At 46.1% G+C, this 101,198-nt stretch overlaps 24 protein-coding genes and 1 pseudogene across 25 annotated transcripts; 11 read left to right on the top strand and 14 right to left on the bottom strand.

The window, feature by feature from the left end:
• The first annotated feature begins 327 nt into the window (after window positions 1–327).
• On the top strand, window positions 328–3,438 carry F5Y00DRAFT_249298 (uncharacterized protein). Its single transcript, XM_048009573.1, has one exon. The coding sequence runs from the start codon at window positions 953–955 to the stop codon at window positions 2,753–2,755; it is 1,803 nt and encodes a 600-aa protein (XP_047860080.1). The 5' UTR covers window positions 328–952; the 3' UTR covers window positions 2,756–3,438.
• Window positions 3,439–4,619: 1,181 nt separating this feature from the next.
• On the top strand, window positions 4,620–7,865 carry F5Y00DRAFT_256223 (uncharacterized protein; the record flags this gene model as incomplete). The annotated part of the gene is made up of 6 exons (XM_048010380.1): window positions 4,620–4,874; window positions 4,936–5,243; window positions 5,307–5,336; window positions 5,403–6,663; window positions 6,715–7,272; window positions 7,329–7,865. The coding sequence occupies 6 exons, from the start codon at window positions 4,620–4,622 to the stop codon at window positions 7,863–7,865; spliced, it is 2,949 nt and encodes a 982-aa protein (XP_047860081.1).
• A 783-nt stretch (window positions 7,866–8,648) lies between these two features.
• Window positions 8,649–8,776, bottom strand: F5Y00DRAFT_t150 (annotated as a pseudogene). Its single transcript has one exon. The product of its transcript is annotated as a tRNA-OTHER (tRNA).
• An 815-nt stretch (window positions 8,777–9,591) lies between these two features.
• Window positions 9,592–10,694, bottom strand: F5Y00DRAFT_249303 (uncharacterized protein). The gene has a single exon (XM_048009574.1). The coding sequence runs from the start codon at window positions 10,676–10,678 to the stop codon at window positions 9,695–9,697; it is 984 nt and encodes a 327-aa protein (XP_047860082.1). The 5' UTR covers window positions 10,679–10,694; the 3' UTR covers window positions 9,592–9,694.
• A 2,606-nt stretch (window positions 10,695–13,300) lies between these two features.
• On the top strand, window positions 13,301–16,035 carry F5Y00DRAFT_209526 (carbohydrate-binding module family 18). Its single transcript, XM_048005493.1, has 8 exons — window positions 13,301–13,708; window positions 13,755–13,995; window positions 14,051–14,146; window positions 14,197–14,345; window positions 14,401–14,897; window positions 14,953–15,214; window positions 15,422–15,494; window positions 15,641–16,035. Exons 1-8 carry the CDS (start codon window positions 13,407–13,409, stop codon window positions 15,644–15,646), a joined length of 1,626 nt encoding a protein of 541 aa, XP_047860083.1. The 5' UTR covers window positions 13,301–13,406; the 3' UTR covers window positions 15,647–16,035.
• A 515-nt stretch (window positions 16,036–16,550) lies between these two features.
• Window positions 16,551–21,323, bottom strand: F5Y00DRAFT_209585 (Rapamycin-insensitive companion of mTOR, N-term-domain-containing protein). Its single transcript, XM_048005494.1, has 2 exons — window positions 18,560–21,323; window positions 16,551–18,505 (listed from the first exon to the last, which is right to left on the bottom strand). The coding sequence occupies exons 1-2, from the start codon at window positions 20,930–20,932 to the stop codon at window positions 16,886–16,888; spliced, it is 3,993 nt and encodes a 1,330-aa protein (XP_047860084.1). The 5' UTR covers window positions 20,933–21,323; the 3' UTR covers window positions 16,551–16,885.
• A 156-nt stretch (window positions 21,324–21,479) lies between these two features.
• F5Y00DRAFT_249314 (polysaccharide lyase family 20 protein) lies at window positions 21,480–22,734 on the bottom strand. The gene has a single exon (XM_048009576.1). It carries the CDS (start codon window positions 22,669–22,671, stop codon window positions 21,889–21,891), a length of 783 nt encoding a protein of 260 aa, XP_047860085.1. The 5' UTR covers window positions 22,672–22,734; the 3' UTR covers window positions 21,480–21,888.
• Window positions 22,735–25,110: 2,376 nt separating this feature from the next.
• F5Y00DRAFT_209617 (uricase) lies at window positions 25,111–26,411 on the top strand. Its single transcript, XM_048005496.1, has 2 exons — window positions 25,111–26,093; window positions 26,184–26,411. Exons 1-2 carry the CDS (start codon window positions 25,313–25,315, stop codon window positions 26,288–26,290), a joined length of 888 nt encoding a protein of 295 aa, XP_047860086.1. The 5' UTR covers window positions 25,111–25,312; the 3' UTR covers window positions 26,291–26,411.
• Window positions 26,412–26,785: 374 nt separating this feature from the next.
• On the bottom strand, window positions 26,786–27,569 carry F5Y00DRAFT_209606 (ribosomal protein L13). The gene is made up of 2 exons (XM_048005495.1): window positions 27,414–27,569; window positions 26,786–27,330 (listed from the first exon to the last, which is right to left on the bottom strand). The coding sequence occupies exons 1-2, from the start codon at window positions 27,432–27,434 to the stop codon at window positions 26,812–26,814; spliced, it is 540 nt and encodes a 179-aa protein (XP_047860087.1). The 5' UTR covers window positions 27,435–27,569; the 3' UTR covers window positions 26,786–26,811.
• Window positions 27,570–28,019: 450 nt separating this feature from the next.
• F5Y00DRAFT_274434 (Cu,Zn superoxide dismutase-like protein) lies at window positions 28,020–29,725 on the top strand (the record flags this gene model as incomplete). The annotated part of the gene is made up of 4 exons (XM_048013357.1): window positions 28,020–28,211; window positions 28,358–28,487; window positions 28,581–28,658; window positions 28,904–29,725. 4 exons carry the CDS (start codon window positions 28,020–28,022, stop codon window positions 29,473–29,475), a joined length of 972 nt encoding a protein of 323 aa, XP_047860088.1. The 3' UTR covers window positions 29,476–29,725.
• Window positions 29,726–34,278: 4,553 nt separating this feature from the next.
• Window positions 34,279–36,200, top strand: F5Y00DRAFT_256231 (uncharacterized protein; the record flags this gene model as incomplete). Its single annotated transcript, XM_048010381.1, has 5 exons — window positions 34,279–34,293; window positions 34,366–34,515; window positions 34,606–34,941; window positions 35,012–36,055; window positions 36,180–36,200. The coding sequence occupies 5 exons, from the start codon at window positions 34,279–34,281 to the stop codon at window positions 36,198–36,200; spliced, it is 1,566 nt and encodes a 521-aa protein (XP_047860089.1).
• Window positions 36,201–37,272: 1,072 nt separating this feature from the next.
• Window positions 37,273–43,065, bottom strand: F5Y00DRAFT_210118 (nucleic acid-binding protein). The gene is made up of 3 exons (XM_048005497.1): window positions 42,547–43,065; window positions 38,091–42,491; window positions 37,273–38,036 (listed from the first exon to the last, which is right to left on the bottom strand). The coding sequence occupies exons 1-3, from the start codon at window positions 42,958–42,960 to the stop codon at window positions 37,497–37,499; spliced, it is 5,355 nt and encodes a 1,784-aa protein (XP_047860090.1). The 5' UTR covers window positions 42,961–43,065; the 3' UTR covers window positions 37,273–37,496.
• Window positions 43,066–43,305: 240 nt separating this feature from the next.
• On the top strand, window positions 43,306–46,801 carry F5Y00DRAFT_249349 (uncharacterized protein). Its single transcript, XM_048009577.1, has 6 exons — window positions 43,306–43,652; window positions 43,728–45,360; window positions 45,414–45,461; window positions 45,518–45,630; window positions 45,701–45,969; window positions 46,027–46,801. The coding sequence occupies exons 1-6, from the start codon at window positions 43,446–43,448 to the stop codon at window positions 46,283–46,285; spliced, it is 2,529 nt and encodes an 842-aa protein (XP_047860091.1). The 5' UTR covers window positions 43,306–43,445; the 3' UTR covers window positions 46,286–46,801.
• A 574-nt stretch (window positions 46,802–47,375) lies between these two features.
• F5Y00DRAFT_210158 (mitochondrial protein from FMP27-domain-containing protein) lies at window positions 47,376–56,970 on the top strand. The gene is made up of 2 exons (XM_048005498.1): window positions 47,376–47,473; window positions 47,538–56,970. Exon 2 carries the CDS (start codon window positions 47,568–47,570, stop codon window positions 56,442–56,444), a length of 8,877 nt encoding a protein of 2,958 aa, XP_047860092.1. The 5' UTR covers window positions 47,376–47,473; window positions 47,538–47,567; the 3' UTR covers window positions 56,445–56,970.
• Window positions 56,971–57,397: 427 nt separating this feature from the next.
• Window positions 57,398–57,781, bottom strand: F5Y00DRAFT_266836 (uncharacterized protein; the record flags this gene model as incomplete). Its single annotated transcript, XM_048011989.1, has 1 exon — window positions 57,398–57,781. One exon carries the CDS (start codon window positions 57,779–57,781, stop codon window positions 57,398–57,400), a length of 384 nt encoding a protein of 127 aa, XP_047860093.1.
• A 1,425-nt stretch (window positions 57,782–59,206) lies between these two features.
• F5Y00DRAFT_249352 (ATP-dependent DNA ligase) lies at window positions 59,207–62,435 on the bottom strand. The gene is made up of 5 exons (XM_048009578.1): window positions 62,225–62,435; window positions 61,951–62,135; window positions 60,725–61,889; window positions 59,909–60,677; window positions 59,207–59,848 (listed from the first exon to the last, which is right to left on the bottom strand). The coding sequence occupies exons 1-5, from the start codon at window positions 62,248–62,250 to the stop codon at window positions 59,312–59,314; spliced, it is 2,682 nt and encodes an 893-aa protein (XP_047860094.1). The 5' UTR covers window positions 62,251–62,435; the 3' UTR covers window positions 59,207–59,311.
• Window positions 62,436–62,655: 220 nt separating this feature from the next.
• F5Y00DRAFT_249353 (uncharacterized protein) lies at window positions 62,656–64,044 on the top strand. The gene is made up of 2 exons (XM_048009579.1): window positions 62,656–63,439; window positions 63,533–64,044. The coding sequence occupies exons 1-2, from the start codon at window positions 62,728–62,730 to the stop codon at window positions 63,934–63,936; spliced, it is 1,116 nt and encodes a 371-aa protein (XP_047860095.1). The 5' UTR covers window positions 62,656–62,727; the 3' UTR covers window positions 63,937–64,044.
• A 139-nt stretch (window positions 64,045–64,183) lies between these two features.
• F5Y00DRAFT_274440 (kinase-like domain-containing protein) lies at window positions 64,184–68,168 on the bottom strand. The gene is made up of 3 exons (XM_048013358.1): window positions 67,280–68,168; window positions 65,530–67,181; window positions 64,184–65,466 (listed from the first exon to the last, which is right to left on the bottom strand). The coding sequence occupies exons 1-3, from the start codon at window positions 67,694–67,696 to the stop codon at window positions 64,866–64,868; spliced, it is 2,670 nt and encodes an 889-aa protein (XP_047860096.1). The 5' UTR covers window positions 67,697–68,168; the 3' UTR covers window positions 64,184–64,865.
• An 8,753-nt stretch (window positions 68,169–76,921) lies between these two features.
• On the bottom strand, window positions 76,922–78,718 carry F5Y00DRAFT_210229 (uncharacterized protein). The gene is made up of 2 exons (XM_048005499.1): window positions 78,436–78,718; window positions 76,922–78,379 (listed from the first exon to the last, which is right to left on the bottom strand). The coding sequence occupies exons 1-2, from the start codon at window positions 78,571–78,573 to the stop codon at window positions 77,129–77,131; spliced, it is 1,389 nt and encodes a 462-aa protein (XP_047860097.1). The 5' UTR covers window positions 78,574–78,718; the 3' UTR covers window positions 76,922–77,128.
• Window positions 78,719–85,947: 7,229 nt separating this feature from the next.
• F5Y00DRAFT_210319 (uncharacterized protein) lies at window positions 85,948–87,373 on the bottom strand. Its single transcript, XM_048005500.1, has 2 exons — window positions 86,830–87,373; window positions 85,948–86,681 (listed from the first exon to the last, which is right to left on the bottom strand). The coding sequence occupies exons 1-2, from the start codon at window positions 86,892–86,894 to the stop codon at window positions 86,225–86,227; spliced, it is 522 nt and encodes a 173-aa protein (XP_047860098.1). The 5' UTR covers window positions 86,895–87,373; the 3' UTR covers window positions 85,948–86,224.
• Window positions 87,374–87,806: 433 nt separating this feature from the next.
• On the bottom strand, window positions 87,807–89,312 carry F5Y00DRAFT_210336 (fatty acid hydroxylase superfamily-domain-containing protein). The gene is made up of 2 exons (XM_048005501.1): window positions 88,450–89,312; window positions 87,807–88,395 (listed from the first exon to the last, which is right to left on the bottom strand). Exons 1-2 carry the CDS (start codon window positions 89,129–89,131, stop codon window positions 87,962–87,964), a joined length of 1,116 nt encoding a protein of 371 aa, XP_047860099.1. The 5' UTR covers window positions 89,132–89,312; the 3' UTR covers window positions 87,807–87,961.
• A 1,072-nt stretch (window positions 89,313–90,384) lies between these two features.
• F5Y00DRAFT_210351 (translationally-controlled tumor protein) lies at window positions 90,385–91,905 on the top strand. The gene is made up of 5 exons (XM_048005502.1): window positions 90,385–90,492; window positions 90,580–90,697; window positions 90,772–90,909; window positions 90,965–91,124; window positions 91,200–91,905. The coding sequence occupies exons 1-5, from the start codon at window positions 90,478–90,480 to the stop codon at window positions 91,282–91,284; spliced, it is 516 nt and encodes a 171-aa protein (XP_047860100.1). The 5' UTR covers window positions 90,385–90,477; the 3' UTR covers window positions 91,285–91,905.
• Window positions 91,627–92,867, bottom strand: F5Y00DRAFT_266844 (uncharacterized protein; the record flags this gene model as incomplete). The annotated part of the gene is made up of 2 exons (XM_048011990.1): window positions 91,627–92,700; window positions 92,760–92,867. 2 exons carry the CDS (start codon window positions 92,865–92,867, stop codon window positions 91,627–91,629), a joined length of 1,182 nt encoding a protein of 393 aa, XP_047860101.1.
• A 344-nt stretch (window positions 92,868–93,211) lies between these two features.
• F5Y00DRAFT_249374 (Mis12 protein-domain-containing protein) lies at window positions 93,212–94,935 on the top strand. The gene is made up of 2 exons (XM_048009580.1): window positions 93,212–93,434; window positions 93,549–94,935. The coding sequence occupies exons 1-2, from the start codon at window positions 93,372–93,374 to the stop codon at window positions 94,692–94,694; spliced, it is 1,209 nt and encodes a 402-aa protein (XP_047860102.1). The 5' UTR covers window positions 93,212–93,371; the 3' UTR covers window positions 94,695–94,935.
• F5Y00DRAFT_249376 (uncharacterized protein) lies at window positions 94,936–97,859 on the bottom strand. The gene has a single exon (XM_048009581.1). The coding sequence runs from the start codon at window positions 97,743–97,745 to the stop codon at window positions 95,049–95,051; it is 2,697 nt and encodes an 898-aa protein (XP_047860103.1). The 5' UTR covers window positions 97,746–97,859; the 3' UTR covers window positions 94,936–95,048.
• Between the last annotated feature and the right edge of the window lie 3,339 nt (window positions 97,860–101,198).

Here is a 101,198-nt window from a genome sequence, read left to right on the forward strand (position 1 = left end):
TATAAATAATAAAATAATTATTTATATAAAAATTATTATTTATAAAATAATAATTATATATAAAAAAATAATAATTTATAAAAAAATAATAATTTATAAAAAAATAATAATTTTTAAAAAAATAATTTTTTTATAAAAAATAATAATTTTTAAAAAAATAATTTTTCGATAAAAAATAATTACGTATATTAATATAATATTATTTAATTTAACTATTATTATAAATAATATAATATTTAAAATAAAGAATTATTTTAAGTAACCATATATTACCGCTATGGTATTATTGCCTGCAGGTATGTACAGAATCTTCCAGGCCTAGAATTCCGATAAACCAAATTGGCAGATTTGGCAGTCTCGCCAGTTCAACAAGGACAATTGACCAGGCCTTTCCAAGTTGTCGGAGACCAATCCTACCAATTCTCCCATGGCTCTTGGCTCCCACACCAACCATTTCTCCACACCATTTTCTACCCTTCGGTAACTTCTTCCTAGCAAATCATTTTACTACCGTCACATCTCAAGAGAGTGCGGCTCCAAGCCACTACAATAAGAGGCTTATCTACATTAAAAACTCAAAAACTCAAACAAAAAAAAGCAACAACAATCACTAACCGACAGTCTTTGTGTTAATCGAGGGGCTTCCCAGACTTGGGACTTGTGTATATACCCATCAGCAACTCAATATTTGCAATTGCACAACTGGAAATACCCCGTGGATAGTTGAATTTGTTTTTTGTTATTATACAGATAATAGCGGAACGAAGCATATCTCCGCACCAACGGAAAAGACGGAAAAAAAACCGAAGCACGTCGCATCAGTTCACGTTCCTCCCGCATTCAAGAAGTTCTTCTGTCGTGCTGTATGTTTGATCGGCACCGACAATGCTTATTCTTTGTACCTTGACTGTTTTCGATTGATCATTTTGTGGTGTGCGGCGCAGTCGGCATAATGGATGACACCACGAGCCTCGTATCGGATCTTCTCCAAAAGCTCGCCGAGCTTGATAACAAGGTCAATGAATATCGCCAAGACATGGCACAAGAATTCCGTCGGTATTCGCATCAGCGGCTACGAGACATGCCGGGACATGTGTCTGCTAGAGTCAAAAATTTGGTTGCTGAGCAATTCCACAACTATCCGACCTTGAGTCCAGCTCTCGATCACGATGTTGGTTCGCAGTCGCAATTCGACACTAATACTACCAGTCCGGATGAAAAGTTATGGTCACCTAAACTGTTGTCGCCGCCGCCAGCTTCCCCTCAGAGCCCAGGAACTCCCATAGAAGACGGCGCTCGGAGCCCACATGAGAGAGAGCGCGAGTTCCACGGTCTGTTTACACCGAGCTATCTTCCCTTGCTGGATGCCGTACAGCGACATACTTCGACACTGCCTGCCTTACCGTCCCAAGCACCAGAAGTTAGAGAATCTAACGATAGCCAAAAACTATTTCTCTCACCGTTAAGCAATGACATTTTACCACGACCGGATCCTGTTCGACGCCACACTTTGGATACTGTCTCTTCAGCCACTTCTGACGATAGTGCGACGCGACCAAGAAGCGCCCTCCGCCGCTCATCTAGTTCTTCCGTCAAGACCCAGAGCCCTATAAGACGAGTACGATTCGACGTAGAAGGCGAAGAAGTTCTTCCCACTTCATCGCCTCCAATGTCACCCCGAGCAACAGACTTTTTGTCATCCCCGATAGGCGGCAACCCCACTAGTCTCCTAGATGACTCATACAACGCGATCGTCATTAACGAAGAAACCGGTCTACTGGGCAGCTCTCCGCCAATGCCAAAGAAGATTACCTCGACTGAGCGCCTCAAGGCTCTAGCGAGGAGCTCCACCGAGGATACCTCGAAATGGGAGGTTGTTGGTAGCCTGGAGGCCATTGATGATGACGAGGATGATGAATTAGTCATGGCCATTTCAAATGGGCGGAAAATGAATAACGCACATCAGGTTGCAGCCAATCATCTAAACTCCGATATTACAGCACACCGTATAAATGATGCGCGTCTTCCAACCCAACTTGGCGCACCTCTACCGGTTGTGGAAGAAATTGGTGAAGACGAAGCTGCTGACGAGATTGATGATACGGATGATGTTCTCATGATGCCTCCGTTGAGTTCCTTTAGAGACAAGAAACACTTTACCCCGCCGCTTGAAACAATTCCCGAACCTAAACCAAGCGTTCCCGATTCGCAACAGCCAAATAAGCAGCCTAGTAGCAAGCCAACGGTACCGGCTAACCCCGTCGAAGAGCCAGTGCTTGAGGCAGAAGATATGTTCGAGTTTGATAACAGTCATGAGGTCAAGCCGGCTACGAAATATATCGATGAGGATGAAGATGAGGATGAAGAAGATGATGATGATGCCGACGTGACCCCTATAGCTGAGAAACCGGTCTTATATTCTACATCGCCTGCGATTCCCGTCGCGAAACCTGCTGCGCCGGCACCTACCTCACCGTCCCCACGTCACGTGGCCGCATCGGCGGGATCATATCGCGGAAAGGCGTTCTCGATTGGCGTTGTTCGTGACCCAGAACTATATAAGAAGGCTGCCGAGATGGGCGACTTCTATACTTTTGTCGGTAGTGTTGACGGGCGAAGCGGGGTTGACGAAACAAGCAGTTACAGGCCTGAACTGACTTACTTCAACGGAACACCAAGAAGTCTCAGCGAGCGCTTGATCAAGGAGGATTTGGACGAAGAGCGTCGAAATACAAATACCAACGAAACCAGCTAAGCTTGTGCTTAGGTTCACCTTGAAACACAACATCGTGTCCGAATATATGGAAGAATCTGTAAACGAAACCACGGCTACCACAATGTCGGCATTATAGCCACTCTTGTTATGATTCCTAGTTGCATTGTTCTATATGCCCATCTTTTTGGCATTCGGGCCTACGTGGGGCGAATCTGCATGCATATTGGCGTTTTAAGGGTGGCCTCATTCTACTTCGGTCTCATTCATAACACGATAAAAACAACCACGGAATATTCCAATACGTGCATACCAGAGTTGTTGGCGATTTGCCTTCTTCCGCTATATAGGGGTGGGGTATGTGAGAAGAGTCGGCTGCGAGGTCGGGTTGCATCGGGGCCGGGCATATGGCAAGGTTCTGTTTCTCGCTCTGCATCCGGATATCTGGACATGTTAGGTCACAGGAGTTGTTGGTTTTGAGAAGCTTCGTTGCGATTTTGCCTGGGGGTTGATAGGCGTGATAATGGTCGGTTGTAACCACACATATTTACAAGCTTGAGACTGGAAAACCTTGCTACGATATAGTCCTGAGGTGTGGAAGGGCTGGGGGTACTTTGGTCGTAGGGTTATGAGTATGCTATAAACGAAGAGGCCATACTCCTGTACGTATTGATAGGTAGTCAACTATAATAATGACAATACCATTTAGTTGGTTATCAATAGTATATATTGCTCGTAAGCAACGTCGGTATCATAAAGGGTGAGGCTGAGCTATTTGGAATAGAAGCTCCATGCATACATAACATATAAGTATTTCGGTAGATATCATAGGGAGGTATTTCTGCAACGTTAGATGCGGAGCACCCGACGTTTACATATATCCATTTGCATCGAATAATACCTGTAGACTTTTACCAATATTTTTACCAATATATAGATGTATGTTGCAGCATATCTGAGGTACCTTGGTTAGGTACTTCCAATATGCATCACTAGATTAGTTTGCCTTAGTCTTGGCATTGTACCTTATTAATCCCCACCGAACGCAGATATGCTAAAGATTTGTGCCTATCGAATCTATCGATTTTGGAAAGCTAAAACAGTAGCCTAGTAGTAGAGCGACCTTTAAACAACCCACACATCCTTAATTATAGCCGATCGAGGCGCCGGTTCCTGCTTTCTAGAAGCAATCAGATATCATGTCACACACAGCCTACTTAGGTAGGCAGGCACAAGCAATTACAAACCAACCTTGAATACATACAAGCATTATATTTTAACCAATGATGATAAAGGAAAAGAGGGAAATTTGGACGAGGCGTTTCGCACCGAATTTGTTCACCGCGGGCGGTGCCGCTAAACCGCATTCCGCTACCGAGGGGCGCTCATCTTAACACTTTGGGACAACCTTCATCCTTCAGATTCATCTTCAGCCCGTTGTCCCGTAGCAGCGTAGTCCGTTGCACCGTCTCCCGTCCCTTTCACACCATCCCACCCCCCAGCTCCTTGCTTGTCGGTAGAAGGTCGTTTTGGTACCTGATAGCTCCAGCGAGCCCGGAATATCCCTCTCTACGTGTTCTATGTGCTACTACTTTCCTTTTACTCCAGTGTGATTGATTGATTGATTGATTCTACCGTTCTATCTAAGCCCGTGTCCTAGCTCGTTCATCATCACTTACATACAGCCAGCCCAGCCAGCCTACCTTAGCCAGCCTACCTTAACCAGCCAACCTTAACCAGCCAAAAGTCACTTTCATCCGCCATGCGGTACGGTAGAGTCATGTAAAAAACGAGTCCTACGATATTCCGTTCTTCCTTAGCGTTTGCTATATCGTCTCGCCCTCCCTCCCATCCTTCCCTCCCGTCGCGGTTTTTGTTTGGTTGATCTGCACAAGCGTATGCGATCATGGGTGATAGTCGGCCGTTCGTTACGATAAGTGAATGGCAGCCCACGGGGGATGGGAATAGTTTCAGCAGTGGAGATTCTGCCGTACGTCGAGATAGAAAGACAGCCAGGCCTCAAGCTCGATCTCGTCTAATTGCATCTTCTCAGTATGGTTCTAGCATTGAAGATGAAAAGACGCCAGCAGCCACGCACGACATCAGTCGGGTGAGCTACCACGTCAAGCATCTACCCGAATTCGCCAAGACACTCGAGGATGTGCGTTCTAACCTCTCCCTCTATTCATCCTATTGTAGTACTAACGGCCCTACTTCGATAGTCGGCTACGCGGGCTTTCCCCAACCGGGGAAGCTCACAAAGGTACAAGAAAGTGCATGTGCTTCTTCTTCACTGGACGTGCGACGACTTGTTCGTCCTGAAGGAGCTCGATGACCTGGAGGCATGCCTTCGGGAGGAATATAATTTCCAAACCGAAACCTTTCCGATACCGTCCGACAATGCACATCTCGAGCTGATGTTGAAAGTTGGCGCCATGATAAAAGAACACGAATCAAGCGATACGCTGTTCGTCATCTATTATGGTGGCCACGCGAGGATCGATGACTCGAGACAGAGTACATGGTGCGGGTGCGTTTCCAGGCTGTTACTCTTGTACCCCCTACTTGATAGTTATGCTAATTGTTAAACTAGAACTCGAAGTTCGGATTCTCCCTGGCTACAGTAAGCCTATATCATGCTAAACCCTATATGGATCGCATGTGTGTGGTAACTCTAACCTATATGTAGATGGTCCGCTATTCAGACGTTGTTGGAGCGATCTCTATCGGATGTTCTCATCCTATTAGATTGTTGTGCAGGGGCTGCAAGTGCTACATTTCCCAATGGTAATAGCATCACGGAAACGATATCGGCATCTAGTTGGGACGCTATTGCTCCTGATCCTGGGAGGTACTCGTTCACCAACACTCTGATTGAAGTCCTTCAGGACTGGAAACGGAGGACGTTTTCCGCCGCGATGCTCCACGCCGAGGTTCTCGCACGCCTCAAGCATCCAAGACCCGAAATGCTGAATGGCAAGCACTTCGAAGCACGTGCTACACCGGTGCATTTTATGATGACCGCCAATCATAAAGCACCAAGTATCGAGGTAACCCGGCTGATATCGCCAGACGCAAGACCACCTTCGCCTCCTCAGGAGCCGGGGTTCGAACCAACTTCTCCCAATGGTCGATCGGCCGGTCCGCAAGATATCGTCGGATCGGAGCCAAATGAAGATGTACCGCATGTGATGATTTCCCTAGCCCTCGAAGAAGACCAACGCCTCAACATCAATGACTGGGAACACTGGCTTTCAAATATACCAGCACTAGCCAAGTATGTCAAGGTCCAAGGGGTATTCAAGAGCCATTCCACATTACTGCTATTATCGATGCCGGTCATGATCTGGGATCTACTTCCCGATAATCATGCTTGCAATTTCGTGGCCTTCATTCGATCGAACAACTTGGCTGCTCGTAACAACAGTGAGCCAAGGTCACTAGAGGAAGAAGTGCCAACGAGTGCCGATTATGATGCAGATTTGAGGTCAATTTATTCGGGAACTACAGCATATACCTCCAGACCGTTAGAGTCGGGTAGGTTATCGATAATGTCAGCCCTTTCAAGCGAGAGAACGTCGATGGATCCGATGTATAGAAGATCTGATGGCCCGATGGTCGATGCTACTTCTCGAAGCTACCGCCCCACGACGAATGCGATATCTAAGGGCCACCATATGTCCAGTGGGGATTGGCAATCAAGGCAACGCTCTATGCCTGGTGGTTCGTTACATAAGAGTATGTCTTATAGTAATATAGCGCAGCACCTGGCTATAAATAAGCCTCGGAACATGCGGAGATCTTCCCTAGCGTCTGTAGCTAGTCAACCTGAACTCCCACAACACGCTCAGACACGGCTGGAAGAATACTTCGAGGGTAACCCATTGCCGACTATTGCCGTCAGAGAATTCCTCGCGTCAACCCTTGGCGTAGAGACCGCGGACATTGACGTAAGTAATATCTAATGAACATTATATAGTACTTGAGCTTACGCAATTCAGACTTGGTTCAAAAACCGTCGAGAGCAACAAGAAGTCGAGAATCAATTGCAGAGCTTAAAGATAGATGATCAAAGCCGGGAGCCTCCGAACCATGGAGCTCAGATGATTCTTCCTGGGCACCTCAACAAATTGCTAGAAATATTCCCAGAGGATCAGATTGTGATAATTGACCTCCGCTCGCCATCCGAGTACGCCCAATCTCACATCCATGGCGCAATCAACTTCAGGGCGCCCGCTTCCTTTGTGGCACGAGCCACGATGGAAATGATCGAGAAGGCACTTCCGGATGAGACAAGCCGCGATTCATTCAATAATTGGTACGCAAGCAAATGCGTCGTATTTTATGATAAGATAGTCGAATATCCCTGGGAGACGCCCGTAGCAGACGCGCTTTTACAGAAGCTTAAGAGCAAAGGTTGGACTGGGCAATGCTTCGTGCTTAAGGGTCACTTCCGCGAATTCTCGCAATCATTCGACAAGTACATTGTGGGTAAGAATACCAACAGTAACGCGAAGGAGTATCTTGCTGGCCTACAGGAGTCTTCATGTGAAAAGAGGGTAAGTTCAAACGTAACTCCCCCTTATTGAACATTGCGCTTACAATATCGTCATAGAAGGATAGCCATCAACGATACGATGAGTGGCTTAAACTCCTCGAAGGTGAAGATAGGGTACAAACAACTGACCTCGTACCGGCGGTTAAGAGCGAGCGCGTCGAGGCTACGACGAAGCACCAGAGGGAGATTGAAGAGGAATTCGAAAAAAGGGAGCCGGAACTATACAGGGAGGCCGCGGACCGTGAGCCGGACGGGAATTGGGCCATTAAAGGTCCTATGGTAGCTCATTTGGAACGTGGGATCGCTAAGATGCAAGAAGCTGGAAAGGGCGCTGGTATGAGCAAATCAGGACCAGATTCCTCCGACTATAAACGAGCCGCGGATAAGCTCTCTATGTCGGAATATGACTTACTCGAGTCCGAGGATGAGCACCCGAGCCACAGCGCAATCCCCCCCAAGAGGGGATCGGGATCCGCCCCTCCTAAATCGACACCCGACGAACCTGCCCCCGAGAAGAGAGGACGATCCACACTAGGTGGCGGGCGCAGTTTTCTAAACAAAATAATGCGAACCGCCCGCCCGGATACTCCATAATAGGAATATCCCTATTACCGTTATTATCGCTACATTTCGCTCTCTGGGCGAGAATAAGAAGATATTTACGGCATTTATTATTAGGCATATTTAGGACGGATATGAATGGGACTAGGACGATATGGTTGATGAGATAATGGTTGTGATTTACTAAGCGGTTGGGTAGGTGGAAATAAACGGGGTTAAGGAGTGAGGCAACTAACTAAGTTGCGGGTGGTGTATTGTTGGGAAATATTGCTCCGGTACGCGTCTTATATCCCCCGTCGGAAGGTCTTATGGTGGCTCCCTCTTCTAGACGAGTGTAGGATATTTCGTTTTGATCTTACCTCGCGGTGTCTTGGCGTGTTGTTTTATATAGCGCTTATTTGAAGGATAGATGATGGGTGGATATTGGTAGCGCATATCCATTGATATATCATATTGTATTAAATATTAACTAGCCCCTGAAGATTACGTGTTCGTGGTTTTATACTTACGTATCTCCTAAGTGGAACATATAGTAGCCACGCGCTTACCTTCTCAGTCATAGTTAAAATTCGAGCACGGATATATGTGAAGTTCGCCATCCGGTAGTTGTACGTGTTGTACTTTTTATCTTTTCGTATTTAGTTAGGTCATTTGACTAAGTCGACAGATACTTCATGCCGGCTTGATTCTTAACTCTAGGATGGATGTGTTTGTACGCGCATATGCGTCTTCCATTAATAAAGACAAAAAGGGGACAGACAAAAATATACCCACCTGGTAAAAGAAAAAGAAAAGGGTGCAAAAGAAAAAAGATGTTGGACCGGATGGGATTCGAACCCATACTTCTCCATAGAAGACTTGACTTTTGACCTCCGGGGTGGCCATGGGGTTGGCCGTCCGGGGCGCGGGATGGGATGGAGTGTGCACCGTTACACCACCAGCCCTTTTCTTGGTTTGTTAATATTCACTGTGCTATTAGGAGTTATGTATATGCATGCCTTGGGTTGCGAGGCTGGCAGGTGCCTGTTAGTTGCTACGGCTGCAGGTTGTTGTTGTTTGGCGGGCTGTGGGTTGACTGACTGACTTACGGGTGCACGGGTTACGTACCTAGGTACCTACCTGGTTATTTCGAGATTTTAATGATGGGTGACACTCCTAGATGTGTATGTGGCATTCCTATGAAGGGTGATAGGGTGATGCTAGATGTAAGAGGAGGGGTTTGGCGGGTTATAGTTGATTCTATGTAGACAGTCACACGACGTGCCCCTATTTTAGGCAGACGTATAAAATAGTATTCATATCTACACTTTACGCGCATTTCATTCCATGTCTACCCTTTTACTACCACAGGATACCCATGAATTAGTTAAGATCAAGAAGATTCAAACCAATGCAAGTCTTGGTAACAATTAGGACTTAGCTATATAGCCCTTGACTACCTAGGTAAATAGTACATACTTCTACAGTGGAACTCCCTATAGCGATAAACAAGTTCCTAGACAATACCGTAGTAGCACACTACGTAGGTATATATTAAGAGATATATCTTAACGTTTGATGTCGTGATCACTGAGCAGATATGGAATGGTAGGGAGAAGTATGTATTTGTCAAGGCCTATTTCACGATTAAGTACACAGATAACCTCCGATGCCGTGTGATATGCCCAGGCTCCCAACTATCGTAGACTCTTCCTCGAACCTATATACAGGACTACTTGTTTCTCTATTGCATTGCGAGGTCCTTATACCTTGAGACGAATGGATGAGAACGTTAGCCTCGATGGTGGTATTAAGGCCGCCTCCGCTACCGAGAATCGACCTGATTAATAGGAACGCCGTTTGCTTAGTAGTCACCGCCACACCTAGTCCTCCGACTCATCACTACTTGTATCTCGGTAGCCGCGCAAGGGTGCCGATTTGTCGATTAGGTGATACATTCTCGCTGTGTCGAAGAGCCTCGGCTTTGCCTCTTGTACTTCTTTCATGTATTCTTCAAGCGAAAATTCATCGGAAGGGGCTGGCAAGACATCGTGGATGTCATAACCCATTTTTTTCCAGGAACCTTTAAAGACTTGGGGCCAGTTTTTGTGGTCCTTATCTAGACGGCCACATAACTTTGCGTCTCGCAGCTTCGTCTGGAAGAACTGCATCAATCTGTTCTCATCCTCGGCGATCTCCTCGATGGTTAGGCCAGTGGGGTTGCGAAGTGTCATCCATGAGTAGCTGTAGTGGAATCGACGTTTTAAGGCCGCCAACATCTGAGCTAAACCGGCTCGTCGAAGGGATCGTCGATCATCGTAGGTCAACTCATAACTCCACCATAGAGCTGCTGGGCCGTCTAATAAGATCTCAAACAAGAGTTTGAGCTGCTTCTCGTTGGCTGCGGCGGTAACATGGTCTTCAAGGAAGGATTCAACACGCTCAACGAAGCGGTCTAAGTCGGTAAAGATCGGGGTATTGCCGTCGAATATCATGCCAACATTTTTCGGGTCGGGATAATCAGGGTTGAATCGGCCGATATCTTCTCGTCTGAGCTGCGACACTGATGAGGTTCCGGGGATAGATTGAGTAGCCTGTGTAGCAGAGATTGAGTCGGTTATCACCTTTGTAAGGCCTTCCAGTCGTGAGAGGAGTTTGTCTATGCCGACCAGTTGACCAGGCTGATGTTCGATATCGTCGTCTGGAGACGAGGCTGTTTCGAACAGTCTTCTGGCAACGTTCTTAGTAGATCCGGTGGACTGACGAGTCGTCGGCTTAGAACGAGGCTTGACTCGAGCCTTCTTGACAACCTTGTTGGATGATGGGCCGGCGAGTCCGCCAACATCCTCGTCCATAGATTCAGCCATGGTAGTTGAATCAACGTAGCAGATTTGTTGTTGATGGTGTAAAGGTTAGAGGGATTTCGGGTGAATGGTGCGAGATTATATACGCGTAGAAAGTGAAAACAAAAGGAAGGAGCAACCTAAGGAAGTAACAGCTTTTCTTCCTGGCAAATTTTCTGTTGCTAAGGCAATTACTGATTTTATCTGCGTCAGGCATATCTTTCAGGTGTCAACAGTCACTTAGCGCCAGTTACCTAGCAATGATGCATGAATGACTCAGAACCTATGCCAGGAGAACACCATCAGAGGAAGATCATCGCTGTTAAAGCATGTGGATAGTTTCGCTGGGTAAATATAAGAAATACACTTTGCAACTACCTTGGTACCCCTACAATTCTTCTCAAAAGACCCGGGATGCTAGCAACCAGCTCTCCGACGAGATTTGGAAAATGATTTACGTAGAGTTAGAGGTAGGAATATTGAAGGGCAGTCCCGGATAGGTATAGTTTAATCAGTAAAGAGCTCTGGATGACCTTGAGTAGAACTATGGACCGAAAGAAAGGGGAAACTCCTAGAAACCCAGAAGGCGGCTTCGAGCATAGGTCGTAAGAGCCTCACGATCTCAACGCTATCGCTTAGTCTAAACGAAAGCCCTAGGCCAAGGGCAACTACCTATCCAGATCCCGTGAGCTAATTTACAGCTATAGTTTAAGAATAGATTTTATCGTATTCTCGCACCACTGTGTCCAATCGAGCCGCGTTCGTTCTGAGTCATTTCCCTTAATCACTTAGGTACTTTAAGGCAGCGTCTTTATCGTAGTACGAAGTATAATGTCGAAGAATGTTAGTCGGACTTCCGAACGTTGCGAGTAATATCCATATATCTACCTCTTCTAAGGCCGTCAAGCCCATGCTACTTTAAGCGCGCTAGTTCCACAATGACACGATGCCGCTCTTTAAAGCAGATTCCCCTTACCCTCGTGTAAGCCGTAACGTGTGATGAACCAGACTCCGTAACTACAGATATCTCCAAGTGGTTTAAAGCACTTACAGACGGGGTTTACTTTATGAAGCTATAGTGATACTTAAAAGGCCAGACTAGTAGGCTATTTTAAGTTCTAGGTGCTAAGGTGCGATCTGGATATAACGACGGTGCCAAGGAGACAGAGAGCCGCGCTTCTAACCCCTCAACCCCTCAACCCCTTAACCCCTTAACCCCTTAAGATAAATCATGTACTTAGTACCTAAAGCATAGAGGCGCAAAGAAGGTGCGTTGAAAGAAGCACTAGCTGAATAACGTAATGCTCAATAGAACCCACGTGACTAGTTCTCCATACCCCATACCCCATACTTACCTCTACAATATCTAAAAGAACGACTAAAAAAAAGATGCTCTCTTCAATAAGGAAACTCGCTTAGGTTACAACACTTGCATTTCCACATATCCTAAGAATGACGATGGCACGTTTCTCCTTCACGTTGCAAAATCAAGATAATACACCTTGAGGACATTTTATCGTATTTCCGATTGCTACGGAGCGAACCTGCCGAGACTCGTCATCGTTTTGAGTCATCTACTTGCTAAGTTAGCATCCGAATCGCGCGATTCCGGCTATGGCTAGAAGCACATCAACGTGTGGGTTTGGTCGGCGGTCTCGAAGGTTACGACGACGTAACAATCCATTCCAATTAATTTATTTATTTCCCTATCCCTCTCTTTTAACGTGAGCTTTCGGTTGAAAAAATTTGCGGCTAGCGGTACCAGGGAGTTGGAGGGTAGTTTTAACAGAGGCCATGTAATGCAGGGCAGATGGTAGGTTGCTTTTAGGATATTTTCAAATTAACCTTCATTTGAATATAATATAACCATTCTCCAATCCGGCCCCCGTCACTTTCAACCGTCTAGTGGATGAATGTTGCTTTCTATTCAGGGACGCGTCTACTAACCCCACAGAAAGCACTCAGATAGACACCCTCTTGCTTTGCCGACCATCTGGGGAAAGATGACGAGTCATTCTTAACCTATTTCTATATTTCTATTAGCAAAACAGCCGATCATGGAAATTGCGTCTTCAACCGAGGAGCCCCCCTGGGTCGGTACCTTTACACCGGGAGGGGTGAGGCTTTACGTGAGTCACCTCTACATGAACTAACGAACCTATCTAACCTTTATTGAGCAGAATTATCATCTTCCGACATTTGTTCGACACGGATACTCATATAGTATGCCTTCGTAAAACGCTGGATTGAAGTTGCGGAGTCAGCGACGCATGGTAAGGAATACGTTTTCAATTTCGTGTTCCTGCTCTCGCAACGAAAGTCTGGCTAGTCCAGCCTTTTCAAAGACGCCATGACTGCAACGCAACTCAATATGGGTACTCCTGCAATATCTCTTTCGTGAGTGGCCCGTTAATGCAGGTGGTCTGCTACTGAGGTAGCATCCGGGTATATATACAATGCTCCTCATAGCGTTGACCAAGTTCCGATCCGGGAACCATCTGTTTTTCGGAGAGCTTTTTTTTCCATCGTCGCCTAACATGGCATTCGGTTACGCGTGGCTCTATATACTAAGAATGCAACCCCTATACCATCCGATGCCTTGGCCGGAGATCTATAGATCTACTAAGATGATTAGATTCGTTGTCCCTTTGTATTCCTTCCCTGAACTCTCGAAACTCTTGTGGCTTGAAGATTCGTTGTTCCTAGCCTTGACATTCGCTTTATATATCGGGACTACACTGCGTTTATCGCGATGCGCTGGTGGAACGCTTTAATCCTGGCCGCTTGCGTCGGCCAGACGGCTGCGCATGCGGATTTAAACGATCCTAGCCATAGCCTTCCAAAGTTTGCAGGGGCCAGAAGGTTTTTGTCGGAGTTTAAAGGGGGGAGGAGATGGGACAGCCAGGCACGCGCCATACAGAGGGCAGAAATGCTAGAGGCTCGTGATGAAGAGGAGCTCGAGGAGCGAGGCGAACTTGAACCACGACAGAGAGGTGGACGATGCGGCGCGGGCCATGGTAGTTGTGCGGATGACCAATGTTGCTCGGCTGAAGGGTTAGTTTACACTCGTCATTATCGACAATATGCTGACCGAATCAAGCTATTGCGGCGTAGGAGAAGTGTATTGCACTGCACCCGACTGCCAAATCAGCTACGGACCGGCATGTGACGGTAACCAAAAGCCTGATGGCGCAGACACGTCAACCATAGCACGTCCAAAAGTAGGCGACGTACAATATGGCGGCGTGGGAATTTATGACTGCGTAAATAATGGCGATATCGCTGTAACCTTTGACGATGGCCCATGGGAATATACCAACGACCTTCTCGACAAGTTGGCAGTATGTATCGTAATCGCCCTACATTATTTCAAAGTTGGTGCTAACAAGGACGAAGAAATACGAGGCGAAAGCGACGTTTTTCATTACTGGCAACAATATTGGCAAGGGAAAGATTAACGACCCAGACTTGCCCTGGGCCTCCGTCATTCAAGTAAATTACTTCGTCTAGAGTGTCTAGAAGTGAATACTAACTGGTCATAGCGAATGGCCGCCGAGGGCCATCAGATTGCAAGCCATACTTGGTCGCATGAGAACTTCAGCCAGTTGACTACAACTCAATTCAAGAACCAGATTATATGGAACGAGATTGCTTTTAACGATATCCTTGGCTACTTCCCTACCTATATGAGGTTCGCGTCAGCTCCTCCTTAGAAAAGAAAGGGCCCCGTACTAATCTTAAGGCAGGCCGCCCTATTCCATCTGCCCTGCCGCTTGTCAGACTCAGTTAGCTAACCTTGGATATCACGCTCTATACTTTGACTTAGACACGGAAGGATATCTTCATGACGATGCAAGCCAGATCCAGACCAGTAAAAACATCTGGGATGATGCAGTTGATGGATCTAGCCCGTGCGAGGATAGTTATCTCGAGATCGAGCACGATATCCACTACCAAACCGTTTACAACCTGACAGACTATATCCTCGAATCGCTCTTCAACCACGGCTATAGGTCCGTTACTGTGGGGCAATGCTTGGGCGACCCCCCTGAGAACTGGTACCGTGCTGGCACTGGTAAGGTTCCCGAGTATAACTTCACCATCCGTGCCCCGACTGGCACTTGGCCTTGCCTCCCCACACCTACCTCTACCAGGCCGAGCCAGCCGACCAGCACGTTGAAGATTAGCCAAGATGGTCGATGCGGCGACGGGGTAACTTGCGCGGGCTCTATATACGGAAACTGTATGTATACCCTAGCAATCACCTTGAGCATAAGTTTAATAATCCATGCCACTAGGTTGTTCTACCAATGAATGGTGCGGTGGCTCCATCGACTATTGCGGCTCAAACTGTCGCCCGGAATTCGGAACCTGCTCCTCGGCGGACTCGCAGATCCCGACCAGCCGCCCACTCCCGAACGGACCGGGAACCCCTGATGATCCCCTGACCACTACGAGCTCGGCACCCGCCCCTACCGGAACACTTCAAGTATCGATTGAGGGAAACTGCGGTGACGGATTCACTTGCGAAGGATCAGCGTTTGGAAACTGTTGTTCAGAGTCGGTGTAGTTCTCATTTCAATGTTTTTTCTTTTCTTTTCTTTTTCTTTTTCTTTTTTTTTTTTTTTTTTAATGAGGGCATAGGCTGGGTATTGCCTTATGGTGGGACACGGGAAGTCTACAAAATTTATGTTATGAGAAATGAATATGAAAAATTCAATCGTTGTTTGGACCATGTTACTAACTTTTTTTACTTTCAAACTGTAGACACGGCTGGTGCGGCTCAACTATTGACTACTGCGGCGAGGGTTGCCAATCAACTTTCGGATCAGGATGCCAGGCAAGCGACCCATCTCCATCACCTCCAGTGACTTCACTGCCTCCTACCAGCACTAGTACTTCTCCCACCTCTTCCACCACCCCGCCTTCGACATCAGTGACACCACCCCCGGTATCAACAACTTCAACTAAGACGGGGGCCAGCAGCAGTAGTAGCAGCAGCAAGACGACCTCGAAGTCGACCTCGAAATCGACCAGCAAGTCCTCCTCGACATCCCGCTCATCGACTAAGAAATCCACCTCTCATTCTACTTCTCATTCTACCTCTCATTCTACTTCCCACTCGACTAGCCATTCTTCATCGCATACTAAGACTCAGACGAAGGACTGAAGGGCTGAGGAGACGCAGGGGAGCTAGTTACCTGTTAATGGTGACGTACCGTCTTTACTGGGTAAGAAAGAGAGGAGAGTTGCATGAGATCGCCCCATGCCATGAGGGAATATGTTGTTTTGTGGTATAATCTAAGAATTGGTTATGAAAACTAGTCCCATCTCATCTCATCTCAAAGATATATATAATAAATATAGCACGCACAACAACGAACCACTACGTCTCAGCAAGATTTTCTCTAACTCGTGGAAGACCCTCGTATTGTAGACTAGACTAGACACGCACTCGCTATTTTGGTATATATCCCTCTCTCTCCCTTTTCGTCCCGAGAAACGCCAAGATAAACAAAATTCCCCCACCCTCACTCCAAACAGATACTGGGCAGGACGGCGGCGGCAGTGGGAGGAAGTGATGGCGCCGTCCTACGTAAAGCCAACTAATTCCCCTCCCCTGGCCCTCAAACATAAAAGTCAAAACGAGAGCCGCGAAAAAAAAAACCCCAGTGTGTCAGAGGCAAGTAGGTAGATTGGTGGCAGGCAGTATGATACACTTCAGATTTCGCATGCCATCAGCCTAGCAAGAAAACACAACACAGCACAGCACAACACAAAGATCAACAGAACAATGTTCAATTCAGGCATCCATCGTGCCGTTCCGCCCACCCCCAGAGTATCACCTCACCGCCCATATGCAAAAATAATGTCACCTTCTCCCCCTACCCCTCCCCTCCCCTATCCGCCCTCCCCAAAATGGTGATGTTATGGTGCGCAGTTTGCAACGAGCGATATGATATTTCAGTCTCTCGCATGCCATGTCATATCATGTCGCGTCTATATTTTTTCTTTTTACAAGTAGGTAGATAGATAGGTATAGGTTAGGCAGTTAGGTAGGTAGAGGTAGTTGTTGGATCGTCCCAAGTCAAGTCAAGTCAAGTCAAGTCGAATTCCCAATAACAACAAAAAAACAAGCAGACTATATCTCGCTGTGTCCAAAATCCCGAAATTTGCTGCTCTCAGACGCCTTCCCGGCCCGTACTGGCTGGTATGCAATGCAATGCTATGCTATATCGACGAGTTCTGGGCCCTAGCTATTATCCTCTCCATCTCGGCCGGGTCGCTTATACTCCTTTGCCGTTCCGTCCTCTGCTCGTCGCCCGAGCTGCTCGCCGAGTCGTCGCTGCTTTCCTCGCCGTAGACGATGTGTCTTAGGACGCTCTTGTCGAATAGCTCGATTACTAGATGCCGGTCCGGCAGCCTATAGTGGTGGCATTCTAGCAATGCCAGAATCTTGCGGAATAGGGCGGGTTGCCGGAAACCCGGAGCCTTCTTATGTCGTAACTGGAGCAGCTCGACTTTGGCCTTCTTATAGAGCACCATATTGCCTAGCTCAGTCATGAGCTCCAATATGCGTCGGTTAGTCGGGTCCTGTTCGTCGATTTCTATAGCCGGCGGTTCCAGCACCGTTTTCTGGGTATCTAAGACTCTGATGTGCGCGGGTATCTCGTGTTTCCAGGGCCGGCAAGAGAAGAATTTGGAAAGATTCTTAGGAACGCAAAGCCCTAACGACATCCCGAGAGGTGTAGTATTTGATTCCCAACCATGTTCAGAGAGAATCTCCAGTCCGTGTGTAGATCTCGATATTAAACCTAAGACGAAAAATGCGGTACCTCGAAGACTCATCACGTCATGAGATTCGGCGATTTTGACGATATGTTCTACTACATCCGTCGATTCCAAGAACGGGGCTCCGAGTTCCATCGAGCCAACATTTCCAACTGCCCATAAACAGCCTTTAACTTTTGTGATAAGTTCAAGATCATCGGATTGCATTCCGTATTCCCTGATAGTCGCGGCGAACTCCTCGAAGTGGCCCTTGTCTTCGAGCAATTTACAGCCTTCTTTCGTGCGTGTCAATTCCCGATAGAAATGAGGCGGTACGTGGTTGTCCTGGTCTGTATCCAAATCGTCTTCATATATACTAAGGCGGTGCGGTTGATCTTCTTGGGTATCGATGAAAGAACGTGCTAGACTAGCTTCGATAAGACTAACATAGGTATCATTGCGCCCGAGAAACCAGTCGTCCATTTCATTACTTATGTAGTCTAAGCCATCCAAATAGTGATAACCGATAGAGGTGGACAAAAATCGGAGCAGTAACGGTGCTCCAATCTCACCAAGGTGGTCCAACGCAGGCCGGCATTCTACTATATACTCTAACAAGGCCTTACTATTGCAAGCCTTCTCAAGAATCTTGACGGCCGTGGCACAAACCTCAACTTCTGGGTCGTAGAGTTGTGTGACAAGTAACTGAATCGCCCACTTGGAGTCGGAGATAACTTGGCCTGTTGGCGTAACTCGCTGTCTTGTTGCGTATTTTCGAAGTACGTTAGTACTGTGTATTCGCATTTCTTTTGTGCCAGCTGTCAAGGCCTTCGACAGCAGCACGCGCGGGTGGCCGTAAAGACTATAGTCGAGATGACTGAGAAGCAACTTGATGAGATCTGGTCTTTGCTTAAAATCGACGATATGATACATCATGTTGAAGATGCGCCATCTCTCGAGCATCTGTAACCCCTTGGGATCGCTGCTCAGAGCACCAATCATAGGGAAATAACCGCCACACAGCGTATCTGTAAGACGATCTCTCGAAAACATTGGATACTGCGCGGTCAAACCGCTGGTCTAGAAGCAAGAAATAAGTATTTGATCTAAATCTTTCAACATGTATGTTCTTACCGGATCACACTGAGCCAAGCACTCAGCGATTTGTCTCAACAGCTTGTTATCTGCAAGGTATTTTGTCCCTTCCGCTGTTTGGAGCAGCGTATGCATTAGTGCACAGCCAACCCTAACATACTTTTGAGTATTTCGCGTGCTCTTGATCTCCGAAAACTTGAATTTGAAAGGCCGATAGAAGCCTACTAGCCTTTTTGCGAATTTGGATGCCTTGATAGCCTCTTCTAAACGTTTGCCGTTCATGAGCGGTCCTTCAATTATCTTCAGAACGACATCCCAGTCCCATTTGGAAGGGTTCGAATGACCGAGAACTCCTGAGTCTATCAGTAGTTGACGGAATGTAGCATCGTCGGGGTTGATTAAAGCATTGGCCTTCGGTGCTTCTTCTGCGTGGCCCATATTCTCTAACATGCTGCTGGAAGGAAGATAGCCAGGAGCGTAACCCGTCGGAGATGACCGGTACAGCGTCCGGCTTACACTACTTATTTGGTAGACAATCCCGGTCGCGTTGAAATGTGCCTCATCTTCGAAGTGCGAAGCAGCTGCGAATAGTTCGGGGAGTAGCTGAAGTTCGCTACTCCAAGAAGGGGGGAGGATTCTGCTTGCGAGTTTGAGGGTTTCGCCAATAAGCAAAGTTGTTTTTCGTTTCAACATGGGATCGTCGGTACCTTGAGCAACCTGGAGTAGGTTCGGCATCATTCCCGCTTTGATAAATATAGCTAGAAGCAATGCAGTATAGTGCTCTACGAAGTTTTGCTCCGCACCGTCATCTTCGTAGACCGTATCGTCCTTGCTCGGCGTTGAAGACTTCAATGTCGTTACTCTTCCGTACGTGGTCAAACGTCGTCCTGCAAGATACGATGTGGCCCATGCAGGGGGTTTGATACGAAGGAGAGAATAAAGTAAATCCATCACAGTGTCCCGAATCGTCGGGTTAGGCAGCATCAGGCTCGATATCAAGGAGCCGATCGCTCTAAAGTTGTACATAGACAAGGTCATGAGCCCAGACCAACTCTTCAAAGCAAAAGCAATTGCCCTTGAATTTTGTTTTATAACTCCTTCGTACGAGAACAGAGCATCGGTGAAGGCTGTAAATAGAACCTCCAGTTCGTATCCGGCCCGTAAATACCTCCGCGTATGTGGCGCGTCTAGTAGGTAGAGAAAAGCCGAGGATAAGGATTCGGGAGACTTGTAAGTGCCCTCGGCGAGCGCCTCGGATAAAGGCACTAAGCCGCCAGATGCCACAAGTAGCGCGGGATCTCGTAACAGGACTTCGGCGAGTGTTTCGATACAGATTGGCCGGAGCCGATCTTCGACTTGCTCGGCGACTGCTGCTATAGTCCTAACCACGGCCCTAGACACCTCGCGTACACCATCTTTCACATCCAAGAAAGCGCGGACGAACTTGAGAGCCTGCTCGCGTTCCACGTCGGCCTTGCGATCCTTGGCGAGAGACACGACTACCATGACGTCGGTGTTTAAACTACGAATTTTCTTAAGAGAGGCTATATCGGAAATAGCATATCGTAGCATTCGGTATCCCGACGCCACCACCTCCCTACTACCGCTAAGCAGCATGACCTGCATTCTGTCCCCGAAGACAGACCACACCAAGTCATACTTCAGTGTGGGGTGCCGTTTGAAGAGATCTACGAGGTTGTTGGCTCCCCCCACATAGTATTCAGGGGTCATCCCTTCGACTTCTAAAGCTTGCAGTATCTCGGCAAGTGCAAATGTCGGGGATTCTGTCGGCTCTTCGAAGTCGGATCCGGCGCCGCTCCTGGATGCGCTTGGGGGCGATCGCAGACCTTCGTTACGCAATATCCCCTCGTTGCGTGTTCTCGTAGGCGTACTAGGCACGGCCTTAGATCGCTGCGCATCTGTGATTCTCTGCTTCAGCTCTTTTATCCTCGTATTCGAGGCTGTAAGCTCGGCCTCCACCCTCTGGCGTTGCTCTTTGGTCTGTTTTGCTTTTTTTGCATTTAAAGCTTCGAGCATATTCTCGCTTCCCTCCTTTATTTTCATCTCGCGGCTAAGCGAGTCCTTCAACGAATTAAGTGCGGTCTCGGCGATAGAATCGTCATCTTCGTCCAACTTTTCGCGGATGTAGACGTCGGCCCTCGAACCAGCCCTCGACTGCTGAGTTTGGCTGCGTAGGTCGGAACTAAAACTCCCTGGAGGTTGGGAAGGGTTGAAGGAAGCACCACGGCTCGGGGCGAGGGAGGTAGCCGTGGTTGCCATGCTTCGGGCACCATCACCGGGGGCAGGTGGTCGAAGTCCGCCATCGAGGCTCGGTCGTGAGGTGGTGAGGGGAGAATTAGCAGGTTGCGTACCCAACGACTTCTGAGCCGGCGTCGCGGAGGTGCTCAGCATGGTGGCAGACCCGACCAAGTGCCCACCGTCTGGGACCAAGCCGCAGCGCCACTCATGGAGAGAAGCGAATGTTTGGTCAGGCGAATGATAGGTTCGTGTAGTATCGTGACAAGCTAGATATTAGATTGCAAAGACTGGAGGGGGGGATTCAAGGATTGGGCCGACGCGAGCCGTATGTTTTCAATAAGGAAATGAGGAACTGCGCAAAAGGAAGGCTACTACAAGCGAATAAGAGGGTAAAAGAAAGGGAGGTTGTTGTCATGTCTCATAAAGTTGAAGTGCTAAAAGTAATGTAATGTCTGATGTTTGTTGTATCTATTCGTACACTACTGTGCTTTAGTGATTTAGTGGTTTTTAGTGGTTTGGTGGTGTTTAGTTGGGACCAGACGCCTTGTCGGCTTGTGCCAAGAAACAAGGATGGGACGAAGGTGGAGGCGGCGGAGAGAGTACTTTATTACTTACTTTATTACTTAATATTGAAACTTATATTAAACTTTGCTACTGCGACACGTTATCCAGGTAAGCACCTACCTTGGTGATACAATAAGGAGAAACATAGGAGGTATTTACCCTTTACCCCTTTCATACCTCCTAACCTAAACATGTCACATACGTCAGGTGTCCAGTAATAATCTTTTTTAACTTTGACTTGGGTAGATCTATTCGTGGACCGTGGTCTGTACTATTGTATGAGATTACTTAACAGAATATTCCCTATTTTCCTCCGAAAGACAACTCCTATTGGCTAATTTCAATTATACCCCGGATATTATGCGTGCACTCAACTCTTCTTAAACCTACAAATAAAAATCCAAAATTTGATCATTAAACAACTTCGAGACATCAAGAAAGACAATGGCTTTTATAACGTTCTAACTAAATACCAAAGACTTTACAAATCATCAAACATTTTATAAAAAGGCCATCATCCGAAACAACACACAGTTGCCACAAGATTACTGCTGAACACCGGGGTCCACATCCTCATACTTGTCTCCGATGGCAACCTCATCGATCCACAGTTGTCGAGTGCCCTGGTTGCCATCCATGCGCTTGTCGTCGTGCCAGCTATTAGCATACAACCCGGTGCGGAACTGGAAGCCATACTTCTTCTGCGCGTCCCTGTACGTAGTGACGAGGCCGGATTTCTCAAGCGCCTGCTTCCCGTCGAACCACACCTTGTAGTAGCCCGAGCTGTCGCTTTCCCACTTGGCCTGGAGGACGACGCGGTGCCAAGACCCCGGCTTGATCGTGCCGACGGAGAACTTCTTCAGGGTGCTGTCGCACATGTTGCCGCCCTTGCTGCGGATCTTCAGCTCGTCGCCCTCGACCCACATCATCATCGAGGGGATGAAGCCGTCCCCGCACGTGTTGTCGGGGTTGTCCTCCAGGTTGCTGATGAACTGCGCGATGTTGTAGGATTGCTTGGACGAGGTGTCCCAGGTTGAGTGCAGCCTGAAGGCGAAGCCGTAGAACCCCTCGTCGCCGACTTTGTAGACGTCTTTCTTGTAGACTTCCGAGTGGTATCTGCCGGTGTAGCCAGGATCGTATATCTGAACCACTTTGATCGACGAGCCTGAGTTGTAAGACACGTTGTCGACCTGAGTTACGGTTCCTTTGTGTTCGTGGTTGGTTCCATCCCATCCATCTAGTGTTCCGTGGTTTTTAAAGGACGGGGCGGCGGAGACGAGCGTGCAAGGCGCAAGAAGCGCAAGCGCCGCGATCTTAGAGATATACATAGCGAGAAGAGTGTGCTAGATCTTCTTTATAGTGTGATGAAGAGTAAGTTTGACTTCTGTGATGGGAGTTGAGATATTGTATACTAGCCTGGGTAGTTCAACATTCATATATATACCCAACGCGAAGCCTTGACGTTACCTATTCAAATGCGACCTTCCATATTGGATTATTGGGCAATTAGGGTCAATTGGAGTCCTATCCATAGGACTCTAGTCCGTCATTGTGTAAATACAGCCCCTGAGCTTGCTAAATGACTAAGGGAAGCGAGACGTGAAAGTCGTCAGCTAAATCTTGACCTACCATATCAAGAAAGGTTCTTCTTATGGGCATGACATACCACAAAGCCCAGTATAGGTAAATTGTATAAATTAGCTTATAGGGTGGAACCAGACGATTCGCCATTGAAGGGCGATATTCTTCGAGTGGCGCATTAACATACTGTGCAGATCGTTTAAATGAGATCTGACAGCTTCAGCTAGGGCAGTTTCATAGTATTATTACGAAGTAGAAATTACCATATAAGAAAGAGCTAAGCCGCAGTTCTTTGGATTCGGGTAAGGTTGGCGTCAGCAACTTGATGGAAGGCCGAATATATAAAACACCCCTGTCTATTTTCAGCCTTAGCGATTCTATATTTAGCCCCTATATAATTCAGCATTATTTAGAAACAACTTTAGCATGTTCTTTTTATCGAAGCGAACGGTTGTGAGTTTTAACGACTAGGAACCCATCGTCGCCGTGTATATGTCATGGCAATAGGTTATCTATATATTAGCAGCGTAGGGAATATTCTAACCTAGTCCGGTATGAAAGTTACGATTGCAGTCAGCTTCACTGTGAGATGTGTGGTGACGAGTGTGGTGTACGAGGTGTATTGTGTTACCCTCGGATCTCTATACCCCAGGTCATTAGACCTGAGTCCAAAGGCCGCCTCCGTGGGGGGATAGTCTCCTTTACATATTCGATTGAGGGGCTAGATTTCGACCACGAGTATATTGGTTGTGGCATGTAGAAGCTTGACCGGCGTAGAACGTTTCTCACCCGCAGTCATTCCGAATAACAAACCACGTTTATTCACCGGTTACATATGCCTATCAAGAGTCTCACAAGCTTTGGGTAGGTAGTGGATAACATAGAACCTCGGTAGATAGCAAACTACTGAGGATATATTGATAGACACTTGGCCATATCATTCAAATTTTCTCCCAATAACTAACTAGTTATACTAAGTAGAAGAAACCATCTTAGTTGGCATGAGCCGAGTGAACGATATACATACCTGTTTAACTAGGAAGTTGATTGTTGAAGTAACTAACTACTCCAGAATACCTGAGGAGTTCATCGGACATAAACCCGCCTCGCAACTTAGCAACCCTCCCCGAATGGTCTTAGAATGACATCAGCCCGCAACAAAATCTAGATTAGGGATCTAGACCGCATGTTGCCTACATACATTAGCACCAAGCAAGAAGAGTGATATCGGTAGCAAAAAGGTAAGACAGACCGGACAGATAAGAAGTTAAAGCTAGAGCTATGTATATAGGCGTATAGGCGGACCTGAGCAGGGGTAGCTGAGTACCGATTACGGGTAGGAGTCGGCCTTTGGGGTATAGGGGAGTCGGCGAGTTCCGTAAGGTACGGTATGATGTATCGAGCCGCTAAGAATCGACAATGGAAATGATGCGCTACTATTGGCCACTGGGGGGTAAAGTTTAGCTTCTAAGACCCATCCGGAGCCAGTTAACTGGGTCTCTATTTTACGCCATTTCTTTTTTCTTCTTCATCCCGACGCCGTTCTTGTGTCACCAACTACACAGTTACATTTTATTACATACTCCTCTCTCTCTTATCGGTGACCAGCGGACCCAGCAGACGTGAACTCTATAATATCGTATGCATGTACATGCAATGCCGTATGCATCCGCTTCAGGCGCTTTCCGATCTGCAGAAAGCCAACCTGCTGTGTTGCCCAGTCGAGCAGCTAAATCCGGGACTGTCCAAGAGTCCAGGACCCGGATCTGCGTAGACTACTACGTCCCTGCATCCTTATGTGAACCTATTCAGGTTACATAGTACGTATGCAGCTCGATTTGGGATGGAGGGTCGGTAGTCTAGTAAGTGTAGGTCAGAGTAGGTCAGAAGGTTTAGTATGTACCTATAGCTTCGTTTGGTGGCTTGGAGTTTAGGTAGACCGTAGGAAAAAGCTGGAGTATCTCCAACGTATACAAGAGACATAGGACGTATATAAATACGCAGTCTTGTTTCTCCCTTTTCCTTTACACCGAGTTCTTTTCTTTCCTTCTCCTGTAGACTGACTCGGCCAATGATTCACGACTTCCTTTTTCCTATCATTAATTATTATTATTATTCTTACTATTCTTACTTAGTATCCAATTGTCTCGTTTGATTACAATTGTACAGGATAGAGATTCGCCTTCTAATATTTCTGCATCACGTTGCACTTGAGCCATCCCTTATAAAGCAAAGGTTAATCGGCTTCCCAGGTTCCCCCAAAGCTTCCGGCATATTTAACTTAACTCTGAACTTTTACGGATTTCATAATCTTCGTAAATCAGAACCAAGCAAGAGCGAGGAGAATAAGAAAAAGAAGTAAAAAAAAAAAGGCACACTCTTTCCATCATGCCCGTCGTATCAGCAGCTCGGTACGGAAAGGACAATGTCCGCGTGTACAAAGTCCATAGGGATGAGGCGACGGGTACGCACACGGTCACGGAGATGACCGTATGCTGTTTACTCGAGGGGGACATCGAGTCGTCGTACACGGTGGCGGACAACAGCGTCGTCGTGGCCACCGACTCCATGAAGAACACCATCTACATCAAGGCCAAGGAGCACCCCGTGAACCCGCCGGAACTGTACGCCAGCTACTTGGGACAGCATTTCCTAGACCAGTACGCCCACATCCACGCCGCCAATATCAGCGTAGTCGTCAAGCGGTGGACCCGTATGGTCATCGACGGAAAGGAGCACCCTCACAGCTTCTACCGCGACGGCGAAGAGACTCGCAACGTCGAGGCCCGCATTACCCGCCAGGGAATCGAGCTTACGAGCGGCATCGCGGGGCTCCTGGTGCTGAAAAGCACCGGGTCCGCCTTCCACGGCTTCATTCGCGACGAGTACACCACGCTCCCCGAGACCTGGGACCGCATCCTCTCGACCGACGTCGACGCCACCTGGAGTTGGAATACCCTACCGAGCGTGGCGGCAGTCGAGCAGAAGGTAGCGCAGTTCGACAAGGCCTGGGAAGACGCCCGTCGGATCACCATGAAGACGTTTGCGGAAGAGAGTAGCCCCTCGGTCCAGCACACCATGTATAAGATGGGCGAGCAGATCCTCGAGGCCGCATCTGAAGTCAAGTCAGTCACTTACGCGCTGCCCAACAAGCACTACTTTGAAATCGGTAAGTCTACTTTTTTACTTATCTATCTCCTGTTCTCCCGATAAATTTTACGCCGACCAGCCAGTTTCTAACCGTATTCACCCTTCACAGATCTATCCTGGCACAAGGGTCTCAAGAACACGGGCAAGGACGCCGAAGTATACGCGCCGCAGTCCGGGCCCAACGGTCTGATAAAAGTCGAGATTTCGCGCTCGTAGACGTCGTTTTCTTTCTGCAGATTTCAAATGTGTACCATTGTCTTTGGCGTAATGCGCGGACCTGCGATTGCTTCTTTTTTTTAATCCGCAATTAATTGGGGAAATGGGATTCTAGCCGGGTTATGAAGTTGTTATTGCATCGGAACGAGTATCTAGATACCATCTCAAGATAAACATCTCTCAATACTCGTGAAATCCTCTTTTCGTACCTGGAACCGTGCTGTTAAATATCATTTATATATATGGCCATTTTCATGATTCTGGCTCTTAGTATTCCCCTTACACCCGCAACGAATATACGGCCTGCAATCTACCTAGGAGTACCAATTTCTCGACCACATACGTATCAATTTGGCTGTCATGGGATGCATTCATTATACACGTACGATGTAGTACATAGCAGATATGTAGGGCCAGAGGTATTCCCCTGGCAAAGTCCACTCTCTCTCTCTCCCCTCCCCCGCCCGTAAGCCTCCCTTGATGCTCATATTCCTTAAAGCTCCCGCCAAAGCAACATTCCGCTATAACCTCTGCGCACCCGCCTGCCTTATCGCCTGAACCGCCTCGGTCCAGCCCTCCTTACCCACCTCCACGCCACCAAACCGTATCAAATTCTTCTTGAACGGGTGCGCGTCGCCCTCGAACGCCTTTAACCGAGCGAGCCTCTTATCCCGTAGTCGATTCTTGGGCAACATGCCGCTGACGGCCTTGCGCAGGACCTCGGCGCCGCCGTGCTTGGCCATGAGCACGTCCATGGTGACGGACTGCAGGGAGCCGGGCCGCGTGTTGTGTCGGTAGTACGTCTTCTGCCACTTCTTGCGGCCGGTGACGTGCAGGGCCGCGCAGTTGGTTACTACCACGTAGTCCCCGCAGTCCGTCGACGGGTCCCAGATCGGCTTGTGCTTGCCCATGAGGATCACGGCGATGCGCGAGGCTAGACGGCCTAGAGATGGAGGGGTTACGTTCGGTTGCGTGGAGAGTGTCGGGTGTGGCGCCGAGGCGGAGACATGGTGCCATACTCGCGAGTAGGCTAGTTTCGTCTGTTGGGAGAGTAATACTTGTGAGTCTTGGCTATTCGCTATTCCGCTTCGACGAGTTTGGAAGGGGAGGAAGGGGAGCTTACCAGCCCGATAGTCTGCGACATGGTGACGGTGACGGCTCTCGAGGGAGCGTTAGCCCCTCGTCGTCAAGGTATATTTTTAACTGTTCGATAGCCTCGACGAGGGGGCACATGTATGACCTAGAGGACCCTTTATGGTACTGCAATGGCACGTTTGTCGCCAAATTCGCGGCTTCAGGGTTTATTGGATGTTTAAGGTGCGATCACTAGCAGAATTCGATATTCAACAAGTCACGTGTGCGGTAGGGGACCGATCAGCCGATATCTAAGTTTCCCCGCCTATCGATAAACGATATCATTTTTTAGCGCATAGCGATAAACTAAGTGACGCCAGTTGCAAGCACCGAGGACCGAGCCCGCATCTACTATGTACTATTAGTTGTACCTTTGTAGGAAGAGTCGGCAGGTCGGATCAATACTGAGAAAGGAATTGCGATTTCAAAGCAAAAGTCCTGCTTATTACATTTTATTGGTCTATTTAGTTTACGTAAAAAAAGGGTAGGTTTTCTATCGTGTAAGTGAATGGCTTCCAGCCGTTTCTACACCATCGATAGTACAATGTAATATTATGAAGCTCCCTTCATCCCCTCTTCCGTCTTGGAGCATATGATGCTGAAATATTTGCACGGTATATCATTTCGCTCCTTTGCTACGCGTACTGGCTATTTCTTCCTTGGCGTCGCTGCTGATTCTTATTATCACCGTAACCAGCGAGAAATTCCCCTTCGTATTACAGGTAGATATCCTGTCACTACTAGCGACAAGATGGCGGTTCATAATCAGGCCAAGACTCCTTTTCAGGTCCGTCTATCTACCTTTTTTTTTTTTTTTTTTTTTTTCTCATGACCATTTAGTCGTTACAAGTAGCCTTAGAGAAAGAAATGTTACCTATTTATCAAGTTCAAAAAAACAGTATAAGCTAATAGGAGCATGAACGAAATATATAGACCTTATTCGCTGTGCCGATGACCTGTGACGGCTGTGTCAAAGATGTTTCGGATGCGCTATATAAACTCGGAGGTATCACTAAGGTCGAAGCCGACCTAGAGAAGCAGCTTGTAGCAGTAGAAGGGACCGGTAAGATGAACCCATACGCAAGAGAGGCTGGCTACACAGTTGACAGTTGAAAGATGTCGATCTGAGACTAACACAATATGTTCCCTTAAACAGCTGCTCCGTCCGCAATCGTTAGCGCTATTGAAGCTACAGGCCGGGATGCTATTCTAAGAGGGTCAGGTGCTTCGAATAGTGAGTGAAATATTATATTTCCTTATTATATTTCCTTCCATACTACCTTGTGTATTTTTATTTGGATTTATTATTTGGATTTAATGTAAAGCATCGGTTGTTACTTTAAAGCCGCACGGAGAAGGTCATCAATCTCCTTTACCTCATGCCGAGCTTCACCGAAGCAGCCGGCTTACGCTCCGGATCTCCTAATTCGATACGATAATCATTGGGCTCTTCCAGCTAGCTGATACAGATCCTTCTAGGCGCAGCTGTGTGCATCCTCGAGACGTATCACCGCAATGAGAAGGGTGGTGATGCATTGGTGCCTGCTTCTGCTCCAGAGGCAGATACGGAAGGATCTGGAGTAAATGACAGGGAAGTCAGAGGCTTGGCCCGCATGGTCCAAGTCTCTCCTACAATAACCTTGGTGGATTTGACTGTTCGTGGAGTTAAGCCTGGTACATACTCGGCCAGCATAAGGGAATACGGCGACCTCAAGCTTGGTGCTACGTCTACGGGTCCGGTATGGGCAGGCGGAAGTGGCACAACGCAGCCCCGGGGGATCTTGGGTACTGTGCAGGTCGGAAAGGATGGCCGGGGCGCAGTATTCTTTGACCATCCCTTCCAGGTTTGGGAAGTCATTGGACACGCGATGGTTGTTTCTAGTCAGCAAGAAGGGGTCACGGAAGCGAATCTGAGCAATGATGAGAATACTGTCGTTGGTGTTATTGCGAGGAGTGCCGGCATGTGGGACAATGATAAGACGGTATGCTCGTGTACTGGCAAGACGCTCTGGGAGGAAAGAAAGGACGAGGTAAAGAAAGGTATGATCTAAGACTTGAGAACCGGTTCGGTATAGGTTTTAGATCCAGCAACGTGTATTAGAGTAAGGATTATTCGTAAAGACTATTGGTATCCAATAAACACCGTTGATACATAGAAAGCATCCAACCCTGGAAGCTCAATTGGGATTTAGTCTCGTCGACATTGACGGTGTCTATGTATACATGATCCCCCTGCTCGTCCCTTATGCAGGGACATTCAGGGTCCAAGTCTTCCAAATTTATTCAAACGGCAAAGAAATAATTTGTCATAGCACAATTTGCCATGTTGTTAATGGCGGCTGTTCATAGTTGATTATGGCAGCTCGGCAGTCGCTTTGACGGGCTTACATTGGACGACATTACATGGAATCAGACGACAGATCTGCTCTGATCATGCCATTCGATTTATTCGAATAAGAAACGCCCCTTATCAACGCGGGCATATCTAGCAAGCATATCAGGTAGGGGCTCGGGATAAAGATGCCGAATTTGCGTGCCTAGAAGGGTTCGATGGATTGTGTGGTATCCTCTGGGCGATGGCACCATGAACCGACCCATGGTGGCGCCACGCAAGTCCAGGCGTATTTAAAGAATCTCATGATGAAGGACCGCCAAGGATTACCTCCTTGGGACGCTGTTCCTACGTCAACCACTACGGTCACAGAACCAAACGAAACATTGTAGGGACGAAGTCGTAATGGTTATTGCAGTCTTGCATACCCCTTTCTCACATCGACGAAAATGTTGAAGATAGTCGATAATCGTGGAGAAAAGCTTGAAGGATGATAGATCATCGAACGAGACGGCGTGATCATGATCTTTCTTTCTTTCTGGCGGCGCGCGGAGAAGTCGTGGGTAGGGGTTTATCCAAAGCCAAGTCCCTATCTGACATTTTATGACTGAAGAACGAAAAGCTTGGCTTCATGGCCGACTCCGGGGCCCCGGCTATTGGCAATTTACACAACATACTTTAGGTATGTATGAGGAGAGGTTAAGCGGTTGGTTCCGCCATTCCCATACCCTTCTTCACCCCTCATGTCTTCGTCTCTCATGCCTTGAACCTAACTCACCGACCGCATCTTCAACACCAAGCTTTTAAGCTCAGATAACTTTCCTACACCGGACTTATCTAATACACGAACATAGCGCTCACCTCTTAATGCAGACCTTGTCACAAGAGCGCCGAGAGTCCCACTTAGCGGTGACCGGGAACACGTGGAATGAGACAAATAAGATCAATTCAAACGCACTTACTTAGGTAAAAGAGTATGGCATCCTACATAGTTATCGGTACCTACCGGTGGAGGCCGTATGCAACAAGGATGCTACTGTAGATAAAAAGGTTACCTACTACCCATTTGTGCGGTTGAAGAATTTTTGTGATTGTGACGGAGAAAGAAGTGGGATAGAGAAATATCTACGAATGGCTGGCATATACATGCAACCTCTTTAGCCCATTAGATAAAGTACATAATGTACATAATTACCCGCGGGCGAAGGATCAACAAGCACCAAGCTATTGAGATCGGTAGGCAGGTATGTCATGCTCGACTACTATGTATGACGGGCATCGCTACTGAAAACACGGACGTTGCACTATCTAAGCAGGGTCTAGAGGATCAAGGGAGGATCGCTTTAGTTTCGATTCTTTTTCCTTTTTCCAAAACATTACCCGTGTAGTAATACATAGGCAGCATTCATTACTATGTAGCGACGTCTCGTTGAGGCTCTAGAGATCTGATCCGCTAAGGAGGTTCAGATCACAGATGTCGTGGGCCCAGGGGCTTCTGAATAACACGGACCTTTTGAGATTTGGGGATCATCAAACACCCGCCCTGTCCTTTATGCCGGGCCTGACTACTCGCTTTAACGGATGTACCCAGCTAATACTATGTAGTGGATATAGATGTCAAAGACTAAGGGTAGGAAGACCGCCTCAAACGCATTGGAGGGAAGCGAGTTTCGCAACAGACTGAGATGTTACTATGCAATCCAGTAATTCTGACTCTTCAGTCTTCAACAATTCTCCAGCTGACACTCATTCGTATCGTAATGACGTGCGTCTTGTAGAGATGGTGTAGAGCTACCTAAGACCGGGAGTTAGAATCCGCTACGATGGGATGGGATGGATATTTTGGAATATCATAGGGGAACACTGGGCAACTATGTAGGATGGGCCTCTCGGAAGGTAAGAATGTAGCACGCCGTTCGATTGCATCGTGCATATGGAGAGATGAGATGACTAGCAGGCATCAAATTGAGTTTGGTAACGACTTTACATGCCTTACACGAACAGAATAGGCATAGCATAATCGATGACAAGCCTCGTTTAATCCTCCGACCACGAGTTGTGAGGGAGCATCACATGCATTACTGCGAGTGACGAACTGTGCTGAATAAAACTAGAAGACTTGTCGGCGCGTAGATATGATCCTACAATAATCCGTACCGATTCGGGTAAAAGAGAAGAACTACGATGTGTGCAGATTACCTATTCCGGGTTCGAGATGAGATGACACCTGGGCACATGAGCCATGCATGTACCTACATAGACAGCTCGGGTAGGGAGCTTGTTGATTCATCTATGTACGGGAAAGTTCTCGAAGGTGTTGTAATAAGAATTGTGAAGGGAACAATAAGACGAACAAGACATTGTACACGGCCTAGAGCACTGACTGGCTCGATTCAGATTTTAGGCGCCCTTGGAAACGCCTTGGAGTCCGACACTGCGGGGGCTTTGCCGAATCCCGTCAACCAATCATACCCCCTTAATCGACTCTTTGGAACGCTTGCTGCATGAGGAGAGACAGGGTCCGTTCCAAGTTGCAACCCCAAGGGCCAAAAGAGTAAGAGGCTAGGATTAATATCGACAACTGTTGCTACTTTGCCATACTACATACACTGCTTAATGCTCGTTGCTGAAGAAGTTAAGTTACATACACTAGTAATCAATCACTGACTAGTTAGAAGACTAGAATACGTACATGTATATGGAAGTCTTGGTGGTGAGTCGTGATTATGAGCATACCACATTCGTTTATATCGTCTATAACGAGATCCTCTCAGGGAGGGAAGGCCTCCGTAGAGATGGCTCGATACATAGAACGAACTGGCGTTAATCACCCAAGGGGTAAACGAAGGAAGGTAAAATAAACGACCAAGTAGTCTCGAGACGGTCTCAGGCGGTACTGGTACTGCCTCCTAGTATTTTCATCCACCATCCTCCTGATCTATAAACAACTTATACGTCGTGCGATCAACTTCATTGTAGATTGTTGTTGGTACGTCCGTAGGCGACCAAATTTCAGTATCGATGGCGCGAAGGAGTCGGTTAACTACTCTGCGCGCTTGTTAATGAGGCTGTACTACTTGTAGGCGCCTTGGCCGCCAGTAAAGTTGTTGTTTAGATGAGACAATCTAAGAACATATTGGATTGTATATTGTATATTGTTCGCTTGATCATGACAGGTCGAACGACTGGTTAAGAAGTTGAACTTCCGAATACCAACCAGCTTCTTGCTACCCTCACATCTGAAGCCGGAATAAAAAGGGACGGACGGCCGGCGCTCATTTAGAAGTTTCCCCCTCCTAGCTTTTCTACGTAAGCCCACAAGCCCAAGCCCTCGGTTGAGAAGATAGGTTAGGTACATAATACCCGTGTACCCAACCTACCTCACTACATACACTATCCCTACCCCTGTCTCTCCCTACAGTCTGGACCCTGGTTAAGCATCATCGTCGTTTTGGCTGCCCGCAAAGAGGGCACTCCGTATCCACAAGCATCACAATCGGCCAAAGCAAAAGCCGGGGGGGACTCATTAAGAACATTTTGAGGAATAAGTACGTACTCAAATAATACATACAATTCCTAGCTGGTCCGGAATTCTGACCAAAAAAGACCCAGATTTACCAGTCTTTTCCGTCCAATGCTCCGCTTGGCACAAGGTCTCGTTCTCGCCTGTCACTGTCTTTTCCGACTTTCATCCACTCTCAGTCCTTCTGTACGCGCTGGCTTCGTCGTCGTTCCATCCACTCATTACTTGTCATTACTTGTTCTCAAATTACAAGAACTGCAAGTCACTCCAATCTCATCACCGACCTAATCCATTCCTTGCAGCGCAGTGCGAAGAAATCGGCCTAGTCTATCTACCTGGCTACCTTTCTAGGTATCTAATAAGTTCAATACGTCTAATCGAGTAATCGAGTAATCGAGACAAGTCCCACCCCGTTGGGTTGGCTCGTGGTCGTCGTGCGTCTTGTACCTACATATCCCACCAACACCCCCGACCTTTTTTTGGCATTTTTTATTTTATTTTGCCTGCCACAAAGGGACTTGCAAAAGATCCGCCCCTCCGTCAGCCAAAATTACCAGGACCAGGAGCTTAGACGCCGCCAGTAGCCCGTAGTTAGGCTCTCATCTAACCCGACCCCCAATTGCGAAAAGAAGGGATTCCGATCTTCAAGTTGTTATAAATCGCATCTTCCTAATAAAGGACCCAACCAGTCCGCTATTTTACTTACTGCCAAGACTATTATTAGCAACGGGAAATTCAAAGACGGGAGAGCGGCTATTAGGGCACAGGAAACTAGTAGAATAGGTGTGATTAAAGACCAAAAAAAAAAATACCAACCTTCTAGCCTTGGCCAAAAACGCAAAGACCAACAATCCAAGGCTGAGCTGAGCTGGATACGAACAAAAAAGGGGCGACTCGAAATTCTAGGCATTAGTATCGCCTCAAGGAGCGGCCCCCCTTCTACCTTTGCTTTCTGGACAAAGCAATTGGTACTAATTCAAGGCTCATCCCGGCGACACAATGTCTTTAAAGCAGGTAGGTTGATGTTTGGAGGGATGGTGGGCGTGCGATTGAGAGAGAGCATAGAGTTGCTAATACTCTATCTAGGAGATAGAATCGTGGGTGTCGGCCTTGAGCCGATACGACAACAATGAATTCGAAGAGGCGCTGAGGGAATTCGACAACATCGCGGATACGTCTAAGATTCTGTTTAACATGGGTGTTATACATGCGACTCTAGGAGAGCACGAGAAAGCTGTAAGCTACCTAACATACCTAACATACCTCCTAACTTAGTTATCCCAAGTTAATTCGCCTTCTATAATGCTAACACTTTTCTGCTCCTAGGTCGAATGCTACCAGAGGGCGATCCGACTAGATCAATACCTTGCCGTGGCCTATTTCCAACAGGGCGTATCCAACTTCCTGCTCGGCGACTTCGAAGAGGCGTTAGCGAATTTCAACGATACCCTACTATATCTCCGAGGCAATACGATGATCGACTACGCGCAACTAGGCCTGCTATTCAAACTATACTCTTGCGAGGTGCTGTTCAACCGAGGTCTCTGCTATATCTACTTGCAACAGAAGGACGCGGGTTTGCAGGATCTGAATTTCGCGGTAAAGGAAAAGGTTGTCGAGGATCACAATGTTATCGACGAGGCTATTAGGGAAGAGGCAGAGGTGCGATTTTCTTTTTTTCTATTCTTGAGATTTTATTTTATTCAGACTGGGTACTAATGCTCTATTATAGGGCTACACTGTATTCTCCATCCCCGTGGGAGTCGTATACCGGCCCAACGAGGCCAAGGTACGGAACTTGAAGACGAAGGACTACCTAGGAAAAGCCCGCCTGGTGGCCGCCTCCGACAGGGCGAACGCGTTCACGGGATTCGCCGGGTCGGAGATCAAGAACGCCGGGAGGGCAGCGGAGAAGGACGACCGTCCGGCGGACAACATCTCGTTCGCGGCGACGAACCTCGTCAAGCCGGGCCTGCAGAGCAGGAGACAGCAGTCAGAGCCGCCCGCCAGCCGCAACGCTTTCCCCCCCACGCCACCGCCCGAGAACGACAAGCCCGCGGCCATGACCCGCGCCGCTTCCGTCCGCAACGGCCCCAAGCCCATGCCCGCCCGCCTCAACATCCCCGAGCCCTCCAAGAGCAACCGCTACGACAAGATGAGCTCCCCGCGCAGCGAGCGCAAGGCGCCCTCGTCCAGGTCCGCGTCCGAGATGCGCTCGCCGCCGCGCAGCTTCTCGCGCGCCGACCAGCCCCGGATGCGGCGCTCTAGGAACGAGGACGACGGGTACCCGGAAGACGTGTACGACATGTACGGGGGAGGAGGAGGCGGTGGTGGTAGTAATAGTAGTGTGGGCCGGGGCCAGAGCCGGCGGAATCCGCGGTACATCGAGGAGGAGGACGAGGCGAGCGACTACGACTCGTTCGACGAGGGGGAATTCGAGATGGTGACGAACCGGCGGCCGGGGGGCACGTCGGTAGCGGGGGGTTCCTCGCGCGGGGGGTCTCGACGGCCGGAGATCCGCAAGGTGCGGATAAAGGTGCACGCGGAGGACGTGCGGTACGTGATGGTCAGCACGACGATCGAGTTCTCGGAGCTGGTGGACCGGATCCGGGATAAGTTTGGCCTGCGCCGGCGCTTCAAGCTCAAGGTGCGCGACGAGGACGTGCCGCAGTCGACGGATATGATTACCATGGGCGACCAGGACGACCTGGACGTCGCTATGATGAGTGTTAAGCAGATGGCGCGGAAGCAGAGGCTAGATATTGGCAAGTTGGAGGTAAGAATTTTACTTACTCTTCTCTCTTATTTCTTTTTTCCTTTTTGCCTCCTTATTATTAAGAGAATGATGCCCTCTCTCCCCTATAACGACCACGGGTTTGGCTGACGAATATATTCTCCAGATATGGGTCCAAGAGATCTAGACGTTTTTTCTTTCCTTCGTGTGCGGCATTACGATTACAAACGATACCCAGCATTGCGATCTGAATCTGAACTTCATACGATGTAACGAACAGACTCTCATCTTAGCTTCGACTCGTTCCCAGCATTTTTATCATTACTACTACTACTATTACTACTACTGTCTATTACTACTGATTGATCTTCGCTCTTCCATTTATTCCCCAACCCCCCTGCCCCTTTTCAGTCCAGTTTCTCCAGCATCACCATATCATATACCTCCTTTTAGTAGCCATCTTGAATTTTGAATATTCACATCATCATCATCATCACCATCACCATCATTATTCCGATGTGGTCCCTCGAACAATCGGGGCTGATCCGGGGGGTTTGCTCTAATGCGTTACGAAACGAAGAAGCGCGGCAGTTTCACATTTGACTCCCCTTCCCCTTCCCCTTCGTAGGGGATGGCGATCCGAGCCATACATAAAATCAAGACGGGGATATCTCTAAACCGGCGATTACTGAAGCACAGCCTGCATCAACTCGTTTATCCTGCGTTTTGCAACTGGATCCCTTGATCAAACATCTCGATATGCCTCATCGTTCTCGTCACATCACGTCACATCACATAACAAGCAAGCAAGCATTATATATATCCCCAGCTTAGATTTGGATAACCGGCGAATGGATTTCACGGCCGAACGGGTGGTGGATAGGATGGGATTGGAGGAGTATAATGCAATTTATTATCTATTATACTTATTTTTATTTTCTACTTGCTTTTTTTCTGCTATCAATGTTTGATCCTGATCTTGGTGGTGGTGTTTCGAAGTACGAGCCGTATAGTAATATACTCGTTGCACGGGTGAGCTGCTAGGCTCCGAAGAAGGGGGACGGGGAGGGGAGGGGAGGAGATGTTATTTGTTATTTTTTATTTTTTATCATTCTCTTTTTGATGGAGCATTGGAGTTCATTGGCTTGAATGTAATTCAGAGATGGATAGGAGATCATCTGGTAGACAAAAGACCCGTTGAAGGCTATCTTCATAACAGAGCTGTTCACATCATCTTCGCGTCTAGACGTAGATTGACTCGATGCATGTTGTATAACTTCTAGTACTTTACCCCTGGTGGGATAGTAGCAAAAGTAACTTGGTTTAATAATAAGCATTTCATCGGCGTACTCAAAACCCCGAATTATGCACCGTTAAATATATACTTAAGATTGTATAAGTCATCTCCTGACCCATATACGACGGCCTATGTTGCGGAGATGAAGCAACCCGATACTTGATCACGCAAAAGACAAGACACCACCTACTCATCATCTTCCTCTTCCTCATCCTCCTTCGCCGCCTTGGCCTCAGCCCTAGATCTCACCCATTCGGCAGCCTTAGCACTAACTCTCTCTCTACTTTTTGTGTCACCGTTCTTCTCCTCCCAGTCAGCCCATCTCTTGAACCACTTCTTCGCCGCCCTAGCCTTCAACCCTTTAACCCGGATAGCGCGCTCGAATATGTCGCGGATGGCAGTCTTATCGGCACCAGGCACATCCTCGTGGTCAAGCAGTTGGTTCCAGAGGTCAAAGCGCTTGGGGAAGGTAGCCAGCAGGCCTTCGAACATGGTGCGCCCTAGTTCTGGATTCCGGTGCGGCGAGTTAAACTCAAGCGCTGCAAACTTGGTCATCAGCGGGAAGCGCGCGTGGTTCGGGAGCGCCTGGGTGGCCCGGGGTAAGAGCGCACGGGCACGCTCAGGTTGGTTCTGGACGGCATGCAGCCAGTGTGCGTAGTTATACCAGACCTCCGGCGATTCTGCGCCGAACTTCTTGACGAGGGTTTGGAAAAGGTCATCTGCTTTCTATAATGCTATTAGCATTGGTGTATACAAGAGTGAAGTTGAAATACGACTTACCCCAGCCTTATCCTCCTGGATGTAGATGCTGGCCAAGCGTTGGTAAACCTCTTGCTGATCGTTGACCTGGCAAGCACGCTTGAAGACTTCGTCAACGCTGTCTTCGTTGCCGAACCGGACTTCAAGATTGAGGTAGGCGATCCAAGCGTTGAGTTTTTCCGTCTCTTCAGTACTACTAATGGTCGTAATGGCACGCTCAGCTACCTCACGAGCTTTTGCGAGTTCGCTGACTTGCATCTGGTGAGCCATGTACTCAATCCAGAGCGCGGACGAATTGGGCTGGCGGTTGAGGAGCTGCTCATAATCGACAGCCGTCCTGGGGCCAAACGCGTCCAGGTCACCGCTCTTGTCCACTTCAATTTGCGGCTTTCTTCGCTTCTTCTTTTTCTGTGTCGCGCTTGCATCTTCGTCCGCATCATCATCATCCGCCCCGTCGACCTTGTCAAGCGCATCGGTGGACCAGTCAAACCCGCCAGCGTCGAGAGGAGCAACATCGTCATCCTCCTTATCCACCATCTTAGTATCCTCATCATCAGTATCTTCTGCCTCCGAATCATTATCGGTCCCTCTTATAACTATAGAGGTACCTGCATCCCCCATCTCGTCATCGTCATCGTCATCATCGTCCTCGTCCGAATCTCCCAACAGTGCAGCACCGGCATCTTCATCCTCGTCACTGTCGTCGACCTCCATATCATCCACACCCTCAAAGTATGAGGGCTTTAAGCCGAAGCTTATTCGCTTCTTCTGCTTGTCAAGCTTTAAGATAATCGCCTTGACCACGTCACCCTCGGCAAAGAGCTTTCGTGCATCCTGGACAGATTTTTCAGCCATCTCGCTGCGGTGACATAACCCGCTAACATTCGCAGAGCCTTCGATGACGATAAATGCGCCAAATTCCTCCACTTTTCGGACCTTGCCCGTGATGATTTGGCCCTCGTGGAGGTCAGAGTAATTGATGAGCGGAACAAAATCTTTATCAACGACTGAAGCCTTGAGGCTCATCTGTATATGGCCTGTGTCAGAATCTACCGAGATTATTCGGCCCTTGATAAGCTGGTCAATTTGATACTCATCCTTCCAATCCTTGAGATACCTATCCGAAAGATCCGAGATCTTGACCATTGCCGTTACATTTCCACCAAGACTCACGAATAAGCCTTTGTCAGAGACATTCTTTACGAATCCTCTAAGAATATCACCGACACTAACTTGAGACGCCTTAGTGATTTCGCGGTCTTTAACAGGCAGGGAAGAATTTAACACTCTCGAAGGACGAGTCGAGAGCCGGATTTTCTTGTTGCTCTTATCGACTTCGACAACTGAAACTCTAGTGATGTCGTTCTTGTTGTAAGAAAGCGTGTTTGCTTCGCCGTAGTTATCACTAACGTCTATTAAATGCACCGGGCCAGAGACGACATCGCTGAGGTGCACAATGATCTGCCGTTCGTTAATCTTTGTAATCCGACCGGGAAGAACCATGTTCTGTTTAACTGTTTCCCAAGTGAGGTTCGCCGACGAGCCTGCGGAGCGTGCTGAGAGGTCAAGACGGCCTTCGGCCGCATTAACTGCGAGAACACGAACTTTCAACGCGGACCCGATTGGGAAGCTCGAAGCTAGATTTTCGAGTTGAGAAACGTCATCTGATATCTCTAGGGTGTTAATCCTGCCTCGTACATTAGGCGAGAGAGTTACCCAAAGGGAATTATTATCAACATTGTTGACGAAGCCAACATGAGTAGAACCGGGCTCTAGTTTATCATATGATAAAACCTGTGGAGCATCTTTCTTTAAGTCGCTCGGTCTTGCAGACAGCTCAAGGACCGAGTGGGTTGATCGGTGCGATATGGGCAAGAAGCGATGGTTTCTGGCATCGTGGACACCCAACACTCGGACTGTAATTGTGCTATTCACCCGGAACGTACTTAATGGAGACTTCGGGTTTGAAATCTTGTCCCAAGAGTCGAATACTTGGGAGACATCAACACGGCCTTGTATGTTATCGGAAAGCTTGACGTTGAGTTGCGTATTCTTAACCGATGTGATTTTGGCCTTGACAATCTTGCCTATGAAGATATCATCGGTCGAGGAAATAGTCTCGTCTACCGGGTTCTCAATCTTGTTCGATACGGTAGAGGTATCGTTCTTCGAACCCTTATCATCTTCAAGTAAAGGGGAAGCAGCAACAATCCTGCCACGATCTCTGTCTACAGAATCAATCTTAACTAGTATTGGCTGATATTTTTCTAGACCAAAGTCTGTCTTCTTTTGGTCTTCCTGGGGCAATTTTGACTTGGGTAACAAGGCAGTGAGCTGACCACAGAACTGGACAAAGGCTGCCGTAGCAGTAATATTTCTTACGAAGCCTTGCCGAAGGTCACCGACTTTAGCTCCTTCCAAAGATGTGAGAAGTTTCCCATCCTGTTTCGCCTTGACGAAGCTAGGTTTCTTCGATAATGCTATGTATCGGCGACCTTCGTTCTTCTCTAGGACCACGAGGTCGTTGAGGGTCTGTCCGACACGGACATGTTTCAAGGCAGATTGGCATTTGTTGGGTCGATCGGCTAGATGCCATACCGATAACATGGCCTTCAGGGAGCTGTCAGTTAACTCGACAAACACATCGTCCTCGGTTTTCTGCACAACTTTAGCAGAGACAATATCTCCGAGCTGGAGTTTCTTGAGGGCGTTTTGTTTGTCGAGACCAAAGGCGGAAGGGTCTTTGCAGGAAACGAAGAGTTTTCGTGCCTCCACATCGAAACTTAAGACATGTACGCTGACAACTTGGCCAATACGGAAATGCTCTTTTGGATCTTGGATATACGCCTCGCTCATTTCCGAAACTGGCAAAAACCCTCTGAGCGTACCATAAAATTGTACGATGGCACCGTTGGCAAATACCTTAATGATGGTACCCGGAACTTGCATGCCCACAGTGACTTCGTCAAACGACTTCAGGGGGACCGCTTCGGAATTTACAAGCGTCTTCTTCAATGTAAGCTTAACTTGTCGTTTGACTAGATCGGTTGAAAGCACTCGAGCTTTAACTTTGAGTCCTTCTCGAAATTTTTTCTCGGGATGCTGTAGTCGAACATCTGCCAAATGCATTTCGGGAACAAAGCCAACAATACCCTCTGCAAGCTTAACAAGCAGGCCACTGACGCCATCTTGGTTCACCATCAACTTTTCGATCTCCCCGTTGACGACTTCACCTATGGGTATGTCTTCGATGCGCAGGAACGGCTGCTCTAGGATGTGCTTCTCGAACGATAAATGGAACATGCCATCAATAGCATTATAGCCTACTACTCGGCCGCGGTGCACGGAATCCGTTTTGAAGGGGCCAGAGGACTCGGACAGCATATCGATCTTACCATCTTTGACTCTGGATATATGCACAAACCCAGGTGTTCCTTCGACACCCACATCAACGAACAGGCCGACTTCTGGATCAACCTTGGTAACCTTACATTGTTCCACCACCGATGATATAGGGAGAGCTTTCAGGGGCAGCTCGCCCGAAGGAGTTGACTTTGATTTCAAGGCCACCACGTGGTCTAACAACGAGACGCCTAGTTTTGGATCTTTGGAGGCTGGGAAGTTGCATATTACGCGAGCCTTATACTTCTTCCCGATTTTGTACTTGGATTCCAAGTCTAGGGCCTTAGGTCCGAGACCCGAATGAATTAGATCAGCTGTAACATCTAGGGAACCCATAACTTTCCCTAGTATTCCACGCTTGGCGATATCTGTTACCATGAATTCTACCGCGGATCCTGGTAAGAACGTGTTAATTGTGGTCGCTTCTGACGCATAGTTCTGGACTCTTCCAATTTTATTCGGAAGAGTAGTCAACTGAGCAACCTTGCCGTTGGCACTTTTCCCCGTCACAAGACATAAAACGACACTTCCAGGCTGTAGTTGAGAATCTGTCATGTCTTCTGCTAACTCTTTTCGGGGCAAGAATCCTCGTAAATCTGAATCAGATATCCCTAGTTCCATGACGAAACCATGGTCCTCAGCACTAATGACCGTTGCCATGACGGTAGAGTTGGTAACGACGTCCTGGCTGGATAAACCTGTATTTGCGAGAGCTGGGCGCAATGTTAATTCAATACGCCTCCTAGGCTTGGCAGAAGCGGCTGTCGACTCTTCGATAGTTGACGTGACATAGGCGCGAAGATACTGGCCAATTTTGAAGATAGTCTGTAAATCGAGACCATCCTCAGCCTCGTCGTCTTCCTCGTCATTGGCCGCCTCGGCTGCTATCTTCTCGTTTAGAACGTCGGAAATAGCAGTAATTGGTACATGGCCGGAGAGATTGTTTGGCAGGGATAGTACAAGTTCTAGAGGGCTGATTTCTGCTACCTGGCCGAGAACTAGAGAGCCTTTAACTAGCCGCTACAAATCATTAGCAGCAAATTCGAACAATATACGATGGTTCTTTAGAACAAACCTTATAGTTAAGACTTTCGACCTTCGTACTCTCTTCATCCTGTTGGGACTTCCCAGATTTTCCATCCTTCGATAGCTTGACCCTCTTCTTCTTGGAAATACGATCTGGTTTGTTCGTACTCTGTCCGGACGCTTGCTCGAATAGAACGTCTTGCTTCGCCTGTATGGAGATCTGCTTATGCTCAAGCGGAGTGAGGACGCTGCCACCTCCACGGGGAAAAATAGGTTCGTCTTCCTTTAAGCGCGAGACTGTAGATGTGCTAGTGGGTTTTGAATTCGAGTTCGACTTCGCATCATTCTTCTCAGAGGTCTTGTCGGGCTTGGATCGTTTTGACGGCCGCGAGTCGCTATGCGCTTTCGTGGGTTTTGCAATTGATGCCGCCCCAGGGGCATCTTTCCTCTTGAGTGAGCTCATTGCCTATATCATAGCAATGTGCTAGAAAAATTGCGCCCGTTGGTGTAGGGCTTATACAATTGTTTGGATATGCTAAGATTGATCCCACTTGAAACTTTGCTTTCAATTGTCTGCGCAGGGTAACTTTTTTTCGCAATAGTAGGTAGTTATCGATTATCGATAAGAATTTCTAGTGGGTACGTAAATGATTGATCCTGTACCTCTGCTCAGCTGCTGCAGGGTCTGGGAGTTACATAACAGGCCGGCCCCGCCTACCTACAAGGAGCTAAGTGTCCCACTTTCCCGCCATAATGCAGCTTTGCCTCCGAGGCCTACCTATATCTAGGATCTACATACACTAGGACAGGCACATGTGTGCACTATCCTTAACATAGTTTCCTGCTCAAAGGTTACGTAGTGCAACATAGAATAATTAACAACGAAACTTGGTAGGAAGATATACATTCTATGGAGCCGATTTCTCAAGTTCTACATCGTAATCCATTATGATTCCCCGGAAGCGTGCGAAACCGAATCCCTCTACTAGGGAGAATAGTGATGCTAGTTCTGCAACTCTCCCATCACACGCCAACGCCAACGGCGGTGTTGCGTCACGATCCTCTCTAGCTCCGGGCCAGTCGATGCCACCCACGAAGCGAGATAATTCGAATGCATCTTCATCTACATCTACAAAACCTAAAGATTCAAAGCAGGTGTGCAATCTACTACATAACTAAATTATATAGTTACTAGGACTTAATACTAATCAGAGAATTTCTATGTCGCAGGTGCGCAAGCCCCGAAGTTGGTATGGCTCTTGGCCACAAGTACCCAAGTCGTCTGCCTCAACTCAAGTCTCACATCAGACTATCATGGGTGGCACTCTACGTCCCGACGCCGTTCCCGACTTTAGCCGTTTCGAAACCAAGAAGGATAACAGTTCTGTCGAGTCTGATGGTCAATCTACTAAAACACTGCCCAAAATTCCTGAAGCACCTGTACAGCCTGGACAAGATGATAGCAAATCCGTAAAAGTTCAGGAAGCAGATAGTGCTGCTGATGCTGGTAAAAATGGCAATATGGAGGCGATAAAGGATCAAGAGGTTCCCAACGCGACCGCGAACAAGAAGGAGATTCAAGCTTCGACGGGGACGACACAACCACTCCAGGCCTCTTCTAGTTGGTTAGGATGGTTTGGCAGGTCATCGGTGCCAGAGGTAGTTGCCCCGAAGGACGAAAGTATGGAGGTCGATCCTCCTAAAGAACCCGAAAATACGCAACCAGATACATCTCAGCCCTCTTCATCTGAACTTCCTAAACCTTCCGAAGTTGACCAAACCCCGACGGAACCTGTTGAATCCATCTCTACCAAACCGTCGAGCTCTTGGTTTGGATTTTGGTACTCATCAGGAACATCCTCCGTACCAGAAAACTCTGCGCAAACGCCAACTGACACACCACCGGTCCAGGAGTCTGCGCCGAAGGAAAACCAAGACGTAGTTATGAAAGATGCTCCACCCTCGAAACCGGCAGAAGTGAGCCAGCCGTCCGTTAGTTCGACGTGGGCTTTTTGGTCCAGAGATACAGGTCGGAAAAGCGATACGAAAACGGCCGCTACGCCAGAATCCGGCGAGTTGGCTATTATGGGGGATGGTTCGGAGGCAAATCCGAGACATTCGACTAGTGTCGAGGTAAACGGAAGTGCAACTCCAGTAAAAGAACCTCCACTGAAGACGTTGAAAGAGGCACCTACTAAGGTGAGCTCCTCTAAGAAGAACAAGAGGGTACGGCCTCAGTCTCTGGATATTGGTGAGCAGATATCACGACCAGGGACTCCACATTCGGATGTATCTACGAAGACTGTACCATCGAAATCAACTGCTCCGAGCTCAAGCAAGTTGTCTGCACCAAATCTGCTTCTACCTTCCTTTCGTAATACGTATCGTATGAAGAACAACCCATCGATCGTTAAACAGATCACACAATTGCTACTGCGGACGCAGCAGCCCCCTACAAACCACGTGTTCCTTGTTAAGGAACCACCGAAGATCAAGAAAGCCGTTGCTATTGGTATCCACGGTCTTTTTCCGGCATCATATCTGAGGCCGATGATTGGCCAGCCGACAGGGACCTCGATTCGCTTTGCAAACCATGGCGCTGAGGCGATACGGAGATGGGCAGAGAGTCACGGTTGTGGGGACTGCGAGATTGAAAAGGTCGCTCTTGAGGGCGAAGGCAAGATCGCGGATAGGGTCGACAACCTCTGGAAGCTCCTCCTAAACTGGATAGAGCATATCCGTGGCGCCGACTTTATCGTTTTAGCCTGTCATTCTCAAGGAGTCCCTGTTGGCTTAATGCTCCTAGAAAAGCTCATAGACTTGGGCATCATCACCAACTCGAAAGTTGGGGTTTGCGCTATGGGTAAGTAATTGGCGATGGTTAGTGTAACACTGGCTGCTAACACTGTCGATTAGCTGGTGTTTCGCTTGGACCTTTCCCTGACTACAAGTCCGGCATGGGTAGTAAGTATTTACCATAGCTATTTGCAAATAAGAGCTATTAACATAGGATGGTATAGTGTTGATGGGCTCTGCTGCTGAGTTATGGCAGTTTGCCGACCCCGAAAGCGAAATATCCAAGAGATACCAACATGCACTTGAAGCTGTTGTTAATTATGGAGCTCGTATCACTGTGAGTATTTGAGATGTCTAGTTGGATCGCTCTTCTGGTAATTGATTATAACGAATACTAATTATTGCAGTACATTGGTAGCATTGATGACCAATTGGTTCCTATGGAATCCGCGATCAACGCGCCAGCTTCGCACCCTTATATATACCGTGCTGTATTCATAGATGGACGTATTCACGCCCCGGATTTCATCGCTCATCTAGTTGGGTTCGCGCTGAAACTGCGAAACTTGGGAATATCTGACCACGGCCTCATCCGTGAGCTCTCTATACCACTAGCCGGTAGTCTCTATTCCGGGGAGGGCCATTCAAGGCTCTACGACGATGAGCGAGTTTACGAGTGAGTTTTTGTTTAAACAGCTTCCGGATGAATTTGAACATTACTAACACGCTAAAGCTTGGCAATTTCACACGCTCTCGAGACTACCAATGTTTCTGGCGTCCCATGCCGAATTCAGAAGCAAGAGAAAATGACAAATCCAAACCCCTTTATGTTGCCTTGGATTATGCGTGGATTATTAGAAGAGGAGTTTGTTAAAACAGAATTGTACTCGGAGACGACGGAATTGCTGAAGCAGTTCGACGATTGGTCGCCTAGCACTAAGGCACTCAAAGACGTCAAGTACAGACTAGAGGTTGTCCGGTCAAAGCTCTAGCATCGACGATATACTGTAATAGGTAATTTATGGGAACTCGACAACTTTGATTTTATTCAGGGGAAACTAGGCATTTTTGGAAGCATGCAAGGAGTTGCACGGTTGACTTTACATTAGGGGGAAATACATGGAGGTTTTTTCTCGGGAATATTGTTTCTCAGGAATATTGGGGATTAGCGAGAATGTTTTACGGATCCGTACACGCGTAGATTTGTACAGTTTTGACTGGCGATATTACATAGCCTCAGATTATTTTGAACTCGCCGGAGTTTAGAGAATTAAAGTGAAATGAGTACCTCCATTACATATTAGGATGGACGGACCCACTAGTAATTGAATGAGGCTATGAGCTTGAATGAGCACTGGAGACCTCTGCGGGGACGGGAGGAACCGAAGTTTGCTCATTTTACCATAGTTAATACCCATTCCCGAACAAACAAACGAAGAAATCTAGAAAACTTATTAATAAAACTGTTACATAGGTACCTAAGGTTCGGTATAGTTAATCTGAGTTTCTTCTCCCTGTGTTGTTACTGGGTACATAAGAACAACATAGTAGATTAGGTACCTAATTCTTGAAAATATTCGTCAAGGTGAGTTATTTTATATTCTTTGTTTCTTTGTTAATCATTGGTATCATCTGTCGTCTCCCGAGCTGCCGAGTTATTAATCTAGACTTAAATGGGTCAATATGTACACCCACATTAGGGGCGTTAGGGGCGTTAGGGGCTTGTCTTGCCCTGTCTTTTTGCCCTGTCTTTGCTATTCTTCGGCGTCTTACACTGTACAACCCTTATTTTAGCGTGGGATTTCCACCAATGCGGCTGCATTGTGACGTGCATACCCTTACCCATCTCTTTCCCTATCTCTTTCCTATCGTAGCCTTTTCTAATCCTCCTTCCCATTTGTCACGATTTGCGATCCCCTTCCTAGAGGTAACAGCTACGGTCCCTTGGTTCTAGATATCTAGAGTTACTGTTTAGCCGATTAATAGCTACCTATCTATAGATACGAGTAGGGAAGGGCCCGGATATTTCATAATCATTAAGCACGCATTCGAATACCACCTAAGAACAAAGCTATCCGTTGTCTTTATCACCGTTCTGACCTCGACACGCAACGATATGGATTAACGCCTATACCAACCACTCGGATGATGCAGGGAGAACAAGCACGCGAAGCAACGAAGTAAGGATAAAAAGAGACGTTTGGTCTCGTAACTAGTTATGCTAATATTATACTCGTAAGCTAGCAACGCGGCACGCGCCTTGCTTAAGGTGCTATGGCGCTCATAAATCCGACCTTCGTCTTTGGCGTATTCGTCCTCCTATACCTCTCGTCCTTTGTATTGTTCGCCGTAGTCCGTATAGTAACCGGAATCTCTATACAACGAATCGGATACTTCTCCTTGCGTCGACTAGCTTATACCCCCAAAGATGGCATCAAGATCGAGATCCGCGGCTTGGGCCTCAATGTCCACCGTCCGACTTTTTCCCAGCCGACCTGGCTCAGCATCGTCGTAAGCGAACTCGCCGTAACGGTTGATATCAAAGTTCTCGAGGGACAAAAACATGCTGGGGTCGATACTAGCGAGAGTGAGAGCGATGACAATGGTGGTAAAGGGCTGAAACCGCCTATCACAACGAAAGATCTACCCAAAAAGCAGCATTCCAGGCGGGCTGCTTTTGAGACTGCTCGCAGTGCTACTTGGAAACAGCTCACAAAGGTCAAAGAGCGCGTGAAGAAGCTCCATCGAAATGTCCGATGGCTTCGTATGGTAGATGTCGTAGCCACTGATTCTACGCTTAATATTGTGGATGCTGGGAAAATCCAATTTGGTAGCTTTACAATAGCCTTGGATACTCGGAATCGTATGGTGGACCACGCACGTTTCTTCTTTCAAACAAGTTCCGAGAAGCAGCGTCAGCAACATTCTGCTGAATGGATTGTCACCTTGCGAAGCGTTCTGTTCACGGCCAAGGGGGCCGAGGCCATTGAGATTCTGGACAGTGCTACATTGAATATCCATGGGTTCCTCTATGAGGATTTGGATGGTCTACGGGATGCAGCCATTGCGCTTAAACTTGGCAGACTGCATATTCCTTACGACGACGTACGAAGCTGTGTGAAACGTTATCAGAAATCCAAGCTTCAGAACTCGAATACGTACACGCAGGCCGAGTCAATTGAGGTTTCAGTCGACAAGGTCATACAAGAAATTGATCAGCCGGGTAGTACGGACCAAGAGTTAATTCAGACGGTGTCTGATTCTAAAGAGTTCGTGAGCTCCATCCTTCGAGGAATTAAGGAAGTCCAATTTGCAGTGAGCTTCGTCAGCCTCTCGAAGAAGGTGAATTCTGTGAAAACGGCTGGTTCGCCTTTGTTGTTGAACGCTTCTATGAAGGAGGTCGGCATAGACTTACATCGCTTGGACCCCAAGTCTCCGGCACATCGCATGTACTTTCCTTCCAAGGACATTGCTCACGAGGCTCTGGGCGCGGCCCTGTCAATTTCTGTTGGGCTTGATGATGGCAATGGTAGGCCAGAAAGAATAGTGTATATCCCTATGGCTACTACAACCGTGAAGACTACCCTACCCTCAAAAACGGTGGAGCTCTCTGATGTTGGAAGCGCCGAAGAACGAAATGCCAATATACTGTTTGCGAACTCTGTCGTTACCTCGCCTTCGGTGGACCTTTATCCAAAGCATCTACCCGTACTTATTGCTCTTCTCCAACGCCGGCCGAAAGCACCAAAAGCCCACACGCAGCAGAGGCATATGCTTATTTCTCGTCTATTACCGAAAGCTAATATTAAGTTTTCCATGCATGAACCAGTCCTAAGGATAGCTTTACCTCCAGTTGAAAAGACAAACGACCCGGATGACTTCGACTTGATCATCTCTTCCATCTCTTCTATCTCGCTTGACCTCGAGTCCTTCCATTCTGCAGTCGAAGATTTACACTATTCTTTAGTGTCGTCCTTCCGACTTCAAACTCATCATCTCTATTATCAAACTACTCAAGGCAGTCGCTTTGACTTAATAGATACGGAATCGTTCGACCTCAAATTACAGCTCTCGGCAACTCCCGACGTCCATGTAATTGCCAACGGTCAGCTCCAGACTTTCGCAATTCGCATGACCCGCCCAGAGATAACCAAGGGTCTGCGTCAAATCGTTCGTCAGCTTAAGCTAGATGTTGAGCCTGACAAGAGGGCGGTGTCAAAGACGCAAAGATCTCAAAATATCGTTCGTGCTGTACCGTCTTGGCTACTTCATTTTTCAGTACAAGTTGAAGACTTCAGTGCCGAAATTACGGGCATCGATGAAGATTTCCCCGAGAATACTCGAGGCGTCGTGCTACAGGTGGAATCGTGGTCGACGGAGTATCGAGCTCATAGGTTAGATTCGTTACGGAACCGACCAGCGTCTCGAAGACGGACGGCTAGCCGATCTTTCATACCTGATGCGGATTTCTTGAGCTCGGTTGCCATACCGCCATCTCCACGCAAAAAGCAGCAGATTGAGGGCGATGGACGAAGACTCACTCTCCATACGCGAAATCTGGAAGCCTTCATAGTCGAGGCACCAGAAAAATGGGAAGCCGAGCCGTTCGTCAAAATGCCCCGCTTTGAGGTAGCTCTCTCGACACATAGTGATGCCCAGGGTCCAATCCTTCACGTTCATTCCCATATGAGGACTCTACTTATTCATTATTCACTTTACCGACACTACTCAATAGGCGTGGCTGTCATGGTTTTGCGAAATGCGTTCACGAGGGGACCAGGAGCGGGACCGCAATCCCCGACACCAGCCAGTCCAAAGACGGGATATTTGAGTCCTCCATGGATATCACCCGACTCGCCCATTGCTGATCAGATGGACAATTTCCCACGGCACTCGAAGGAGCTTGTCTCATATGACATTAAAGCATCCCTTATTCAGATCAAAGCTGAAATGCCCTCTGATCCCCCGTTGATGATGCAGATATATGCCATGGAAGCTGGCCGGCATAGGTGGTCACCTCCGTTCTTCTTCTCAAAACTGATCCGACTATATGCTGGCGCACCTCGAATGCGAGGAGTTTGGGCACGCGTTGCAAGCATTAAAACTATCCGTCTAGATTACCGCCAGTCACGCAGGAAAATGTCGACTGGTGGTTTTCATGACGAGAAAATGTTTGATATAGTAACCGATGCTATGCGGCTGGCAGTGCCTCATGAGCTTATTATTAGCGAGATATCCGACAACATCATCAATGTTATCAAAGCGAGCGAGCAACTACATCACCGCTTTAAAACAGGCACGAACGAATATATCCTGGATAAGGGACCAGAAGGCCCAAAGAACGTCCCGAAAATCTCCTTAAGAACCCGTACTCTTTTATTTGAACTTGAAGACGGCGCTTTTGAGTGGAAGTTAGGGATGATTTACAGGGCTGGACGTGTTGAGCAAATGCAACGACTTGCTCGTGAGGAGGCTTATCGGGTTAAAGTGAAGAAGATCCACGAAGAAGAAATGAGGAAAGAGTCGAATCGAATTAGGAATCGATCGGTGATGTCAAGAGGACGAACGGCGGCCTCGAATGCCTCTTTTGCAAGAAGCAAGAGCGAAGACGGCCTCACACAATTTGGCCGTGCAGAGCGTTCCTCTAGCGAAGTGCCGAGAAGCAGGAACCCTCGATACGACCCGGAAACGATTCGGGGCATGAGTGGTAGCGCACACGTCTCAATTCAGGAAGCTAGGACTAAACTCCATCAGCATAACGCCCAAAGCTGGAAGAGACGTATTGACCGCCATTATACGATGGCGAGAAATGGTATGAAGGAGTTGCGTGGCTTATTCTGGGGCCCCGATGAAGTTCCTGACGATATCGAAGATAATGAGAAAATACTTGAAGTGCCTCAACGACCGGCACTGATGGCAACTGTGATAACAGATCTACAAATAGTGATTGACAAGCCGTCATTCCCAATTCAGAAGCTACCAGATTTTCTACATGAAGTCGGAAAAGGAATGCCCAAGGACATGAAATATTCCCTCCTCGTACCTATGAATGTCCAGATTAATATGGGTGAGGCAAGAATTAGCCTCCGGGATTATCCTCTACCCCTACTTCATGTTCCTGCTACTAAGTCTGGCCAATCATCGAGACTTGCAGCTTTATCACTCAAGACGGATTTCGTTATCGCAGAAGAATTCCATGGCAATGAATCATCTCGTAGAATCAGAGTTCAGATTACTCCACCAGACAATTCAGAGCCGGGAAGGCCAAATAGAAGTTTCGCTATCGATGTTCGCCGCACTATCGGACCCGTGAAGTCCTACTCGGATATGCATGTTGACATCAATACCGCATATCCTACCAGGATTACCTGGGGTCCTTCGTATCAACCGGCGATTCAAGATATGATGATGGCTATTGAGTCGTTTACAAAGCCACAATTGGATCCTTCGGAACGCGTAGGGTTCTGGGATAAGATCAGGCTCAATTTTCATTCTCGAGTTCGGGTCGCATGGAAGGAGGACGGCGATGTTCATCTTGCTTTGAAGGGTACTAGGGATCCTTATAATGTCACTGGTAACGGCGCAGGTTTCTTGATGTGTTGGCGAAACAATGTTAGATGGAATGTCCATACCGAAGACGACCCGAAGAAGTTCATGACCGTCGACAGCGGTGAATATGTCCTTGCAATACCAGACTACAGCCACCAGGTTAGAGAGGCGTCGCGCCGAACCGGAGAAGAAGACAGCATGACGAGCGAGAATAGTTTCAAGTCCGGCGCAGCATTCAAGAAGGTTGTAATGAAAGTGTCTGGCAACGTCCAGTGGCTGGCCGGACTGGTTTTCGAACAGGCTATCGAGAATGGGAAGCGGAATTTCGAGTTCAAACCGCATTACGAGGTTGTTTTGAAGTCCCCCCAGTACGCCAAATCCGAAGACGGTTCTCTCCCATACGATGCCTTCCGCGGGTTTCGAAGCGAACACATACATCTCTCCATTGCAATTAGAGCACCAGTCGGCCGAGATTGGGCGTCGTCAGAGATGCAGCCGTCCAAAAGTTATAATACCGTGCATTTGACGCCTCGATTTTTCACTCATTTCTTCTCTTGGTGGTCTCTATTCAGCGGTCCGATGGCGCTTCCTATTCGCCAGGGCTCTCTATGGCCTGGGAGAGAAAAGAACAGCAAGAAATTTGGAAGGCATCTAGCTACAATCAAGTACAACCTACTCTTAGCCCCCTTGTTTCTCAGCCACATATATAAGCATAAAGATGCCGAAGACTACTCTGAAAACTCGGTTTCAGCTACGGGTATTAAGGTTAGGTTTGACAGCTTCATGCTTGACATCCACCAGCGCCGAGAAGAGTTCAACACTAGAGACCGTGGTCACAAGACGAACGGTAGAACAACTGGTATGAAGATTCACGCGGCTCAGCTTGATCTTGTATCCGCGGATGTTCGTGCTGTCTCTGCTAGTATCAAAGGCACAACTACCGAAGCAATCAAGAAAAATTCGATTTCGACCTTGATGGCACAGCAGGATGAAGATGGTGCAGACCTCTCCCATTTCACGATTCCTGATAATGATTTTAGCTGGATCGACATGGATGACTTTGTCGAACTCGACTCAATCCTACCCGCAGAAGCAAATCCGGATACCAAAATATTGCCACTTGCGTATGCTCCTCGTGTCACATACTTCAGGCAGACCGATATTGGAGGCACTATAGATGGAGACCCTGACCGTACGAGTCCTTTCGGACATGAGCCCACCCATGTCTGCATAATGAGCCAGGACGATGATCCTAGGAGGGTTCAATTTCAGCTAATCCAGTCTCGATTGGAGCAGCTGAAGGCTCAGATTGCCGCCAACACCCGCAACGTCGGCGACGCTGAATTACGTATGGTCCGTGATAACGGTAATGACCCGGAAATCAAAGCCGAATTCGAGATGCTCAGCAAGCATGATACCGTCTTGAAAGAGAAACTAATGTTCATGGAAGATATGCTGCAGCAGATGGCAATTAAAACATCGGCAGATCATCAGGATACTTCAGGAGACTCCGAGTCTACGAGCCACGAATCCAGAGAATGGATCGATACAGGAGATGGAAAAGTCAGAATACCGTCAGGGACCGACTTTGCGAGTGACTTCAAGAACAGGTTTGTTGTCCACAATGTTCAATTGAAGTGGAACAATCTGCTGCGGAATATCATTCTCCGATATAGCCACCAAGTTAGCCAACGACGTGGTTTCGTCTACTATCTATCTCGGCCTGCCGTCAAGTTCATCCTAGACATTGTAGAGGAGCAGGCCAGGGCTAAGCAAAACAGCAAATCCTCTAATACCCCTAATAATGACGCACGCCGTCCTTCGGCCACAAATAGCACCACACAGCCTAGTGAAACTGACCCAGATATCGAATACCGTATCAAACAAATCCTGAAGGATGGTAGAAGGTATGTTGACGCCGATGGATACTCTTCAACCGAAGGTCCTACCAGCATAAACATGGAGGATATCACCAGTGGTATAGCAGAAGAATTTGCTCCTCAAAACGCATACCATGTCCGCTTGATCGCGCCGCAAATACAGCTCCAAAGTGAAAAGAATAAGAAGCACGTTGTTCTAATCACCGGAAAAGGAATGGAACTCAAGGTGGTCGAAGTTATGGAGAAGGCAAGATTGTCCGATCAGGTCAGCGGATTAGTACAGCGACGTTTCTTACTCAGGATGGACAGCGCACAGTTCTTTGTGACACATCAGAAATGGTTCTCGGGTCAACTGCTGTCGATGTATTCCGGCAACACATACGGAACACCTGCCGGTTCCTCCTGGCCGCCTTGGGTACCTATGGAAGTTATGTACGATTTCCAGTCGGATCCTTTTGGCTTTAAACGGGTTGTTCAAGAGACATCGGCCACGCTAAGATATGATAAATTCAACACTCTCCGGTTAAAATACAATGACGAAGTTAATACCGATGCCAATTCTCTGGCAACGGAGAGCACCGAAAGCAGGATGGATAGCCTCTGGGTAGATTTCCCTCAGGCTAGGGCTCTTTGCAATTCATCGCAATACTACGCGATGTACGTTATTGTGCTTGACCTTCTTCTATATAGCGAGCCTCTTGAGAAGACGAGGAATGAGAGGTTGGAGAAGATCATACTAGCCTCGGACTTCAGCGACCTTCGAGGAACACCGGAGATGGTCACTAGATTGCAGGAGCGTATTCGTCAACTGGAGGATATCAAGGCACACTTCCAAATCCATTCTAAATACTTAGACAGGAAGGGATGGCAGGATCGATTGCTTCTGGAACGCGATCTCGCAGCATGCGAAGATGAATTATTCTTCGTGATGAAGGCTATTACTACCTCACAACGGAAATACGACAATGCGTCGCAGAGTAATGCTCTACTGAGATGGACTATATCCGCCAAGGAAATCGTTTGGCATCTTATTCGCGACAACAACGAGCCTCTCGTCGAATTACAGCTAAGAGATGTCGAGTATGACCGAACCGACAACTCGGACGGATCTCATATCAATCTGATGCAAGTGGGCAAGGTGTTAGGTTTAAACCTTATGCCAGATGCGATCTATCCGGAAATGATTGCTCCTTACTTTGAGGATGAGAAGGCAGCCTTCGCCGGTTTAGAGGGCAAACAGATGGTCCGTGTCTACTGGCACATGCTAGAAGCTATAGCAGGCATACCAGTGATGGACCATTTCGAAGTAAATCTATTTCCCATGAGAATCCAGCTCGAGCATGAAGTCGGGAAGAAACTTTTTGAATATATATTCCCTGGGATGGATGAAGATAAGGCTGATGAGCAGTCTGACTCGCCGTTTATTCTGAGGTCAACCTTCCCTGGCGAGACGGAAGAAGATGACGTGCCCGACGAGACCATGTCCAACTCTAGTAGGCCCGCCACTTCTGACAAGGAGCCTTCGTTCTCAACGCGGCCTGGATCATTAGAGCTCCGCCTTCGGCCTACCTTGGCCTTGGATTCGCGCCAACCCGAAGACAGTTATCAGAAACCCAAGGCCATAAGCGTCCATTCGGGTGATGGTGGCAGTGTATTCCGGCTTTTTAGTTCCAAGACGGTCACTAAAAAGCCGTCATACGAATCTATTCAATCAGGTGCCGCTTCACAGAAGATGGGGATTGGCCGAGCCACAACGATTGCTGCAGTAAACAATAGCGAAACCAAGAAGAGTGGACGGTTCGGTCTCTCCCGGAAATCTGGCAATACAGACGATAAGCCTTCAGACGACTTGACAAAGATGATAGCACGTGCTTCAAACTACGTAACTTTTGCGTATATCAAGCTTCCGTCAGTTGTCCTTTGCCTCAGCTACAAAGGTAGAGGTGACCGAAACATCGAAGATGTGCACGACTTCGTCTTCCGACTGCCAACGATCGAATACCGTAACAAAACATGGTCCAATCTTGATCTAGCCCTGGCGTTCAAATCTCGCGTGATCAAGGCACTCATCTCTCATACGGGTGCTATCATCGGCAATAAGTTCAGCAAGCATCGGCCTAACACAGCACAGCAAAACAAGCTGCGTGAGCTAGCAACCAGCAGCGTTCTCCTTGCAACGCCAAGTATGTCCAATAGCGGCGACAATAGTGATGATTCGTCAAGCCTATATGGAACGAGCCCGGTTGATTACTCACGATCACCGCCGAGGAGCATAAGAAGCTCACATTCGAACATTCCGGGACCGCAGCGACCACCTAGTCGGAGTTCTAGTCTTGCCTCGTCCCGGTCATACAGTCATGGATTCAGTAATAGCACAGAAACCAGGAATACACCACCTGTTCCTTCATTCGTCAATATTGCACCTCCGACGCCCATAGACCGTACGTATAGTGGCCTAGGAATTGACATGCCTCGACCGAAAACCAGCGCGAGTGCGAGTGCCGCGGATTCCTTGAGCCCATTCCGGCCAACCACTAGCAGCGGTGTCACCAGCGGCTTCACCATGATTGAAGATAGAGGAAGACGGAAGTCGACCAGTCAGGGCTTCATCAAGGGGAAACTGAACGCGTTGACGAGCCGACTTAGGGATCGGGATAACAACGACGCTAAAAATAACCACGAAGACGAGCAACAGGATGACGATGCAGATAGATGGACGTGATAGATGAAATAGAGCAAGGCGCGGCGGTCTGACCACATTGGCCGGTATAAATCAACGAAGTAATCGATAATTGTCCCCAAAGTCAAAGAGGCGCACAGGCGTATATACCTATGTATAAAAACCCGAAGGCTCGCTAGATAGCCTGGGTAGATTATAAGAGTAACAGGATACCGCACAAACCCCACAAGTCGTTTTGGGTAGTCTCCGCCGTTGGCCACAGTCGTTTTTTGAAAATTTCTCTTCGGTTTTCGTCATGAGCATTTACACCCTTTTTTCATATACACATTCGGAGTTGGGGAGTTGAGGTCGGCCAGGAGGCCAGTAAACCCTCACACTGGAAATAGACAACAACAACAACGTTGGAACTCCCTAATAAGCGTTTAGATATATATATATATAGTTTGCCAGCGATATATATTTGGCTGGGGCAGGAAGAATAAGCATTGCATTGGAGAAGGAAAAAATCGGTGTATTAAGGGGTTCTTTTGATATTGATACTGGTAGTTGAATAAGATGAATACCTACCTAAAGTAATTGATATTAGAGTTAAATTCACTCGTTATGTAAATTCAAAAGCTCTTCAGGGGAGGGTATCTCATACTGACTTGGATGAACTGCTAGTTAAGTTAACCCCTTCCGGTAGGAAATATCCCAAGACATATCCAGACCTCATTGGGCGAACATGCCAACCCCCTTATTAAAGTACCAACCACACATATCTTCTCACGCTACTATCACCTAACGCATGATATATTCTTTCTTATACCTCCCAGCAATCCCTCTCCCCCTTCCCCCTTTTCACCCCTATCTTCACCCCCCTCCATCCATCCTCCCTCCCTCCCTCCCCCCTTTCCCACTCCCCCTTTCCCACTCCCCCCTACTATTATTATCTTCTCACTTCCACCACCACATCATCCACCACATTCCAACCCCTACCTAGGTACCTAGGTAAACTAACACTGCTTCGAAGCCGGCACCTTGGGATCCTTCCCTCGCCCCCGCAGATACGTCTCGCAGTCGTACCCGTAGCGCTGGTCGCCGCCGTGCGCGCGCGTGTACGCCTCGACCCAACAGAGCGGGCACACGAGGTACGCGGCGTTGCTGAAGCCGATCCAGGGCCGGGCTTCGTGCGCTGGCGTGTCGTCGTGGCATGGGCACGGGCAGCTGAGCATTGGCGGCATAGGCGCTGCTGGGGTTTTGTTGTCTTTGTTTTCTGCGGTGGTGGTGGTGGTGGGAGGTGGTTGGTTTTGCGGTGGTGGAGAGGATGGCGGCGGAGATGAAGAAGGAGGAGGGCTTTCGTCGGTTAGGAATAGAGTTGAGGAGTGTGTTGTTGACATTGCGTTTGTACGATGAAGGTTGCTGGACTTCAGGTCGTGGGATGGTGTGTAAATCGTTACCGTCTGTGCGAGGTCTTCGGTACGGTATATCGCGAGAGTCGAGTTACTTCTTTAACTGGCCAGCCGTCGTCGTCGTCGTCGTCGATGCTAGTTGAATATAATCACCCTAGGTACCTATATATCGAGTTTAACCAAAGCAAGATACAGAACCAGGCATAAAAAGCAACCAGCAGCGGCAAATACATACATACACGCAACAAGAGCAAGCAAGCAAGCAACAACTCGCGTGTTCCATGCGTCAGTCATCGTAGGAACCCTCCTTCCCTGAGTCCGCAAAAGGCACAGGCACGACGGTCGGTACCTACCTACCTAAGGTAGCTAGGGTAGACAGACCAAGGGCGCTGTGGAACAACACAGACAGCGCCGGCCTTCGAAAGTAAAACTGATAGGCTCGAGCCACGAGCAACAAGTGTCACCGCAGGACAGGATAAGGGGGGAACGCCGATGGGACCGGGGGAAAAAAGGTAATTCTGTCTTTGTGCCATCGTGAGGCAACAATGGGGTGAGGGGGGCAGGAGGAAGGGAGAGAGGGTGCTCTCTCTCTCTAGGATGGATGGCTACACGTTGTGGCCGACGGGGAAACTAAACCTGACCTAACCTGACTGACCTACGTCGTGGTTGTGAATCACGGAGTAGTCCCGACGAGACGGCATGGGGTAACGATGTAACCTACCTCGTGTATAATATAACTATGTACGTCATACGTATACTAATAGTCAAGTAGGTAGGTGGTAGGTGTGTATTCCAGCATAGGCATGTAGACTCGTGATAGGAAGGCGGTTCGTGGTTTCTCTACACTCTATCCGATACTCGCACTACCTAACATAGTTACAGGTTGCAGGTTACAGGATCTTCTTGCCTTGTCCATCCTAACTAAAACTTACCCTATAGAGTTTACTTATTAAATATATAATATATAATCGACAATACCCCTGAGTAAATAGTGCAGTCAGTCCCCAGAGATAAAAGGGGGGGGGGATGCATGCATTAGGTTGGGTAAATGAGAAAGTTACTACCCCTAATTTTTGACAGCTCCGAGTCCTCATATTCATCAAGGTATAGTACCGTGTCAATTCCCATTATATCTAGCTGTTTTGAGTCGACGATGGGGCGGATGGATGATACATACGATAATCGGGAATTATAGCGGCAAGACACATCCGAGTCGTATGGCTGCAGGTCTTGGTATGCGGTTTATAATAAACCCTGTAGCAAGACGAAATCATTCCAAGGAACTGCTTCGTTCGCTCCATGACGAACTGATGCCGATAACCATTCGCTTACCTACCTAAGGTACATAGGATCGCCATAATCATGTTCAGCATCTCGTCACATGTAACAAATGGCAAATAGGAATAACCTAAATCAGATGGCCGTCAGAATGGTGGTCCGTATCTCATAGTTATCATAGCTTATTAGCTGCTAATAATACATAGCCAGGTCATAAGCCAGATCGTAAATAGGCCCCTCTTAGTATTCGAAATCGTCATCCACAGACGGCCCCTTGCTCTTTGTCACACTCTCCTGTTTTCTATATAGCTCTGCTACTTGACGACTACTTGTCGCCTCGTCTGGTTTCTTATCGTCTCTCAACTTGATGAATCTAGGGAACCGCAAACTAATTCCCTTCTCGCCCAACGGGTCGACGTTCTCCTTCAGCCCGGCCTTATACCTCGGGCTCAGTGTTAAATCCGCTGTCCGCACTTCCCAGACATACCGCGGTTCGAACCAGACGTCTGGTTGATGCTGTCCGCCCGATGAGTGGGAGTAGAATGGCTTTGGGCGATCGATTACAATTTCTGAGAGTTGCTTATGAACATCTTCAAGAACTTGCTCAGAAAAGCCCGTGCCGATATTGCAGATCGTTTCGTACGTTTCAGTGGCTGCGTTATAGCAGCCCAGAAGGAAAGCACCATAAACAGATGTACGTTTGCCCTTGCCATAGTAGGCGCCGAGGACTACTAGATCGAGAGAGTCGCCTAGTCCTGTGAGATAATCTTTCTTGATCTACTCCGTTATTAGTAACAATTGATAAATAGGTATAGTTAAGTATAGTTAAGTTCTTACCTTGAGCCAATTTCGACTTCGTTTGCTGGGCTCGTACCCGCTCTCTGAACCGTCAAGCATCTTGACCATCAAGCCTTCGCATGACGACTTGACACTCTCCTCTAAGAACGTCTGGATTTCGTCTAGTTCCCTACCATCCATGTGTGTCGCAAAAGCAAACTCGCCCTCCACTGGTTGGAAAGCATCGTGAAGCAACTCGCGACGTTCTCGGAGCGACTTTTCGACTATTGCTTCTCCGTTCAAGAATAGCAAGTCGAAAGCAAAGACGCAGACCTTTACTTTTACATCCTCCAGCTTGACATCCTTCTTCTTCCTCGTCATTAACTGCTGGAAAGGAAGCAGCTTTTTCTCCGTCACATCCCAAGCGACCGTTTCGCAATCTAATACGAAACTCTTTGTGCCTTCTTTGACCCAAGTATGAAGCTTTCCAAGGATATCGGGGTATTTCTTGGAAAGGTCCTCCGAGTTTCGCGAGAAAATGGACGCGACACCCTTGGCAGCTTCCTTGGTAGCACCGGGAAGAGCGTCGATATACTCTTCCGAGTGGTCCTTAGCAACATAATGAATTTGTGCCCTCTCGCCGTCATACTTATACTCGCAGGTAAAAGTCTGATTTTCGAACCGATCCAGAACTTCCGTGATCGCTTTTGTAGGCTTCGCAAGCATGGGCTTAAGAGGGACTCCCGGGCGAAGCTTACAAGTCTCTTTCAGCCTCATGATGCCATTCTTGATCATGGTTGGGATGATCACATCCCAGCTAGGAAGCTCACTATTTCATGTTAGAATAGCCAGTTAACGTTCAGCAATATTACTAACCTATACACCGTTTTCAACGTGGCCTCTGCTTCTTCTATCTCCTTGGCGCTAGGTACTCTGCCTTTTTGGCTCGCTTCGTGACAGATCATAGCTTGTGCTATGGCAACAATGACTGTCTTCTCTGCTAAACCTAACCTGAGCTTCCCTTCGAGAAACCGGATCAAGTACTTGGCCTCGCTGGGACCACCCTTATCCTTGTAAATATCAACCTTGCCTGTCGAGTGAGCATCGGCAGACGACAGTAACTTTTTGATTCCATCAACTTTCCTGCCTTGGGCGCCATTCCCAACCAAGGTAGTAGCAATGTCCATCAGACCTTTATGCACACCCCTGATAGTTAGTGGCTTAGGCTTGAACATGGTTGGCTGAGTTGATCTGCTCTTGACTGCAACAAGACCCAGGTCGCCGATCTCCTTCTGGTCGGCTTTTATGACCTGTAAACTGCGCCCTGTCGTTTCACCTATGGCCTTCATAATTAGTGATTCGCCAATACCAAGTTCAATGCCTGCATAATCAGGGGCTAATTTATTGATCATCAATAACACCGTCGGAAGGAAATCGTCCGGGGTTAAGCGTAAGACTTGTCGGAGGAATAAAGAACAATACTCCGTGATCTGAAGTCGTCCCGACGTAATCTCGATAAGTGAGAAAGTTGTACACAATGCAGCGTAAGGCACTGGCTCTCCTGGCTTCCAATCAGGATACGGGTCGTTCATTTTCTCGCTCTGAAGCTTGGTTTGAATTTCTTTTCGGGCCTTGGCTGCGACCTCCGGTTTCCCATCCGAATCCGAATCTGAATCCTTTTCTATTTCGGATGCAGACTCGGAAGCTTCGTCTTTGGCATCGTCATCCTTCTGCTTGGGTGCTGGCGACTCTTCTTTGACGGAGGCGGACTTGGCGGGGGATTTCTTAGGGGACTTCTTTGGAGATCGTTTGCTACCCTCGGGTGATTTTTTGGGCTTAGCTGGCTCAGCATCAACCATAGCCTCGTCTTCCTCGTCCTCATCGTGAATTTTTTTAGGGCGACCCCTTCGTCGTCTCTTTACTACAGGTGCTTCTTCTTCAAGCTCTTCCTCGGGCTCTTCAACTTCAACCTTAGCTTTCACAGAGGATCGTTTAGTCTTGCCTTCAGGGGAGGATGGAGACCGAGAACGCTTTTTAGTGTCTAGTTACATCGAGGTTAGTTACGGGCCGGAATAATAGACATGGTGAAGAGCAATTCGAACCTTTCGTGGAGTCGGCATCTTCTGTCGCATCGACGCTAGATTTCCTCCTTTTTGGTGAAGCTACCTCTTGGTCATTGGTAGAAGATTCAAGCTCCTCTTTTGCTTTCTTAACCGACTTTGTACTAAAAGAAAGCTTCGACTGCTGTGGTGCAGGCTTCGGGCCATTGGGTTGGCCGAAGAACTTTCTGTAGTGAATATTAGCAAGTGATGATCTCGCACGGCACGACAGACAAGGAAGACCCACCCTAAGGTGGCCTGTGAAGATTTCACATACCCCAAGGTAGCTTGCTTGGGAGCCATTTTGAGCAGTCTGGCAGCAGACGTACTCGTTGCTACCTTAAGTAGACAACGCAAGGCCAGATTGGAGAAAATGGTGTAAAGGGAAGAAATTAAAATTGTCTAAGTAAGATGCGACTTCCGACGTTTTTATCGTCGTATTGCAGATTTGGGGTACCGGCAGGCAGGAAGGCAGGCAGCGACCAACAATTTCTTGTGCATTCAGTGCATTGACCTCGACGCGACTTCTTTGGCTTAACCGCGTTAAATAGAATTGTAACGCGAGCTTGCAGGCATCATACAGTGCTATCCTGTATATTTACTGTATAGGTATACTATGAAGTACTCTATCGATAAGCATACCTCGGCTTATACTTATACTTACTTATACTTACCTATACTTTAGTTATACTTAACTATCCTTATCGGCTTCAACTTAGCGACCAGCAATACATAGGTACCTATATATGGGCAGTAACTAACAACAACAACAATGAAATCATGAAGGTTCATTATATAGCATTGCGCCGACTGCAAAGGTCTCAATGCATAAGTCATACAATCTCCAGGATTTACCCTTCCGTTTGGCGCCGTGGATATAGCAGTTCCAATGGCTCTTTACAGGGTAACTTTGAGACCATCAGGGCCGAGATGTTGGCTCGCCCGGCTCAGTTAAGCTGGGACGTTATGTCGCCAACAAACTCCTCCCTTCTCAACATAGCTCTGGCCGACTTCATACCCGAAAGCTGCCAGGCCCCGGCCTACCAGGCGGGCGCTAGGACTATCGAAAATATCGATGCCAAGTACGAGCTTCCGCAAGGTCACCATCTCGTCTACTTCCCGTTGCAGAAGACCGCCTCTGAGTTATGTCCCGACGGCACGGATCCCTTGCACAGTCCCGGCGGCCCGTTTGAGCGGCGCATGTGGGCCGGCGGCTCGATCGAGTTCAACGACGATTTTCGGTTGGACTCTTCGAAAGTCGTGTGTAAGGAGAAAGTAGATCAGGTCGCGGTGAAGGGGTCCGAGGGGCAGGAGAAGATCTTTGTCGATGTGCTACGCGAGTATATGAGGGAGGATGACTTCGGTAATCCGTCTACTACGTCTCGGGGGATAAGAGAGCGGAGAGGTCTCGTCTTCATGCGCGGGGTAAATAAAGAGCAAGCCCGTGAAAACCTAGCAAAGGCAGCCTTGGGAAGAGACAGAATTGTCAAGGGTATGTCAAATTTGAATAGATGCCTCCTTCTCATCCCTCGATAAATTCCGCTCATCTGTGAGTTCCGTGATCATGGCTGAAATTCTAGCAAAGCCCCCAATACCCCCGATTTCTCAATCGCGCTCACGCCAACACCCACACTCCTCTTCCACTACAGCGCATTGACATTCAACGCACACCTGATTCACTTGGATCCAGAGTTCTGTCGTGAGGTTGAGGGGCACCGTAATCTACTATTCCATGGCCCTCTCTCCCTTACCCTGATGCTCTCCGTGCTAAGGTCGCGGCTTGAGCCGGATGAGAAAGTCCATAAGATCGACTATCGAAACTTAGCCCCTCTTTATGTTAATGAACCTCTGCGTGTCTGTGTCAGGTACAGTGGAAACAAGGAAGAGTCGGCAGAAGGCAAGTCCCGAAAATGGGAGGTTTGGGTAGAGGGCCGAGACGGGGGTCTCAGTGTAAGAGGTACCGCTGTAAGTGAAAGAATAGGTAAGTAAATAGGAACAGGTTAATGAGAACATACCGGTTACATTAACTAAATGACCTAAATATACTATCCCCTAAACTGGCATAGGTCAAAGGTGATTCATTCATATATTACGCAGGAGTCATCACTTGAAACCACTGTGACAACGTAAAGAATGCCACAAAAACGCATCAAAAGTATGAGTATGTGGGCAGTATGTCTAGCAGCCGTACCACCTTGACTACCTCCTACGCAGAATATTCACTTTCAAAATATGATTGCTATGCTTATTAATTTATTATCACGTTCCATAACCTGGAGAGGTTATCTGATGTCTATTGATACATTTCCTCGAATTCGCAAGATGAAGAAGTCATGAGTATTCGTTCCATTTCATTTGCTCTCATACATTGATTAACCACCAAAGCTCAGCGCTGCTGCGCAAATGCTGCTCATGAAACCGCCACCGACGACATAAACCCTACGAAATAGAAGGGAGATTAGCTAAGAACCTCAATGCCGATTCTCCATTTCGCCGCATCAATGCATCGTCTGATTTCCTTGCCCATCCGCAAGACTAAAATCGCTCCATCATCGTCCATTTCATGGATATTTCCTTCAACTAATCCTCAAACCAGTCTAAAATTTTCGGTCACGACTTCAACGTGCCATACAATAAAAACTAAAGGTTCAGTGATACCACCTTAGTGGACATCACTAGTAATAAAAAAAATACGAGGTCCAAGTATATTGATAGCGACCATCCCAAATATTACCGAGTTGTGAAACTCGGTAACTGAACGGATTTGCGTCTGGTCAAAGACCAATTCAGAGATCCTCGAATGTTAACGCCGGCGGACTCGACCTCGTTATGTTGAGAATTGAATAATTGGTCGTTTATCGCAAAGGGGTATCAAGAAAAGACTAGCTTAAAAAGATGATATGGTGCCTCTAAGCGCTTTAGGTAATGGGTGCGAGGAAAGGACTAAGCATGAGTTCGTCTGCGCTCGGTCGCAAGTTGTGGTCTATCTCAAAGGTCTGACTTAAGAACTTGGTTGCTTCGGGACTGGCACTTTCAGGAATAGTCGGGGCGGCCTTGCCACCTCCAATCTTGAAGATGGCTTGCAACTGACTGCAGTCCGGGAAAGGATGTGCTCCGGTCATCATCTCGACAACTAAGCAGCCGAGAGACCAGATATCAGCTTTGCGTGTGTAAGAGGTTTGCTTAACCACTTCGGGGGCCATCCAGAACACCGAGCCTTGCAACGATGGCCTATTCTTGTTGTTGTTGGCGCCATTAAGAATATTGGATGCCTCAAGCTTCTTGCTAATTCCGAAATCGGAGATCTTGATCGTACCCTTGTTATCTACAAGGATGTTGGCGCCTTTAATATCACGATGAATGATGTCTCGGTTGTGTAAGTACGAGAGCCCGTTCAAGATCTGCCTCACGAAACTGCGAACAAGAGGCTCGGGGAGGGCACCATACGAGTTGAGCATCGTCTGGACGGAGCCACCAGGAACGTACTCGAGGAAAATATTCAGGTGCTCAGCCGAGGAGCTGCAGCCGAGATATTGCACAATATTCGCGTGTCGGAGATCTCGGAGCAGACTAATCTCTCACTTAAGAGCTTCGATCATACTCTTCTTTCGAGCATCCGTCTGGCTGTTCGCGCCGGGTGAAGGAGTCTCAACCTGCTTGACGGCAAGTAGCTCTCCAGTCACGGCATGCAAGGCCAAGTAAACGCTGCCGAACGATCCTTGACCAATCAAGGCACCTTTCATCCACTTGTTATCGTCCCACGACTCACCGGCTAAGAAGCTCTGTAGTTCCTCGTCGGCGTCTTCGCCATCCTCGCTCAGGGCCTGAGTAATATCCTTCAAGGACCCAGAGCCCTGGGTACTGGATTCGTCGAAGTAGCTCTGGCGGACATTCCCTTCCGGATCTGTGATGCTTATCGGATTGGTATCCGAACCGCTATCTGCAAACGAAACATAAGACTTGCGGTTCGGTTCGATAGGAGATTCCTCTTGAAGAGTGTCTAGCACTGACGAAGCGATCGAATCACGGAACGAATGTGGCATACGGCCTTGGTTCTCACGGGCCTTGACTTTGGCAAGCTGACCACTATTCAACCACGAATCTGCAATAGTCGGGATAGGGGGTGCATCTTGGATACTAGATGCAAAACTGAGGTTGCTAGCGACACTGAGTCGGCTGTTCACCTTGCTAAGGCGAGTAGACCTACGCATAGATAGTCGAGCGGTTCGGTCAATGTCTTCCTTAGGGTGATCAGGGAAGTACGAAGTGAGATCTGAAGTAATCAACTCGCTGGGAGGTCTTAAACTACCGAACGGTCTCATGACCTTTCGTCTCGGGACGGTCCTAGCGTCACTGGGTGGTCGTTCCAAATCCCTAGCGGTATTATTGAGATTCCTCTCGCGGTCCTGGAAGGAAATTGGCGATAACGGCTGCTGGAGTCCTTCGTTCCAGCTCTCACCTAATATCCTCTGTACCTTTTCTTGGCTCCTCTTATCTTGTATGTTTCCTAAACCCTGGTTGTGGTATTGTTGAGCTTCTTCCATGGCAATAGAGGCGGCTCGCTGCAACTCTTTCTCTCCTGGTTCTCCGGACGGCACTCTTCGGAGAATGAGGCGGTTTCTCTCGGGTCGCTTCTGATCCTTAATGATGCGCCACAGTTCGGTATCGCCGAGACGACGACATTGCTTAGGGTCGGGGTCAACACCGGCTAATATCCAGAAACAGTAATTGCGATCATGATCCTCTCGTAAGGCGAACTTTCGTAACGTTACCCGCATAACTTCTTCGCAGGTATTGCAGTCGGCAATTTTAACAACTTTCGTAACGCCACCGTTCCAGATGACACGGATGACGTCTTGACCCTGTGGTAAAGCAGCCATCAGCGAACCATCCTGACTTGAGGCATTCCGTGTGTGTGTAATTACCAGACGGCTCTGCATAGTCGGCGAACCAGGTCCTCGAGCGGTCGAATTTGGTGTCGTATTGCTCATATACTGCTGATTCTGATACCTCGGCGGCCTAATACCTCGGGCATCAGTGTTGGGTAGAGGCGAATTCGGTCGTGACGATGGAATCGCGACGTCGGCCATTGAGGTCATAGGTAAGGTTTGCATGTCAAGCCGCGAATACCTCTTGGTAGACGCCGTGGCAATACCACGGCCGCCGGAGTTGGGATGTCGCGGAGACCCTGTTGAAGAGGGAGCATATTGGGAATCCAGTCCCCCGAAAGAATCCTGAAGAAAAGGATTAGATAACAAGTTCAGGCAATTTCTGAAGCCAATCCAAAATATGCTCTTCACAGGCATAACACGCGCACTTGGTGCCAACTTACTCGGTTGCGCCTCTTCTGATTCGCGTACGCCTTTGTCCTGAGTTTCTTAATACCCAGAAATAGTCGAACTCGATCGCCAACTTTCTCGATGCCCATCTCTTTGAGGACCTCCTTATCCATTTCCAGCAAGTTCTCGCCGTTGATGTTGTTCTTCCTGAAGAGTTTTTCATACTCGCCACATTTGACACTCCTCAGATAATCACAGACTTGATCCTCAGTCCAGTTCTTAACCGCGTCGGGGCCGTCGAGATCAGAGAACTCGGACTCGGTCGGGCTAGCGAAGGCTTGACCGGCGGCATGGACGGCAGGTGGTCTTCTCGAGGGCGCCATACCAGATGATTGCGCGCTCGAAACCAGAGTGGAATTCGAGGAGGCCAGCGAAGCCGGAAAAGAGGATTTCGAAGCCAGCATAGCCATTGTGAATGATTGTCGACCAAGGCTATCAGGTACGCAGCATGTGAAGGAAGAATTGGAGACCTGCGTAAGAAAAGAGGACTTGATTAATTCTTTGTGTCCAACTCTTCTTTTTTCCTTTTCCTCTTCTTTCCTTTTGCGGGGTGGAACAAAGAGTCAACTTTGCACCAAGTAATGGCGAGAACCCCGAATGAATTAAGGAAAGAAGGAAAGTCGGCAAGCCGAGAAATGTATCGACGAGATGAGTGTGGAGCGTAGATTTCAAGAGGATTAGAAGTTGGGGGAATTAATTGCAGGAGTCGATTTACAGGTACCCGAGTTGATGTACATACACTTACCTCTTACAGTACATACATACCTACCTGCCTGTTAGCGGGCTAAGAGTTCGTTGGCGTTGGTGTAACTGCCAAGGGTGTCTTTCTTATGTAGATGCAGGCTGACTAGCCCCACCTCCTTAGAATAGCTAAATCGAGGCACAGGGGTGGATTCGCAGGAATACAGTGTAGAGTATGCCTACCAGGTTCTTATAGGCCCTATCTACTGTAGGTATACTAACCCGCGCTATGCTTAACTTCCCAGTTCGCGGGGGTTTCACTATGTCTGCCACTATGTACAATACGGAATACACTACCTAACTAACCTTAGCACAGATAGGTAAGCTTACAGTGTGCAGTGTTAGTTGCTTGGATGCGTTTAAAGGGATATGATTGGTCCGAATATAAAGAAAGAGGGCGGTAGCTGACGGCGATAGTTGAAACTCGACAAGGAACGCACGGCCGCTAGATCAGCAGAAAAATCCCGTCATCGACTCATCCACTAACAGCAACCCATCGTTCTATCGGACGAGATGGAAAGTAGAAGGAACGATTCGTTTCGATATAGTTAAAATGTCTAAACATTAGGAGGTAACTACCTAACATAAACATAACAGTGCGTACGATGCATACGATACGATGCATATAATAAAATAAGTTGGCTACTCGGCTGACAATCATTCGCTCTCCTTTTTTTACTATTTATCTTTTTTTTGTTACTACATATTACGCATCTGGGCATCTCCCCTACGATGGCCACCTACGATGCAAGATCAGAGATAAGGTCTCTTTATGATACCTAGTGTAATTCGCGTGTGCATGCTTTATGCTCTATTTTTACATACAACCTCCTTATAATAAGCCCGGGTATATACGACGTACCTATGTAATTCATGTAAGTGCAAGTCTACGTGGTGTGTACCTCACCTCACTACGGGCGGCTACTCGCCAACAATCACATCTCGCCCCCATTCAGAAGTCGGGGTGCGTACCCCTTTTGGGCACATCCGTATAGCTAATTTCGATACCCGTACACAAACCTCCGTGTCGGTGTCGCCATTATGCTAAACAGAAAGAATCTCGGATATCCTAAGCCTTATTGTCCTTAAGTCCTTATACTACATAGAGACCAGTGTTACAAGTGACTGGGTCTGTGACGTTACTACCTATGTATAGGGCTAATAACACGATAAGCCCAGCGCCAATCTTAATCACCAACCAACGACGATGACGACGGCAGCATAAACGTCGATTGGTCTGGTGGATTCCTTTTTTTTTTTTTTTTTTTACGCCACTTCGCGCCCACTATCATCACGTTCCTTCTTAAAACGTGCAGGGGAGGCGAGGCAGAAGGGCTAGGTTAGGTATTCAGGTATTGTAGGGGTTTGATAGGTAGGGTTTGATAGGGTTGATAGGGTTAAGATGGGCTGGATGGGGTTCATTGGTTCATTGACAGGGGCATAGGTCATGATCTCCAAACCTGAAACCCACCAAGTTTCGACCAGCCCGGATAAGAAAGCGTGCATCGGGCTTTGTACATTAGAAGCTCTTTGTATGTACGGATTACATACCTGAAGAAGCCTTTTGCCTTTGCCCAGTGGACCTTAGCCCACCTCGTACCGACAGTGTGGTTTACGTATGCAGGATTCATTGTTGACGTTGCTACCTATTTCCAACAACAAGTTTTGTTTTGTTTCTTTACACTTACGACTGAAGCTACGTATGCCCCGGTGGCTCAAGCGAATCCGTTGTTTCGTGATTTCTCGCAGCCATGGAAGAAACGTGTCTCCCACCGGTGCGATGCGATGCGACTCTCTTCCTCAAGAGACCACATAACTAGTAAGTAATAAAGTAATATGTGCTGAGCTGAAGTTATCATGTAGTCAGGGACCATTTAGGCGCTTATCCCCGTCCCTTGCCGGCATCTTTCGAGCGTAACCCATGGGCGCGTCCTGGTACACGATCCTTCGGTCACTGGTCACTGGTCACTGGTCACTACAATATCGCATAAGGACCGTCTTACTAATTACCTACCTATTTAGATGCCATGAATTAACAAGCATCATCATTCGCCAGCTTCAACCGACTGCTATACTGTTTCTCTACACTATCATGCAGTCAATTCGGTGTTGCTCTGATAGATCGACGTTAAACCTTTAGCCCATTGGACAACTCAAACCCCATACATGCTGCACCTATGTAGCCTGCTCAAGCAAGGGGGTCTGGCGGTCCAATTACATCCTACGTAGACATCCAGTGATCTGGAAGCTATGGAAGTTTGCTAGCGTAGATCCGGGACCGAGAAAACCAAGGTCGTATTAAAAAGACGCATCACATATGCTGTTGTCCGGTCATATTCGGTCCATTCTTTGCAAGTTGCGGCTACAAAGGCTATGGCTGCTCCCGCGTGGGTAGGACCAAGTAATAAAGCGGTTCATTTAAATTGCTTGGTACACAGCGACGGATCCCGAGATCCTCAAGGATGGAGCTGGCATCTCCGCGATAACTTGCTCAACCTCCAATTACGCTTAGAGAATTCGGTGATTACGCATGGTCGTAGGTTCGCAGGCTCTACACCATGAGCCCAAGATCAAACACCAACCGTCATGATACGCGCTCGACGTCAAGGCATACTCGCAGGCTCAGGTTCGCTGCGCCAAGCTTTGTCGATTTGGAATCATTCATTGTTCAACAGCATTGAAATCCTTCAAACGATCGAAGCTAGGGACCAGCTGCAAGCTTGTGGAGGAAGGACCTATTGTTTACTTCAAGAAATATACGATACCGAGACCGCTCCAGATCCAATATATCTACCAAACAATACGGCAATTCCCGTTTAGCAATTACATAATATATTAACTCTAGAGCCCATGATCTAATATATATCCATGGTATGTATTGATTTTAAGAGAATTAAACTCTGAAAACATGTTTGATGTTATAAACCTCTATGGTGTATAGCTGTAAGGGCTATGAAAACAAACAGTCAGTACAACACACCGAGTCCACAACTATACCTACATGTTTGTCCTATGTGAAAGATGAAAGATGTGCCTGTTTTCAACATGCACTGTTCCACGCAGATGGGGCTTTTTCGACACCCTCCGCATTGTGCCTAGCCAAGTTAAATTATAAGTGCAAGACGCATACATACAACCTCTTCGGCCGCAACCGTGTCGGTTATTAATAACCCTTTTTGTTAGAAGCCGAGTAACTAGGCCGCCTCTTCTACCACGTTTCATATCAGACAAGAAACACTATTATAATCTTGCATGATATTTTGCGGGGTTTAAGTGGTAAAGACTCTTCGGAGGTCTTCAAGATCACAGCCTCGGATAGGAAAATATATTTACTTTTTACCGTGCCTTTAAAGCTTTATCTCTAACCCTTATTCATTCAAACGCTATCCTTAATTACCTACTGGCTGTTTCATTAATTAAAGCGTAATTTTTCAAAGTCGCGATATGCGAGATGAGTACCGCTACCTAACCCAAGCTAATACAAGCACTGCCGGCAACATCATCTCAAGTCGTGCCTATACCTATATTCTCCGTCGCATCCAGTACCATCACCATCACATCATACATCATACACCATAGCCTCAACATTTCTCCTGATCGCCTCTCCCAGCGCCTAAACAGCCATAAGTACCTAAACTATCCCCGTTCTTATAACAATCGAGTTTCAGCACCTTGCGATTCTGCGGCATCTATGTAAGTAAAAATAATCAACGTGATACAACTTTTTACCCGTGGAGATGAGGCCCATTCCCACAACCCACAAACCCGGTTGCGCTGCTCGTAGATCTGAGAAGACCTCGTACTTCGGCATCTTGCAGGATGACAGGCATAGCCGCCGCAGTGCTTATCCTAAACACATCCGTTCGTTTTAGGGGTATCCTGGCTTAAGCGTTAGCTGCTTGATCTAATTACCGGAGAACTATCAGGTCGTCACCTTGGTATCTTCTTCATAGGCCATCACAACCTAGGTACCTATGTACCTGAGGTGGTTAAGCTAAAAAAGCGAGGGCCTTTTCAAGATTAAATTTATGGTTCATAACGTAGGGGGGTACTCATCCAACATCCTAGGTACGTCATCTGCTCCGGAACAATTCAGGAGGTAGCCTGGTGTTGAGCTGAAGCTTGAGGAGACGAGACAAGGCCGATGGGTTCATAAAGCTATATCAATGTAGAGATATACTGCCCTATGCTGTTGATAGGATGGGAAACCGGTGGTTGGTTTGGATGAGCTTGAGAAAGACTCGCAGGGCTACCTTATTCTTTACGTGACGTGTACCAAGAATGGCACAATATTTGAGAACTTTCGAAGTTACTAGAGATCAGGTCTAACTCGTTGAGTTAGGGTTATGTTATGGTTTTAAGCTGATTTTATTCTCTATTATGTTGGAAAGCCTAGTGTAGCGTTTCAGCAGCAGTGTCTGAGTAAAGAAACGGATTTGCTTAGGAACAGCTGTGTTAACGGGAGATAACGATGATGTCGTTTTACGTCTATTGGCGACTATATGCTATCTAAGTGGCCACAGTGGGTGCACATATATGTTACTGAGAGGTGCTCTTCAGTTAGTTATAATGAAACACTGTAAGAGGTATCCTTTGGTGATAAACACCACGGCGATTCCGATCTATGTCGCTCTATAAAGCGACACTATTACTTCCGAAACGACTAGGTTAGATAGTTCAATCGGTGAATATGTAGCAGCCTTAGTTTTATCTTCTCACATCAACCTAGGAGAACTGCCTACCTACCTAGGTACCTAGGTAGGTAGGTAACCAATCTATCGTTCCATTAACTTAGAGCATATATGTCTTTCTAGTACCCCTATAGGAGGTTTGGCGTTTGGTCGACCCTTATTCGCATGTTAGCTACGCAGGTAGGTAGATTGGCTATAATCAACAACACCAACCTCCTGGGTACTTGCGTCCCTTACCGTCTAATCTAATCAGCCCCTCGTTTTCTGAGGGTCCATGTCATGTAGGTACACACCTTGAATCTGGATTTCGATAAGGCTCAGGTGTTCCTATACGGCGAGTCCTTCACCCGCCGAGCAGTCTCATAGGTTTTAGCCCAAGCCCTAATCTTTCTAATAGGAAACCTCTCAAGCCCGGTCTATGAAACAGGTAATAAAACCCTATCTTTTCCCCCGGTCTAGGGGATTAATGATATTAATCTCTTCTAAAGCAGTCAGTTGAGCGGCTACCGGCATAATTAGTTACAAAGTCACCTCATGACCAGTGTTAACGGCAAAAATCTCAGGCTGTGCGTATTGTAAGGCCGTAGTCGATATATCTACCACTGTCACAGTTTCTACGTGAGTCACAAGGTTTCCTGACTCCACCAAGTAACCTCCTGAGTCAGGTCATTTCCGCAACATAAGATGTTTTCTTCACAGTATGCTGCGAGGATGTTCTAAGGAACCCTCAACTACACCAGCTTTTAGTTTCAGACTCGTGATAAGTATAAAGCCTAGTTGACGTCGCTCAAGGCAAACGTGCCTTGGTAATTTCACTTAGGTCGAGCTCGTAAGTTTTCTTCATACGGTACGTACTCATAAGACTCCTACCGTGTAAATAGTACTTGCAGGTAGTAACAAGATCAGACGTACTCAAGTACTTAAACCGCCTCCTCTGAGACCTAGAGGATAGTGAAAACCATCAAGTCATAAAGGCTTTAAGAGAAGTAAGAGTATTTATTCTCTAGATATATATTAGGAGGTTTCTGCTAAGTTGTACTGTTAGGCAATGTAAGTATCTAGAAAAGAGAGGAAAGTCATTGACCATTTACAGGTAGGCAACAATAGGGGCAACTGGGCATGATTAATCGTTGCCCGACTCTATGAAATTCAAGTGTATATATACTACGTCCCCTAATAGGGATATATCTGGATTCTAGGAACATCACATTTAAAATATATAGGGTATTCCGTAAACGAGTAGAAATAACTCATCAACTACATACACATATCTTACAAAGGCTATCCGGGTGTATGTTATGAGACAATGGGATTACCCCAAAGGGGGTAACCAATAGCTAGCAGGCCTACATAGGTATATAGGGGGAGTATCTCTTCTCCCCTATCCTTAATATGGGACATGGGTTAAAATAGCCTTCAATACTAGGAGCTAAGTCCCTGCCTCGAAAGAAGATGGGCCTCTATCTTGCCACGTAATATTTTCAGGGTCCGCAACGAAAAGAAAGGGGCGTCTCTTGTAGCTTCTCAAGTCTAAAGGGCGTAGTTCTTGACTTTTGCCCGGCTAGATAGGCGCTCTTTACAACTTTATACTTATAGGGAGCGTTCATTTTGAAAATGGCAAGTTACCTATGCATGTTCTCCACGAAACCCCCCAGGTGCTGAAAGCGAGATATATGAAGAGGTTTGATATATCAGTGGATACTTAGAATCTGGATGAAGTGTGAAATCTCTGAAGCACTGGCATGCCCAGGATAAAGAGTTCCGGTCGTATTAATTATCCGGTCTTAGCTAGGCATAGTTCCTCACCACTTTGACATGATTGGGATCTCGCTTCTTGCCCGTATCTTAGGTGCTCATAAAGTTGCCGTTCTTGATTAGAGATCAGCGAATGTGTTCGCCACTCTACGTCAGCAGGGCACTCCCCTATTTATATACGACTAATATTAGGGGCGTATGTTTTTCAAGAGCAATATGTTAGGTTAAAGCAACCATATCGTGGTTTATATACGAGATATCTCACTGGAAAAGCGTATATTCTAAGATTAAGGTATACTCTAGGTGATGACCTACATATAAAAGGTTGGGTGTTTGAAACCTCATCAATAACTACCTAATTAGGTAGTTAACCACTTCTACTTAACGGTATCGCTTCTGGGCACCCCTATACACGGAACACCGCAACATGTAATGTTAAAACTCGGGATCGGACGGCCCTCGCAGTAGGTATTACATCACCCGTCTTTAAGTGTACCTATACACATGTATCTCACACACATACACTAATCCAGGGTGGCCATGTCTAGTGCTCTTGTAAGAAGTAAGTGTCCCAGAGCAGACGACGCGAACATAGCGGCGGCGCGGCCACTACGGCCGATAAGCAAGCCTTCTAGTCTCGCGGGTATAACGAGTAGCGGGCGCGATTTATAAGCCGTCGACGCTATGTATCTACCCAACTACCTATCTCGTCCGAAGCCTCGTCCGAAGCCATACAGGGGTGTTGAGAAGGTTTGCGGGAATGCACTATAGAGGTACTTGTCTACGCCTCGGATTTAAAGCTTCGTACGAGTAATTAGCACACCTCGACGTCGCTTAAATAGAGATCTCCTTACATATATACGGTGCCTATGTAGGTAGTAAACGTACAGCTAGCGCAGATAACTCGGCCGAAAGCTTGGTTGTATATATAGGTACCTATGTGAATGGGTCAACGGACTGGCCATCTAGGTATGTATCATCTATCTTCAGCCCGGTTTCCGGTGTACGTGCTGCGAGATAGGCTTCGTCAGGCGACAGTGCACACATCATGGGGTATGCAGAAGCCAGAGTCACCTGTCGGCACTCTACGGCAGCTGGGGTTCGCATCCCTCACCGCACGGTCGGGTTCGCACCGAGCCAAGGTAGAGCTTGCATCGAAAACACTTTACAGATTTCCACATGCGGTACCTGCGTAAGCCAGGGAGGCAGGGAGGGTATGGTGTAACAGTGAATGCAAAGCACGATATGAAGAATACCTACCTTACCTAGGTACATATCCACGCGGCATCTAGGTTGATCGATCATATGATACAAAATATTTTCAGCTAGGAAGTTGAAATAAGTGAATATCTTCACCTATGTAAGTTAGGTACCTACCTACCTCTTACCTAGTAGCTATATTATCGTGCAATATAAAACCACGGCTACCCACGGAACCAGCAACGAAAAAGCGAGCCCAGCCCGTCGCGTCGTCACATGGTCTCGGCATCGCCCAAACGCGGGTATCCAAGAGCTGATATGACGTATCATGGGCACCAGTCGGCTTTTTCGGGCAGGAATATGAGCAGTCATATTTCCGCAGCACCACGCTAGACCCCAAAGATGGATCCATAGATATCATCCCAAGCATCGATGGCTTGGGTAGGATCTTCCCGTTTAGTCCTATTTAAGGCTGAGAGGCTTGGACTTTTTCGTATATGATTTTATTGTGGGCGCATTGGGTATAACTACACTTACATATTTGCGTCCGTCCGTCCGTACCCTGCCCGTAGTATACGTACCGTAGACGTAAACGTAGCTATAGTCCATGCCCGGTTTTGCGTAAGTGTGGATGCTGTGGGCTCGTATGTATGCGCTGCGCACGGAAGATACTACGCTGTGCCTGTCAGCTTTTCCGGGGTGCAGGTAGGGATAGGATCACGAGGCAGCCCGGACTGCCTGTTATATGTTAGTACATAGCAACCATCAAGCACTAGTGTATCCAGAAATTCAGGAACAATCTGTCGGATGAGTCAGATATTGGATATATGTCCGAGTTGGTACCTGCATTGAGAGTGTACAACAATATATAGTAACCGTCACTTTTGAGACAACTGATTGGATATTATGTAGTACGGTAGGGAACCGAGACGTCTATGGCGTCTGGGCTTCGTGTTTTCGTCTATGTAGTACATCTTCCCGTCTCACGAGAAGTGACCGTTTGTCCAATGTGACTAACCTGCTTGTAATCTCGACCCCATGACAGTCTGAAGAAGCTATTGAAGAGAACAGGAATATCGTTGTCTACCCGACACCCATCGTCCATTAGATCCTCCCGTCCAACCCATCGTAATATACATCATTGGTAGCTTTGAGTAAGCAACCAGTTACTTGCTCTGAGAAGCCTGTAGGCCGTACCCCCTCCCCTCCCCAAAACAAGGGTATAGACCAAACCCATCATTTCCTTTTTCCCACTGAGCGCCATGATGCTATGAAGAGAATGAATAGAAAGTACATAATAAATTTTTATACCGTCCTTCATCTTGGATCCTGTTGGTGACAACATGTAAACCTGTTCTATACCCATTCTAAATATTCGCCAAAAATCAGTACAAAGGAAAAGGGGCAATGCGTGAGATGTGTGAAATATAATATGCAGAATATGTAAAAGTGAATTCAGACGAATTTATGCTGGATCATATTGGCCATCCAGCTCATGTCGCTCACTAAATCGTCCAGTCCGGTATCAATACTCGGACGGCCTAGAAGGTCGGTACTGTCAAGGGCCACGCCGCTATCCAATCTAGCATCAAACCCTGTTCCAAGTGCCGTTGTGGATATACGACTCGTGTCTAGAGGCTTGCCACCGTGCGTTGTAGGTTGAGGTAGACTATAACTCGTGATTGGCGAGTCACTATATTTGCGAATGCTGCGCCCCGCGTTGCTGCTTCGGCGGGTTCCTTGGGCGGCGAATGATTCATTCTCCGTAGGAAAGATATCCTCCCTCTCGTCATCCGATTCGTCAAAGAAGGAAAATTGACTAAGATCGCGAGACTCGGTTGACTGTGGCGATGACGTAGAAGCGAAGCTTGACGACGTTGTCGAGAAGGAAAAGTGCGATCGTGGAATGTTGTCGAACTTTATGTTGGCTGTTGTAGATGGAACGCCAACAGGATCTGTAGTAACGCTGTTTTGTGCGGTCCGCGGGGGTATTATGGTGGCTGTGGACCCGTTATTATAATCCCTAGCTGAACTTGACGAAAGGCTCCGTTGGAACGGTGGAGGCGATAGCATCGTAAAAGGCGCGGTCTCAGACACTGCCGATGTCGCAAAATTGTCATCGTCTTCGTTCTCTTCGACAATTTCGTCTGGTATATACAATCGTGATGGCTCCGCAGCAGGAACAACCTGAGGTAGGTCGTCTGATAGAAATCTCTCGAGCGTCTCTAGAGATATGTCATGAGGTCGGGCGCTCCCAGATGGCGTGGTACTTCTAGGTTCATCGAAGTGTCTGACTTCTCCATCATAATGACTTTCAACTTCGGTTTCACTACCGGCGTCGCTGTCTAGGTGGTGTCCCTTCTTACGGGCGAAGAACCGCCGAGCGGCACCCTTCCAACTAGGCGCAGGCGAGAGAGAGCGGGCCGACCGCTTGTGGACAAGCGACATTGCTGGCGAGGATCCAAGCCGAAGGTCGGGAAGGCTGGGCACCGGGGGAGCTGGCCGCGGGGTCATAAACCTATCCTTTGGGTCCATCGTCTTGAAGTCAGTAGTCCGTAGAGAATTCATCGAAGCACTTCGAATTCTCGACAGAGAATGTTCCTGAGGAACATCGACGGTGTTGACAGTTTGGCCAGGAAGGTATGGACAGGCGTTGGTCGTGGGCATAGAAGGATCATATGTTTCCGTTGATCCATCCAGCTCATACTTAAGGTGCTATTAGCAAGGGATGGAATGTTTAGGACTCATAATTGTAGACTCACATAATAATAATATGTGTGACCCATCTTTAGCCCTCCGTTACGTTTATGATTCTTGACTTGGTCGCCGTCACATACGATATTGTTGAATGTATGGCAGCCTCGCCATTGGCTTCGGTCCCGTCGAATATCACGTTCCATATTATGGTATTTTGTAAAATTATCCCACGACCCAAGTAGCCGGACTGATGAGACAGAAGGATGAGTTTGACTACGATATGGTAAGCTTGCATGTCAGATCGAGTTGCACCATAGTTCTATATAGGGCGAGAAGTGAATAATAAGTAACAGAAGACATGTAAGCTGACCATTGCTGTTATCTGCCACTTGTACAGGCATCGGAACTAGCTTCTAGGCATCGAGTGACGGAGCAAGGGTGTGAAATGATCTCACTCGGGGTACCTTTGGGGACAAGGCAGGGCAATACAGGGAATGGGTGTAAGCGGGCTAATGTCACTAGACAGCATTTGCTTTTTGGGTGTGTCTGACAGGAACGGTGGCTGGCTGCCCTCTCTCAGGCTACGATGCGCGAAAATGGACCTCGTTCCCAGTTATCGGGCAAGCTCCATAACAGGGTACAACAGGGCTGACAGGGTGTGCAAATTCTTAACTACTGTCGTTAAGTAGGCAATATCTGACCTTCGCGTGGAACCCCTGCCCGGAGATATCGCACTGGGTTTGTCGATTTTTGTTTCTTTTTAGAATCCCAGCGGATCGGGATCTTCTAGAATAATAATGAATGTTATGAGGCTTTAGAGGCTTTATGCCGTGCCACCTCTAAATGCCGTATCTGCTTGAGGAATGATCGAATTCGGAAAATGCCGAGCGGATATAAATGTCTTAACAAGGCGAATATAATATAATAGGTAGCGTATGCGAATAATGGCAGGGTCGGATTCGAAAGTGAACGGAAGCACCAGGCTGAAGCATAGAGAAAAGAATTGAATATTGCAATAGAAAAACTCACAGCATAAAAGTAAAGAGCGTCGTAGTTGGATCCATGGTGGAAAATAAAAAATGGCGTCGCAGGCTTAAAAGAATGAAAATAATTGGAGATATATAGGGGATACGAAGTATATATTGGTTAATCCGCCTAACGATGTTAAATATGGATATTTACCGCCGGAAAGTTCTTAAGTTAGAACCATAAATTGATCAAAACGGCTGCCAACTTTGGTCGCAATGTTTCGACAGACGCAGGAACGTAGCAATTGTGCAATGCAACTGCTTCGTGCTTAGGCAAATTCTATGAATTAACCAATAGAATTCACGGTTGGGAAGCACGGAAGCGCCGTAAGTCGAATTGTTTAGCGGCCGGCGCTTAAAAAAAGTAGGCTGTCTTGACTCGTTTAAGGCCGCGTAAGAGACCCTCTCTCTCACACGGTTCTGAGAAAGGCCTAGTCTAGCAAATTGTAGCTATGTAAAAATCGTATGTAGAGCATAAATTGAAGGCGTCGTTCGTGAGATGTATGTATGAGGTATGTAGGTACATAGTACACCACCTTAGATAGACGAAATAAGGGGGCTTGGAGGGCTGAAACCCAGGTACCTATTGTAAGTAATCACGATGACTCGATGGCTTAGGAGGGGCGTATTCTAGACTTGAGAAAAGTGCTGAAGATTGCATTTAACGGACCATAGACCGGTCAGAAAGAATTTTGAATATGATGTTAATATCCCATTCCCATTCCCATATTCATTCAAGGTTCAATCCGAGTCGTGTTTGAGAGAGGATGGTCATAGTGGGATGAGAGGCTGAGCATTATTATTACTATCTTATGATTTATGCAGTTCATCATTGCGTCGGCGAATATTGGCTGGAAGGGAAGGATTATATGATAACAATGACGATGACTTGTTAAGGTTGATTCAAGTTTGCATGAGATGACTGGGCGATTGGTCCTCGAATGGAATAAGGGAATAGGTATTGAAGGACCAAGATAAAAGGAAATGACGACAGTCTGATGGGATGACGAAGAAGCAGATCTTGGCCGATTTTGGAATGTAGAAGGTTTGATTGAGACGAAAGAGGAAAGGGGGGACCCCTGAAACTTAACATCATTGGCTAGATTGATATAGTAGGTGCATTCTACCCGCATGCGAACAATGAATTGGATGTCTCTGTAAGAGTTACATACCTTAATAAGAGTAAAAACGAGCCCGAAACCGTACTACGGTAAAGAGCAAAGACCAACCTACAATCCCGTTTCGTTTCACCGCTCGTAGAATACATTATGTTGGGTAGTATAGAATTGTTTCAACCTACCTAGGTACTGTGTAAATTGTAAACAACTTTATTTAGGTTACTAGAGGGCCCAAACGCCTGGCGGTCCCTCTTCGCTGCGTTCAGAGGGCGTCAAAACCCTAGGACAGGTCAAAAAGCTGGGACAGATAGTATTTACTATGTAAAATGTATAGGCTGCACTAACATTTTCAACCATTTCTAATTCAATAAACACCCTAACTTAACGAATTTCATAGCTATAAAAGATCTTTTAATATTGAAAATTTTTTTGAAAAATAATAAAAATTTTAATATAAGTTGCATGTTAATAGCTGTAATATTGGCTAAGTTATGGCTATTATAGTATAGTATTTTTTAGAAAATGTGTGGGATGTTTGAACTTCTTGCATTTCCTCCTTAAAAAACAATTGAAAAAAGCTTACTTTTTTACTTTTATTTTTATTTAAAATTAAAAAAATTATTTTTATATAAAATGAAATATTTGAAATATAATTACTATTGGAAGTATATTTTTATCTATTTTATTCATTTAAATGTAAATTGTTGAAAGTTGGATTTTATATGGGAAATACGTATTTTGTTGCCAAGGCTGTCCCAGCTTTTTAACCTGTTCCAGGGTTTTGACGCCCTTTGAGCGCAGCGAAGAGGGACCGCCAGGCGCTTGGGCCCTCTAGTAGGTAGTTTCGGCATCTACAATACTAGTGTATCCCGAGTACTAGCGTGGAACACATTCTATTGTTCTAGTGTAAGGAGACTAAAGGACGCTATGTAGGACTCGGCTGGTGGCTTGCATAATGGGTGTCACAGGTAGGCATAGCTGCATTACATACCTCCATCTAATTTTCTCCAGGTCTCGCAATCCACTTAAATTTCAACCTATCGCAACTGGTTGACGATAGTTTTTCAACTACTTCCAGACCATGACATGTCTCAGAATGACATAACAATAGCGAATGAGGCTTGTTGCTTTCGTCTGCTTGAACATGTCAACATGTCAACCCCATATTGACTTTTAAATTTTTTTATCTTTATCCAATTGGTCTATTACGGAATACATCCTCATCAACATGATCCACCTACAAGAGCGATATCGTAGCAACAGCCTACAGCACCTCCAGGTCATATTACTTTTCTCGTCAGCATGGAATGCGACTTAGCCCGGAATAACCTGGTAACTATAGTAAAACAATAATTCTATTAGCATGAGAATTTAATCAATCAAACATCAAGCTTCGTTAGGGCTGTGTCGCATACCAAGAAAGAAAGAAGGAGAGAAAGCACTTCCATGAGCCTACTCGACATACCTTTCTTACCGGAAAAAAAAAACAGGCGACTTGCTAATTTAAACCAACTGCGACATTGAAGTTATCTGCACCGAAAACGCATACGCGTCACACTTTACGCGAAATGTCTACATCTTGGCGGCAAATGCAAGAATTATGCTGCAACGTATTAACAGGGAGCATAAAGGGCGCATAAAATGAATAATTACGGCGACTCCGTCTTTTGGTATAAGATGCTACGCTGTTCCTAGATGACAGCTGTGGCTTGCATTATGGCTTCTGCCAACAAGCTGAAATCGCGGAGTTTTATCCATGAAAAGCAAAAGTTCTGCAGGACTAGACAACAAGCATCAGGAGATCTCTGGCATTCTTCCCCAGGGCATACCCAGGTGCGGCCAGCTAGGCCGCTATATCTTACCAATGAAACATCACGATCCGCAATGGCGCATTTCAGCTCCGCGTATTGTACAAGGCTGGCCGGCGTGCATACATACACTTACACTTGGGATGAGCCACTTCGCTAAGTTAGCGTCCCAAGTTGCCGGGCCAGCGGCATGATGTGTACAATGTCAACTGGCGCATCCTTGTCAGCAAAGATTCTGACGCCAGCGTTATAGACTTCACGGGTATCACTATCGGCGATTACTCCCGTAGGTACTTTATCGATACTACATACCAGATCGCTCGTCACTAGGACGACGCTATTATCCGAACCATGTCTCATTTTCATCAATTCTATATTATTTCGCGACTCTTGGACCGCACGTTTGATCTACGAAGATATTTCAGCTTAGCAATAGGGCAATAGGGGGTGAAACCCGATGCCTTGGTAAAAAAGCAACTGGCTCCTCCATCATGATTCATCATTGCAGATGATTCTGTAACCTTATCCCCGTCTTCCCGCCCCGCGGAAAACAGACCAAAGTAATCTAAGTCCTCACCGCATCGTAATAGTCCCGGCCGCCCGGGACTAAACGTTAATATGTCTGCGAACATTACTTCTTTCGGATATAACTATAAGGCGGAGCATAACAGTATGGCTTTAGCCCAGGACCATTAGTCAAGAGGCGCGCTTTTTGTCAGGCATCATGCAGGCCCCATCCATCGTCACCAACTCCTCAAGGTCGGCTTTAACCGCAGCCTATAGTCTGACATATATCCCTTCTAGCTGAAAGATAGTCCTGGTTTCAACCCACTTTATGTATTGGGCTTCGCGAAGACTTACGAAGGATTACTTAGTTGTTGCTGAATCAGGGTCTTCCACACTCGGCCCAGACCCGTACCAAAGCAATAGTCACAGAACGACGTGTCCATGTATTGAGCAGAGATTACTTGGTCGGAATTTTTGACCTCCAGCTCTGCCCGAAGGATTCGTCTTTCCGTGCCGGTCCAGCAGCTGAATCATCCTGCTCCAACAAGAGATGCTACTTCAGTGGTTATACCGTTCATACATTTACGCAAGTACCCATCCATTAACTTACTCATGCCCTTCACTTCGTATTTCATCCGTCTAAAGCTTTACTTGTGTAGTATTGTAGGTTCTTCAAATAATATTTCATATGATGAGTTACTAATAATAACTCGCCAGCTGGCCCTTCGTGTGTGCCCCTTTCCCTAGATCTAGGCAGCCGTAGTCTTGTGGGTAGAAAAATCACTCGCTCTTAGTTCAGCGAAGACAAACCCCTCAAGGAGCAAGGTCGAGAGCTGCTAGGCTGTTATCTAGCATTTCTATTCCTACGTAATAAAGTTTTAGGATTTTCGTCGGCAAGCCCTAGACACGCGTAGTCAATATAACACCTGAAGCACCATGGGCGAAATGCGGTGGTTCAAATTTACAAATGCAGTCTTTAACTTTGAGTTTTACGTTTCTCCTATATTCTTTGTTACATGATATTACGGGCACCCGTCTTACTGAGATGAAATGCAATGACATTCCCACTGCCAAGCCCATTCCTGTTGTCTTGTGAAAGCCTCACCAAAGGCATTTAGCTAGTTGATTCAATTTAGAGATTCTTACTTTTCTCACAGCAAGACATAATATTCATTCTAGTGTATATAACTCGGATCCTAGAAGTATAATTCCCATCATAGCACAGTATATATGCAAGTATAACCCGCCGTGATTTCCCAGAGATAATATATACCTAGACAACTCCCCCTTCGATCCCGAGGGCATCCCAAGCTGTTGCCAACCTTACCTCTCAATAGACCCCTAAAATAGCAACAAGAAGTATCCCATTGCTACGTTGTCATGCACGATCAAATTTCTGGTAACTTCTTTACGATAATTATGTTCTACTATGAAACCACTTTTAAGGGAGGGGAACTAGGTTGCTTTTAGGTAGAGCGCTTTAAAGGGATTACGAGGTTCAATACCATACTCGGAAAGGTAACTCTAAAATATTATATAAGAGGTCACCCCCGGGCATCATAAGAACTGAAGGGTTCCACTGCATCATACTTTTTGTAATATAAAAAGATTCTTCCGGTAAGAAATGCATGTCGATTAGGCTCATGGAAGTGCTTTCTATGTGATACAACTTTAACGTTATTTGAATAAGCTTAAACCACAATATTCGAGATTTCATTTGTATGAAATCTCGAAATCTACGGTCTAAGTTTCCTAAGATAAAAAAAATTAACTATCGGCAAAATTGTTGTCTTTTAAGGCCACATTTTGCCAATATGGTAGGTACCTTATAAGGGCCCTCAAAATATGCAAAACCTGTTTATAGCTTATTTGTAATATGTAATTTCCTTATAACAAAATATTCTCTGCAAATGGTTGGAAAGACTTATATAGCATGACCTATCCACCTTGAGTCTTGTTTACTACTTCGGTTGAAACGCAGTACTTAGAGGGAACAGAGACGCAACCACCTACGCACCTACTATTCGCATCGTGGGGCCTAGGAGGAAAGGAGAAAGGGGGGAAATGAGGGACGTGGCTTGGAGCTTCCTCCTATTGGCTCGGCCTTGATCAAAGGCTACATGTATATTAAAGGCAAAGAAAATGCGTAACACATTTATTATATGTAGGTACCTAGGTTCCTAAATCCAGGTGCCTACCCGGTATTATAAGAACTTTAACTCAGTTTCCTAAGCATAGGTAGTCTTATTTACTTACACTCACAACTACCTACTTAACCCACCAGCGAGTAAAACTCCCAAGATATTTTAGGTGCACTGAATCATCAATTATTCGATAATTTTATATGCATCTTGAGAATTTATAAGCTTATTTTCTCATTTTAACCCGTGTTACCTACGCCAAAGTTTGAGACGGGTCGGGCAGGCAGCAAAAACAACAAGTAATTATTGTATATACTTTTTAATGAATCTATGATATACTGGCACCGCTGGTATACAAGCCTGAAGGCATAAGGATAGCTGAATAACTATGGAAGGAGACGATGGAAGAATTTGCATTCGTTGATGTAGCAAATATAATCGACAGCTTAGGCTCAAAATAATTACCTAATTACCTACACCATTCAAGGGCTTCCCACATTCTTATTATCACTCGAGACTTCATGCATTTCGTTGCTCGAGCTGGAGCGTGAATTCTTCACTACAACGAGCGCTGATGACATGAACCTTCTACGTTCTTCCATCAGTGTTGTAGTTAACACTTTTACTACAAGGTTATAGTAACTGAGGTAACTATGTACAAACTTATGGGAAGTACTTGAGGCAAGCATACTAGTCATTTATACGGGTAAACCAAAGACTAACTAATATTTAGATAAACAATGGGATTATAACCTTTTGAAATTTAATCCCTCGTGTGGTAATCATGAATAGCAACACTGTCTGAGAAATAGACATCGACGGCCTGTCATTTAACAGAAGCTTCCCGGACATATTGAATCTCTTATGCGGCCATTATCTGGCATCAAGATAAATGGGTAGTTAGATGATTGAACGAACTGAATATCCCATGTGAAGAGAGGCGTCGAAAGTAGCGGAACCACGTACAGAGCCAACATAATAGATAACTATTAGAATCAAGCAACAACGAATTATGAAATTTAATCACCTTTTGCCCCCTTCAATGCGGACTCTACCTAGCACGCCCCTTAATACAAAATATCTTCCAATCCTGCCCATGGCCCGAACTCTCCAACATACCGTGATCTAACAAGACAGCCGACAACACACCACCAACATAACACTCCAACACCCGAACGACATACACACGACATATTACAATCTAAGGGGTTAACATCCATTCCCCCAAGCCCCAAAAAAAAACCCTCACCCCTCAAACATTTTTCTTCTTCTTACCCCCCGGGCCCCGCGGCCCCCCCAACGCCCCGAACGCCCCGAGCACCGTAAACCAACGGACCACATTCAGCGCCAAACTCACACCCACCCCGCCCCACAACATATCGTTCCACTCGGCCGTATTCCAGAACAATTCCGCGCCGACGCCCCTATAGCACGCCCAAATATGCCCGTAATCCGCGAGCGCCACCACGACCAGATACCCGCGGGCGACGGAAGCGTGCGGCGTCCAGGAGCAGACTACGGCTAGGCCCGCTAGGAGCAGGTACACGTTGACGAGCTGCAGGAGCAGGACTAGCGCTTGAGGGGGGATAACAGGCTCAACAGGCTCAGGCTCGGAGACGGAGACGACGGGGAGGGGGAGGGGGAAGTTGGGAGCCTGCGCGGCGAAGAAGGCGGTTGGGTCGCGGAGGGCGACGATGTAGGCCCATATGCTGTGGGTTAAGGTATTAATTAATTGTTAATAAAGTCCAATCCAATCCCTCGTTTGTCTAATTAATTGACTTATTTATATGACGTGGATGGATATCATATATATATGCCAGCTTATTATTATAAAAACTACCTAGGCACGGCACTCACAGAAGAACAGGCTCGACGACGCCGAACACAACGAGCGGGAACGCGGGTAAGCAGCTTTTCGTCATGGTTTTGGTAATTTTACGATTCCGAACACAATTGATCTTAAGAGAGAACACCTTAAAAAAGAAGAAATAACGAACAGCTTTAGTTATGTAGGGTAACGATTCGAGTTATATACTATTGCTGTCCCTAGCTACAAGTGGCTGTGTTTGCTGTATGTATGAATGAACTAGGCGCATCGTAATTCAATTAAACGCCTTCCTACCCCGAGAAATCGCTATGCATATACTAATATCATATCAAACGATTACAATAGGTAGGAGGGAGATATCTGCTGTATTATGCCAATGTTTATATGTTGGCAAGACATAAGCAAGGCCTAGGTTAATGTAGTATAATGCCCAGTGAGGATAAAAATCTGACTGGTCTTTAATTTAATCTAGTTAATGAGATGAGAAGAAAATGAGAAGATTATGCTTTGAGACCAATGCTATTATGCAATTAAATACTTGTAATTGCTTAGCCCTATGTAGATGCTAACATCCAAGTCACGGAGGAAGCTCACGAAGGATCGTATCCCTTAGGCACTAAATAAAACCCCAATAATTGAAAAAAATGAAATAAAAATAGTAATTAGATCGTGAACTCAAGATGATTGTAGCGACCGAGTGTGAGTGGTATTAAGATTAAATATGGAAAGCTGTAGCAGCGGCTGTCTACAGTCGCAGTGCCACGCATCCTGATTTTGCCAGCATCATCCAAACGCCAACGCCTTTGCTCATCACATCCGCACCACCTAAATTGGCTCTTCATTTCCCGCATTAATCGTGCCTGTTAATGCGTATAGCCTGGTGTAACATTCAAACACATACATAATTTGAACGTTGCAAACAGTAGGTACGGCGTCGAAACACGACCCGACCCGACCCCTAAAAAACAACTGTCGAGTCACGGTGCTAACGACTCAAGCAAACGCCCTTCCCATGCTCCCCGAGTGTATACACATCTCTCATGCCACTTCAACCGATTCGATCCAGAATGCCTTGTCACGCCTCGGAAGATAAAAAGTAACGAACGTCCCTAGGATAATACAACGAATGTGTGCACCAAAGCGGTGCGCGTGACAAGGCATTTACTGAGCCTTTGCAGATGCCTTTTTGGCTTCCGCCTCTACGAACTCTTGGGCCTTGGCCCTCGATCGTTCGTATTTCAACGTCGTGTCACCGTGCCACATGGTACCTAAAAACCTATCCCAGAAAGTAAAGAATGGCTGGGCAAAGTTTGTCTTGATGCCCCAGCTCTGGTGGTGAATATCGTGGTAAGCGGCGTTGTTCGAAGTGATGTGCTGAAGCGGGTCCCAGGGCAAGGCATATCCGCAGTGGTCGTCGACGGTCTTGATCGAAGACATGACCCAAAAAAATATTCCCTGCCTGGGCGTCATAAGCGCGAGCTTATACGCAAGACCTGCGCCGGCCGTGTCGAGAAGGAACCCCTCGAATGGGTGGTTGTACAAAGCTCCGTAGGCGTAAGGAACGTAGAGTCGGTGGTGCCTCGAGTGGAACGTAGCTAGAAGATTGTTAGTCGATATTGTCTACCAAAAAAGGAAAAGGGGATACGAACTGTAGAGCCACTTATTTTGGTGCATCAATCGGTGAAGGAAGTACTGCCAAGTATCTAAGGCGGTGACGGCGACGAAGAGCTGGAACCCCGGAATGATAGCCCAGTAGATAGCCTTGGCGACTAAGAGCTCCCAAGTGGCGAAAGCGGGTACCAGAGCTCCGTCTGGTCCGGCAAGCTCGGAGGTGAGGAAAGGGTAGTGACCGCCAGCGAGAGCGCCAGCAAGGAACGGATGAGATACAGCCATATTCTTAGAGATTGTAGCAGCATTGATTCCTAGGACACCGAGCACGGTTGGAAGAGCTCTCTGCGCTAGACGGACTCTCGTCGCCCAGACGGCAACATCGTAATCCTCCATACCCGTATATTGCGGCGGTTCAGTCTGGTCCAGGAAAAAGGCCATGAAGCCTTGAATAACCTGTTGGAAGAGAACATCGCGAAGGACCTCGAATCGCGAGGCCTTATTCCGCGCCGCAATCTCGGCGGGAGTGTGCAGGCGGTATTGCGGGAAAAGGTCTAGGGTGTCAATTATGTGGAAGAAGATGGAGACAACCCAGTACGCGATGGTGGGCGCGAGGAGGGACAGGTAGAAGTCGGGCAGCCATGGTATTAAGTCTGGCGCTACGACAAGTTCGTAAGAGGGAAGCGGTGGGAGGTCCGTGTTGGACGTTATATTAGTAGCCATGACGGGGAGGGCCAGGGCGCGGGAAATGGTATTTTGTATAATCGAGTATAATCGAGGGACTTAGCAGAAAAGAAGTGAGATGAATAAAGTTGTACCGTTGTACGATGGTTGAGAGATCACCAATTTACGGATTACTAGTACGTGTGGCGGGACGTGGTTTAAAAAAGGATCGTCGCAAAGAAGTAAGGAGTGTAAGTAGTTAGGAGGTAGTAGGTAAGATTACTTGAAAAGCTGTAGGGAGTTGAATTAATTTAGGGAGTCCCAACTCTGAGGATTATGAATAAGATAAAGTTTTGGCTTTTTGGGCGCGTTGGAGGCGCAAATGTAAATTAGCTCTTTCAGCGGCTTTCAGTGGTCCGTTATCATTCCATTGTCAGTGCATGAGTGCATGTCAGCATGTATATACAGCGGGTCCCCCTTTTTATCAATTTTATCAATCTCGGCTTGCCTAACCGTGCAGGTCCGAGATCACCTGTTTTTCCCCGACTGCCGTTAACCTGCCTTGTACCTATCGTACCTAATGTAAGTCGGGAATGACGCATAAGGCATCTACCTAATTGGACTTTTACGGGGAATCAAATCAGACGAGCTGACGGGTTCGAAGAGAAGCCATTGTCGTATGAATTATGTCTATGTCTATTCGAAGCTTATCTACCTCTCATAAAATCAAGCTACCTGTAGCTCACGCATTCAGGCATTGTGCATTCTGCATGTTGAGCATTAGTGGTAGTGGCAAAGTGGATTCGCTTCAGATCAATACATCATGTAATCCGTACTCGAGGTCATTCCTTATTTGGGTGATAAACATTCGGGTTTTGCCTCTGTACATGTAAATGTACATGTATGGAATATTTCGGGTAATACAAACACCTCGGAAATCCGATCTAGACGATTATGTATTCGAGCATTTGGTCCTGCGGGTCCGTCCGACACACCGAGATGTGATGTGGATGGAAATAAATCTCTCATCAGGAATATATACCTGATAAATGAATATCGTAGGGCTGTATTTATATACTGGCTACATTATGTAATGTCTACCCATTTACCCGATGTACTTGGGTACCTGAGATTCAAAAGGAAAAAGAAATACGGAGCAAAAAATTCTAGATCTAATCGACACGCTAAAATAGGTTTAGCGCGTCCGCCCCTCCATTGAAAACTCCCACTTTCGTCCTGCCCAAAATTTTGAGGGTCTCCGCCAGGAAAATCTGCCCCTCATTACTTGTCGCAAAAGCCGTCTTTTTCCTCCTCTACTTAACAACCTTCCATCGTTCATCCTTCGACGATCACATCTTCTTCTCCCTGTCTATCCTTCATCAGATTCTTCTACACCTACCGCCAACATGCTTATTTTCAGGGTATGTTACAACTTGTCGTGTGTTGTATATTAGAGAGATATTAGAGAGACTCTCCGCGAACATGTACTGACAACCTTGTTTATATAGGACGCCCTCACTGACAGCAAGGATGAGCTCCTCTCCGACTCCTTCAAGCTGAAGGAGGTTGATGGAGTCGCCTACGAAGCTGACTGTGCCATGATTGAAATCGGCGCCGTCGAAGTCGGTATGCTAGCTTTATAAATTTTCTTGGGCTATGCTGGCCCGCGAGTTGGGCTGTCCACTAACGGATCTGAACAGACACTGGCGCCAACGCCTCTGCCGAGGAGGGTGATGAGGGTGTTGATGACTCTGCCCAGAAGGTCAACAACATCATCCACTCCTTCCGTCTCCAGCCTACCAGCTTCGACAAGTCCTCGTATCTTTCGTACCTAAAGGGTAAGATAAGCCCTTCCTTGCTGGGATCCCGATGTCGACTAAACATTATGTATAGGTTACATGAAGAAGCTTGCCAAGCACATCAAGGACAAGGGTGCTTCCGACGAGGAGGTCAAGGATTTCCAGACTAAGGCTCAGGCCTTTGCAAAGAAGATTGTCAGCAACTTCAAGGACTACGAGTTCTACACTGGTGAGAGCATGGATGTTGACGGAATGTGAGTTCTTACCGTGCCCCATAGCTTTGGGCTTTTCCCAAGTAAACGGACTGCGTACTGATGCTCGGATCATAGGGTTGTCCTGCTCAACTACCGTGAGGATGGTGTTACACCCTATGTCACCGTCTGGAAGCACGGTCTGGAAGAGATGAAGGTTTAAGAGCCTACCGAATGATTGTGGCTGAACCTATTAACGAATACCATACACGAATCAACCCAGACGACCTGACGCTTCTTTTCTATGTCTATAAAACCCCCGATTTAGGCATATCATATAGATTCGTTCTTTTACGAATGCTAGCCGGTGCATTGCGCAGCCGAAGCCTAATTTATTGACGAATTGTCAACGTTCTACCCGTGACCGCACGGCTCCCGGAGCTATACTATTTCGTGACCTTGATGTCTGATTCAATCTTCATCTTACTGTACCCCGAGCGCTAGTCAATGATGCAAACTTCCTTAGTAGTAGACGTGGACACCAGGTTGCTTACTTCCGTATTAGTTAAAATTTCGGTCTCGAAGCCATCGGTACAGGGGGTGGAACACTTTCGCTACCGGCCCCGGATAGTTGAGGTTTCTTAGCCGGCGGTGGGGGAGGAGGCTTCTTCTTTCCTAAGACCCCTGAAATCTGCCCCATTGATGATGTCGTTGTTCCTTGCCCATTAGCCTCTACAGCACCATATCGTTGATTTAGCTCATTTGCTGTTTTTAACCCCGATGCGACTTGATCCCCATGCCTCTGATGGAAGTTGTACGCTGTTCCAGCCGCGGCTTTGGCATCTGCAAATGATACGGATGAGGGATCTTTCCTGAAACTCGCTGCTGTCTTTAACGCTGCCTGTTTCTCTGCCCACGTAGTGCCCTGCGCTGGTGCGGTTGTGGACTCTTGTTGAGTATTGCTGGTGCCGAGGCGAGAGAAGCGGCTTTGTAGCTCGTTTAATTGTCCGTTAGATGGCTTTGTTGATAGTCCCCCTGTAGATGGCGCCGTAGTTGGTGATCGAGCAGGAGGTAACGGAGGGGTAGGACTTCCCGCCTTTCCTCCGATTCCTAAGCCCGGGACTGAAATCCCAGCCGCTCCTAATCGATTGATAGCTCCTTGGTTTAGATAATTTGAGGATTGGTTGTGTCCCGTCGAGACGGGGCTTTGTGTTTGGACTGGAGACGCGTTTCCGCTACGCGGTGGGAGCCGAGGGGGCAGTGAGGGTGGTCCGCTCGGTTTAACGTGTGAAGAGGGAGGCAGGATCGGATCTCGTTTATCCGGGCTGCCTCTTCTCACGGGCGGAGGAGGGAGATTTGCTGTTGACAATCCCGTGGTATCGACTCTGTAAGGCCTGGGTTCTACTGTAGGCTCTTCTACCTGCTGGTGGTGGTGCTGTTGCTGGACGCCGTATGTGTGCCCGGAATGTACGGAAGAAACGGGACTTTCAGACCTGGATTCAGTCGCGTTCCCGCTAACTCCGGTACGCTTAGGGGGAGGACCAAAAGAGGATGGATCACGCAACGAGGATATCGGGGTGGTGCTACGATCGGAAGAAGAATGGGAAGACGGTTTATCTCCCCGCCCAACAAGGCCTTTCTGATGGGTATGTTAGCACGTGTTAGGGAGTATATTCAAGGAGATAGATGAGGTCTTACGACTTGATCCTTAAGTGATGTCCCTTCTTTCTCAGGATGCCAACCATTCTTGACAATACCTATACCTTTATCCTTCCAACCCGTACCTTTATCCTTCCAACCCGACATCGACATCTTGGCTTATTATTGTTACATATGTACTTTGTAAGTTTGTCGGTAAATAATTGTAGCAGGTAATTATCATAACCTCGATATTTTTTTTTTAATTACACAATTCGTAATCGTATAAAAGAATTGTAATTGTATGTTGTCAGGTTGTACGATGTACTGATGTAGCTAGGTAGGTAGCTCTAGGTACATAGGTACATGTATTCTAGTAGCTGCTAGAGGGTCCAGAATAGGTATGACGTATGCCCCATATGCTTGCTGAGCCACACGAGCTGAGCGCCTCATCCGAATTTAAAGGGGACCTCCAATTGTCAATCGGATCTCCCCCCTGTATTTCCACCCCACCACCACCAACCAAACCAAATATTGACTTTCATTAACACTTTTAGGACTTTAGTCGCGTCGCGTGTCGTTAATTGGCGAACTTCAATCTTTAGCGCATTCAAATTCAAACGACAGCGACGAAAAAAAAAAGAGGACAATGATACCTAAAATGCGCCGACCATGACGACGTCTACCAATTCCGATGCCGAGCTTTTGACAGAGCACTTCGGATATCCCCCTATTGTCAGTATTTCACCTTGGCGCATGTTTAAATAAATAAATATCTAGTCTACCCTAGGTATCTTACATACTTGATGATGGAAAATGTATATTAACTTGAACAACCCCTACTTCCAGAGTCTCATCGACGATATAATCAACAGCGTAAACGTCCTAGCCGAGCGCGCCCTCAACAGCGTCGAGCAAGGCCTTCTAAACGCTCCCCCCGCAACCATCGGCTTCAAACCCCCCAAGTCGTCCCGCAGCCGCGATGCGCAAAAACAACAACAGCAGCCGCAGCAAGACCCGGCCGAAGCCGCAAAGACGGAAATCGAGTCCGGCACGCATCAACTAGAAACCCTACTGTGCGCCAGCATCGACCGCAACTTCGACAAATTCGAGATCTACGTCCTGCGCAACATCCTCACCGTCCGCCCCCCCGACGTACGCTCCTGGATCCGCCTCTCGCACTACGACGGCCTAGATTTCACCACCACCACCACCACCTCCTCCTCGAACGCAAATCTAAATCTAAACCCGTCGCCCACCCTCGACAGCATAAACCACCTCCGCCGCAAACTGCGCGAGAGCATGCGTCTCAACGCCCTGCTGACCGCCGAGCGCGCGCGCAACGAGAAGCTCCTCGGCGAACTGCACGACCTCGTCGGGATATCCCCCGCGCACGTCAAGAGCGAAAAGACGTCCCCGCAGCAGCCCCCGGCGCCGCAGACTAGTAAAAACAGCCCCTTCGCGTTCCTGCACCGCAAAGGCTCCCTCACCGCCGGCGGCTCCGAAGCCCCCCTCAGCACCACAACCGCCTTCACCCTCTCGCAGATGCAAGCCCTGCGCGCGCTGTCCACTTCCCTGCGCACCATCACCCCGGACCTAGTGCCTTCTACTACTACTGCTTCCTCCGCCGCCGAGGCCATGGATGTCGATGACCACCACGACGGGGACAAAGATAAAGATAAAGAGAAAGAGCGCAAGAGCTGGCGGCGCGAGCGTCTCGAGTACGTCGAGGGTGCTACGAGGCGGTACTTGGAGACTGTCGAGGGGCTGGAGCTGGGGCGGCACGGGGAGGTGCGCGATGGGGAGTGGCAGGGTGCGGGCCGTGGGTTAGCTAGGGATGAGGTTGGGGGGTTAGAAGGGGTGATTACGCTGTTAGGAGGAGGAGAAGAGCAAGAAGAAGAAGAAAGGGAACGGCAGGGAGGGGACTCCTCTGGCACGGCGCGGAGATCGGCGTCTTCGTCGAGGGACGATCGGATGGACATGGACGAGTCATGAACGATGAAAGGAGCCTTGCATGTTGTTGCGTTTTTTGTATACACGCCAACGACTGCTGCTACTGCTACCACCGCTGCTGTTTAGGTATCTACGCTCAAACAAGTGTCCAAGGAAAGGAGTCCGGAGTTCTGAGGTCTTAGGTAGTCACGCAGTCTGATGGGAAGGAATTATTTTGAACTCGTCATTTTATTTATTTAACTATTTATAACATGTGCTACAAGGTGTTCAACAAACAACCAAGTCCACACGCCATTGCCCCGGGATCTATCATGCGTAAGCCATTTGCACGTAATATTTACCCTATGTACACTCTACCTATACAGGCTGCCCGCCAGGTTAAGTCTCATCGCCAATCTAGAAAGAAGCACGAGCAGCAGCAGCATCTCCCCCCTCAAGGAGACCGTTCGAAGAAGCCAGTTGCCAGAACTGATGGCCCCAGAACCGAGCACTCTCTACTTCGTCGGAGGCATGGTGCGACTCTTCAAACAGCCTCTTGGTATTAGCCACCATGTCGCGCGCGTCGTCGACGTGGCCGTCGCGGAGCAGCGAAAGTAGTAGCTCTACCTGTGTAGGTAGGATGAGAGTGACGCCGGCAGCGCTGAGCCTGTAGTAGTAGTCAAGGGCCTTGAAGGGCTGGCCGGCTAGTGCGTAGCCCTTGATGATGCGGTCGTATAAGATATTGTCTTCCACGTTATCGGAGTTAAGCACGCGGCGGCGCTGCAATAGCGAGTCGACAGAGTCTAGGTCTGGGGGTCTGCGCGAGAAGTAATGTTCCACCAGCATCGTATAGATGTGTGGCGAGAGCTCGTGGCCGTGGCCCCATAGGTGAGCTAGCACGGCCTTGACGGCATTGCTGGCCCGGTTGCTATTGCTGGCCTGGTTGGCATGGTCGCTAACCTGGAGGAGGTGATAAATTATCTTGCCGTACGTCTGCAGGTTCGGTTCCAGTCCGACCGCTTTCATGTGACCGAGCACGCTTGTCACCGTCTCTGTTTGTTCGTCGATGTTATCCGGGTCTATCGTCTTAAACGCCCCGTCGAGCACTATTGTAAATGTCGCTTCGTCCGCGGACACGCCGGCATCCTGCATCATAGCAAATATTCGCTGCACATCATCCACCCTTCCATCCCGTACGAAGCGGCGTAACAGAGTATTGTATGTGAAGACATCAGGTTTGATACCTTGCCGACTCGCCCAAACCAGGAGACTTTCGGCAGCGGAGACTTGATTCTGACGTATTAGACCAGCGAGGGCAGCATTGACAGGCTCTATAGTCGGTTTGACAGCTGTAGTATTCTCGTCTTTCGAGCTACTATTCCACAATCCCGCCATCTCCTCCAGGGCTCTTATTCCGCTCTCGGCATCGCCAGATTCAATGAGGCCGGCTATACGAGTGGTCCATAGCCTCGTATCTAGTTTCATCCCAGAACCCGCAATTTTTGCCCACACATTCTTGACGCCGTTGACGTTGCGGGCCTTCTTGCAACCGTCGAGCATGCTATTCCACGTTTTCATCGTCGGTCTAAGCCCGATTTTGCGCAGAGTATTCAACGCGGCGATGGCGTGATCAGGCTGGTTCAAGGCCATTCGAGTAAGAATGAAAGAGTCAAAAAGATCGGGGTACTTTCGAAGCTCAGCAACCTTTTCCAAAGGAATATCTTTTTCAGACCCTACAACCCTTTGCCAGATCCTATCTACCTCCCTAGCGTTCCGAGTTAGCCACGCGCGGTTGAGAGCACTTCCTAAGTAACTCGGATTGATTCCACCGTGATTGGCCGAATATGAGGGTTTATTGGATTCTGCGTGTCCAATAGACGTCGCCATCGATTCAAGTCTATCTTTTAGCTGTGCCTTGATGTCGGGCCACCGTGCCATAACATAATCTTCAATCGCTGGGAAGGTGTTTGAGATTTCCTTCTGCAAGGCTTCGTCTCGGTAATTCACAAATGAGATGAGATAGGCTATTTTGGAGACAAAACGAGTAGCACTTCGTCTGACATCAAGATTGCTTCGTTGGGGATCGAGCAACAAAGCATATGTGGCAATGGCTAAGACGGCCACAGGAGCACCGAGATGTTTAGGGGGATATTGTGGGAATATACTACTCAAAGCCGCAGGAAAGTTTCCCTGACCTGAAAACTTCTTCAGAGAGAATGTATCGAGTCTCGGGAACCAGAACCCATCCGTCAACTCATCATCAGGCGTCACGGATGTGGGTTTAAGTAGAGAGAGAACTTTCCAGGATTCGACAAGATCCGCGAGCATAGCATCGCGGATGACAAGTCCACCTTCGATTGTGGCAGGGTCCTGCTCCTCAGTAGAGGGATCTATCTCTATGATTTTCTGGACTAATTCTCCCACGAGTATGGCCCATCGCTGAGGCTTCATATCGCCAATATCTGTGTAAACTCGGAAAATGTCGGCAACTGTTGGTAGCTCAGGTGAACGTATCGACTCCTTCTTAGCAGCAACGACTTTTTCCATCAGTCTCGACACTACCCTAGTGAAAACCTTAGGTACGGTTACATCTGGTTCTTGAAGTAACGGGTATATCTCTGATTTGAGGTAGGCATATGCATCTGCCTCGGGCTCGTCCTTTTCGACCATGAGCTCCAGCTTGCAAATAGCATGGACGAGAGCCAGGTCCAAATTGGGATTTGTTTGTTGTGATTCAGCTGGTGCATCTTTGTCTGTAGTTTGCTTTTGGACGATTTGTTGGAACAAGGCGTCTACCCGAGCTGAGTCGCCAACTCGGACTTTTCTGAATTTATTCGGAGACCATTGTATGTTGGAAGTGCTCTTGTGGTCATTTTGCACAAATCTCCGAACTTTGTCCAGTCCTGAAGTATCGGTTGTTGCACCGTCTGCAGGGAGAGGCGCATTGGAAATTGGAGTCGTTGAAGCGATCGTCGTTGGGTCATCGCTTCGCGGGGTGGCCGTGGTCGAAAATCGCGATGCGTGGGTTTGCCATTTCCCTGCTCGTGAGCTTGCGCCGCCCGAACTTGCTGCTAAGTGGCGACACAGCAAGCAGGTAGATTTAGAGCCCTTCATAACACGTGGGGGATAACATGTGGAGGGCGAGATAGGTGTTGCGAGATGGCAGAATCTATATAAACAGCCCGGAGTTGTAAGCGACAAATACTTGGTAGTGAAGAAAATGACGGATAACGGTGTCTTATCAATGGAGCAATTGCTGCTCCGGATTGGATCGGAGGTTAATAGGGTCTCAATGCCGACTTAAACCTTGGGCTAGGTATTCCGTATTGTACACCTTATTACCCCACTACCGTTGGTAGCCTTACCAAGTTCAGGTAGCTACCATGCTCACCAGCCAGGGCAAGTTGCAGCTCGCAAGGGTAAGAGCAAGTAACAATGGAATAATGTAATTAACTACTTCTAAAATATACACTAAAAGCCTTTTTAAAAGGCGGCATAATTCTTAAATTTATTAATAAATCTTTTATCTTATTATATTAATATTATATAACTTACTTTTTAAATTATATATAATTTATTTCGTTTTTTAATTTAATTATAATTTATTTATTATATATTATTATTAAAATATTATTAACTTTTAATATATTAATTATTTTATTATATTAAAATTTTATTTTAATTTTACGGTTATATTATTAATATAAAATTTAAAAATCTTTTTAATTATATTTAACTTTTTAATATTTTATTAAAAAATAAACTTTAATTATTAATTAAAATTTATTATTTTAATTATAATTTATTAATTTTACTTATTATTTTTTAAATATTTAATAATAAATAATTTTTATATAATATAATTTATATCATTTATTATATAATTTTTAAAAACGTATAAATTAATAATAAAAATTATAATATTTTAAATATAATTAAACCGTTTTTATTTTTATTAATTAAAAAAAATTTACGTTTTATTTTATAAAATTTTATAATTTTAATTAAAATTTATTATTTTTATTATTTAAATTATAAAAAAAATAAAAATATATTTATTTTTTTTTATTTATATTTAATTTTAATATTTATTTATAAAAAAGCTATATTTTATTATTTTTTATTTTAATTATTAAAAATTTTTTAAAAAACTTTTAAAATTATAAAAAATATTACGTTTTTATATTATTAATTATAAATTTATTAATAATTTAAGATTTTATATTTTTTTCGCATATAATTTTAAACGTATATTATGTTTTTTTACGGGTTAAATTAATGTTTTTAAACGTAATTATATTTTCTTTAATATAATTAAAACTTTTATTAAATATAATAATATATTAAAATTTTTTTATTTATATAAAAATATATTTATATATTTTTATTTTTATAATAATATTTATTTTTATAAAAATTATTATATTTTTTAAAATTTAAATATTATTATTTTTATTTTTAAATTTAATTTAAATAAAAATAATTATTTACATTTAATTTATTATATTTTAAACCCTTTAAAGAAATTTATTAATTTTAATATAAAAATTTATTTATTATATTATAATATATTTATTTTATTTATTTATTATTTTATTAAATTCTTTTTTATACAATTTAATTAATCTTTATTTATTTATTATATTATTATATTTTTTATAAATAATAATAATAAATTTAAATATTTTATCTTTATTTATAATATAAATAAAAATAAAATTATAAATAAAATACATATTTATATATTATTTTTTTAATTAATTATTAAAATAATAAATATATAAATTAAATAAATTATTAATAAAAAATATAATTATAATAATTTTAAATTTATTAAAATTAAAAAGTTTAAAATTATTATTATTAAAAATTTAAATTTAAATAACATTATTAATAATATTAACAAAAATAATAATAATATTTTTAATATTAATAAATTTAATTTTAATAATATTAATATTAACATTAATAATTATTTTTATTTAATTTAAATAAATTAAATAAAACACTTTAATAATAACATTAAATTTAAAAATTATAATTTTAATTTACACTTTTTACATAACCCTTTTTAATAATCTCTTAAATAATTTAAAACCTTTTCGTAAAAAATCTTAATCTTTATTAATAAATAAAAATATTAATAAAAAACTTTATTATTTACATTTACAATTAAAATTTAAACAATTTATTTTTATTAAAAATATTACCTTTTTATAAAATCTTATCTCCATTTTAAAACAATTATTATTTAAATAAAACAATTAATTTAAAAATAAATTTAAAATTAAAATTATTTATAATTATATTTTAAATTTAAAAAAAAATAATATTCTTTTTAATTAATTATTAAAATACAAATTTAAATAACTTTATATTATTATTATATTATAAATTAAAATATATTTAAAATATATTTAACGTATATATTAAAAATTAAAATTTATATTAAATAATTACTTTTTTTATTATAAAAACCATATATTATAAATTAATTTTATCTTTTACATTTAATATATTAAATCTTTATTTTTATTAAACATTTTTAAATTAATTTACTTTATTTAAACTATTTTTTTTTATTTTTATATTTTTATTATACTTTATAAATTTATATAATAAAAAATTATTAATTAAATTATTAATATTTTTTTAATAATATATTTAATAAAAAAAATAAAAAAATATTATTATTTTTATTATTTTTACTATCTTTTATTTTAATTAATTTATTAATATTATTTTAAAAAGTTTATAAAATTTAAAAAATCTTTAAAACTTAAAAAACTTATAAAACTTAAAAAACTTATAAAGTTTAAAAAACTTTTAAGGTTTAAAAAACTTACGTAACAATTTAAGCCTTTACGTTTTATTTTATACATTTAATTTATTTATATAAACTTTTTTTTAAAGTTTAAAATAAATAATAATTAAAAAATATTAATAATTCCTTTTTATATACTTTATTTATTAAAAATTAATTAAATAATTTATATAAAAATAATAATTAAAATAAAAAAATCCTTTTTTTTTATATTAAATTTATATTTAATATAAATAATAAAATGATTTTAAAATTTATTAATAATTTATTTTATATAATAAATATATTAATTATTTTTTAATTTTATTTTATTATTTTTATATATTTATATATAACACTTTATAATAAATTTATTAAACATTAAAAAAATATAAAATAAATAAACTTTTTTTTTAAAATATTTTTAACATAATAAATTAAGTTAAAATTAAAATAAAATTAAAACTTAATAAATTTACCATATTTAAAAAATAATGTAATTATATTTAAATTTAAAATAAATAAAATTTAATTTAATATTTTATAAACTTATTTTAAAAAAATATAATTAATTATTTATATTTAAATTAAAAATAAAAAATTATAATTAAATAATAAATTTTTAAATTTATATATTAATTTTTAATATATATTTAATAAATATTATATTATTTTTTATATAAATAATTTATTTTTAAATATTTTTTATTAAATTTATAAATAAAATATTATAATTTTCTTTTTTTAAATTTTATTTAATATTT

Source organism: Daldinia vernicosa (assembly GCF_022497035.1).
Source record: "Daldinia vernicosa strain CBS 139.73 unplaced genomic scaffold F5Y00scaffold_82, whole genome shotgun sequence".
In the NCBI taxonomy this organism is placed as follows: domain Eukaryota; kingdom Fungi; phylum Ascomycota; class Sordariomycetes; order Xylariales; family Hypoxylaceae; genus Daldinia; species Daldinia vernicosa.

Coding starts and splice junctions, on each gene's coding strand:
- F5Y00DRAFT_210118 (XM_048005497.1), bottom strand. CDS start 42,960: ATGAGCTCACTCAAGAGGAAAGATGCCCCTGGGGCGGCATCAATTGCA. Junction 42,492..42,546: donor TCGAAAGTCTTAACTATAAG/GTTTGTTCTAAA, acceptor AATGATTTGTAG/CGGCTAGTTAAAGGCTCTCT. Junction 38,037..38,090: donor TCCAGGAGGATAAGGCTGGG/GTAAGTCGTATT, acceptor ATAGCATTATAG/AAAGCAGATGACCTTTTCCA.
- F5Y00DRAFT_249298 (XM_048009573.1), top strand. CDS start 953: ATGGATGACACCACGAGCCTCGTATCGGATCTTCTCCAAAAGCTCGCC.
- F5Y00DRAFT_249314 (XM_048009576.1), bottom strand. CDS start 22,671: ATGTATATCTCTAAGATCGCGGCGCTTGCGCTTCTTGCGCCTTGCACG.
- F5Y00DRAFT_249376 (XM_048009581.1), bottom strand. CDS start 97,745: ATGAAGGGCTCTAAATCTACCTGCTTGCTGTGTCGCCACTTAGCAGCA.
- F5Y00DRAFT_209585 (XM_048005494.1), bottom strand. CDS start 20,932: ATGCTGAGCACCTCCGCGACGCCGGCTCAGAAGTCGTTGGGTACGCAA. Junction 18,506..18,559: donor GCTTGGCTCAGTGTGATCCG/GTAAGAACATAC, acceptor TCTTGCTTCTAG/ACCAGCGGTTTGACCGCGCA.
- F5Y00DRAFT_210319 (XM_048005500.1), bottom strand. CDS start 86,894: ATGACGAAAAGCTGCTTACCCGCGTTCCCGCTCGTTGTGTTCGGCGTC. Junction 86,682..86,829: donor GTCGTCGAGCCTGTTCTTCT/GTGAGTGCCGTG, acceptor CTTAACCCACAG/CATATGGGCCTACATCGTCG.
- F5Y00DRAFT_249303 (XM_048009574.1), bottom strand. CDS start 10,678: ATGGCTGAATCTATGGACGAGGATGTTGGCGGACTCGCCGGCCCATCA.
- F5Y00DRAFT_249349 (XM_048009577.1), top strand. CDS start 43,446: ATGATTCCCCGGAAGCGTGCGAAACCGAATCCCTCTACTAGGGAGAAT. Junction 43,653..43,727: donor AACCTAAAGATTCAAAGCAG/GTGTGCAATCTA, acceptor TCTATGTCGCAG/GTGCGCAAGCCCCGAAGTTG. Junction 45,631..45,700: donor ATTATGGAGCTCGTATCACT/GTGAGTATTTGA, acceptor TAATTATTGCAG/TACATTGGTAGCATTGATGA.
- F5Y00DRAFT_249353 (XM_048009579.1), top strand. CDS start 62,728: ATGAAGGTTCATTATATAGCATTGCGCCGACTGCAAAGGTCTCAATGC. Junction 63,440..63,532: donor AAGAGACAGAATTGTCAAGG/GTATGTCAAATT, acceptor ATTCTAGCAAAG/CCCCCAATACCCCCGATTTC.
- F5Y00DRAFT_210351 (XM_048005502.1), top strand. Junction 90,698..90,771: donor AATCGGCGCCGTCGAAGTCG/GTATGCTAGCTT, acceptor GGATCTGAACAG/ACACTGGCGCCAACGCCTCT. Junction 91,125..91,199: donor AGCATGGATGTTGACGGAAT/GTGAGTTCTTAC, acceptor CTCGGATCATAG/GGTTGTCCTGCTCAACTACC.
- F5Y00DRAFT_249374 (XM_048009580.1), top strand. CDS start 93,372: ATGACGACGTCTACCAATTCCGATGCCGAGCTTTTGACAGAGCACTTC. Junction 93,435..93,548: donor ACTTCGGATATCCCCCTATT/GTCAGTATTTCA, acceptor CCCTACTTCCAG/AGTCTCATCGACGATATAAT.
- F5Y00DRAFT_210158 (XM_048005498.1), top strand. CDS start 47,568: ATGGCGCTCATAAATCCGACCTTCGTCTTTGGCGTATTCGTCCTCCTA.
- F5Y00DRAFT_209606 (XM_048005495.1), bottom strand. CDS start 27,434: ATGTCGCAGACTATCGGGCTG. Junction 27,331..27,413: donor TGTCGCAGACTATCGGGCTG/GTAAGCTCCCCT, acceptor CTCTCCCAACAG/ACGAAACTAGCCTACTCGCG.
- F5Y00DRAFT_249352 (XM_048009578.1), bottom strand. CDS start 62,250: ATGGCTCCCAAGCAAGCTACCTTGGG. Junction 62,136..62,224: donor CCCAAGCAAGCTACCTTGGG/GTATGTGAAATC, acceptor TATTCACTACAG/AAAGTTCTTCGGCCAACCCA. Junction 59,849..59,908: donor GAAGTCGAAATTGGCTCAAG/GTAAGAACTTAA, acceptor ATAACGGAGTAG/ATCAAGAAAGATTATCTCAC.
- F5Y00DRAFT_209526 (XM_048005493.1), top strand. CDS start 13,407: ATGCGCTGGTGGAACGCTTTAATCCTGGCCGCTTGCGTCGGCCAGACG. Junction 13,996..14,050: donor ACCTTCTCGACAAGTTGGCA/GTATGTATCGTA, acceptor ACAAGGACGAAG/AAATACGAGGCGAAAGCGAC. Junction 14,346..14,400: donor TACTTCCCTACCTATATGAG/GTTCGCGTCAGC, acceptor ATCTTAAGGCAG/GCCGCCCTATTCCATCTGCC.
- F5Y00DRAFT_210336 (XM_048005501.1), bottom strand. CDS start 89,131: ATGGCTACTAATATAACGTCCAACACGGACCTCCCACCGCTTCCCTCT. Junction 88,396..88,449: donor CCAAAATAAGTGGCTCTACA/GTTCGTATCCCC, acceptor ACAATCTTCTAG/CTACGTTCCACTCGAGGCAC.
- F5Y00DRAFT_209617 (XM_048005496.1), top strand. CDS start 25,313: ATGCCCGTCGTATCAGCAGCTCGGTACGGAAAGGACAATGTCCGCGTG. Junction 26,094..26,183: donor CAAGCACTACTTTGAAATCG/GTAAGTCTACTT, acceptor CACCCTTCACAG/ATCTATCCTGGCACAAGGGT.
- F5Y00DRAFT_274440 (XM_048013358.1), bottom strand. CDS start 67,696: ATGGCTATGCTGGCTTCGAAATCCTCTTTTCCGGCTTCGCTGGCCTCC. Junction 67,182..67,279: donor ATCAGAAGAGGCGCAACCGA/GTAAGTTGGCAC, acceptor CCTTTTCTTCAG/GATTCTTTCGGGGGACTGGA. Junction 65,467..65,529: donor AGTATGATCGAAGCTCTTAA/GTGAGAGATTAG, acceptor TCTCGGCTGCAG/CTCCTCGGCTGAGCACCTGA.
- F5Y00DRAFT_210229 (XM_048005499.1), bottom strand. CDS start 78,573: ATGGAACGTGATATTCGACGGGACCGAAGCCAATGGCGAGGCTGCCAT. Junction 78,380..78,435: donor GTCACACATATTATTATTAT/GTGAGTCTACAA, acceptor TAGCACCTTAAG/TATGAGCTGGATGGATCAAC.